At 39.8% G+C, this 144,179-nt stretch overlaps 2 protein-coding genes across 3 annotated transcripts; both read right to left on the bottom strand.

Moving 5' to 3' along the window:
• Window positions 1–39,836: 39,836 nt before the first annotated feature.
• Window positions 39,837–106,415, bottom strand: RAB28 (RAB28, member RAS oncogene family). 2 transcript variants are annotated; one of them, XM_013960090.2, is made up of 8 exons: window positions 105,962–106,415; window positions 98,377–98,473; window positions 92,934–93,022; window positions 84,695–84,824; window positions 50,651–50,754; window positions 47,706–47,783; window positions 41,160–41,260; window positions 40,113–40,195 (listed from the first exon to the last, which is right to left on the bottom strand). In XM_013960090.2, the coding sequence occupies exons 1-7, from the start codon at window positions 106,037–106,039 to the stop codon at window positions 41,165–41,167; spliced, it is 672 nt and encodes a 223-aa protein (XP_013815544.1). In that variant the 5' UTR covers window positions 106,040–106,415; the 3' UTR covers window positions 40,113–40,195; window positions 41,160–41,164. The 2 variants fall into 2 exon arrangements, with proteins under 2 accessions (XP_013815545.1, XP_013815544.1); XM_013960091.2 differs by lacking the exon at window positions 41,160–41,260 and having other exon boundaries at window positions 39,837–40,195; window positions 105,962–106,411.
• Window positions 106,416–132,894: 26,479 nt separating this feature from the next.
• Window positions 132,895–135,443, bottom strand: NKX3-2 (NK3 homeobox 2). Its single transcript, XM_067297175.1, has 2 exons — window positions 135,005–135,443; window positions 132,895–134,427 (listed from the first exon to the last, which is right to left on the bottom strand). The coding sequence occupies exons 1-2, from the start codon at window positions 135,441–135,443 to the stop codon at window positions 133,952–133,954; spliced, it is 915 nt and encodes a 304-aa protein (XP_067153276.1). The 3' UTR covers window positions 132,895–133,951.
• Window positions 135,444–144,179: the final 8,736 nt, after the last annotated feature.

Genomic DNA, 144,179 nt, shown 5'->3' with positions numbered 1-144,179 from the left:
TTTGCATTCTTGGCTGCACAGTAGTTCAGCTCTGGACAAGACATGGGAGGATCAGTTTCCCTCCTCCAGGCCTTGCCTCTAAACAACTAAGAAGGGTAGTGGTGTGAATCCCATAAAAAGGAGGGCACTGAGCCCAGATCTTCCTCGGCCTGGGTTAACATTCTGACCTGCGGGATAAAAAAATGGGTAAAAATAACATCTCCTGCACTGGGTGTATTTTAAAAGAAAAGAATGAACAAGCAGTTGCCAATGTGTCCAGGTCTCCAAGAGGAGGTTTGGGCAGGAAGCACAGGTACTTTGCTCAGCATAGAGATCGATGTGCAAATCTAGAAAAGAGTTGGAGGTAGGGTACTGGAAGGCAAATGGAACAGCCCATCTCTCTCTCATCTTCTACAAACCCCTTCTTTGGCACCTGATCTTCCTTATTCAATGTACGGGAAGATTTGAGGCACCTACCTTGAACTCGTAAATTTGTCTCCCAAAACCCAGCCCCAAATGTCAGGCATAGATAATGCACAGGAACACTGCAATTCCTCTCTCCCTTTGGTGATCATTAAATAAATGACCTTGGAGTCCAGCTCCCTGTTTTTCAGGCACAAATTAGGCATCAAGGACCTCATATTTCACTGGCATGCAGTAAGGTTAAGACTAAATGCCACTGAGACTTTGAAAAACATGCCTTCAGTTCCTAAGCCTCTGAGTTGAGTTTTGTAAGTTGCTTTCCTCAAAACGTTTTGGAGACAAGCACATGTTAGAGAAGCACACTGAATGAATTAATATGAGTTGGGTCTCTCTCTCTCTCTCTCTCTCTCTCTCTCTCTCTCTGCAGAGGTAGGATAAAGCATACCCTCATTCTGCTAGTGTCCCACAGATTTCAGAACTACTACCCTGCACAGTCTATTGTCACTGTTAGTTACAGTACAGCATTGTCAGAGATCCCAGTATGGACCAAGACCCTATCTTTATCATTAGGATCCCAAGTAGAAGCTTCCCACTGGTTGTCCAACATTTACAACACAGTACTTTGACCCAACACAGCCTCACATAATTCATTGTCTAGCAAATGTTCAGATTTTATTACTGAGCCCCCAAACTTTCATCGAAATATTGATGTGCTTCAGCTAACAAGAGTCCATGCTAAGATCATCAGTGATGTACTTTCCAGAAAGAAAATTTCTTGGGAGTCATTTTGCAGTCTAGGGCCAGAATGAAACAACTTGCAGTAGTAAAAAAGAAGAGCTTAAATGTAGCTCCGCTGGAGCTGGCCAGTGACTAAAAACTAAACAATTCATAGACAAAATCCTGGCCCCATTAAAGGCAATGAGCAAAAGTCTTACTGATTTCAGTGAGATCTGGATTTCTCCCAGATGTGCTCAGAAAGATGGTCAAAAAAAAAAAAAAAAAAAATCACCCTACAGGCAGAGCCAAGCATTCACATTCCTACTTCTGTAAAGAATCAAAATTCTCTCAACCCCAACTGCACAAAAAACGCCCCCATATCTAATGTAATTGCTTTTATCTTCAAAAACACAGCAACTGGCCCAGAAAATGGATCAAGAGGCTTGTTAAATGTTAAACAAGTTATACTCTTCTGTCTCTCTCCTTTGTTTCCTCCTGTTTATTTTAAAATGGAGCTTTTTAATCCAAGAACCTAATTCCCATCCTGCAATGTTTCAAGTGAGTGAGTTATGGGCATTACTAGGCCGATAAAATACTTACAGGATTTCTGAATTAGCTTTACCTTTTCTAAAATCATCAATTCTTAAAATAAAGTAAGAGGAATATCCGGTGGATATGTGTTTTATCAAAAGGAGAAAGAGTGCACCTATATTTAGTCCTACTCAATACAGTCAGTTTCAAAGCAAGACTGTAAGTAAAACTCTTAGACAACACTATATAAACACATTATTTAAACTACATTCTGGATCTGATTAATTATAACAGGAGATCAAATGTTAACAACTTAAGAATCTTCTCTCCCATCTACACATATGGAGTACTTTAAAATGTACTATAATTTCAGAGTAATAAATAAGAGCTCTCACCTAAATTATACAAGCATTATCTTTCGGTTGCTTTAAAGGTGAACACAAAATAGAGTTTTTATTGCAGGTCTGTTTGATAGAAGTTGCCCATATATGGCCTATGAGAGAACCAAAGAGGAAAATTATGTCCTTTGTAAGAACATTTAATTCACATTCCTGTTCTGTTTTCTGTACGGCAGTTATGCTTATGACAAGTATGCATTCCTGCACTACTTACTATGTGTTTTTATATGAAAAAGACATTCATATTTGCTCTTAGCTGAGAACATGTCATGCATTGAAGTGAGTGTTACAGTAATCTCAGTTTCTTAAAAGAATAAAGCAGGCCAACTTTCTTAGTAGTCAAACCCCAAATTCAATTTGTACCCGCACCATCTTGCTTCCAGTTATTATTCTCAAATACTGGAAAACTTCCATTAAGCTCTAAATCTTATAAAAATATGTTGAATGTTTATTTCCTGATAACAATTACAGCAATTTTCAGTATAATCAGAATTGCCACATCCTGTAGTCACCAATTTAACAGAAAAAGAAAAACTATCTCCCACCCAAACCGCAACACAGATAGTCCAAGCTCATTCCAGACGGAGAGCATGTGATCCCAAGCTACCAATATAGGTTATTTGCCACATATCACTTTATAAAATTCAATAATGGAAGTAAATCTTCTCTCTGAGGTTTCATTTATTTTCCTTTTCCCTCCCCTTTTCCAGAAGTAGAAATAGTGGGCCAGAGCTTCATTTTGAATTAATACTTAAAATGATCAACCTTAAGATGGTAGACTTATAAGGAAAGTCCAGTATTTTAGTAAAATTACAACTATAGAATTAACCCTGAATTCTGCTTCCATGAGTTTTCATGATGCAGGATCAGACTTCTAGGAGTAACATCTTTTGCTTAACACTTATGAGTCCAACATGAACGACTAATCTAGCCCTTTTGCAAGTGCTCAGCAGTATCCAGACCCTGAATTTGGGTGACTTCAGATTATGAAACACTGGGGCAGTGAGGGAGCATGGAAGTGGTGGTGTTTGCTATTACTCTTGCTTCAGTGACATGTTTGAATTAGAAGTAGACAGGATTTGTATCCCGTCATGGTGACATCCATGACATTCTGTTAATTCAAAAGATACATTAACTTTTTTCTGCTGCTGTGTCTGCCCTCCATTTACAAATGAACACCAGAGACCAAACTATGGTCTTACTCTAATGGCTGGAACAAAAGACAAAGGGTATTCTGGAATTCAAAAATGTCCATTCACCAATAATATTACCCGTTGCATCTCTTCCCTGCTCACAAAAGACAAATAAAAGAAAAAGTTGAAACTTTTCCCACCTCTTTTGCTTTAGAAATCAGCAAATATATACAAAGTTAGGAGCTTTAAGCACAAATAGGGCAGAATCATTCTACATAGTCATTGATCTTCTGTGTTCCACATACACAACAAAATGGGTAACCAGTCCAAATTAGGAAGAAAAGTCAAAGCACTGAAAACATCACAAAACAAATACTAGTGTACTGAACAATCAATTGGTTCAATGCTGAAACATTTGCTGCTTGACCTTTTAAATATATGTTTTTTCTCACAGCTCAATTCAAATTTCTAAACAATCTTACTTTGCATTATAAATAAAGGCTTTCATTTGGAAAACAGTTACACAGGAAAAAAGATTGCAATACTCAAAATAACCTTATTCTTTGGTTAATCTCTTTTGCTTTCTATTCCATTCCATTGTCTTCCAATGATAAATGTGTAATCAGAATATTTCTAAACAGTTGTAATTGCCATTTCCAGAACTGTTAAGATAATAAACCTAGGTAAGTGATAGGTGTCAGATCTCAACAGAAACCTGGTTTATCGAACTGCTAACTGTCCTCAAATGAGCCTCAAGGCATCACTCCTGCACTATGCTCTCTTCCTCTTCCCTACCCTCCCAAGAACCATCCCACTCCACAGTGACATCGCGAGGCAAAGAACTCACCTGGAAAGCAACCTTTCATTTCAGCACCTCCATTACCTTCTTCCCCTGCAGAAATTTACATTACTCACCAGTTGCCCTTGTGTCCACAGGCATGCTGCATGTTTTCTTTAGACATTAACGTGATGCTTGCACTTGAACACGCAGTACAGGGAATCCTACAGAAAGAATGGCAGAAGACACATGCTAAAACTCAGGAGCTTGGAGGCTCTTGCATGCTTCATCTTTCTAGGCAAAACAATTTGCTGTAGGTCTGATATGACACTATATTATTCTTCAGCCTTGGCCAACTACGGGCATATAAATATTCCTATATGGTATCATTTCCTTCTAGGATATGCCTGATATTTAAAATGTAGATCTCATGTCAAAGTATGATCTATGTAGAAAACAAGTATGAAATGCTACAACAGCAGCAGTAGTAATTACTTGCAAAACTATCAGTAAATATTTTTTAACTTTAATTTTAATATTTTTCTGCATCATAAGGGCATGAGACTGAATGACCATCTCAAAATAGCAACCGGATACTCGTGTGGATAATTGTATTTCTCTAAAATTATTCAAATTGCATGATTTCCATAAGAAAAAAAAAGAGGCAAGAGACCCTCCAAAACATTAGGTAATATTTTAAAAACATTTTTGTGTCTAAGGAGCTTAAACATGTAACCTTTGAGCCTGCATTTAAGCAATTATGAAAAATGCTAATGCACAGAAGAAAAGAGCTGGAGTCTAACACAAGCAAAGGGAAAAAAAATACAAAGGGAAGCCAACATTTCTTTTCTTCCTCATTGGTTAAGTGAACTAACAAAGGTACCAGCTGCTAAAGGACTTAAAGTAGCTGGTATTAACCTTGTGCAGTATGTTTGCTCTTCTAATCTTAGCTCAGGATTAACGACAACAGTAAGAGCGAGAATTAAATCCGGAGACTGGCTTATTGGGAGATAAATGGATAGTACTATAGAAACAGCTCTGGACATTTTACTTAAATAAGGGGTCAACCATACAAAAACTGACTCTAGGTTAAAGGTACATATTTGGCAAGACACACCGAATGAAACAGGTACCTTCCTCCCTTTCACTTAGTAGCACAGCATCTCTACCACTGCAGTTTTCTATCTGCCACTGCTTTTCACTGCTGTGATGTTAAAGTGACTTTTAGGAGGATGGAGCCCTAAGTCTTTTACCTGATACAGAATCCTTGGTGTGGGAACCAGCCCTCCAGGTGACTGCGTATGTGATTCATGGCTAACAACAGTCCCCTTAATTTATTCTCCCTTCTCAGTACTGCTAACAAATTCCCTCAGAACATATCCCCTTTGCAGCTAATCTCAGAAAGAATCATAATCTCTTCAGCCTCCTTGAAACTGGGATGAGACAAGGTAGATGGATTCCTTTGGCTTTGAAAGTTCATAAATCCTGACAAAAAGAAGATGGATCAGCTCAGAAGGCCTAAGAACTGGCACTCCCTCATCTGTGCAGCGAGTCCAGGCCTTGTGTGCACAACACAGACATCTGAGCATGCAGCCAGCTCATGTCCCAAACAGCTTCGGAGCACTGGACTCACAAGGCAGAAGCTCTCATTCTGCCCACTACTGCACACAAAGATAGGGACTATTTCCATCAGTGTCCTCTTTGAACATGCACCTTCAGCAGTTCTGGCTGGGTTGGCCCTAAATATAAGTAAAACATCCAGAAAAAGGATCTTATTCTGCAGAATACAGAAGCGTGGGAACTAATCTTCCCAAGTCTCACCCCAGAAAGCCATAGTAAAAGCAGACCTGCATTAGGAACCTATTCGTTGTCAGAATACATGGGCTCAGCCTCATTGATTTAAACTACAGTACATGACAAGCAAATCGCATACATTATGTGCAGGGAAGAAAGCATCTTTGAAAACAGAATCTGCTGCAATCAGAATGAAGTTCTCTGTCTATAATCAGAAATAACGTCACATGTGTGGATATCACTCAGTGACACTGAGTGATAGGAAATGGTTAGATTAGATGAAATGGCCAGTCACTTCATCATGGGGGACTTGCTGCTGTTTGGGGGCCTCTTGCAGGCCATGCAAACATAACAGATGAGAGGACCAAGCTCCTAGGCGTAAGCAGACTCAGAAGAAAGAGTGAAGTCACTCACTACATGCAAATACAGGTAGTCCATAGCTACCAGCATCTAGTAATATACAGGTACACTAGGAGTCATTCAGATGTAGGGCACCAAATGTAACCTTAATAACCTTTTTTTCCCCTCTTTCTGAGGCACAGACAATGGGCTACATGAATCCCTAAGGGCCTATCACTGACCATCACTTGGCCCACTCTAGTCCAGGATATCAAAATGGTTTCATCTTTAAACAGTTTAACCCAAGGAGTTGGGGCTGGGTGGTTTCCTACTTACAGGAGAAATCTCATCCATTGCCCTCATCCAGTAAATGAATTTCACATCCAATAAATGATCTTTTTTAAGGGTCATTCACTGTAAATCATCCTCCATGAGAGACATGATTGACACAAACTCTGCTAGGTCTGTAATTGATAGAGGCTGCTTTTGAGGGGAACAAACTGCTGAGGAGCAGTAGAATCTGCTGGAACAGTTGTGTCTCATCATAAATATTTTGCTGTTATACATGGACTGTCATTAACTTCTATATGAATGGAAGTTTTACAAATTAATGGAGGCTCCCCCTCCCTCAGAAAATAAAAATAAACAACCATGGGTAAGCCAGCGTAAAAATTCACATCAAAAGCAACAGAGTTCAATGTGTTAAAAACCATTAATCATGTTGAGGTCAACCAGCGCATTACATATTTCCTCCCCAAACTCTGTCTTGTGGGTGATCTGTATCCTAACAGGTTTTGTATTGCTGAGTTGTAAAGCGTTTCTGATGAATTGTTTTTGGCACTCAGTCCAAAGCCTTGAAAGCCTTAGTCCTTGAAAATAAAAAGCAGAGCCTTCCTTTAACATTAGTCTTGGACACAACACTGGAACACAGTCTGCATTGTATGCATAACAAGAGAATAGCCTATAGCCTATTCATACTTTTTGCTGTGACATCAGGGAGAGTCAGAAGGCTATCAGCAGTGTCATAAAGTAAAGCCATTAGAGAAATGATAGCACATTTGAAGTGAAGGCTATTAATATTAGATTTATTCCTCCTTCACTCTGTCACAGGAACTGTGTGACTTGTTACTATACCTCTAACTCCCACCAGCAGACCATGACCCAATCCATCCTTTCTGCTGTCCTTCTGCTCTCCCTGCCTTTCCTTAACCTTAGTTTCCTCAGGCTTTTCACAGAAGTGTGCCCTCAGCCATCCAAAAACAAATACTGAATGGCCTTCTCCTCTGTGTAGGGAACCATAAGTTTCAAAACAGACTTATTTATGATCTCCTTCAAATTTCCACCTCCTCCAATTGTTCTTAGGAGTAACTTTCACTTTGGCCAAGTTATACATCTAACTTGTGTCTAGGGTACTCCTCCTGCTTTCTTCTTATATCATCAAAATATTATTTGGTTTTTGATTCTTGCTGTATCACCAAGACTTTTCTTCAAGCCTCCATCACTTCATGTCTTTTCTGTTTAAACCTTTAGGCAAACCTAAGGGTGTCAGGAATTCCCCTAGTATTCTGCCATTTGTCAAAGAGCCTTTGGTCAACATTTACCTCAAACAACTCCTCCCTCAGAGCTGGTGCAGTCTTCAGCATGAAAATTTGAGCAGCTCAGTAACATATAAATTCTGCTTTCTGTCAAACTAAACTTTAAGAATTATGTACATCCAACATACATACCAAAAGGAAAAGAAAGGAGGTAAATACTCTGCCTCCCAGCTAGAACCAAATGTGTTTTAGAGAGGCTGGACAGAAAACGATCAATCCATCATTAAATTACATCTTCAGGAATTAGAAAAATGCAACTGGAGTTAAATTTTCAGTCTAGCAAAAGCTCTTGAGTAGAATGACTTTATCAGTGGTGTATGAAAGAAAAACTCATTAAGTGCCCTTTTTCAGAGGAATTTTGATTCCACAATTTCTACTATCCCATGCTTGAAAATACATACAGTATCATCTTTCTATTTATGAAGATACAGAAAATCAACTACATCCATATTCAAAATCAACAGTATTAATTCCACAGATAATCAACAACTCTAAATTAGCAATACTCTGAGACTGCAGAGAAGGGCACAGAACCAATATATCTTTTTTCTTTTTGTTTTGGTTCTGTTAGCATATAAAGTTATTTACTGAGAACTGTTATACTATTTTTAGGCAATAAATAAAAAGCACTGAATAATTCACTGTCATATGGCACTGTTGTATGGTATACCTCATCTACACACATTTTTTCTACTGCTGTCATAATTTATTCTATCTTTCATAAAACCACCCTGGTCTTCCTAAATTAGTCAAAATAATGTAAAAGAACAACCCTTCCATCCTCAGACAAATAAAACTGTTTCTCTACTGATAACCTCTTTTAGGTCTAAAAATCATAGTACTGTAGTACTCTCATGGCTGAAGGTTTATGGGGGTTGAACTCTGAAGACTAATTTTCAATATAGCTTGCAGGATAAATTGACCGATCATTTCTCCATTTGTTTTCACTAAGGTCAATAAGAATCTATTCATGGATTTCAGCAGAAGCTGGATCAGACACCAACCTTCCATGATACTCAGATTCATTCATCATTGTTATCTACTATTTATTCTTCACCACTTGACTAGGGTTGTGATTAAAACACAAGTAAATTAAACAACTCAAAGAAAGTTAAAAGACATTAAAAAACACTGCTTTTTTAATGAAATAATACATGGCACATAACCATTTATAACATAAGACAAATATTGTCTGCATAAGAATTAAAATTTAATAAAATAAATTTAACAAAATTCTGCAGTGTCATCATTCCAACAGCATTTTATTTAAATACAATGTATAGTAGCTTTAAATCAACTACGAATTGTTCATAGTAATTACAATTTTATCCATGATTGTGAAAAAGAATATTAACTTAGGGCTGTAAGGATCAGCTGTACTAATATTCATTTATATGGTCACTTTCACTTAGTTAGTTTGCTTTTTGTTTGTTTATTTGTTCATGTCATGTCATGTCCTTTTTTGCAATTAACTGCTCAGAAAGAATTTTCTATTCAATGTTTATAAATAATCTGATACAACATGACTCCAATCCTGGTTAACAGATTCAGGTATTTCCAGAAATAATTTAACATCTAATTATAGTGATTTGATCTTTATTTATGCCCAATTAATTCTGTGTTAACTAAAACTGTAAACATCATTGCTGACTGCTCCTTGTTTTTATGATAGAAACTGAATTAAACAAAAGCTTTCAGTATCATAATTTTGACTCTCATGTACGAGAAAATGTTTTATATAGCCTCTCATGTCAATAAACTGAATGTATCATTTAATTCCTTATGGAAACCAGTGATCGATGTTCCACCTCAAAATTGCTAAGCAGCACTATGTTAGCCTCTAACCTTAGCTGCCCCAGTATCTGCTGGGGGTAAGTGGATGTAGCAAAAAATTCTTGGTTCTTAGAGCTTGCCAGTGGTCTGATTTAGAGCAGCCCACGTCACATCTGGCTAGCTATGACCCCAGAGGGCTGACTGCCAGCTGGGATTTGCCAGAACATAGTGTGCTTTGGACATTCCCCTGTTCCCACAGTAACGTTCTTGTCAGGGACTGCAGGGAATATACTAAGCAATGAGAATACCCAGCTGAGAAGACAGGGCAATTTTCCAAACATCTACAGCATAGAATAAAGGGGCTCAGACTGACACCCTTTGAATGTGTTTGAATGAACAAATCCTCTTATTCCAGTATTGAAAGATCACACCACACTACACCAGTCCCAGTTCTGGAGGAGAGAAGGGGAAATGTTGCCTATTTAGGCATTTCTATTTTAATTAATCAGGTAAGATAAGCAGTGTTAAGCTATGACTGTATTTGGATAGAGAGCACTAAGGTAAATCCAGATAACAAGCCTTTGTGCATACAGGGCACGATTCCTTCTTGAAGCAGCACTGTCAATCTTTTGCAGGATTTTACAAGTGCATTTATCAGTGTCCATCCTTATAAAATCTATATACATACATGAAATAAATATTTTGAAATAACAAAATATTTTTGCACTTCATCTCTCTTTGCAGTTTCAAATACCTACTTGGGACAGCCCTGAACCAACACCCAGCAGGGTGTTAAAGTATGCTGCTCTTCAAAATACCATCCTCTGAAAGAGTGACAGTGAGGCTCTAACTACCCACCCCATTTTAAACAAGGACCTGATCAACTACCTTGGATCATTATGTTTTGCTCTTTCACTTCCTGTCCCAAACCACTGTCCAGGATTGCTCAAGAGCATTGGGCAGTTATTTAATTCCTCCCCCATCGGTCACTGTGCTCCAGTGCAGTGCTTCCGAAGCTGCAAATAGTTTTGCAAATCCCTGATGAAATGCATAAAGCACTTGGGGGAATGTTGATAAATGAAAGCTCAGTAGAACTTTTTTTGTTTAACACAAGAACTTAATGGAGCATGATCGTGGTGGGTGGTGTGCACCTTTGATGGGGGGAAGGGGGAAAATCAGAGAACAATCTCACCAAGTAAAAGGAGGAGACAGAGACAGTAAACATGAAGCCATGGACTGTTTGAGAGATGATTTCTTAAACAAGCATGTTCTAATATGCAACACACATTTTCTATTGCTTTGAAATTGCATCTGCTTCTTATAAGAGTAGGGTGATTATTATATAAGAAAAGCCTATTCACTTGAATATGTGGTCACAAATTTTCTACTGACTTCATAAATTGTTCAAATTTCAGTATTTGCTGGCTTCATTATAGGCCAGTGTTATTACTGGCAGTTAATATAAAGTATTAAAAAGACACCTTTTTGTTGTTACTGTAACATGACATTAAGGATCAGAAACTCATCTGAAAAGAGTGAAAGCTAAAAGGGGAAGAGTCAATCCTACATCAAAGCATTGTTTTTCAGTTTAAAACCTCACAAAAGTTAATTAATTATGTTTTACTTACTAATCCAGCATACCAATAGTTCCACAAGATGTGTGACTTCTTCTAAGATCTCACTGATTAGAGTTCTCTAGTTCAAATCAAATCCCAGCCTGATCACTAGGCCCAGTTAAGGAGGCTAGCTTTGATTTGTCCTTGTACTTTTATACATCTCCTGTTAGACTCTCTTTCTGGACATTTTTAGGCTTGATTAACCCCCCCTCCCCCATATTTTACTATTTTCTACTAGTTTTGATCTCATGCTGACAGAGAAGACATTTTCCGCCAGAATCACCTGCAAACATAAAGTGGTAAGGAGGAAGCCACACAGTGACAACCCATGAACACAAACCAAAGAATTAGTATAGGCTAAAACAACATCAAGCAACCCTGCTTTTGACATACCCACCATTCTGTGCAACATGCTCCAGTCTTGCATTCCTGCTACTGTGACACACTGTGTTACAGATAGAAACAACCAGAATTCAAGCAACTGCTCATCTAAGCTAACGTGGTACCTAGCATTAGACTACTCTGTGGCATGAACATAGGCACTTTTGTAGCACCAGAGAAATAGCCCAAAGCTTTACATATTGTTTACAATAGAAACATAGGCTTAGAAAGACCCTTCAGGTCAACAGATCCAGCCCTGGTTATCACAAGCACCACTTCATGCAATTGTTTTCGTATAATTCACCCCAAATAACCCAGGGTTTGTTTTGTTTGCATAGGTTTTGTTTTCACTGTCCATTTTGTTAGAAGACTGTTTCAGAAATTCACTGCTCGGAAAGGTTGGAACCTTCTATTTTCCAGACTAACTGCATTTATGTCCATGTTGCATCCATCTGTTCTTGTCACAGTTGTTCTCTCAGTGCTGCCCCAAAGGAAAGCAGAATAATTTTCCCCAGTGAAGCCTTTGCTAAGTCACTAGTTCTCTCATCAACTGTTCTGTCATAACCATCATAAACAGACCTGGGGGGTCTGATTTTCAGAAGAGCAATCTTCCCACCAAACCTATGTCTGGAATCCTCACTGAAGCTAAAAGGCTGCCTGTTTTGCCACATGTGGGTGGACCAAACCTGAAATAAACTGAAACCAATGATAACAGTCATAGGTTCTTGGCGCTTCACAAAAATCAGGTCATCCATATACAGAGTCACCTACAACATTTCAAGGAAACTAGAAAATCAGATAAAAATCCATTCCCAAAGACAACAGGTAAAAATCTCTGTTCCTTGCTTTTTTTTTTTTTTTTTTTTTTTTTTTAAACTCTGTTTCACCAGTAACTGAAGGGCAAAAAGTGGTTTATAAAATCTACAGTTATGGACCCAGGTAAACATTTTTCTTCCCAATACCCAAGTAAAATTGTACAAACATATTTAGTTTTAGGACAGCAAATCTGTGCCTACCTTCATATTGGTAAATTGAGACCGCAGAATGTACTCATATGCATTAATAAATAGGAACATTTCAGGCTGAAAGAAATAAACACATGTGTGAATGTTATATGAGCTGCTGATTTTGAAGACTGTATAAAACCACTTTTTCAATATTTTTTTTAAAGTAAATTGCTTGAAGAAAATGAAAATTGTTCATAATCCAAATGTACTAAGCACAGGGGCTGCCTAACTTTTCAGTGAAACATAGAATGGAACAGCTAAACTATTTCACTTCTTAGTGACTTCTTAGTCTTACCGAGTGCCAAAGGCAGCAGAAACCACCTTGCACCTCTGAGGGCAAAACCCTTCTCTTTGGGTCTGCTCACAGGTACAAAAAAGCTCAGGAAAATTAGGTTAGGTCAAATGTGGTGGGACAAAGAAATAAAAAAGAGCCACCAAGATCAACAAAATAAAGCATTTGAACTTACGGGAGCAAAACTTAGACTATTAGAAAGCATATGTACAGTTTGCTAAATACTGCTAGGGGAGAGGGAAGGGCAGCTGGGGAAGCACATAGTTTTCCACAGCATTACTAGCCTGGAAAGTCTCTACTGGTTCCACCAGATTTGAGACAGTACCTATCATATTTTTCTTGACACCAGTGCCAAATCCTTGGTAAGTTACCGCAACTTCAGCTCTGTTCTTGGGCAAAGGATACAAGACATTCGCTGACCCTAGCTCTTCATAAAATGTAGACAAGACAAAAGATTATCAGTTTTCCACAAGGAACACACTGCAGTGTTCAAATGGCAGGTTATTTTGACACCTACTGGCCAACTCGGAGTATAGCATTGTTAAATTTCCACGTCGAGATAGTGCCAACAGTAAGCAGATGTTTAAGCCAGCCTCAATAAAGTAAAAATCCTTTCTCTCTCTCTTTTTTTTTTCCCCTTTTTTACTGGAAGTCAATGTACAGTTGGAAACTGGAAAGTCAGTACAGATTGCCAAAGATCCCAGGCTAGTCTGACTCTTGGGGGTTACTTTAAAATTAGAGGGAATAGGGACAGGGAAAGGGAGGGGAAGGAAGAGGAATATGGGCCCTGAGGAGCAGGATGCTTCTTAGAGTGTAGCATTTACATTTGTAAGCACTGGCGTGGCTAATGGCTGTAAAATAGCTCTCAGGCATTGATGCATGAAATCCATTGCCAGGTCCAGGTGTTGAAAAAGGACTTGACTGATAAGAAAAGGCTGGTCAGAACTGCAAGCGCTACCAATGATATAAACAACTGCCATTTGGGGGAGGGAAAAAAAAAAGGATTAATCACTGGAAGCTACTCAGAACACCATTGCCCCAAATACCATTTCTGGGTTATAGTATCAAGGTCAATACAGAGATAGGTGTGCTGCTATATTACACCTCAGTTATAACACATGATGAAAGTAAGATCTAGGGGCAGGTGACGAAAAGATTAATGGACCTCATCAGCTTTTGACACTGGAAGTCAAAAAGTATGGTTATCCATACGCCCTCCCTCGCCATATCCACTCCCTCGCCATGCTTAAGTAGGTACAGAAACACTAGATGTGGGCACAAAATGACAATCCTGCCTGACTAGTTTGTCTACAAAAAGAGAAATCATTAAGGTCCTAAATAGAAAGTATTTGGAGGGAAGAACCAGGTGCATCTGTGTATTAATTTATGTATCAATCCTGTAATTTTCCATTCTTCTTTCCAAGAGCTTCCACATTCCAACATTTCACTGGCTGTGCATCTGAACAGAACAGGGATCCCACAATGCAAGACAAAGCATTCAGTGTTCAGATAAAAGCCGAGTTGAAAGAAGAACAAGTTTCCAGCCTTCAGCTGTTCCCAGTCAATCCTTTGGATTTAGCTGAACTGTAAATAAAATGAGCAACAAGTCATGATATACTTGTCACAAATAAGGTATATAAGCAACTTGTTGCAAACAAGCAGGTAAAACATACTTCCCGGTTTATTTATTTATTTTTACTAAGGAAATTTAGCAAATAGCACAACAATTGCCATATATCACATTATGTGTTAAGACAGGGCAAGAGATGCGGAAAAGATAGACGGTAATGTAAGTGATAAAAATTAGTTCTATTCCATCTTAGCAAGCCAAACTTGGACAGCCAGCAACTACTAACTTGTAACATTGAGAAAATACAGAAAAACAAATGAAAATGTGCAGATTTCAGTCATGTTTGGAGCAGAAATAGCAGTAGAGCTAATACAGAGTTTCTGCCCTGATTAAAGGATTTGAGGAAGAGATGGACAACTTTTCCCAAGGCAAAAAGTTTGTGAAAATCTTCCTGGTGAATAGTGGTAGTAAGAATGATTAAAGTTTTCAAAAAAAAAATCTTCTTCTTTTTGTAAACCTTTTCTTTATTATGTTGGGGACAATTTATTTTTTAATTGTCTAGTAAAATGGAAACCTGTTCTTCATGGACAGGGAAACCTTTCCAAACCCAGCACAGTGACTGTTCTGTATAATACAGAAAGCACTGACATTTTCAAATGAATTTCTCTTCTTCCTAGTCCTGTTTCTTTATCCCTCACAACCTCTGCATTTGTTTTTCCAGAGGGAGAAATGCTCCACTGCCTTTTTTGCTTTATATTTTAACTGGATTTTTTTCTCTGCCCCTTTACCACAGTCTTGAAATGAAACACAAATCCAGCAATGTTCAAGCTTGAGCTGAACCTTGAAAGCCACAATATCTGAATGGGTTTGAAAACAGACAAAACAAGTTCTCCCTTCCCTCATTTAAATACTTGGGAGAAGGTGTCAACCTGTTTACAGAGATATGGGAACTGAGTTTATTTTCAAACAGCACAGAAGAATGTTTTTACAAGAAACTTGTGCAGCATTTGGGATACTGAGCCACTGCAGAAGGATTTTGTATCCGACTATGGAGAAAGTGCCCAGTGTTGAGAGAGCTCACACAGCTGATTGAATTAAAACTTCATCTGGGACTCTTAATGAATATAGCCATTTTTGAAGCAATCAGTCTACCAGCTAATATAACCTCTGCATGGTGGCTATAAAATAGCAAAGCAAAGCCACAGACAAAATACCACAAGCACCATTTTTGCAGTTTGGCCTGATCTGGCAAAGTGTACTTCTTTAGACTGTGCATCCCTCTGAGGCAGGGAACAACTTTTTGCTCTGCTCTGGAAAGAATATAGCCCCAAGTCTCTGGTGAGGTGAAGCACTGTGGTGAGAGTGATATGAGCATAAATACACATACAAGAGGAATTACACTGTGAGGATTTGGCCTATACATGTAAGCAACACCAATTACAGGCAGCTGCAGAGTGAGAGCTGCCGACCATAGTTCCTGAAGTATGCTTAAAACCATCTTTGTTTGTATTTATATTAGCTGTGGGGAACACAAGTGCTGGACTTGGACATCAGCATGTTAGGTGTAACCTGACTGTGGGCAGAACAGCCCCTACCACAAAAACCCTACAGTTCAAGCAGACAAGAAGGTACAGACCAATGCAGAGGGACAGACAAGAAAGTAAAAAGAAACCTGAACTGGTCATCCTGAAGTGCAGCAGTCTCAGCATGTCATATGCTTAATTGTTACTCTTTTTGTAGGTTTTGTGAAAAAAGAGAATTTTAAGAAGCAATACTTAAAATTCATCCTCACGAAAAGGATCAGTCTCTGTTATCTGATAAAATGAGGAGAAACACCTTTGAATTCATACCCTCCAGAAAATTCAGCCAAAGAACTAGAGGCTACATCCATCGCATCTGAAATGTTAGCAGTGCAGAATCAGTGTTCTTGAAACTTTATACCACCAAATGATGAAGTCCCTAGGAGCTATTAAGCCTTAGGTCAGATATTCCACAGCTGCACTCCAAACACAAAAACAACTTTTATCTTAAGCCCCCCACAATACTTCAGATGCCTTAAGCAAAATTCTTCTCTTACACATGCACACTGGGTTTCATCTCTGATACTCTTTGCTCTCCTTATGTGGGCAGAGCCCTTTGGAATTCCTGCATGAGCAGGGCAAGCAGAATAGCAGAGCTGAGGTCTTCTCTGTGATTCCTGAATGGAAGAAGCTGAATTTTAACAAGGCTGACCAGAATGCATATTGTCATGGAAACATTTACTTTACATCTCCCCAGCACAAAAAATGCAAGTCCCTCTCTTCCAATTCTACAGATGGGAGAGCAGGAAAAACTTGGGAACAAATTCCAAATAAATGGCTTGACTGTGCTATCTCAAAGATTTTATCTGCTCATCTTATCATTAGAAAAAAAATTTTTTTTTTTTTGCTGGATAAAGAAAGATACCGTTCTGTATCTTTTGGTATAATATTTCAGGTATGTCTTAAGTAAAACAGCCGCAAAAGCACTTAAAAATAGATAAGGCTTTAGCAATAACCTTTTCTTCCTGGGATCAAGGGTACATGCAGGTACTGAAGAGAGGAAGCATAGGTGTGCTAAGGTTAGCCTTGGAGTTGCATGCTACCAGCTCTACAGCTGTAGTTTGCATGACTAGAAAGGCCATGGGGGAGAGAACAGGGAGGCAGCTGTTGGCCAAACAAGCGTAATTTTGCAGTTGTATGGGTTACAGATATATATGGATGAAACAAAGGAAACCCCAGAACCAATTCGCTACCCGCCTCCACTGACTATCTGGCCTCTGATCTCCAGTCATCTGCTTCCTCTACATCTGTACCTCCTCTAGCTTATCTGAGGATTTAATTTCAAATTATACATGTGGAAAAACAGACTAAAAGCCCATTTTACCACCAGTTTGATCACTGTCTGAACTATAATTTTAAAATGCAGGCACTGTAATGTAGCCATGTTTCTTGTCTGCTATTTGTAGTATAAGATACAGAAGCCAGGAATCCCCTGTATCAGGCACTGTGCAAACATATCCCTGCACGGTTCTTTCTCCATGAGTTTACAATTTAAGTATACAAGGGTTGAACTATGTCAACAGTATTGCTACTACTTCTTTTATTTTTCTAGGCTCTAAAAGACCTAAACATCAAGTTCACTGAATAGTTTATAAATATTTCTAAATATTTTTTCCCAAAGAGGCAGAATAACAGCTTTGAAAGCATAAGTACAATGCAGGAACACTTAAAATACAACCTACTTTCCCATGTCTCTCCCTTCTGGTGCATTTAACACAAACATGCACTACTGTTTTCTCCTAACACCCTTATCTTAAGCACTTCCAACAAAAACTTCTCATTACCTTCAAGGCACTAGACATCATCATCCCCGCTTAACAGCCAAATCATTCCTTCACCCAGACAGCAGTATCTTTTAGCTGTCCCATCTCATATTTATTTCTGACTGTGGCTTTTTCCCACACTACCATAAACAGTTAATGTAGCTTCCAAATAGAAAGGGCAGAATCCCCTTAAAAATACTCCTGTGCCAAACTAATTTCTCCTCACTACATATAATTGCTAGCAGGCTTCTATATTGTACTAAGCTGCCTCTTTTGTCCTAGATTGTACCCAAAGATGGCAAGTCCTCCAGGGACTATAGCTCTGGAATGGTTGGTCCAATACACACCATGAAGCATTTCATAAAAGTGAAACAGAACTAGAGTTTATGATAAATATGATGCCACTCTCACTCCTGAATCAATTCCATTTTCTGTGTAAAAATATAACTTGAAAGTTAATCCTTCCAGTGGGTTTCTCAATACATATACTCTTTCCATCTTTAAGCATTAAATTCAATGAGGAATGGACTGTTTCCATTTTGCACAGAATTGAGCAGTTCTGTAATTTGTGATGAATGAGTGAAAACTAACAACAGAATACACCACCTGAAGTTTTCATTACAGACTATTAGGTAAATTCGCACTGTGACATTAAACGTGAATACCTGCAGAACAGACTGGAATAGTTTCTCTTTAGTGACCCACTAGCAGACCTTTTGTGACTTAATCTTTTTCTTTCAGGAACCATAGTTGGACTGAAGGCTTAATTCATTGCTTAAAGTTGAATAAGTTTATGATCTCTGTGGAGATTCTTATTTAAGAACTTTTCGGTACCCCTGTCAGAATCTATGAGAAGCTGTTACAGTCATAAATTATTTAGACATTATTAGTAATATAGAAGAATACCCCAGAACCATCTGTCATATGTGCAATACTTAGGAAAAGCTTCCATATTTTAACAAACAGCCGGTTGTCTCTTACTGCTGCAAGTGTATTCATCTTAATACTTTGAATTTTAGAGAAGCCATTCCAGTGATTAAGGAGATCCAGAAATTTCTTTAACAGACATTTAATTGCTGAAGAGGCTACAATTTTAAAGCTTTTCATCATGTTTTAAGTAGTTTATTACACATAACTAGCCCATTTAAAACTCAAGGAGCTTTGATTTCACTAATATTAATATTTGTCCTAAGTTACTACTAATGATGGATACCAGTGTGAAATGATCCCTTTTCTTTTATATACGTGACCTGCAACCACCCAAGCTGTGAGCCCACTGCAGATACATCAGAGAATCCATCTTATAGTTGCAGTCATGTCTAGGTTTTCCTCTTTGCTTTATAACTTATCAAAACAGCTGTAGGAGTTTGGAGGGAAATGAACAGTTTTAAATTATTGTGTATTCTAAATAGTTGACTACTCAGCCAAAATAAACTTTGGCCTTCTAGTAGCTTTAAGGCAGTATTGGCACACGTAAAACAAAACATATAACAATACATACCACAATGAGTGCCAGATGTTCATGGGAGAAAACACACAGCTGTTGGGCTTAGATCACCTGAACTCTTCTAAAAGCCAAAGAAACCGGTCACCTTTGTTGAGCTGTCAGATTTAGAAGGGACTGTAAAGACTAGAAGCAAGGAAGAGTCGTCTCAGTTACACTGAAGAATGCCAATTTACGCCTCATCAGCCAGCTGTCATGTAAAATTCCTTATGATAGACAGGACTAAAAATAACTAATTTATCTTAAATATACTGTTACGCACATTGAAATAATCTAGTCGTAGTTACTCTTTTATTAGAAGCTGAGTTTTTCCTCAAGTTTACTGTAAAAACCCAATTGACTCCAATTTTTCTGTTCTTCTATCCAGAAATAGCGTTGAGCAATTCATGACTGAGAGGTAATTCAGCAAGATTAAATTTCAGCGTGCCATGAATTACAAGCAAGTGGACTGCAAACTCCTGAATTCTATATAAAAATAAAATAATAGTCTAGGAATTATGGATATTCCACATACACAAACATAAGATACAGATTGGGTCAGACATATCCTTGACATGGCATTTCAGTAAGCATATATTTTACTCAAAAGATGAAGACAGATTACAACAAATTATTAGACTATCAAAGGTGGAGTTACTCCAGTGTCAAAGTAAACTATGGAAAAATTGGCCCTGAAAAGAACGTGTCACTTAAAGATAGCTACAGGATTTTGAGTGATTTTCTTGAAATTTTTGTTGAAAACTAGTTAGAAGACTAAACAGAACATACCATTCCCAGTGCTGAACTACAGTAAAAACAATAAAGTTTTCTGAGCATCCAAAGAGAAGGATCTTGTATTCTTCTATAAGAAGAATTTGGGGGTTGTGGTCTTTGGATCAGTTATCTAAAATTGTCTTAATGTACACAGTCAGAAACATAAGCATACCATTTTTTAAAGTACAATAAACAGCTAAATAAAAATCTATTTTATAATGCTATTTTTACTTAGCTCATGTTATGCATGTATTAAAATTTAAGATACCTAGAAATCTGACATGTTTGCACTATCCGTTTTAGTCATTTCTCTGGAATTCATTTAGGGTCTGTTCCACAAGGATGTTTATCTATGTCCAAATTTCTATACTAATTCCCACTGAAATTTGTAGATAAAATACATTTAGTGCCTGATCCTTAGAAACCGCTAGAATCTTTTGAACTTCTCCTCATATGTCTGCCCAAGAGAATAGTTTTGTCCTCACTTTCTAGAGAAGTTCAACAGACATATAGAGAGATTTGAACTAGCTGAACTGTGTTCATGGTGAACCTAGAATTTTACAGACAAATATTTTGAAGACCTTTTTTCAATACAGTGTTATTTCGGAAAAAAAAAAACAACTGAAGAATGAAAACGAACGACAGAGCTTTACATTTCCTGTGTCTCGTACAGCTGTAGAGACATGGCAACAGAAAAAAAAATCAACACAGCCACAATTTGTAAGCAAATACTTTGCTGCCGTAAGTAGTTTCACTGCAATTACTGGAACTATTCACATTAATGTATGAAGATATGAAGAACTCAGGCCTGTGCTGTTAGTGGGTAATTATTATTGTACATTTTATTCTCTCACCTTCTCACTATTCAACAGAATGACCTTTTTACTTTATTTTAAATATTAATTTAATCAGAATGATCCTTTAGGAGAGATGTTCTTGCCATAGTAAGTAAAAGGGAAAGATCTGTTTCTGATTAGCACAAAGAAACAATGTTCAAACGAAACCAGACCGATATCAGCCCCTACCCTTTGCTCAATTACTGATCCCTGGTTGTAGTTGACACTAGTTACGATGCCATAGTGGGTCTAGGACGTTTTCTCTCACTGAAGCTGAAAGCAAAAGTCAAACAGTTCTAACCAATGACAGATTTGACTCTGTCCTTGTTCTTGGTCTCTGCATGCCTACCACACTCCTATGCTTTAGCACATTCATGCTGTATTTCCCCAGTACTACTCTGTAAATGGCAAAATTATACACTCAATTTTTAAGTCCCAGACCTACTCTCTCCTCACTTAGAACCAATATGTTTTAATATTTGTTTGATAAATAAATTAGTTCATGGTAGCAAATTTCAGTATGCATTAAACATTTGCTGAGAAGTTTAGATCAGTCTTTAGGGAGTTAGACTTTATGGAAAGGGTCTATTAGCTCCATCTGCTTTCCATAAAATATGAGACCCTATGAGATTCCTATTGTTTCGTATTCTGCTGTTAGTTAAGGACTCTATTGCTCCCTAAATAAATATAACAATTCAGTCCATAAACTCACTACTGTGTAACATTTACTGCTACAGGTTTGACATTACACACCTGAACATATCATTACAGAAAACAGGTGAACAACTTTTTGTTCAAAGCACTGTATTTCTATAAGAGCTGAGAGAAACTTAGAAAAAACATGAAACTAAGATATTTGTTGCATTTCATTAAGATAAATACTTTGATTTCTGAAAAATCTCATGGGCAGTTTCATGGAAACATTCCCTTTTTGTTAAGCGTAAAAAATTCAGTGCTTCCTTAAGTTGTTGCCTCAACTGAAGATTTTAATTGCTATAGCAGCAGAAAACATTTATTCTTACATCTAGTTAGGATTCTTTTTCTTTCACAAATTTAATCAGCGTAATTATCTGACAGATGCATAGTTATACAAGGAGAAACCTCAACAAGATGTAATTTACATGCTCCAATTAATCTTTCTAAAAATTTGTACAATCTAGCAGATGGATCAAACTCTATGCGAGTATTTGACCAAAGGCTATAAATCAACAGTGACATGTTTTCTTTTAGGCAGTAGCTTGAGAAATTAATATTGTTTCATAAAGTCAGACAAAGGAATTGTAAATCTTATGATTGGAAAAGCTTTTTTCCTCATAAAACTATCTACTATATAGAGAATATTAATGATGCAGCTTTCATACCTATGACAAAGAAAGGATAGGTTTAAAAATATCAACCTTATTCAATCATTTTATTTTATTCATGTAAAAAATCTCGTAGCTCTCTACTACTACAACTTAATTCAAACAAACACTGACAAGCAAATAGCCAAGTTCCCCAACGGGCAGACACTACTGTTATAATCACAGCATACTTTCAAAGCAGAGAGACTTCCCTGATTTCATATTTTCCATCAGCACAAAAAATAAAAAAAAAGCATGAAAATTTTTTATATAAAAACAAAATCTTACATGAGGAGATGTTATTATTCTGGGGAAGGCTCCAATAGACACTTTGTGCTGTACAGAAGAGAGGACTGTGTCACTGCTGACCCCACTCAGCATCTCTGTTAAAGATGTCACAGCACTACCAACTGTCCATGGAGGCAGCCCTGACTAGGGATTCTGAATTGCTCCATGGTCTCTTGAGCTTTGACACCATGATAACCATGGTAGATGAGTTTGGCACCTACAGTAGGCTATGTGAGAATGGCTCTGGGTATATAGACTAAATGTCTCTCAGTTTAGATCAGCCTGGACCTCCCAAGCAGTTTTCAGAAAGAAAAGTAAACTCACTGCTCCACTCCTGCAGTAATCAAAACACACAGTAGCTGAAGTGAGACAGTCTGCAGAAGGTCACCATGTTACCATTTTTCTATTCTCAACAGCATTATATGCCCACTTGGCCATGCAAAGAGAAGCCTTCAAGGCAGCAACACTCACAGGGAACTCCCTGGGATTCTCCCACAGAGGCATGAAGCAGCTGATAAACTGTTGATCTCACCAAGGAAAGGGCTCCTGTTCTAGCTAAGTTCTTGCAAGTCTTGTAGAGATAGTCAGAGTTGCTGCCTTGTACAGAGAGAAGATACTGCTGATCAGCTGACTAATGCCATCTTTCTATAGATCAGCTTGAATCCCCTCAGCAAGAAGAAAGAATAAAACCTGTCTCCCGCACCCTAGGAGAGTAAGCAACACCAGTATGCTTAAGCGGAATGCCTAATCCATTCAGTATTTAGGCAACCTTTCAAATAGAGCATTCTTTACTAGCAGAACATGCCACCATGCTGCTGTCACAATATACTTTTAAGATGAGATGCATTTGAATGACAAATAGTATTTCTTACTCTTATGCCAGCACAAGTGAGAGAAGCCATCGGACAAATGTCTGGCTGACATAAAAATGTAATCATACAATTTGTAATCTTCCTGATTCTGCACTCTGAGAAGTAAATAGGAGCATTGACAGTGACTAAGGAGCACACTACATGCAGTGCAATCCACACTATGTAGTGTAGAAAGAATTGGGTGGGAGCAAGAATTTCATTCAAATCTTTCACTTGTTAAATGTATCTTTCCATCTGTCTCTGAGTTAGCAGCATCCCCCTCAAGGCTGACACAAAGCTCAAGAGGAGAGAAAACTCTATTTTAAAAATGGGGGGGGGGGTTCCTTTCTGAACCATGAATATACTTCAAAGGCAAGCTCTTTTCACTTCAGTGTGAAAGGCATAGCTAGCACTCTAAAGCTATAAAGTCCTGATGCCCTTGATGTCTTAAAGATTATTTAAAATAAAATCAAAATCAATACCTGATGAGGAGGAACAAGGAGGCCAGAGAGAGAAAACAGAATATTACTTTTTTTCTTTTTAATCTGCAGTTACTTTTGGCATTTAGCATTGGTACTTTAATCTTTTACCCTTCAGTCTGCTATGACTAACTAATTCCGAGCTTAAATGGTACTGACTATTGGCAGTTTTGCTCACTTGTCAGATAATCAGACCAATTATTTTTCCAGATCTTTTATTTAATAGTGTTAGGCAAATACATCAAAATTTATTTGCAAATACTATTCCCTTGTTAATTATTTCTTCTGTTGATTCATTCCACTGGTATTTGCCACCCTGTTTGTTTACTTAGGCCTTGATCCTGTTAGCACTTATGTTCATGCCTTACTGCTCACAGGGAGCCAGCAGTAGGACTATGCATGGATCAAAAGCAAGACACAGATTTTAAGTGCTCATGTCAGCAAAACATTCTTTGTGAGACTTTTGGATAACAATGTGAATGTACATGAATGAAGATGCTCACAGCAGAAGATGCAAACACCACGTGTGTACTTATGGTGCGTACAGGGGGAGAGCAGAAAGGGGCATAAGAGTAGTCTATTCACATAACAAGGAGTATTAGCAGAGCACTCCTATCTCATGTAAACCATGGATACATGCAGTCAAGCTCTACATTCTCAGGAAAAAAGCTCTTATTTTACAGTATAGAAGTAACAGTTAGAAATCTTCAGGCAACTTGGAAACAGAGAACAAGATAGAACATTTTTCAGTCTTAAGCTTTCCATAAGGAAACAAAAAGAATAATGTGCAAAACCAATGAATGATCATATGGCATGAATAACTTGCAGCAACCATATGAAAAAAACCACAGACTAAAATGAATTTACACAGATTACTGGTTGAACATTAAGAATACGAATAAATTCAGAACTCAATCCGTTTGTGGTAACTTGCAATAATCTTGAGAGAAATATTTTAAGAAGCTAAAAAGGTACATTTTTATAATGTTAGTAGTTCAATCTAACTGAAAACTCAATTTAGATGCAAGATAATTTGATTTAAAGTCTGCTAGCTGTCACACTGCAGCCTTGGCTCCAGCCCAGGATATTTATTTACATATGTATAACATATTCAAAAAAAGCCATAATAAAGAACACAAAGTTCAAAAAAATCGAAAACTGAAAGTTAGCAAAATGCCAGAGTTAAGGTCGCCTGTTCCATCATAATGCTGCCTGCTTGTGCATATGTATTATGACACCAGATCTAATTACATGACCACTTATTCTTTTTCCTACAGAGACCCTCCCTCAGATATTGGATATTTTCTCTCTCTCACTCAGAAAGGTGTGGCACATTCTTTTATTTACTGCACCCGACTGAAAATCTTGCTGTGAGGGCAGAATTCATTTCCTCAGTAGGCTATTTTGTGTTGCACATCACCATAGAAACCGAGTGCTTTAACCACACATTTATTTTCACAACACCCCTGCCTTCATCCTCTGTCATTCCTCTTGGTCCCAATATCTTTGGCAGGCTGTTGCCTTTCAGTTTCTCACGCCCCAGTCACCCAGTTCCTCATGTACTCTTGGTCTGAGCCACACCTAGACACTGGCTAACAATGAGGTTTCCATCCATGTCATAACTCTGGCAAAAAAAGGTGGGTTTCTCTCCTGACTTCCTTGAACCCCTTCTGATGAAACTCCTCTCTGATTCCTGGAGACACACTTGAGAGGAGAAATGTCAGCTCAAACAGCTGAAGTTTAGCAAAGTTTTTAGGAACTGAATACAGGAAATAATTGGAATGGGGAATGTTGGGTAGATCTTTGTATAAGAAGTTGTGGCAGCTCTGCCTATAGTTTTTACACAGGAAAATACCAACTCCTAAGGAAAAGGAATTTGAACTGAGAAAAAAAACCACATGGAGCTAAAATCACCACCTGGAAGAAAGAGAAGCACTCACCTGCAAATGTCCCTTTCAAAAGTAGGGATGCTTCATTTTGCAACCTTTAAAGGGTCAGTCCCCAGCAAAACCTTCTGAGGAAAGAAGGGTAATCTCATGTAAAGTAGGCAGTTCTAGCAGTTGTAATGAAAAGTGTTATTTCGGTGAATTTTCTACTGCCTCCCCCCAAAAAAAAACCAATACATATTACACACTCTGGCCCTGTTAAAAAGATGCTGACTTTTCAAATATAAGTTTTTGTAACAGTAATGTTAAGTTATACCTCAAGACTGTTTTTTTTTTTTTTAAAACAAGTTTAAACGCAAAGTTAAACTTGTCTCTACACTAATTGTAAACAACAAAAAAAACTTACTTGGGAATTTTCTCACATTAATGTACATTTTGGCAGTCAAATCAACACACTCCTGCAATGCAAGAAGCAAAGTCTGTTGATGAGCAAGTCAGCTACAAGCACAAAAATAAATTCCCTTTTTAAAGCCTGTGTTCCTCTGCATCCCATTCTGCAGGCTCTCTTCAACCAGAAAAAATAGACCTGCATTATAAGAAATGGTTTGGATAATACAGACCAGTCAGTTATGGATGCATGTCTCTGATGAAATATGTTTTGTCCACATTATCTCTGTGCATAAATTATGCTAGCTCCTAAAAGGAAACCATAGTGTCGTACAGGGAACACTACACTAATTGAAGTCTTTCTTATCATAAGATCTAGCTGAATGCTCTTTGCTGGCTTCTAAATAGATGCCTCTCAAACACTTGAGTCCCCAGCAGTTATTTTAAACCTTGGAGTATGAACAGAATCTTAGCACTATCTTTACACCTTAGAGTTCACGCTCAGAGTGTAGATGCTCAGTCCTGAGATTGAATGCTTCAAACCAAATGTTTGAGATTGGAGGCCTGTCTTGGCTCCTCAGGCTACCATTGTACCTTTGAAGCTCACCTTCTCAGGTGAGCAGTACAGTACAGTTGAATACACATGTAACACATATGTAAGAACTGCAAGATCAACAACAAAGCAGTTTTTATGCAGACCAAACAATACCATGACAGTGTAGAAGTACTGATCTTCTCTGATCATCTCTAGTAACAAACCCCTGTTAGACATGTGAGGCTTTTTTTTTTCCACCAAATAAATCATAGAAGAATTGCCTCTGTAATGTGAGCTTCTGAAGATCTCAGAGTGACCAGGAGTACCCAGTCCTCAGAGGAAGTGCCAAGCACTTTCTAAGATCAGAAACCAAAGCAGATAAATTTTTTCTATCTGCAACTTCAAGAAAAGTAAAATATCTGAAGTTAAAGTTTTTTTAGCAGCACATTGACAAAAAACAGTGGGCTTGGGTTTATTTCAGCTTCATCAAATCCCAGCAACTTTTTAGAACATTTATTCAGCTGGTCTGGATAAACAGTAAGATCTAAAATATTTTAAAATATCATCAGATGTAAATTCCCTTATTAATTATAATTTGAAAGGTCAATGACTGAGTGTTAAGAGTAATCAATTAGTAATCTAGGGCAGGAATCCAACTATTATGAAATCAATTTCCTAACTCTGTTAAGTAGCAGATTAAGTACTGTGTAGCTACATGGATAAACCCTTAGTCCTTTACCCATCTATTATTTATTAAGAATTAGCAAATGTTCTGAAGGCCATATAAGCTTAGTGTTGAAACAACCTGGAATCAAGGAGCCCCTGTTTTTTTGCCATAGTTCGCTGTACTGCTCACAGTTTTAACACTTTCAAAAAGGCCACCTCTTCAGGTGAAGGACAGAATCCCACCCTATTATGCTTCCAGCAATCTTGGTTTGTGAAGTATTAATCTGGGCTTGAAGGAAAAGAAGTCTTGTAATCTCAACACACAACAGATAATGGACTTACTCAAGATATTACTGCAGGCCCATAACAGAATGAGAAACAGAACCCCAAATCTCCTGACTCCAATTCAAGAGCTCCATCAGTGAAAGCTGACTCCATTTTTAAGTGTCTAGCTGACAGCATGTAACAGCAATTGACCCGGGGTATCCTCTTAGACCCCACTGTTCAGCACAGATGTGGAAATTTTTCAGTCAGTAACACAGAGGTTCCTGTACAGTTAATGTGTTGCCTGAACTTGGCAGGGATGGTTCAGGTAATGCTATCAAACATGCAAGTTATGAGTCCCCACCTCTTGACTCCTACCTGAAAGAAGTTGCAGTACCAGCATTCAGTTTCTGTTCCTTTCTGTGCAAGGCACAAGCACCTTCATATTGAATATATGATGTGAATATATTACCATTTACATTATATGTGAATGGACAATACTGAATACTAGGACCTTGAGGACAGACTTCTTTTGGTCTCTCTGGGAATCCAGGAGGCCTCCTTTGCCCTCCACCTGAGGGACATATTAAACAAAAAGCCTACTTAATCTTTACCAGAGTCCAAAGAGTTTTAATGAGCAAAATCAGCACCACCAAATATCACAGCTCTTGCAAAACAGTGAGCTGTTGCCTTTGGCAAAATCCAACCTACAAAGTTGGCCATTTGCACCTCTAAAGGTGCACCTCACCTCGTCTCAGCCTTATCTTTCCGCATCCACATTTGGCTTCTAACTCCTAATGCTCTTTCAGGCAGAGGCCATCACTTGTTTCTGTGTTTGAACAGCATCATGCCTCAGGAATTAGGGTTCTAGCACTTTTTGCTAAAGATGAGAAATAAATATTCTTCTTCTGTGCTTTTCCTAGCAAAAAAACAAACAAACAAAAAGGGGAGGGGAAAGCTTAGATATGAATGATTTGACTAAATGTATATCATTGCATAGCATAAGCAGGCAAATTTACACTGTCAGGTATAAACTAACAGGCTATGCCTAGGGATTCTGATTTCCAGACTGGGGGGGGGGCAACTCCAGCTCTGGTGCATGCAGGCACAATTACATTAGCTTCAGTTGCAGCCATATACCAAGCACACACTTTTCTCATAGATAAAACCATTTTGATTCAGGGGCAGAACTACACAAGAAAACTTCTAAACAGTATAGAGCCATCTTTACCATTAAGTTACACTCCCTTCCTCATAAGTCACTTATTCACCATTAGATGGAAGAAGAGAAAATCCAGGTATGTTAAAAACAGCAACTGCTCCTTTCACAAAAAAGTGCCAGAAAACCCAGGGAGGAATGTCAACTATTTCTTTGCAACAGACTTCAAATAAGCTGAAAGGGCATCACAGCGTATTTCTCTCCCTTTCCTCTGCTGTTTCAACAAACCACTATACAAGTACAGAAGACAAGGGGCTGGTCATTTTAAACTTGAACTAATAATCTTTCTTTATTGAAATTAAAAATATATTTTATGGAGCAAAGAAGTGAGAGGGGAAAAGTGGAAATTCTTGAAAATTGTTAGTATCTAGGGTGTTTCAGCCATTAATAGCAACATAAAGGAAAATAACGTGAACTGAATATCAGGGAGGCCAGGAAAGGAAGTGTTTGCAGAATGACTTTCTGCAGGTGATATAGATGTCATGGGGAGGTGAGGTAGTAGTGAGAAGAATGAGAAAAGGGTCACTTTTCCTTGTGAGTTTCATACAGCCTGAAGAATGCAGGTCTCAAAAATCTTCATATTTTACCAAGGTACAGAAATACTGACTGATGGTACTTCTGTGCCACAGCTCACTGTCCGCACAGTTATGCTGAAAGAATATGTGAGGGGATCCTGCTTTCTAATAAAAAGTGATTCTCTCACACTTATGTTCCACATTTTTTAAGTTGGATCATTTCCCCAGTCCAGGTTATAATATGGCCAAACAAATAATTGTGCTGCCACAGTGACAGTGGATTGGAGGGACACTTTGAAATACTATAGGTTGATACTGCTGGTACATCCTAATGTTTTGGAGAAATGACAAAAGCTGGTTTCCATAACTATTCTCCAGCCATCTTTCCATTTCGCTACTTCTCACTTTAGCTCTTAGTTGCATCAAGTAATCAAAAGTAGAAACTGAGCTCTGATCAGCCATGTCATTTCTACACCATAACACTGTAAGCGACCATGTTCCAGTGCTCAGCAACATTCCGCAGAGCTGTTCAATTTACTATATCAATATAGCTAACATAGCCTATAGACAGCAATATTTTATAATAATACTATAATAATAGTAAATATTTCCAAGTTTTAGCCACATGATCTAGCGGTACTGAAACATTTGGGTGAAAACAGTAGTTGCAGACAGGTAAGGAAAGAATCCAACATCTATCTAAACGTTTGCTAACATCAACTACTATGACATATACGTTTGTGTGTGCACGTTTATATGTATTTATATACACATACGTGTGAGCAATACAATGTTCCACTATAACACATAGCAAGAAAAAAATCAGTCATGCACAAAGGGAACTCTGGTGTGTGCACATGTACTTACAAGAATAAGTTAAGTCTGGCCTGAGACAGAACTAAATTCCAACCCTAACTGTCTTGGAAAGCGTATATTGGAGTTTTCATGCTCAAGTGAGAGATAAGGATGAGGAAATACTCATACATTACCTGCTTGATGGAGGAGCAGAACTCCAAAGAGGCTCCAGAGAAAATGAATCCTATTCGTGCTGATCAGAAAAAATGGTAGTTGAAACAACCACTTAAAACAAAGCTAAGGACCTCAGAGCTCCCAAATGTGCAAAAACAAAAACACATTCAAACAGTATGAGCTACAAATATTAACAATTCTTTTGTAGTTAAAGAAGCTTTTTAGTGTGAAAAAGTTTCTGTTGACTTCTTTATTTGCTTTTTACTACAATAATTAGGGAAAGGGCCAGAATAGTAAAAAGACTAATCTTTCTTTTGTTAAATCAAAAGAACCCCAAGAAAAATGATAATGATCTGAATTACCACCATCTATTTGTATCATCCTCTTGTTACAGATACTGCAGCATCATACTGTTATTCAGAAAACCAAAGATCTGGGTTCAGACTTCCTCAAAGTTGAATCAGATTCAGTGAACATGATCAGAATACCTCTTTTATATCGGAGAATAATTCACTTTTACACTGGATGAAATTTTTAGTTTGACAATCTGCCATGGTAATAGGTCTCTGGCTCTGTAAATTTCTAGAAGAGAAATGTAGGGAAGCACAAAATGCTGTTTCGGCATGTAAATTAAAATCTGACAAGCCCCCTTTATCCTTTAATATTTCTTTCCAGTTACAGTCCCCATTGATGATTCAAACCTGATAGGGCACATGGCTGTGGTTAGCTTCATATCTGGAAACACATAATGATGCTTCTAAGAACTCAGCTTGAATGTGGCCCTCTGCAACCCCACAGGAAAGTTTCTTTTTATGTGCTGAATGACAGGGAGGATTTTATCTGTACCAGATGATTGCTAAGGATTTGGGAATATCCATGGACCCTACAGTTGCTACAATCTAACATATTTCTATTGGCAACATTTTGCCTGAACAGGCAGATCTACCCTTGCAAATGCTTGTGCCATGATTCAGCAGATTTTTGCCTCTTATACAGGTTCCCAGTTCCAGTTGTCAGTAAAAGTACAAAGTTGTTGGATTTGCTTGTCCAGACAAATACCTCAAAGTACACTTTGAGTGCAGTGCCAGTAGTTTCTCCTCAGATGAACAACAAACATTGGAATTAACATTCCTGTATTCTTTTTGGGTGAGGTTTGGCCTCATCCTTGCTAATCCAACCTAGGAAATTGGAAATTACTAAGAATCTGGTTCAGAAAACCTGAACTTTGGTTTACAAAAGCCATAAAATCTGCCCATAGAGAGAGACATTTACTGAACAATGAAGGTTCATGTGTGCAGAGGGTAGCAATCATTTATGAGTAGTCACTTTGAAATGTCTGGGCACAAAAGGAGTTACAGGACTTTATCCTAAAATGCAAAACCTATAGCCCAGTTCTTGGGCTGATCCTGTGCAGAATTTCTCTGTCTTACCACATGGCCACTCCACAGATCTATGTGGAACTTCGGCAATACAAAAGGCCCTGTACAGACCCTAAATATAGCCTTCTTTCATATGCGTCATTTGTACCAGCATGGAGATATATATATAAGCACAAAAACACTTTTATTTTGAAGTTGTAGCATTTTCGTTGAGTCTGTTTTGTCTCTGGAGGGCATATTTTTTTTCCACTCCCTGGTATTAATCACTCTGAGTTTTCCCCCATTTTTATTTTAATAGAACTCTGTTAACGTGGCTAAATTATACATGTTCAAGCACATCATTTTGCAGTATATACAAAGATAGTAACAAGAGCAGACAATATAGGTACAATATAACAGCGTAGCTGTATGCTTTAGTTGCTCAGCTGGTGACAGTGCTCTTGTCATATACACTTGCATTAGGACTAAAACAAGACTTTTGCACCTGTGTTCACCAAAAGGAAAGCCAAAATATATACCAAATTTACTTGGAGTAAGAAGAATACATAAAATGGGAGAAATTCAACTCTTGGTTACCTGTGTACAAATCAAAGTAGTTGCATCTCAATCAATTAACTTATGCTTCTGCGACTGTACAACCTGGCTGAACTTGTTCCAAGCATGCTCTGCAGCACTTCACCGTCACCACTGGCTGTCATCTCAGTCCCTGGTATTAGGATTGACTGAAGAGATCAGAAAGCTACCTAATCAACTCACCAGTTGACTGTATGGAATCAGATTTAAACTCCAACTTTCAAATTGAAACCAAAGAGATTTTTAAGAGGAGCAGTATTACTAGAACTATAGTGAAAAAACAGGCAGGGAACACTCTCATAAGACTCTTAATTATACTTCTTCAAGCTTATAATTGCCACAAATGCAAATTGTACTTTTATCTGAGAATGGGCAACCTGTCAAGTACAGGCTCATTTGCATCCCTGACTTTCTGGGTGATAAAACTAGGAAAGAGGTTAAACCAAAACACTTCCATTTCCTTTCTTACATCAGTGTGTGATTCCTGGGGGATATGATTAGTTTTCTTGTAGTTTATGCTGGGTTGTGAGCTCACTCACTTTTATAAATGGGTTGTCGGGTTGTCTGTATAATTGTTACCAATTACATGCAAATTGCTGCTAAATGGCACAGACAGCCAATTTGTGCCAAATGTTGGTTTACACTTTGCTCTCTTTCCAAGACAGTAGGGAGATAAAAAAGCAATTGGATTGATGAGTGGGAGTCAAAATTTCTCTCCAGTTTCCATTATGCAGTTAAACATTGCCTCAACATTCTTTGACAAATACTGGAATATATCCAGAAATCACACTTCATTTTTTCCAAGATGGTGATCAAATACCTCCCCAAACCCAAGCAAGAAGGACCAGCTCTTGTTTATCCTCCATGTCAGATCTGCAATTCAGACACTACAAAGGGAATCTTGATATATTTTGCTGTACTATCAATCCAGTATTCAGTTTTCAACGAGACTTACCTACACCAAGTTTCTCCAGACTCTTTTATCCGTTTCTGGTTCATTATGGGCCTGAAGAACATTTGTTCCAAAAATAGCAACTCACCAAATGACAAGTAAATGCTCTGACCACACAACTGGACCACATTTCAAATTCTGTATTGCAATTTCTGTATTATTCATGCTAGGAGAAAGTGTCAAGAAGCCAAATAAATATATGAAAAATATTTTTTCATTTTTTTCTTTTTAGCTTGGGAGTAGCTTTAGATTATACCCTTCACAATAGATAGTAAATTTAACAAACAGTACTGAAATTCCTGAATGAGCTTTACTTTAAAGGCATTTATTTCAATGGACCCAGAATTTCTGCATCAGTAAAGTATGCCATAATGTATTTAACTTCAAGTGTGTACTTAAATCTTATAGACTTCAAGGGAACTTAAATATGTGCTTAATTTTGAACATATGCTTAAGTGCTTTTGGTGAATAGTATTGAACCACAGCATTCACCTCTTTCTAAAGCACATAATGCTTTCCAAAGTGACATTTACTTCTCAGGGCATGCTGTGTCTCTTTTCAATCCTCCTTTGAAGTTTCTAGGTCTACTTTGTTTTTAAAAGATCACCAGAAATCGGAAAGGATTAGTAGGTCATGATCTTGCAAGCTACCTGGTATGGATCAGGCCAGGAAAGGACAGAAACGGAGTTTTGCTGGCAAAGAAAAAATGTTTGCCTGAAGCAGTTTGAAGGATCCATTTTTCTGAGGCACAAATTAGTTAAAATCAGTTTGGTATTTTATTTGGTATTTATAATCATTATCATTCTCAGAAATACTAGAAACAAGAGAAAATTAAGAACTGCAATATACAATATTAGTGGATCATGACTAGTAAAGATAACCATTAATAAGTATAAACATCATCTCCTACACTAGTGATGCAACATAAGCAGTTTTGTCCATTCATCCTTAAAACTTTCCTAAAAGAATGTCTAGCTACCATGTTTTATTTTTTAAACATGGACTTAAATTAATGTTTTAATTAAATTATTGATTGCAAATATTATATTGGAGAGTGGAGGTAGAGAAAAGTCTTCAAAGTGAAATTAAAAAAAAGGTCTGGATTTCTAACAATTTCCTCTAGAACTCAGTGCTCCAAATGTGGTATCTGAGCAAACATAAGCTCTTGACCTCAAATCTATATTCTTCTCAAAGGTTTGTCCATCAGGATAAGGAACTCTGTGTAGCGGTTAAATACAAAACAAACCTGAAATTGGTACCTTCTTAGGTTAGGTTCTGACCAACATTTGAAACAAGATTGCTTTCAGTCAATTGGTTATTTCAGCCCTTGACATCATCCCCACATAAAACAAGGCAAAAAGGCCAATTAGCTAACTGGATATCTTCCAGTTCAAAAGCCCCATCAGTGCCAAAATGAATGAAGATGAAGTGGGGTAGGAAAAAAAAAGTTTAAATTGGCTGAACAGTCAGCCCTCTATGGGAAGCTGAAAACAGAAATCAGTTTGTGGAACTCAGGAGCTTCACTATCTTCTATTTGGGGAAGATCAAACTTCGGCATTTGCAAGTTAAACAGGGATCCCCAAGGCTTCTAGAGAGTACATTATAAAAAGAGGTTTTATATAGGACCTGTGTATTTTGCAAACAAAACTGTAGCGCATTAAATTCTAATCACATTCTATTCATAGTACCTGAAATCAGAGTATAAACTTGCTTCCTATGGGTAATTAGCTTGACTGGTATTTTAATCTCATATGTATGCCATTACTCCCTTGCAAGTCCGGATAAATTTGGGCTTTTTCTTTTCAGCAGCATTCAGGCATTTTGACATTTTAACTGGTTATGAGTTGCTTTTAAATAAAGATAGCCTAAATAAATCGGATTATATGCTACGTACAAGTTCTTTAACTGAGAAGAATGCAACTACAACATGGTAGAATAACTTCTTTGCTTGGGAAATAATATTAAAATTCTGGAAGAAAAAAAAGTAGCTTTTTTAATATACTTTCTATAAAAGTCACTGCTGCTTTAAGTACATCTAGCAGGGCCATCATACAAACTCTTAAATTACTATGAGAAAATGAATGCAAGTATTTAAATAGAAATTTTTTCTCTGAAAATTTTTGATTGTTATAGAATGGCTAATTATGCTAAAGGACAGCATTGTAGTCTTCTGTCAATGACAAAAGATGAACAGTACAGTACAGTTTTAGTTAGACAGATGAAGATTTATTCTGAAAAGGTGGAAGACAAACTTGGGAGGGATTTTTTTTTGTTTCCAATCAACTAAAGCTGTTGCATCAGCTCAGAGCAGTGTTTCAATCATAGCAAAGGCATGTATTGACAGGGCCTCAGTGCCACTTGCTCTTCCCAGCAACACCTAAATCTTTGGTCCCAGATCATTTAAGAATTTAATGCAAATGGCTTCTTCCAATGTGATTTTCTGCATTTGTCGACTGTGAATTTTGTAGCTTACCTGATCACCTGCAATGTTGGTTCCCTCTAAAGTTCCTCTTTCCACTTTAATCTTACAAGGCCTAGGGAGTCACTAGAAGCAGAAGATGTTTCAAAGTTTAGCCCAGCCTAATTTAAGCAGTTTTACAGCACATAGAATGAGGATACCTTCTAAACAATATTCTGTACTACAACTTGTATGAAAAGGTCACAAGTAACATGAAACAAAGGTTATAAACTTTCTTTTATGAAAAAACAACCCTTTTCCTAACATGAGCTAGATATACAAAGGAAAAATATAATTTCAATTAATTAATTATCACCAGAAAAGCAAAAGAATAGTCAATTTTAAAATATCACTACGCCCTTTTTCATTACAAAATTAATATAAAATATTGGCTACCAGGTTCCTTATCAGGTGGACTTGCCAGTGTTTATTATGACAATAAAATTAGCTTTGCATTTGGAAAAAGGCATCTGGTCCAATAGCCCTTTACTTGCAGTGAAATTCAAGCAGTGTTTTATGGATCAGATTTTTTAGGTATTTAGATGCTTAATGCTGCAGATTGATGGCACGTACGATTTTCAAATTCCTCAAAAAATAACACTTTATATTTTTCTAATGACCTTGTATGTGTCCTTTAAAACTATATATATGAAGATATTCTGGTTAAAAAGAAGCATCATGTGTTTTCATAACTTTTATGAACTGTCAAAGAACAACATATTCGGAGAGGAGATCATGAACTCACCATTGTTTCTGGCACTCAAAACAGTTGGTCATAAAGGAAAATATCTTAATATTGCTGTTTGTGAAAAAGACTAAATTCAGCCCCATCAAAATTTTAAACTACCCCAAAAAAAGTTGCATCTATAAAATAACCCTTCAAATACATGTTTTGAAAGCACTTGTAATCTAACATATAATCAGACAGAATGTAAGTGTATTGGTATCCATGACATCATGTAAGACTGACTGTAGTAGTAAGCTGAGCTTAAAAACAATTTTTAGATACAGAGCTGTTACCAAAATGATTAGTTATAACAGCTCTGAGCGGGCAGATCACTTCACCAGTGTAGATCTGTTTAAGATCAGGGCCTGAACAAGTTTCTTTCCTTTATTTGACCTCAACTTCAGGAAAGAAAATGCTTACACCCTTTTGATGTCACAGAAATCAAGCATATGCATCAATGCTTCTGCAAACTGTGGCCTCACTTCTGGCAAGCATTGCATTATTTAACTTCATTACTGTTTGCCGAACTGCTTTCAACCAATTCTCATCTTGCAAGAGACTTTTAGATAGCTTAACATGGCACATGCTTAAACTCAACTGTATGTGAACCATGTGGACCAGTAATAAATGAAACAGGCTTACAGAAGGATATCGGATACATGGTGATGACTTGCCTGCCTCCTCACTCCACATCTGATTAAATTTGTTTCTATTGCTTCAGTCTCCAGATAGCCCTTGCCTTCTGTGTAGGGCAGAGTCTACCCCCTTTCCAGGTTGCTTAATCCTTCAGAATTATCTTTGACCTCTCTGCTCAGCCTTGTGGAACTTAGGCCTTACAGACAGCAAAGGCACCTCTGAATCTGTAACAACAGCTGCTGCAATACTTCAAAGGCAGCTACCACAGCTAAGGATTTAGACTGCAGCTGGAATCTGAAGACTCAGGGTGGGGTCCCCAGGGCTGAGTGAAAAGAGCAAAGCTCATTTGTAAGGATTAAAATGTGGACAGGTAATGGATCTAAATGGAGTAGCTAGGCTAGAGAAAGGCAGGGAGAGTGGAAGTCAGTATACAATACAGAAAATGTGAGGAGGTTAAGAGGGGCAGCAAAAGAAGGGGCTGGGGGCATAGAAGATGAGATTCATAGTGTAAATAATATACATACATGTTTGGGAGGAGGAATGAGAATGGCTTGGAAATGTAAACACAAATATGTTCAAAGAAGGTGGGCTCAAACAAAAAACAGTGAGAAGAGCAATGAGAGGAAAGCACAAAAGGAAACAAGAGTCAAAGACAGCTAGAAAAGCAGACATTGAGAATAAAAGATCATGGTATGCTAGAGATGTAAAATACAGCTGTAAAATAGATTGGACCAGCTTTCATAGTGCAGATTTTTCCTAAGTGTAAAAGCAAAATTTTTTGAACATTTAATTAATAATGGGCATTCCTTAAAAAGCATTCTCTTCTGAAAAGTAAGATTACAGAAGTTTTTACAAGAAAAACACTGTCAATTTTTGCTCACCTTAATCTACTAAGGCCAGGTCATATTGACATTCTACACCTCCAAGTTGGATGCCTCAGTTTACACTGCAAGGAAAAAACTTCAGGAGACCTGTACTCTTTAAGGATTCCTTGTTACAGGCTAGCCGAGTTACTGTTAATGTCATTTGTTGTCTCAGTGATGTGCTATCACATCCACACAGGTAGCTTTTTACAAAAGCCATGAGTTTAAAACTATGAATCTCCAACAATCTGAGCCTGCATGCCAGAAGCACACAGGGAACAAAAACTACCACAGCATTTGGTTGTCTTGGTCCTGCAGACAGAACTTCCCCAACATCAACAACAGCAATGAAAAGAATGGAGCATGACAAGATCATTGCCAATTAAGTACCTGAAGATCTTTGATATGCCTTCAATACAGACTGACAGGCATCTTATTTCTATGGAAAAAACTTTTTAAAGTGTTAAAAATGTTCATGTTTTAGGACCATGCTACATATATCACTTGGGAGCAGGACTGTGAAGTTGACTCGCATGCACTCAAGAAAGATGGCTCTTCAACTGTCTGAAGAGGTTGTGCTCAGGTCCTCACAGAGGGGGCAGTTGTCATGAATATTTGAATATGCAGACAGAGTTCAGGACACAAACAAAAAAAAATCTGAGGGTACAGATGAAAAGCTTACCATATGCTATGGAGAGCATAAATTTGCAAACTCATCGGCTACTTCAGGATATCTGCTTAAGCTGGTTTTCTCATCTGGTAGTAAGTGAATGATATTTCACCTTTCAGCTGCATTTAACTACAAGGTAAAGCTATACAATGTTTACCATGGGACAGAACACAAACAGCAATGCTAGCATAAATAACTTACTGCAAATTCACACCTAGCTCAGTCTAGAACAATTTCTCAGTATCTCAACTTGTTTTTGAGAATTTCCCACATTTGAATGCTAAAATATCACAACATTTAATCTTTATCATGTAGTTATAAAACTATTAGTCAAACTGCATACTGAATGGTTTAAAAATGAACTTTGCCTTTCAAAGAACTTGGAATATACCAAAATAGTATCAAATAGCACATTCTTGCCATTTGAAATCTTTTTTTAAACACATTTGTTGTAACCATTAAGCACTTGCTTGAAGAGTTTAATAGTAACACTCACTTGAAGACCTTGTCATTTCTCACTTGTGATATACAAGCTTCCTTTGCTCAGCCTCATTAACTTTCTTAATCTCCAAATGTTTTGTTGTGCTTTTTAGAAAACACATACTAGACTTACAACAGGAAAAGCTTTCTACGTTTCTCTGCTGAAATCAAGTTGGCTGAAATCTCTTTTCTTTCCTTAGCTCCCTATTCAGATGTGCCAGGAGAGAACCGCATATCTAAAAGACTTCTAGAAAAAGAGCAGAGGAGAAATGTGTTGACCACAGAGCAGACAGGACTGAGTAGTCAGCTTTTTGTGTCTTGCACTCTGAACTAGAAAGAAAAGAGTACCAGGCCAAAAGTCATTCATTCAGTTAGTTATTGAAAATGACTGATCCTAATTGATCTATCAACAGTTCCTAATGCATGATGAACATATCACTCAACATTAACAGCCCAAACTGCCAACTGAGGTTCATCCATATTCATGAAGACATATGAACATATCTACTGCAGGAAGTAATGCCGATGTGCTAGTAAAAATACACAAAAACACTAGCATTCTTCAGAGCATCCATGGAGACAACTTGAGACTCCAGAAAAGTAACTATTTTCATATTACAGCTTTATTTCAAGCACTGTTTCTTACTGGATACAATTTATACATTTTGCACTATATATAAATATATATAATAATGGAATACTTTCCAAATTATCCCTAGATAAAATATATTAGTTGCTCAACATTATTCCAACAATAGCTTTTCCAAGTTACATTTTGCTCAGTGTCAGTTTAGATCACAGGAGGCAGGGCGAAAAAAAAGACAAAATGCTTTGGCAAAATACCTTTCAGCAGTGATGTCTTTAAAATTACTTAAAATGCAGGACTTCTTATCCAACTTAATTCCAGTATCAGTCAAATAGAGAGGAGGAAATGTATAAACACAGTTATACTGCTTTATTGAAATATAATTTAAAAGAATATAGAACTTAATTTTCCAAAGCGTGTGGTCTAATGTTTGAAAACTGGCCAGGCAAAAGACTGCCTGCTGCTTTTCAACATACAGTGGTGCAACATGTTTTTGGAACCCCTACTTGCATTGCAATGATGGTCACTGTTAAAACAAAGTTTCTGGCAATCCCGGAGCCTGTGTCAAGGTAGGAGGACTGCCAAAGGTATCAATATAGAGAAAAATAATATGGTCATTGAACTGCACACATTGAGCTTCTAGGAGGATTAATGGTTCTTGTCACAGGTTCCTGAATGTAGTTGACAATATCTGCCTTCACCACTCTCTGTTATAAAAGAAAACACAGCAATAATCAGACACAAAACAAAAGCATTTAACAAGTATTTTATAATCATACATAAAAGAAAAGAAAAAAAAAATCAGGAAGAACAGACAATTCAGTTTTCTTCAGCACCTTACAAAAAGTCTTAGCAGGTGCTAATTCTTACTCTAAATATCAGTTTATTCATACTAAGCAGCAAGAAGTGACTTAGTAAGTTTTCATGCCAATTTTACAGGGCTAATACAGTAACAGGCTCCTTTGCAAAAGCAATGAATGCATTTTCTCTTTCATGAAAATTGTTTTGTGTGGAAATAATAATATGGAAATAATAAAACAGTATTTGTTTTGTAATGACTACTGCATGCATTCTTATGAATAAATGCCTACACTGTAATTGGAAATTGTAAGTTTGTTTTTCCCTCTTTGCCCAAACCTCTTCACAGGAAAATAAGAACAGAATTCAAAGCAAATTTCAAAAAAAACATATTTCAAAAAAGCTTTGACAGGCAGAAAGACTAAAGAACAATATAAACCAAACCTCTGCATACTATAAACATTTATTTTCTATTACAGCTCTAACAAGTGTTACACATTCTATTTACAAAGCATTTGACAGGATGCTTGATCTCTCTTATATGGGGAGAGAGACATAAGATTTTAATTTTGTGTTCGTTTCCATTTGAGGCAGCTACGTAACATTTTGACTATTCAGCACTGAAAGCCCTTCCTAATGTATTAATGTGTAATATTACAAAGTTTCTGTGAACTGGCTATTAGAAATATGTATCATGTAGTGGTGCACTAAGTTCCAAATTAATATGCTATTACTGCTTATAGATATAAAATACATTTTCCAATAGAACTTACTGTCACAGTTACTACTTCATGTAAAAGCAACACACCTTGGGAAAAAAACAAACAAACAAAAAAAAAAACAGAAAAAACAGAAAAACTTTTACATCAATACCTGAATTACTGCATTGAGCAGATTTTGCTCTGGCAGTTGGAAGTGTTGTGACGCTGGTTATCTTCTTCAGGATATCTCACTAGTTCTGCCCTGACAACATGCTGTTACTCATGTATCAACAAAATGGATAGAGAGCAAGGAGGTGAATTTTAAAAATAAAAGAGAAGGAGAAAACGGAAAGTCTGATCACTAGTTGAAGAGAAGGAATGAATGACATAATATGAATAATATGAATGAATGACAATGCAGAAGCAAAACCAAAGTACATTTCTTTTCAGGTCCTATTCTGAACAAGAAAAACATGCCCAGTTGGAAGCTTCACTATTAGCATCAGAGTTGCTTCTCCAGCTTCTTCAATGGCATGCCTTTTAAAAGCACCAAAGTGAAATATGTGCAACCAATAAAAATATGTTAAAGTTCAGACAGGAGAAGGTACAGGATAAAAGGAAGACAATTCAGTGAAAGAAAAAATGATAATGGACTCTTCCTTTAAATCTAAGGTAAGTAAACATTGTATTAATCAGCTTTCCATCAGCTAATACAATAACTGCATTAAAATGATGCATGCATTTTTCCCATTACACAATTATTGCATTATAACTACACATTATTCCAAAAACAGTTAAATAAATGAGCAAGTTCACATCTACATGCTATACGTAACATTTTATTGTAAGCTTTGATTTTCTTCACCAAAACTTTACCTCATGTAAAAACAAAAAAACCTCCTTTTCCTCCTTAAAGACATACAATACCATTAAAAATATGAATATTAATACAGTGTTTATGTACGGGGAGAAAAATTCATATAACAATTTGAACAAAGTAACAAAGGAGGTCTGCTATGAAATATGCTATCAATCTACTCATTTTTCTTAAATACTTCACCTTTTACAGAACATATTTTCAAGATAAAAATGAATGGAGAAATTAAGTTATGTTATTATTTTAAAGGAAACACTAGTAAGGTTGATTATATGAGTATATAAACAGTATATGTTAATGATTACTTCTGTAAATAAAATCTCTACGCCAAACAAGCAATAATGATCAAATTGGCTGGTAAAGGATCTGGATTTATTAGCTGCTGATGTACTCTTCTTGAGTTTAATTGATCATGATCAATATTATCTTATCTGGTGGAAAACACTCATGATTTACTAGACTCCTGGCCTGATGTTATCAAGTGAAAGGTTGCCAAATCCCATCTAAGGAGGTAGATGGAGGTTTAGCATTAAACAGTGTTATCTGACCTCACAGGACCTAATTTCTTCATACCAATCTTTTGAATAGAGCTGCGAAAAAAAAAAAAATGCTTGCAATCAGTGGGCAATTAATTGTTCCTCGAAACATTGGTCTAAATCTCACCATGTAAACACAGGGTTAGGTCAGTGACCCATGTTTAGTCACTCTGCAGCAGCAAACTGACTAACATAAATGACTTGGATTTTCTCAAGGAATTTCAGCTGAATAGGAGAAAAAAACACCACTGCAATATTTCTTTTATTAACATCATACTAAATAAAAACTCTGGCATCTTTGTATCAGTTTGGAGGTCAGGCATATCAATGCCAAGGTTCAAACCACTGTCAGCAATCAGAAGAAAGCCACTTAATAGGTGCAGGTGCTCTGAATTCCAAATCTAACATATTTGCCAAACATTTTATTGTACAAAGCTGGCACACACCCATCCTGGTTTACTAAATTGACATCTAATTAAAGAGAAAACTATATATTCCTTACAAAAATGCTAACTCTTGCCAATGCCAAGAAACAAAGCTGCACCCCATGCAGTCTTTATACTATGGTTGAAAGTAAAAAATATAGAAAGAAAAACATTTGATTAGTAAAGGATCTATTTCCTTAAATTTCAACAGACCCTTGTGATTTAAGAGAGAGAGAGCAATTTGAGGACTGAAAATAAGAAAATTGCAGATTCTGACTTATTTTGGAACTGTTCCATTTCAAAAACATTCTCTACTTTCCAGGCACGCATAAACAGTAATCTATTCCTTTGTTTCACCACAGTTTTGACTAAATAAAGGTTTGATTAACAGCCATCTCAGCACGTTAACAGACAAGATTTAGCAGCTCTAGCTCAGATAGTTTAAAAACTGACCACTGCCAAACGTCTGTTCTAGTTCTCTGCTGGAGATCACTGCTGCCAAAGGAGAGCTGGTGGAATGTAACGTGTCCTCGCACCTCATCCGCTTCAGCACAAAGTCTGGCAACTTCACTTAAAAACAGCTTTCATCAGCCATTAAGCTAAGCTGCTGAACTTCACCCTGATGTGGCCAGGGCACGTGATCACCTCCCATTTTCTGATTCTGCTGTGGGAGCGATAAATTCCAGCAAGAGGGCAGTAACAAATACCTTGGCTTGCATTAACATCTTGAACTGCTACAAAACAATGTGTGTAAAGATTTCATTTCCAAGGCTTGTTCTTATACTTAATTAACAATTAACTTAATTAAGCTGCTGATTAGAAGGGGACCAAGAACCCCATCCGTCTTGTCACAAGGTTTTCTGCAGTTCTGCCAGTTCAGCAATGTTTCATGAGTCAAGCCCCACAAATTCATGCGAGTTAAAATAATGCTTGGGTTCCTACCACTTACTTCTAACTACGTGTGAATCATTTCCAGAATCTTCCTAGTGACCATGACAAATAGATTTTTTTTTTTTTTTTTAAACATGAGAAACATTATCTTCGGGCATAAAATCACAGGTGTTGGAAATATTTTTAAAGAGTATTCACAGTATTAGACAATCAGTAATAACGAAGAAAGACATAATAAAACATAACTCACAGCATATCCCTGTCCCTGATTTACACAAATTCAGTATTTCATTTTATCCTTACCACCTAGACTAAATGTGTTACATTTGAAGATATTTGATGTTCTCTGACAAATGTCTTCAAGCAAAAACCTTCACATTTTTCAAAATCAAGAAACCTAATTTTATTCTCATATTACACAAAATATTCAAAATTCAAAGACATAATCCAGGATGTAAATAGTGCACATTTGTAAAACTAAAATATATTTTATTCTTTGTTAAAACATGCAATCCAAACCAATGCTTGTATATTTATTGATTTAAGGATGACTCATGCTTACTTCTTTTGTTTTTTTCTCTTTTTTGTTTCTTTATAATATCTATCTAGATATTTTTATACTCCAATAGCTAGAGTATTAAATACCTAGAAATTTTAATAAACACATTCACATAACTGTTCTACAATGTATGGTAGTCTAATACCCACTTTGCAGATTGGGGGAAAAAAAAAAATAGAAGACACACTAAGTGATCTGTCCCAGATATACAAAAAGTCTGTGGTAAACCAGGAGCGAATTCTACATCTCTATGTTCTAGTGTAGCACTTCAGTTCCCTAACAGTAAGATCATCTAACACCTCCTCCTCCCAGCCAAGAGACCAGTTTTGGGATATAGCATCCACATACAACTTCAGTTAGACTTTTCCACTGCAGACTAATAAATACAGATTCACTCAAGAAACATCCTTCTATTAATCTCTCTGAGGATACGATTAAAGCTTTCCTTCTCCTGTCTTACACAGAGACTTTCCCTTTACTATATCAAGCAAGGGCTAGGGAATTCACTTCCATACAACAATGGACATTCAGATACTGCTAACTGACTGAAATTCCAAAACAATTCCCATTGGCTTCTCACCAATTTAATTTTGGGAAATTCCTACTGCCCACTCAAGATAGCACTCTTAAAGGGAGCAAATGTTATCCCGTTAACAAAGAATTCTTGCTTGTTCAGAACAGATTGAAACTATGCTCTATTAGCAGAACCTTGCAAAGACTGGTAGTTGCTTTACAGATCTCGCTCTTCAGCTACATGCCCAACATCTCACCACGCAGAGACTTCTGCTGTACCTGAATGGCAAGACGATGAAGTTCCTGTTCTATCCAACTCCACTTACAGGCCTAGGGTTCTGTTTTCTTTTGAAACCACTACAGCTTGAATTCACATTAACAGTAGTGTGCACGGGCCACAGTAACTATTTAATTTATGCAAATGATCTAGCTATAGGCTATTGCTAACACAATTTGCATAGTATCAACTTTGTCTAATCCACATATTGCATGTTCCAATGAGCTGGTCAACAAAATTATGAATTGAAATCATAATACTAAGGTAGAAAGAAGTCTACTTAAAGCTGATATAGATTTGACACAAAGTTATGAGCTCTTGATTCAGCGTTATATACAGGTACTTATTTAAAGAAGCAGCTTTCTTTAGAAAGCTACAAATGTTCCACACGAGTGCTGTCCCATTTCTCACATCCTCTTTTTAACTTAACATATTTGCATACCTATCCAAAACCTTCACCCGAATTCTCAGAAAAGGAAAGATTTCTTTTTCCTCTCACACAACACAGACTGACCTAACATAAGACTGATGTTCCAGTGCAAGTTAAACAACCAAAGAAAAACTAAAGAACTCTTTATGTGACAAATTATTTATATACAAGTCATTATGCAGCTCAGAACAATAGATGGATGGTGCCTCAGTAGTGAAAGGGTGTTGAAAAGACACCCGCAGTATTTCTCTACCTACAATTTGAAGTTTTTTCAAAGCTCTTTCACTTTGCTTGTTAGGTATGCACTCTAAGTATACTTCACCATTTTACTGTTTGCAATACAGTTTTCTATTTGACCACTTCAACACAGACTGTAAACATCGCCATGGTGAAACACTTTCAGAAATTACATATTTATTGCGTGTTTCAAGAAGCAGGAGACCAAGCTGAATATAAGAAGTTTTGCTTTTTGTAATAAACCTGTTGACTTATTTTGGGGGACTTGTTTAATATTAGTAGCAACTAGCAATTCCAGGATACTAAGCCACTAGCGTAGCCACCTTTTGGTTTAACAAGTAAATTTAAAATAACTGTATTGTAGTCTCAAATGTCACGATACAGTAAGGGTTGCCTCAGTAGTGTAATCTTTGTTTTCTGAGGTTTCTGAAACTGGGTTTGTAAAATGCTTTAGGTTTAAACCTAAGCACACAGCCTTCTTGGCAGGAAAATTATTTTTAAAAGCAGGAACAGGGAAGGAGGTGGTATGGGAAAAGGGGTTTTAATTAGAAAACCTCTTGCTTGGTTGCTTATTTGAACAATTAACACCTTTTTGTTCTCCTAACATTCACTAATATAAACTAAGTGCTTTCCAATTCTGGTAGATACAGGTAAGCAAGCACTCACATTTTAATTAATTTAATTTTAATTTTAATTTAAGTTACAGTTTAAATTTAAAAAAATACTGAAAATATCTTTTCACCACTAATTCAATATGGTATAAAACATTGCTCTCATTAAAGCTATTTTGCATGTGACAATTATTGAACAGCATGAAATCTTAAAAAAATAAAAATAAAAAAAAATAACAGAACAAAACTCTGCTACAGTTCGAAGCAGGACACGCAACTGGGTTTTGCCATGTGTTCACAGCAAAATCGCTATATTCACATCTCTAACTCACCACAAATCAATATAAGAGAATAGAGAAGGTCCTCCTAGATGACCTTCCCACCTACTGCTGGGAAATATTCTCCTCTCTCAGCCCTTATTTACAGCAGAGGAAATACCAGAAAATCTCCAAGATAACACTCATAACGCAAAGAATAAAATAAGAAATGCAAGGGCAGAAACTCTGAAACTGCTTTAGGGGGAAATTATTTGGGACTGGAACAGTGAGGAAAAATAATTACAGAAGCCAGGGAGTTGTCATATAGCCAGCCAAACGTACGATTCTTCAGGTCTGCTGCTGTTGAGAATGGGTATATTGAACCAAAATAGGATTCACTTCTCATTTGCACCTCACAATAAGACAGGAAATAGCAATCTTAAAAAGTCACTATTCCCTCCCTGGGGCAGACAGTCACTACTTAGGAAAGACTTGTGTTCTCTTCTTACCTCTCAATAAAACCTAAAATTTGAGATTGCCCAATCATAGGATTTCACAGTTAATTCCTGACTGTGTGATTGACAATAATATTTTTTCCCCTAAATGCCTACAATGAACATCAATTTACAGCATTTCCACACACAGAAGCTCATGCCCTCTATTACTTAAACTTGTAGTGCTCTAAAATAGAATTTGTTTTTAAATGTGTAAAGAATTTAAAAAGAACAAAATTATCATAAAAAAATTTCCAATATCAGTGTACAGTAATGTATATTTAAGAGTGTCTTCCATGCTACCTGTATATGCAGATATAGAGAGAGGTTTTAGTACGTAAAAAAATTCTTATAAATTATTTTTAAACAAACAGTGCTCATAAACTACCCTTTTTTCTAATTTGTTGAACATACATATGCTTGTTTCAGCAAGTTTACCACGCTGGTCATATAAAGATTATACAAAAATGCCATTATGAAAGTTAATAACTGTCTCCAAAACAAGAGATGCAGCTTGCTTTAAAGGAAAGTTATTAATTTGCAATGAGTTTTTTATATATATACACACTAAGTAAAATACTTAAGAAAAGCATGTATTTGTGGAAAATCACCTGCGATTGTTCCATTTCTGCTTTGTTTAATTTGATGCCAAGGATGTCAGCAGCAATTCTCTGAAAACACAGAAAGACCTATGGAAAAAAAATTTTTGAATTTAAATGATTAAAAACAGACATCCTCAAGGTTCTTTCAAATATATCAAACCATTCTTGAACTGTAAACAATGTGATACACAAAATTATGACCTGTGCAAAACAGATCTGAAAATAACCTCATCTGGTACATTCAATTTTGTTTAAAAATGGAGAAAATAACTCAACAATGGTACAAGGAATGAACAGTATGCTAGATTGTTAGGCAGCACTTCTACCTTGCCTCCAGAGACCTAAGTTTAAACAAGCTTTTACACAACCCACCTCTCGAATACTACTCTCAGTGCCATAAAATATGAATAAGGGTATTCACTAATGTTTAGTACAAAAACATTCTTACCAGTGTATTGTGCAATAGAGATGAAGGTTTTTGAAATTCAGAACAACAGAATTGTGCATCAACATCACCAAAACCTCTACTGCAAACACTTAAAAAAAGATTAGCAATACCAAAGCCAAGCAATGATACATCTTTTCTGAAGATTCTTGCAAAACATTTTAAGTGTTAGACTGAACAGCAATAGCTGGGAAACAACAAGATGTTGTATGGCACACAGCAGTCTAGCAGAGTTGGACTTTGGCCACAGTTTGACAGATAGCATTGGGTGGCAATGCTATCTTAAATAATTCCTTCACTTCATCTCAACCCAGTCCACCAATCGGACTGTTTAGGCAGCTGCATTTTAAACCAGATTAAAGAACACAATATATTTTAAGGAAGAGTTGCTTAAGCTGGTACTGCTGCTGAACACTGTATTGTAAAGCTACATCTTCTATCTACATGATTGTGCAACTGAGCTCACAATCCAAACCATTAGCACACATTGCTTTGCATCATGACAGTTACCATTCACAAGGAAAAGCTGATGTAAGTGCTTTTAGTCATTTTCAATGAAAAAAAAAAAAAAAAGTGTCATTCACACTATCATCTCTTCTTACACATAAACTGGAATTAAGCAAGTAATTAATGGCACAACCTGAAAGCTGCAGTAGCTTCCTAAATAATTTCTCTAACTACTTGGTCTAGTCTCAGTCTATTCTACCAGCATCTACATGGCAAGAAGGACAGTCCCAAGAAGGTGTACTTCTTCCAGATATCTACTTAACCCACACCAGGCTCTGAGGTATCCTGAGCTATATTATCTGCCACGAGGATGTTTTGTACACAAAATCTCAGGTACGAGCTCAGTGCTGTAGTTATGCAGTGGGGTGGACAATAAGGTCACTAAGCTACAGTAAGTCTTTCATGAAACTTAACTCTCCTCTGAGGAGACATTTGGGCTTTAGTTTTCTATGCTACAAAAAATTAGCGCTTGCAAATGAACCTGCTGGAAAAATAGGATTTAAACAAAACAAATAATCTCATCTACCTTAAGTGAGTGTTTAAGACTCTTCTAATCTATATCCACAGTACCAACGGATTGCCCCCTTTTAAATCACTGTCTAGAGTAAATACCCTGTCTTCCCTGAACAACTACCCAAATAAATGAGCTCTGGAAGATTTTGAAATGCCAGCAAGCATTAACAGTGAAAGAGTTAATTCAAGTCTATATTGAAACCAAAAATGAACTATTGTAAACTATACCTCATATCTTCTTTTGTCAGCAGATATTGAAACAGAAACTATATATATACACACACATATATCAAATGAGTGCTGCTGTAATTCATGAACCAATTACAAAAACATGATAGATTCATTAATCATTTGTAATATTAACTAGATAAATCTTTTAAAAGAGCTGCTATTTTGCCTATTACTAATTCTCCCCAAAAGACTATCTCTGTGAAAAAGGAATACATTTTTTCATATGCACACTTCACCGAATGAGATACATTTTTCTTCTGTTTATAGCATAAAACCCCAGAATTTTCAAACTTTTAAAGAAAAATCCATGACGGCAGATTTAACACAAACTACAAGGACAGTCATGATTCATTGCATTTGTAATGGCAGTGTTCTTAAACCTTTACACAGTAACTAATAAACTTAGGCAGTCCATTGCAAAAGTAAATGACCTTTCATTAAAGCTCTTAAAACAACAAGTGATTCCATTTTTGTTACAAAATTATACTTCCATATAATTGAACATGGTCTTATTATTCAATAATAGAAAAAAATTATATTGTCATAAACAACATCAAAAAAAAAAAGTCTCCTTAATCGGGAGTGACAAAGTCATTAAGTATGTGAAAGATATCAAGCAGAACAATACAATGTAATTTAAGTTGCCTGATACAGTCAGCTGAAAAAAAGAACCTTTTCTTCAATGCCCTTCCCACGACAATAAATATCCCAGATAGCTCAGGGGCAAATGATTGTTCAAAAATGTGCTCTGCAAAGCATTACAAAGAGCAGCATATTCAAATTTCAATAAATGTACAGAGGGAGTATCTCTCTTTGCTCAGGTCCCATATTAAAAATTTTGATTGCAACAGGGTCTCATCACTTTTTCAACTACTGAAAGTTTATATATTGACAGTCCATAGATGGAACTTCACCTGGAACAAAGGAATACATTTAACTACAGGCTGACAGCAAACAGATCCAACTGGCCTCATTTCTCAAGCTGATATATAAGCCAGGCCATTTTCATATTAAAATCTATACCTCAAACTTCAAATCTGATGAGAAGCCACCGTCATTAATAAAGAACATACATGACATACATACATACATACATGCAAAGATCCATTTATCATGCAAGCAGGCAAGCAAAAAGTACCTTTAGCAGCCAAAGTTCTCAATGGTTTGATATGTGGAATACAACAAAACTGCTGCATCATATTTCAGAATAATAGATTTCTAAAAAAAGAAATCTACAAGGACTATTTTTGTTACTTACAGAATCTCCTGTCTTGGCTGACACAAAATGGCTACTGAAATTGTTTTCCTGACAAAATCGCTGGTGTTTGTCAACTTTCACTGTGCGCATATGCTCCAAATCAACTAAAAAATAAGTATAAAAAAGGGAAAATTATTACAATGGAGCCCATTTATTTATACCTATCTTAGAAAATATTCATTGGAAACACATCAGATATAATCTTTTTCTTTATATATGTATACAGATACAAGTTTCTTTCTCTTTATCATCATTTGCCAAAAGAAAAATAACCCATTACATCAGATTTTATTTGCAAAACTAAAATGAAATCACAATTTAAATTGTATGGTCAAATGCAATAAGTTCATATCCGAAGTAAAAGACAAATGCCTTTTTGGATACACACAAGCAGTTTGCAATGACTTTACTACTAACTACATACAAAATCGGAGACAGAACTACATTCCAAGCGTTCTGTTTGCAAGCATGATATATAATGAATATTTCAGTGTAATCTAAAGACTCTTACAATATAAAAGTAGAGTTCGCCAAGCATGTCTGGATCTACATATTTTTCTCTAAGTAAAAAATGCAAATGAGTTATAAAGAATTTTATTGCAGAATATGGTAGAGCAAAAATATTCATTAAATTAAAAAAAAAAAAAAGAACTGAGTAGAAACATTGATGTTCAGTTATTTGTACATGGAGTTTTCAATTCCACAAAGACATGGTTCAGAAAATCATAAAAACAGTAAAATGCTCTATTTCAAGAGTCACATGCATTGTCTTCATTTTTACCATCATATACCTATTGGAAGTAGAGCAAAACTTTCAAACAATATTTTACATTGAAAAGCACTGGTTGCTTACAACCAGCTTGGAACTGAAGTCTTGCACAGGTTTTATTGTTTACGTTCCAATTTCTCCAAATCTGATCCTAAGGTAACTGGAAACTATATTGAACAGTTTCTCTTTTTATTGCATTACAGTTTCTATAAGGGTGTTGACTCAATGCCGTCAAATTATAAGGCAAATATATTCAGAAGGATTTAAGGACAACTAGGCTCTTTGAGTAAATACAGGAAAAAAAACCTTAAACTGATTTCCTGAGGAAGGGACCCAACTGACTTGTAAAAACTTGTAAATTTGCAAATCTAGTAAGCCTGCATAATAGTGTCATTTGATTATCAGCTGAAAAAATGCTCTCATACTACATAAAAGGCTTTATTTTAAAATGATATTGGAGGTCTTTAATTTGTAGGCTCTAGAGATTTTCTCTTGGAGATTTTTAGTCTAACAGGGGATTCCTACACCCCATTTATACTGCTTACCTTGGTTAATGCGAAGTTTTTGCCACATATTACTGTTCCTTGCACATCAGTAAGGCCTTGTTTATAAGAACAGGCTTAAAATCATCCAGTTACCACAGGCATTAATTTGTGAAGGACTAAAATACTAAGCTATTAACACTAATGTTTATAGTACAGTTTTTCCATAATATTGAAGGTAGAATATTTCATTTCACAGAAAACAGGAAGAACAAAGACATTTATTAAGATAAATCCCAAAGTCGATAACCATTAAAAAATAACTGTTACAGTTAATACAGCAGCTGCTTCACTTTTTTCTTTTAAAAATAACTACCAGAAGAGAGAACCTCTGTCAAAATGCAGACTAAAATACAGCATACTGTCTAAGCCATATCATTTTTAACTATTATTTCTAGTCTTCGCATATTAGCTTTAAGTGAAGCCTGGAAAATACAATAGTGAGATTACCATTTAGGGAAAAATAAAACATTTTCTTTATTTTTATTTGTCAAGCTTTTAAAGGAACCTTAACCCCACCTCCAAATTTCACATCATTATTTCTTCAGTTCTATCCTAACTTTAAATACCTAACTTTAAATACATTTAAATACATACAGACATAATAATAAAAGAAAGTGATGCCATTTACACTGTATCCCTGTTAATACCATCACATGCTTATGTAAGTCCATAAACACAAGCAAAAAATTCTCTCAACCTCTCTTCCCCAAGAAAAATAGAGCAGAGACCAGAAGAACACTAGAGCATGCTTAAAGGTCGATGAGTTTTCAGGAAGAAAATGCCTCTGCCCCATTGGGAATCATATTCCCAAAGGCTTCCTATTTTCAATTTGTGGAAATATCAAGAATAATACATTGTCAATGGAGCCTATATTTACTATAGGAGAGAAATTAAAAGCACGTAAGAACCTAAAATCTAATACATTGGAAGCGAAAAATCAAAATGAAATTGTATTCCTGAATTTTGACTATTTTTCAGTCCTCCTCCCCACTTAGGAGTCTATTTCACCTTGTGCCTTCTGAATTATGGGCAGTCGGCTGTGAACTGTACAGTTACTGTTATGCCAGATAACTGCCAGGTAACTGTCCATGTGCACACTGTCAGCCCACAGTAAATGCAAGGCAATTCATGTTACATTAGCCCTCAATGAAAGAGGGCACAGTTTTAGTACAAGAAAGGGGTTTCAAGCGTTAATAAATATTTAACTATAAAAAGTTGCAGTTTGCACTCAGTGAAAGACGACTATGCTAACTCAAACTACCTTGCATTTGCCACAGGCTAAGAGCACAATCATAGACAGTTACTGAAGATCAGCTGAAATACAGTAAATAATTACCCTCCAGTACTTTTTTTTTTTTTTTTTTTTTTTTAATATTTGATGTTGGTCAGCTGGATAGACAAAATTCTTAGTACACCAAGAGATTAACTCTTGTCCAGCTTTTATGTAGACATCACTGCAAAAAGACTTTAAGAAGGGATCTGGAGGAGAAAAATGCTTTTCTAAATAGATGTTTGAGGAATGCTGGGACTTCATAGAAAAAAAAAAAAACAGCTAGCCAAGTTGGCTGGTATGATGAGTCAATTAACAGCAAGAATAGGTATTTTGGGACAAAGGATGATACTAGGGTGCATATGAGCCACAAAAAGTTTAAAGGCAAAGCAAGTTTGACGGGGGGGGGAGGGGAAGAGAATGATATATACAATTTGCTTTTACAAAGCAGGAAAATGATCTTGCAGAATATTTTAAATGACTAGATAAGATCGCATTTGCCAAGAAAATGGAATTTCAGTAATTAAGATGCAAAATCTTAATTTTGCAAAGCTTTAACTGTGATAATGGGCATGATAGGATGTATCAAAAGTCACAAAGAAAGAATGTGCAAGACTTGGACACAGACTGAATATGAAAATTTAGAGAAAGGCCCAGACAGAAGTTGACATACCAGATGGTACAACCGCCCTACTCATCTGAAGTGAATGTGAAAGAAGACAATGGCAGAAGAAAATTCAGAGGTCCATTTTATCAAGTAGAATTTAAACTGATGGCTAGACAGCCACAAGGAAATGTCAAAAGGAGGAACAAAGATTTTAGTTTGAAAAAAGAAAGATAACCATTCAAAAAGAATGGAACCCTAAAATAGACAAATGTTACACAGGGGCATTTTGGATAAAGTGCTTAGGTACAAACTCTGCCACCTATATTAATAAAATCATGTATTGCGTTCATGAAAAGCTAAAGCAACCACAAAATGTGTGAATTTTACAGAATGTCTCTTTGATCTATGATTCCTAAAATTCTAAAAGTCTTTAAAATGGGAGCAACAGGAAAACCAGTTAAAGTAGAAGGAATACAACAGTTAAAATGTAATAGGAATACAACATCATTCCTAATTCCTAGACTATACAGGGACCACTTGTCACAGTTGCATTAAATGGAGTACTTAAATAAACGACATTAAAATTGAAATCAGGAGAAGCAGAGGGACATCATGAAGATAAGGAAAGAGAAATAAGTTATAGGACTGTTTCTATGATCAGCCTGATGAGGGCAGAAAGAGATGCTCAATCCCCAAAGCCATTCTGAAGTCCCTGTCTAATAAGAAGGATCCACAACATGTGCTGTTGCAGTTTTTTCATTTTTATAGACAAAATATGCACCAAAAAGTTTGTGAGACAATACAAAAAAAAACAGAATTGTAGGATATTCTCTCAAACTATCATTCATTGTCTTATTTTCCCTCTTCTGTAGCTTTGTTTCTAACTTAGTAATCAAGAGCCTAACTTTTCCTTTCTTTGGAATCAAACGAAACATTCACCTTTCAGGTTGTCTGGTGTGAAGAGTGGTTTCAGTTAAACTAGCAAGATAAATTGCTTCTCTATAAGTAACAGATCTATATGTGTATATGTATAGGTATCCCATAGAGATACTAGCAAAATAAGAATAGTTTAGGAACTTCTGGAATTCAGACATGACTTCTACCAAGTCAGACAGGTCCCAGTGCAAATCTCTCCTGCTAGATGAAACGAGCATAGACCAGCGTCCCCTGTGGCAAAAGAAGTAGGTAAGGCTTGCAAAAAGACTGGCTTCTCATGTCTTTGGAAGCCCCTGCCTACAGGGTTCAATATTAATTTGCAGGGGAGATTAAACAGAGATCGAGTGAGGAAAAAAAGAAAACAATTAAGGAGAGAACCTGTGGCACTCCCGAGAAATCCCACAGATACTCTTTCTAGTAACAGACTAGCTCCTGAAGGTGTGAGAAGAAAAACAGGCAAGAATAACACTGTAGAATCCATGGAAGGAAAAAGATTTAAATACCATTATAGCCAGTTCTGCGGAGAAAAAGCGCAACTTCAAGAAAGACAGAGACAAAATAATGGTTTTAAGATAGGCCTAGAGAGATCTGATTAGATCACATCTTCAGTTAATTTATACAGACAACATTCCATCATCTTTTGAAATGCTGCTATACGTCACTCTTATTTGCAGTGAAAAGTCCATAGACAATGCTATGTTAAAATGGAAAAGGCAGCATTGTGTGCTAGACTATATATACCCATACAACAGCGAGAAAAATTCTGAGCAAATACTTACGACTCAGCATAAGTAGTCTATTCTAAGTCAAATGCCTATATAACTTTACAAGAGAAATTAAGAGCAAGTCACTGAAATTTTATTTTATTGACTGGCAGCACAGGACTAGAAAGATACAAGGAAGTGCTAGATAAAACACAAATGGGTACTTCAGCACACACTGCTGTTGAAGAGCTAGTCAGTCTTGATTGAATAATTCTGTTATTGTTGACATGAGACAAACTACTAATGGTAAACAAATTAATGACAAATTCGTTTCTCTTAGGCTATTTAGATGTACGTACCATTTTTCTAAGATAAGAAAGGCTTGGAACAAGTCACTTAGCACCACTGTGCAGGGACAAATGACCATTTCCATTCTAATACACCATAAATATGTGGAAAACCAGTAGTCAAGCAGTTTAAATACTAGTCTAGCTCACCCACTTCAATGAAATGAACTAGAACAAATATTATTAGATCACTAGAGTTTGCTTCAAGGAATAAAGTGTGGTATCAAATTCCACAGCTGTATCATCTTAAAATAAAGGCAATAATAAAACATGTATAACAACTTACTGGAGTAATGCAACTGGTACAAACAAGCCCATAAGCATTTTAAAATATGTATCACCAGTCAGTCAAATGATGAATGCTCTGTTTTTATAATCATTCAAAATGCCCAAAAATGTGATAACAGTTTATTTTGATTAAAAAATATATATATACTGTTACCAGAGCAATAACTGCACATATGCTAGAAAACCAACAGAACAAGAACATCTTTTAAGCAGAATGTAAAGGTTGCTACTCGTGCTATTTACCTCCCCTCACCACAGGACTGCCAGTCTCTTCTTTCATAATAACACTGGAGAAGAACTCCATGTAAAACTACAGTTTTCAAAAGTAGGAAAACATCCTTTTTTGCACGAATCTTTCTTTCAGTAGTTCTGGGAGAAACATGAATATATAGCTCATACAGGTACTTCCAGGCAGCTGAAAAAATAATGACAGTACTTGTTCTAAGTGGCATAAACAGCAGCGTAGCATGCATAATGTATGTTAAGCCAGTGCAAATGTTTAATAGTTTGTTGGCACTTCTCCTGGATCATTGAGATTACACTTGTAAACTATAAGGCACTATACATTCATTTCAGATGATTACACCAGTGATAACTAACCTAACCCTTTTCTAAACCACATGCATGAAAAGAAACACTAAAGACATAGTCTACAGAGTTTTATTAAAGGGACGCCTCTCCACCCAAATCTGATAGCCTTTCACTCTCAAAGTTTGCTACCATAATAACCGAGAGGTAATCTGTCATGAATGGCCAGCTCTCCTGTTTAAGCTAAATTTTTCCTTTTATTGATAATTACAGTGTTTGCCACTAAAATTGGTATTAACACATATATGAATTTACAACAATCCAGTTTTGTAATTATCATGGATATTATAACAATTTCATATTTTAATATAATTAAGGTTAGTTTTAAACTTATGAGTAAATATCTATATTAATCTATGGTAGTGCACAAAAATATATTCTTTTATAGTATGCTGTGAAAAACGAAATATAAATCTTTCTGCAAAGTATTTGCAGCTGTTCACACAAGGTATACAATTACATAATGTTTAAATAATGAGCTATCACGATTAGCCCACACAGACATGACAAGTAAAATGCTTTAATAATTTATTAATTTGATTTACATGTGCTTAAAATTATGTATATATTTTCTCTTCTGAAAATACTCCAGGGTCATAAAAAAGGAGGCTGTACATGATAATTTCTTCTTCATCCTATTTTTTACTACAATTTCAGATAGAGTTCTTAAGAACGGATCTAGCTCTAGCACCTGAATATCTAGTAGGGTGCTTAAGCCAATATTGTTACCCAGTATTATCTTCAGACAGCATAGTGTTCAACATGAAGTTTAATGTCAGAGTGTGAAGGTTCTGCTTCTGCCATGCATAAGCAAAAGTGCATGAAGAAGGGAATAAAAAAGAGATTTTTCCTAAGATGTGCCCAAATATCCACTATTCCTTAGAGTAAAGCAGAAATCATGATGCATACTGAGGGCAGCACACAGGGCAGCAGGATTTACTGTCCAGTTTATCACGTTTAGCCTGTTAAAAGAGCTCTGTCTCATAACACCTCAACAGAGCATAGTTTGGCAGGTCTCACAGCTCTGGCCAAAAAGAACCTCTCTCAGGCCTCCAGTGCCATAAGCAATACTACCCAGTTCTCTTTACTTCTGCCATCACTCCAAAGAAAATAGAAAAAAAAGAAAACAACAAAAACTCTAGTTTTTTATTGCCCAGCTTATCAGTAACCTACTGTTTTCCTACTAAGTTATGGAGCTATTTAATTAAGCCTTAATTTTTAAAGAATATTTGAATGGGTTAGAATTTCAAGCAAGTTGCATTTTCTATTTGGACACGAAAGTTCTTTTTGTGTAAGTAATAATTTTACCTGACATAGTTAAAGAGAAACTAGAAATATGCAGAATTAATAATCAATAATTTAACAACAAATTGCACTGGGTAGTCATTAAATCACTTCTCTGTAGTACTATCAGACTTTGTGTTTTACCTAGCTTTTTGAGTTGATTTGCTAATTTTAAATTAATACAGCACACACTTCCTTTGAAGCTGAATACACAAACCTAAATGTCAGAGCGCAAACTGCAATTTTTATAGTTAATTTTTTATTAATACTTTCAATCTTTTTCTCACACTAAAACTGTGTAAGTGCCAAGAAAAGAACACTCTTTCATGGGAAGTCCTGAAAACTATGCCACTACTCTGATTTAAGGAAGCTCAAAACGAAATATAAATATAGTTCCAGTACAAATTTTCTCAGTAATTTTTTTAGGTTATCAAGAAAACATCTAGAGTGTTGATCTGGTTATACTCATGTCAGACAAACTACATGTCACATTAACTACCTCCAGGAAGTTATTCCAAACACAAAATAAACTGTTTATGCCCCTTCTCAGATAGATAGCATGACAGATTGTTATTAGTTGAAGACAGATGAAATACATTAATTTGATTGCAAGCATGTGTTTACTTTCTCACTGTCATGTACACTCTACTGCTGATGCTTCCCTACGAGGATATAGTAACAAATCAAACATTGTATTAGAAGACTTGCTAAGAAGGACTAATAATAGCTGGTACAGCTCTTTAAACAACTATACTTAACATTTCCAGCTACAACAGGAAATTATTGATTTCAGAAACCAAAAAAAAAATTTTTTTGATAGCTTAAAAACAACTGTAATTTACACAAAGCATTGTAACACTTCCTCCTCTTTAAGAAATTAGAAGTATCAAAAATGTCAATTATTAGAGAAAAATAAAACTTTCTGAATGCCAAATTTACAACCTGAGCACTTTCAAAAGCAAGAGACAAATTCTGGCAGGGTAACAGAAAAAGACAAGAAAATCTATGCCTAACATCGGAAATGAAAGGTGAGCAATTTCCAAGTCTCTTCAGCTGAAAACAGATTTGACTGTGAAGTGAGGCTTGCCTGTTTGCATGCATACCACTCTTAAGAGCCCCAATTTATTTGTACAAAGCCTATGTGGAATTCTCTTTCCTCTAAAAGAATAATATACAAAGAGACAAAAGCTATGATGAGCTTCTTGAATAAGTCACACAATAAAATCAGGTTAATGATTTTAGGCAAATAGTTTGTTCTAACACAAGAAATAGTAAGAAAATATATATAGCGTGACAACTCTTTCATTTGATTTGTATTTATAGAAGTAGCTGTAGTCTTTAGATTATATTGTCTACATAAAAACATTCCATATCAAATGAGATTTTCAAATACTGTTAAATAGATTATAAAAGATAACAGCATTTTTTCCTAAAGTTAGGAGAAAATAGTGGTTCTTGTGCATCTTTAGAAGACATGATGTTAGGCATTTCCAAGATTTAAAATAGGTTTCAGTCAAAAAAAAAAAATAGCAGACATAGTGAGAAACAAATACCCGATCTCAGCACACCAGCTGCAGCTAACTGTGGCGGACACAGTGTGGCAGGGTTCCTGCCTAATAGCAAGCATGCAGAATGCCTGGTAGATGACAGTTCTTTTCAAGAAGATATGCTAACCTTCACAAATACAAGCAGCATGCATCTTTACATATCTAAGTACATTTCTTTTGAAGAAAAAGGAAAATATACCTAAGCTTCTCTTAAAAATTAGGATGACACAGATGACTGATTTACACAGCTTGAAGAGATAGTTAAAGAATATAAGAATATTTTTTTCTCAGCTACACATTTCCCATTTTCATTTTTCAATAAATTCTTGGCAGAAATTCTTGCAATCATTTATCATTTGACTAAACAGACTAAGCTTACACTGATAGTTAGAATGTGATCCCTTCTTTTAGACATCTATACTTCTTATCCCTACCCCTAATCCAGATGTTTGTGGAAACAAAGAGAATGTTCAGAGAAGATGGTATCAAAACAAATATACAAACTGAGTTACCTTGTAATTTTATCTTGGGTTTAACACTTAACTGGAACAACTCTCCCTCTTTTTGTTTTTTAAAAGAATATCATCAAGACACAGAAAGCAAGAGAGGATGAAAGCCATGTGTCACCCCTGTCACTCTCTCCCCACCCTGCAATTCACGTGACTAAGCACATTAAAGATGCATCTATACTGCAGACAGCACCATAGCAAAGAGATGACCAAGTTAACTTTAAATGCACTAATCTGGGTACCAGCAGTTTAGGTGCAGCAGCACAGACTGCCACACAGATAAATTTACCTTGTATCTCTGTTTACTGTCTGCAGTGTACATACCTGAATAAACATTCCCTTATGGTAAGCTTAACTAGTCAAGTGAAGGTGTGAATGAAAGAGTATGTAATGCTTTTGTGCATACTGGTATGGAGAATAAACAGCCTAGCTTAAGGTAAAGCAAATTAATGCTACTTTATCTCTCAAAAGCATCATCTACACAGAGCTTTAATGTACTTCAATTTCACACCTTTGGTTAATTAGTTTTTACTTTCCCTATTAGAAATGTGTCCTAAGATTACAAGCTACACCTGGGAAGAAGACAGTTTGTTCACTGTTGCTGTTCATCTAGACAGCCAGATTCTTACATGGCCCTTATCACCACAGTTTATAAGCACTTTGCAGTTATTAACAGATCATTTTCTGACTGATTCTTTTCCCAGTAGATTAGGCAAATACTATCCTTATTTTTACAGATGGAAAAATGAATTATGTATCAAAAGATAAATTAAAAGCCTTGCCTAAGATCACATGAAATTCTGCTGAACCATGAATTTATCTCTTTATGCACCAAATCACCTTTCTTCTTCTTTAACACTTGTGTTCAGGCTTTCTAATCTTGGTGCCAATAAGAATTTTGACAGCAATTAGTTTCACTTCCTCATTAAATTAAAGCTGTCAGTTTGGACTCAAACATCTTTTTAAATAGCTATTTCCTGGAGACAAGGAGAAACAAGAAAATGGTCGGGACTGAAGAAAATCCCCAGTTGGATTTTTCTTGCTATATTAGTTCAGTTATAAGGATCACTAAGCAGTCACAGTGACCAGCATAGCACAAGAGCAGTTAGGAAAGACTTACTTTCTAGAACCACATTGAAAAAGCAAAACATATCTTTACTCAACACAAACCATAATCCAGGATGCCCAGCAATAATATATCCTACAGAGATTGCCATTCTAGTTCTCTCAGGCACACTCTAACACACCAGCATTTAGAAAATGAAATGTCTAATGAAATTAGGCATACTACAGTAGTAGCATTAGGGTGACCATATCAGAGAAACAGCAATCCTATTAATCAAGTAACATAACCCAAAAACAATACAGCATAAAAATGTGTAATAATTATTTTGCAACTCTGAAATTCTAGTTGCCGCATTTCTTCTCACATTCTTAAAAAGTTTCTATGAATAATGAATACAATATTCCACTTTTTGGATCCACAATTTTTCTCAAGAATAGTAAACACACACACACACACACACACACACACACACACAGAGAACAAAAAAATCTAAAAAGATACTTCATTTTAAAATTACCAATGTTTCAACAACACTTTCAATAAAAAAGTTACACTATTTAGAATCTGCATTTTCTCTCACAAACATAACACTACTCTTCATAGAGCAGTACATGAAAAGTATAAACTACTTAATTCATAATCTTATGAGAATGTTTTTAATACTATGATGACTGCAATATATATTTTCAAACATTTGTATGAATTCATCTGGATGAATGAATTTCTATGAACCTAACTTCAAAAAATATATTTCTCTTTAGAATTACAAATTAACACTTTTGGTAATAGTTTCTAAACTTTACTATACTGAACTTTAAAGACTGCTCAAACACTCTGAAATAAAGCTTGCTGACAGAAAAATTTTAAGAGACCCTTCTTTAATTCGGCATGAAATTATATTATCAGAATTAAAGAAATCACATAAAAATACCTTAAATTAATGTAGTTAAAGTACTAGCAGCAAGTTTCTGGACTTCAATAAATAACTTTTTTTCACATAATAATTTGCCTCCTTATGATCTAGCCTATAGGACATAGAATAAAAAAAGTGTAACAAAAAAATCTTAATTTCTTATTAATGCAGCTATAAGTATTCTTTATTTTGGTTTAATTTAACTACTTCATAAACTCACCACAGTGTAAACAAATATGATACAGCACTATGATTACTGGCATTCAAAACTGAATTTTTTAATGTCCTTTCCTTAGTGATGACATAAAGCTGTAATGTACTAAACATTCAGAAGATGGCGCTAGTCCAATATATCTGCAAGCCAACGATGGATCAGCCTCTCTTCAGCTCTCTCTCTCTCTAATATTTTCTCCAATTTTGATGCATCTACTACATCATCACTGAATTTATCCATCCCAGGAAAAGGTATAGTTACCTTTAGTTAAATACTAAGCAGGAAGCACACTACTAAATTACTTTATCATTCTGAAGTTCAAAGATCTAGTGAATGGACAGCCATCAAGTTCATTATAATTTCATAATCTTAGGGTCTTGGAATCCTACTGTAAGTTCATACAGCATTTCTTAGATCCTAGGTTCAGTCACACAAATCTATCTCCTTTTGCAGTCAATAGTAAGAGTTTGAGGCCATGGTCTTAAGAAATACTGATTCCAGCACCAAAACTCAAGAAAATCTCACCTCCCTGTCCTATTCCTGGTTGTTCAGTCCCGTCCTCATGCCACAGTGCACTATTCTCCCTTCAACTGCTTATGAAGCCATGCAGCTGATATGAGCTTAGGGAGCTCAATGAGCTGATCCATGTTAAAAATAACCATTTATGTTTGCAACGTTCTTTTTAACCCAGATCAACTCACCAATCCAATTTCCAGTGTGGCAGTGGTGCCAACTTCAAGCTGTAAACTACCTTCACCACAAAACCAACCTAACATGAAACTACAGCCTCAATGTGCTCAGAAAAGGCTGAATTCTTTGTCAACATTCAAAAGGGCTGACAAATGAACAAGGTCAGTCTCGCCATTAAATTAATACAAAAAACTAAGTCTTTCATGTTATTAAAGGTAGCTATTTCCTTATTAAGAGATTAGATGCACTCTGTAATTATAGATGTAGCACAAAACCAAAAAACCCCACCCACCCTCCCCCACAAAAAAAGAAAAAAAAAATTTTTGACACATTTGCTATTGTGCCTACACCATAATTAAAACATTCTACGATGTCTTGTAAGCAAGGCATAGTTGTACAAGACATTTCTTCAAAAAAAAAAAAAAAAAAAATCCAGACATAGTATAATATCAAACAGAAAGCTTTGTCTTTACATAGCAGATCCTAAAACAGTTTTCTCAAAATAATGCATAGGAATACATTTCAGAGTAATATATTTTATGAAGCCATGGAAATGAACTATTAACATGAACTTCTTCCTATAAAGAGCATTTATAAATCACGCTTCCTCATAGGACCTGCTCCAGTATTCTTAAAGGCTGCTGCTGCATCTGTCTATACAGACTGCTTCCACAGGTATACTTCTGCTGACTTCAGGCCAAACAACCATGTTAAAAATTTGGCTGTCCTCTCAAGTGCGATGCTTTCATCCAAAACTCCGAATCACTTTCTCCTAACAGAGCCAACCCAGGTCAGCTCTAGGGCCCTTCCATGCCTCATTCCAATGTTGCTTCCAGCAGACGTAATAAAGAGTTGGAGACACTTAGTGCTTCTCCTATACACCCCTCTGGGAACTCTCCCACAACAAAAATTATAAATGAACATGAAATCATTCACTGGGATATAAAAACAAGCCATAAATGTACAAAGATCAGGCCAAGTCAGTATTATTGTTATTATAATAAACCTCCAGCATTAAGCAATTTCAAACATCACTTCAGTTCTTCTTCCAAACTTTTTCAATGTAGAGGCAAGATTGGCACATATCTGAGTGAAATTACTCAGTTACTAGGCAATTTATTACTGTTTAACTGTTCCATGTGTATCAAATCCTGTTTGACAACAGCCCAGTTTTTCTTCCATTTGGAAGCTTTTGTAAATAATTATTACCAAGCCAAACAGTTTTCAACTGGCAGTTAAAAAAATTAATAGTACAACTCAATTTTATATTACATTAAATTAGAATTTATAAGGAAAAAATAAGATGGCTCAGTAAAGAAATACAACAGATTTTGATTAACTATAAAAGGGGAAATACAAATCAAACATATTCAGATCACTGATAGTAAATGCATGAGCTATTTCTTAGATTGATCCACGGCAAAGATACAACATCACAATGACTAAAAAGAACTGAATTCAGACTTTTCATATTTCAACCATATGAAATTTTCAAACAAGACAGTAAAAGTCGGTCTGTACAAACTTTTCACGTTTGCTGACTCACATATTTCATTAATGCTACCTAGTCACCCAGACAAAAAAACTAAATTCCAATACATCAATAAGAGATTCATCATCATATGTGAAGAACTGTTCTAATCTCCAAGTAGAACGAGCATGTAGCTCGCTTTTTCTTGACGTGAATTACTATCATCATGTGAACACTTTGGTCCAAAACACCATTAACTTAGAAGACCATAATTGGTTGAAATACTTAGGAAAAACTATGCAAAAGCTCTTTACAATATTTATATTTACTATTTTCCAAACAAATTAAAAACACTGAATAGTGAATAAACTAGGACAGAATATACTAATATTGCAATTTTGCAGTATTAACCAGTCTCAGATGAGCAAGCGGAACCAATTCATCAGGCTAGCTACAAGGGACTGAACAAAAATCTTAAAAGCTTTCTCCAAGACTTGAAAGATATGCGATATGTAAAGGATCCAATTGTGTAAGAAAAACACTTTGTACAAATTTTGATTGTTATAGCTCCAACATAGTCCATTCTCAGAGCTAACCTGGCCACCTGGCTGTGCAGAGCAATCCAATTTCCTCTTCCAATCTCCCACAAAAAGCTTTCATGTGAAGAGTAGATGGTTCAGTGGAAGTGGCTGGCCTGAGATCAGAGTTAGAAAAGAGTTAGTTTCTCTAGCAGTTCATGCAAATATAACTGCAAGTGGCTACTCAAATGGAGGGTCATGGCTTTCCCTGTGCTGCTGGCCAAGCATTTCCAAAGCTTCTCATGTGACCACTACAATATTAGAGAAATCCACAAATTCATTCAAATAAAAACTTAATCTCTTTGCTTTGCTCTGTTCAGTTTAGGCTGGATCAGTGAACTGAACTGACTCTTTGCAGTGCTACCATGATTACAGCTGACAAAAAGGAAGTTTGATTAATTCAACTGTAAAACCACATCTTCAGATTTTCAGTGTTGTGGGGAATGCAACACTGAGACGAGCTGAATTTGGACACATGCATGCACTCTTACATTTTTTTGTCAAGATTCACTTTAATCTGAAAACATTAAGCAACCTGTTCAGTTGGGACTTATTTGTAAACTTTTTTCTAACACTTTCCAAAACTAAAGAGGATTTTAAGGGTTTCCACTTCATTCATTTTAAGTTAGAGAAAAGAAATCAGTTATGTCTTATTTATAGGGGAATTCAGATGTTGAAGGTATATTTCCGAGACCATTTGGTCAGTCATGACCTCAAACAGTTAAACAAACCTACTCTACTTTTTATAGTTAGGAGTCCTCAAGGATAAGCAGCACTTCCTTTGCTAGGTTTGAAAAGGAAAGGGAGAATATGAGTCAAGAAGTTAACAAGTCCCTTGTAAATATCCCCAGGATATTATCTATTAAAATTTTAGCACAGGCCTGATGATGTCCTGGTTGCTTTGTGACTTAATACACTCCCTTTCTTCTAATATACATTAAGAGGGCACGGAGTTTCAGCAGGCATAACTTCCATGGCTTAAATTTTCAGAATGAGGATAGTAAAGAACACTTTGACTCACACTTTAGTTAGACATCTATTTAGGCCATCACTGAGCACTCTTTAAAGAATTGTGTCACCTATCATACTTCTGTTTAAAACACACTCATAAAAGTGTATTAAAAAATGTTAGATTTCTAGAACATTTCAGCAAACAAACATCTTTAACTCAATCCAGGTGAGTGGGGTTTTCAGAAGAGTCTGAGTGACTAACACATCTGAATTTAAGAGAAGACACTGTAAAGGTTTTAAGGGCCTAAAATTAACCACTAATAGAGCACCCAGATACGTAGTTCCTGTCTCTATCCCACACACTTCTTAATTATTTTATCCAAAGACTGTTTTACTGAAAAATAAAGAGAGACTGTGGAGCAACAACCGGAATCCAGGACACACAGTCTTATCTGCACTGTTCCAACCAAGCAGTCACAAGTAATGCGCATAATATAGCCGCACGGTGTGAGGCACTGAAGGGCAAGCGGTTTTGTTTTGTTGGGTGCTTTTCCCTTTCTTTTTTCTTTGGGGGCAGGGGGAAGCAGGGGTTATAACAGCTTGAGTTTAGGGGGCTGGTTTTTAAAAATCCAGTATCTAAAGGTTTGTTATGAGCCATGCCACTAGGCTGCCACAAGCAGCTGTCAGTAGCAGATACTTAGAAACAGCTCAAATACAATTCTACCACTCCTTGATATAAACCCCACTTTCGGGCAGTCTACCTTTCCCTGCCCGACCCTGCATCTTCAGGTTGCTAAGAATTCAGCTGAAATGTTTAACAGCCACTGGTGGACCTGCCCCTTCACGAATCTGTGCAATTACTTTCTGAACCCACGTACACTTATGGTTTTTACAACCATCAATGACTACGATTGCCACAAAAGTAAAAAAGTAATTCCAGCTGCTTATTTTAAACTTGCTGCTTAATAAAATGTCAAGAGATTCCCTCAGTTATGCATTGGAAAAATGCTACATAACAGTGCTCTATACATATCTCCACAGCATCCATGGCTTTTATATATCTGTTTGTCTTTCTTCTAAAGCTAAAGAACACAATCTATTTTATCTCTCCTCATATAAAAGCTGTTCCATTCCTCCAGTCATTATTGCACTCCAATATGCACTGCATAGACTTGGACCATCTTGATTTTTCCCAAGTTTTGAGGGTAATTCTGTGATTTATTCCCCAAATTCCAATCTCAGTATAGACAGAGTCCTAAGAGAGATTTACAGTAGGGCACCAGGGATACTCACAGCGACAGAAGGAAGTGACTGACCTGGCATTCTGTTTGTTGCATTTGTCTCTCCTTCTCCTTTCAGAAAAGAAGTGGAGAATTTTAGGGAAACCTGCCTAACAATGCAAGAGTAAGACCTCCAAGATGCTGGAAGTGGTTAACAAGTTATTTGGTTCTTGTTTGCTAATGAAGTGAAGTCTTAATACACTTAAGCATTTAAGCAGAAGAGAAAACAATGACAAAATAAATTTAAAACAATTTTACATTGCTACCCAATTCAGCTTCACTAGCTGGCCATGATATGGCAAAGACAGCCATGTCAAATGAAAACCACATTGAAACTTCAAACACTAAACATTAGGCTGCACACTGCAGGCTACACTTTGGGGGACAAAGAAGATACCAAGGGCACAGCAGAAGTGTGGAAACCCCAACATAGCAGCTAACAATGTAACAAAGCAACAAATAGCAAACCAGACTATTTTAGTGAAAGCACCAGCAACACAGGCTGTAATCTGCCAATAATCTGAAAAGATTAAGAGATACCTCAAAAACCTGCCGGGGGGGGGGGGGGTGCAGCTTTGCAGAAATTTCAAGAGCATTTATCATTATTATAATTCTGCTGCCCCAGGAATAAGTCAAGAGGCTTAATTATAAAGTATGCCTCAGTGGACCTCTCACTTAAGTGGATCAGCGCAAGTTATGACACAAGGCTTGTCCTGTCCCACTCGCACATTACAGGGTTGTATATATATTCTACATGTGGGCCAGTCCTGTACTACAGCCAAAAATCTGTCAGGCTTCCAAGCTATACAAAGGCAATCCCACATCCAGATAGACGCTCTGAATGACTGCTAGTGCATACTAACAGAGGAAGCTTGAGCTAAGCGGACTTAGTGCTCCCCTACCACAATGGGGGAATGGTGGGACTGGGCACGCCTGTTCATACAGACTGCCATCATACGTCTCAGAAGGCTTTGCAGTGATGACATCTGGCTTATGGACTGGACTAACTAGGACAGGAACAAAGGAAAATGGCCAAACTAATTACAGAGATACGTACATATGGTTATTAGGTCACAGACCATTTTATGCTGTAGCCCCTCATCACAGAAAAGATATAATGTCCTTGAAGGAACCCTCACGAAAGCTACTTACAGTACAGAATCTGGATTGGAAAAGGATCGTTAAAGCTTCCATCTTTCTTTTAAATTTTCAACATCTGATAAATTACCTTCATTCTTCTGTCCAACAGATTAGCCAAATTTCATAACTCAGATTCAAAAAAGTCATTCTATAATTATTTCAAAATGCTTAAGTGATGGACAAGACTATAATATCTGCAAAACATGGTGCAAATGAAGTATTACACTTTAATGTTTAGTCTTAGGACTCTGGAATTTCAATGAACAAGATCACTCATCAGAATCAGACGGGGACAGATGTACCGACATGGTGGGTGGGCACTGGTGGACATCGATCCCTTCCAACCTCTTGTACCTCTCTAATGAGCAATTTCCCCAGATTCAAAGAGAAATTTCATAAAAAGTTAAAGAGAAATGGCAAGTTGCCTCCTATTACCGCTGGCCTAACTGCTTGCACTGCTGCTTCTATAAAACATAGGGTTTTTTTTCAAAGAAAATTATTGTTAAAACCATTTGGCTGAAAGTGAAGAGCAATTGAAAGGTACAGTCAAACTGGCAGCTTGCTCTTAAAATTCCCCCCACCACTTTTATAAGTATCGTTTTGCTTGTGGCTTTTAACAGCTGTTCACACACGCCTGGGCTAGATGTGAACTTTTATTTTCCCAAACTAAACTGGAAGCTTTAAACAGCATCTGATTTAATTTTTTTTTAATTAAAAGTGGAGGTTAAAAGGACCATGGAAACGGATGATGCAGCTGTGCTCGTGCTAGGGAAAAGAATTCCAGAACAAGAAGTGAGGTAGAGTAAACACTCGAAATAAGTTTCACAAAACTGAGCACCACACTTATGCGATTTTATTAGCTAATGCAAAGTTAACCCTCTGTTTCTTCAGAAATGTTTTCAAAAATGAAATTGAGTTGCATTCTGAAAGTATGCTAGAATTTGCCTAGGTACTATGCTCTTCCCTCAGAACAATCCTAAAATTAATTCCAGAATAAAGTGGTTTCACAGGTTCTAATATTATTCCTGAATATATCTTAGTATAGAATATGCACATAACTCAGAACTAGCTCATTAATACTACCATATTTTCACTTACTGTTTTGGTTCTCAAAGGAATTTAATTTCCCTGCATTTAATTCCGTTTCTTGGAGTAATTAAATGTTTAGAATCAGATTTGCAAAGATACTGGGGTAAAGCACAGACAAGCAGTCACTCCTAGTGTGATTTTTAAAAGCACCAAAGCAACGACTTGGTAACTGAGCATTTGTTAAACCACATTTGAAAATCCCACCAGATAGCAATCTACATTTTTAAGTCCTGGCACACTCATGAAAATTCTGCCCTTGTGGCCTAATTATTTAATACATAGCACTAATTACTAAAATTAAAAAAAGAAAAAAGGAAGGAGAATAAAAGTGTTCAGTTTCATTTCTATACGGACAAATTAAGTACAAAAGCACAACAATGACAATAAGATAATTCTATACATCTTCAGAGTATTTAAAAGGTCTTTTCTACTAAAGCACTTAAGAAAATCATAAATTTATTAGGCAGAAAATTCACAGGATTATGAAGGAAATACCACGTTGATTCATATGGATTATATACCCTGTAGACTGTAACAGCTCCAAAGGAAATTTTTCCAGTGCACTAGTACAGATACTATTTAAACCAAAAGTCCGTAATAGTTCATCCATCAAGTTTATTCAGCCAGAAGAGCTGCTAGAATCTTTAGGAGATGTCTAATATACTAAAAACACATGTATGCAAAGCAACCATACATCTCAAAACATAATCAGCATACTGTTAAAAAAAAAAAAAAAAAAAAAAGCCTGGTGTCCACAGTGGGCTGATAAAGCAGTGCTCTCAGAAGATCTATGAGGGTAAAAGAAAACCAACATTAAGAGCACTCCCTTTACACTAAGCACAAGGCACTAGGTGGAAAGAGAAGGGGGAGAATAAAAGAACGTCAAGAGAAAAGAGATGCAGCCTACACAGCAGTGCCTAGTAGAGGGAGGCAGGTGGAAAACTTTTAGTGATGTAGTAATCTCTGTCTCTCTCCCTCATTGACCCACATACAAGAGGCGCAAGGATGAGCCTTTTTTCTCAATAAAGGGTTAATAATGAATATGGAAACGTGGCCTAATTAGAACCAGGAATCCCGAATATTCTAGTGAGGCCCAATAAAAACACTACAACCAGGATCCTGGGCTAGGGTTCCTCTGGGACATAATTTGATACTGTCTTTGATGATATGAAGCCTTAATTTCTATTGGGTAAGTTTCTCATTCAGTTCAAGGCACAGTTTGCAAATGAAATCCAGGTTACAAGTAAAATGCCTTAGGCAGGTGCATATAAATTACATTTGTACATTTTAACACATCAAACCTAACAAACAGAAGTTCACCACAGAAAACATCACACTGATAAAGCAAACATAACATTAAAGTTCCCGAACCTTCTGTGAATAAAACCATGTTCTGAGGACTGAGATTAATATACTATACACAGTCCACCACTGACAGATAAAAATGATTCATAGTACACCAACACCATCGACAGACAGAAACAATTCACAGTATACCAATTATCAAAACATGTTTCATATTAACTTCCATAACTATGAAGTGGTTATACAATGAGTAACTTTTTTGTTTTAGTTGTCTGTGTTGCCTTCACACTACAAATACACACAAAACAACTATAAAAGTATAATTCAAAGAGGAGGCAAAAGGAACCATCACTGACCAATACACATTTGGTACAGTTCCCTAGTATTCCACAATTTAGCTTAAAAAATTGGCCAAATAATCTCAAAAATAGTTGAATATGTCCTACAAATAGGACCACATAGATGCACCCACACTATGCAATGCTTCAAAGTGGATGGCATGGGAACAGAAGATGCCTCATTCCCATAAAATGTTTCTCTGTCAAGAGGATACCACAAATCCTCTCTCTATGCTGTAAGTCAGTACAACCCTAAAGGTATGGGAAGCTAGCTGCCAAGAGAAGAGGGCGTTCTGGTTTCGAACACAGAGATTTTCCTCTCTTGAGGATTCTTAGTTGGAAGTGTTCTCTTCAGGTTAAACAACTACATAATAGCATATGGCTCTTTGGCCTAATAAAGACATAACAAGGTGAAGCTAACAAAATTTAAATGGAAAGAAAGTGTAACCACTTTCATTGATAAAGCAATATAAACTGCTCAGGACACGGACAGCATGTTTGCTCAGCGTTTCCTTCGCACCTTGGCTCTCTCCTAAGCTCTGACTGTGGGTCCCTGCAGCTAACAATAGCTGTCATAATGGCAGCAGCATTTAGTATTGTACGGGATTCTGCGTTGTTGGAAAACAAGATTGATGCTTTTCACAACGATCTACTCTAGTTTAATCTGAATTACCAGACTTGGAGCAAGAGTTAGCAAAATATTATAACCTGTGCTTTGAAGGTCAGGTTAGATGATAAAATAAGGCTTGGGAGCTAAAATCTCTGAAAGGAACCCTTGTCACCCTGATGTCAAAGGCAAAATAGTATTGATGTCAATGGAACTAGAAATTCAGTTTTGAATTTATTATTTCTCAGTTCTCTCTTCAAGGAGAATCAAGAATATCCTAAAGCATACCCACAGATATCTGTTAATATGACTAAAAACTATAAGGCACAATTCAGTGTAAGCAACACAAAATATTAAAATAATAATTTTATCATTATCTCAGAATTAAGAACTATGGGGAGCTAACAGTTATTTTTGGTGACTTATGAAGTGCCCAAAGATATGAAATATATTGGAGCAAAACCAGCTGATTCACAAGTATGTTTCAATTTTAGAGAATTTTATGGTTATGAACAAGACATTTTTCTGTCCATTTTGCTCTCCAGTGACTTGCTCCCATTATTACTTCATTGTCATGCTTTAAGTTAAAATACATGAAGTAAACTTCAGTGTTCATTCACTGCTTTTGAAGCCAATAAGACTGCTTGGAACAACTCAGGATAACCATATAGCAAGAGACTGTGACGCTGCTATAGTACTCACTCTTTCATGAATAGTAAATTACTCTAGCAAGTGTGTAAAGCAGACAGGCCCAGTTGCATAAGGCTCAGTGCAAGTTTTATGAACTGCAGAAAAGCATGATTAGTATGGGGGAAAAACATGTTTCACACTTTTATTATAAAGAACATGAGAATCTCACAGAAACTGCCAGAACAGATGTTCATAAATTGGGCCCTTAATCTACAGCACTTTCCAGGTTTTAAGCTATATACACTGGTCTGTAGAACATACTCCTCTCTTTTTAATATAATTCTTCTGTTTAGCTTTTTTAATAAATAAGTTTATGACTAGTAGTGTTGCCAGCTGTTCAATTGTGATTTACAGTCAGAGTCTGCTTTAATATATAGTGGCTTTTGTGGCTTACCCATATAGATTACATTTTAAGCTTCAAGATATCGCTATAAAGCAGCTGGAAAAAGTACTGGCTGTGCTCAGAAACCAGCATTATTGCCCTAGTGATCAACCATTTAAATAAGCAACTACATCAATAACTATTCATTTTTCTAAAAACTTTTTGGATATACCATTCCCAAAATAAAACTGCAACATTTATGGTGTAAGAGGAGGACTTCTTAATGTATGTACTTTAAAAGGTCAGCATAAAAAAATAATAATTAGACAATGTTTTATCTGGCAATACAGAGGTGTCTTTACAAAAACTATTCTTTATTCTTTCATTGCATGGTTTCCTTCCACTGTTTTCTTTGAGAAAACTTCAGAAATAAAAAAGCCTTCATTTCTAAAAAAACCTTTAAGTTCAAACCTCGAGTCCAGACATCTTCAGCAGTTGTTCCTGATAGATATTGGTAGCGTTATAGTAAGTTACACTTACTGCAGCAAAATAAGAACTAACAGAGTAAAGAATGTAATGAATAACTTCTAGAAAAATCCAGAACCTTTCTACATTATGGGCTTGTACTGCATATTTTACAACTCACTATACAGTGCCTTCTAGAAAATCATTACAGCACCATGAGTATTTACTGAATACTGCTCTGAAAGAACTATCAATACAGAAACATTTTTAACCTCACAGACTTGCAGCGTAACTGGAATAGGCTGCTTTTCCTCCCTTACTATTATCTGCAAGTACAGGGTAATGTTATTAAAACAAACTACCGCGACAATAGTCTTCAAATTGAACAATGGATCAAATCAAAAACTCTGCAGACTCCCTAACAGCTTAGTCCAATGACTGTAACACAGAACACAGTTGGACTAGTCCAGAATCATTAGTCAGAACCACTGGAGTTTTTCCTTCAACCGAAAAAAGCCCTTTCTGCTCAGAAAGCTTCTTTTTTCCATAGAAAACTAAATACCTAAAAAATTTCCAATCAATAAAACAGAGCAGTTTGTTTCAGAAATATCACTACAGTACCTAGTGGGAAGGTTTTTTTGTTTGTCTTATACGCTATTTTCTCATAAGCTTGGATTTGCAATTGGACTATATCCATGATGCATTACTGTCACAAAGCCCTATCAAACCTAAGAAAACGTGATGCACAGATGAGGTGTGGGGAAGGAGTGCAACCTTTAGAACGGGAAGAGAAGCACCGAAACTCCAGTTCCCATGAGGCACAGCAGTGGCATCTCCAGATCAAAATACTTCTCCATGTGGGCAGGAGAACATACAAATATTTTAGAAACAGTTCTGCTAAGCAGCCTGACGAACAACACCTACACGCTTGCTTTCTTCCTTCTGCAAGGCTAAAGCAGTGAGAATTTTCAAACAAATTTCCCCTGTAATTTGTAAAATGAATGTTTAGGAACGGAGGGTCTCTGCTCTTTTCTTTTGAAAATATCCAAGGAGCACTGTCTGCACAAATCTTAAACTACTTTTTCCAGTCTTCTTAATTGTAAATTATCTACCACAAAAATGTTTAACTTTAGAATGCACCATTTTGCAAAGTTGCCTTCAAAATACATGATTATATCCCAGTATTTTCCAAAAGCAAGTCTTTCTCAAAACATTTTACTATTCTGTGTGTTCAAAGCAACTATTTAGATTGTAGCTTTTTTTGAATTTGTGTTTGTATAGCACCTGAAACAAAAAACAATGATCCTGGTGGGAGTTTTCAAATGCTACACACTATATAAATACAGGAATGCTTGGGAATGAATTCTCTAGTCTGAAAGTCAGAAAAAGGTATTGTTATTCCTCTTCATGTATATATATTTCAAAATAATAATGAGTATCACACATAATCAAACATATGAGATAATACTTTGTGAAAAAGAAAGACCACAAGGTAATCCAAAAGAACATTCTAATCTAGGCACTAGTCATGAAAACATCAGAGTAAACTTGGAGCAGCTCATATGAAGTCACTAGACTCACTCTAAATTTAATCTACATAACCAAGAGAAATTTTGATTAAAGTCAGTGATTCACAGCACTCTCTGCACTTAACAATTAGAAGAGTGCAGCAAGAGTGCAGTGAAAGGGCTCATTTTACAGTAAGTGTTAAAAATACTAATCAGCGGATGAGATGGGATGGTTTCTCCTTCTGTTCAGAGCAGAGTGTAAAGGGAAGAATGGATGGAATGAAATTAAACCCTCGCAAAGGGTTCAGCAAAAGTTAATTACTTGCTACTTATTTACAATTCCCTTGTCATATTAACTAAATACTCTAAGTCACATAATTAAACAAAGGAGACAAAACTTTTAAAGTACTATTACTGAATAAAATTTGAGTTAAAAATGCTAAAACATATCATGCAAATTTCATAAGGAACTCAAAGTCTTTCTGAAATAGAAACTGTATACCATGTACAGTAAGCTCTCTTCTGTTTAAAGTCCTTGTTTGAAATAAACAGATTAATTTCTAATTTACTATTCCTCATTACTGTATTCCACTTCTGTAAACAACACATTTCAGCAAACCTGAATTGATTTTTAACACTCTTTTTGGCGCTAGAGAAACTTAGCTCCCTCCTTTAAGAACAACATATTTTGAGGTTATCCTCCATATCACGAAGGCTGAAAGAACAAAGAGAGTGTTAATACCAACAATTCTGTCTGCCTTATTTAAACTAACTCACTTATCTCAGTGAGCTATTAAGGTTAGAGAAATATGATAATGGCATAGCACCATTACCAGCATCACCTACTATGGTAACACTTTCACAGTCTCATCACATGGAAGAATAATTGCACAGTAAATATCTGTTTTCAAATACTTTTTTTCCCTCCTAAAAAACTGACCTATAGAATAAATCAAAGCAGACAGCAGAAAGAAAGAGCAACTCATGTAGAAACTCATTTAAAAATACTATCTCATATTTTGGAACAATGTAGAACTCATAACCAGAGGTACCAACATCATGAATGCAAGAATATGCTTAAAGATCTGTCGAAAAAAAAATACATTTAGCAGAGTTTACATGTTCATACACTGAAAGGGGCATCATCAACTCTGAATGTCTCTTCTTATCGTATCAAGCATACAGAGCTATAATTATGCACAAAGCCTGAAACAGTACCATTAACTTCCCCTTCTCTTGCAAATCCCTGAGAGACTAAACAAGATGATGTCCTGACAATCGTACAATTTTAAAATATACCTAATACAATACATTCCCCATAATTCTTCATTTTTGAATCTGCGTGTGCTATACAACTAAAAGGCTGATTTGAACACTTTACTTACTTAATGGTCTTGTATTGTCTTTTGTTTCTAAAGGATCTAACGGCAAATTATTTTGCTAAATAGTAACAGCTGGATAATCCTACAATATTATCTTCTTGTCAAGAACTTCAAATTTTCTAAAATATTTTCAGGACAATATATCAGCATTTTTTTTTCCACACTACAAACTGCTTTTAATCATATTAACAGTGGTTCTCCCTTATACTTATGCTCCATATTAACATAGGTCATCCTTCATCCTCTAAGATGAGATTAAATAATTACCAGTTATTTCATAATGTTCTTACATTTTTTGGCTTATTGAAATGGAGGTGCACATCTCCATTCTCTAAACGGAGAAAGCTTAAGTTTTCCCTGCTTATCAGGAAATGAACTTTAATGCTTTCTGCCTGTAGTAAGCATAGTAATAAACATAATTCAGTTGGTGTGTACATTTTAGATGAAATTACTTTGCACACATAAATACTGTATAAATGTTACTACATGTTATTAGTCTGACTCAAAAGTGTAACAAAAAGATTAGTTTACTGACTTATCCAGTTCTTAAATAGAAAATAATGCTACAATAGCACTTGTCTCTTTTTCCACTTTGTCCAAAAGACTAATACTAATGCCCTATTCACACTTGAACATTGGTTATCCTCTATCATCAACTTCCTTCAATAATAATATATGAGAATATATTTTCACAGTAGCTAATGGAGACATTCCTACAAATCAATGTGCTGCAGTGATACAGAAATAAAAGCTTATTTCACTGTAATGATGCTTCCAGACTTCCCTCAAGTCAGGTGGTTACTTGCAGTTAATGATCTGTGACATACCACACAAGTAGTCCTAAAAAGACTTATTATCCACTGCATGTGCAACAATATTTGCTTTATGGATGGCTAAATGAATGAAGACATTCAATGTAACTGTAAAAGTGAAATCAAAAGAAAACTTACAAGTAACGTGTTTTCTTTGAGTAAAAGAGCTGTGAACATTTTCCATTAATACTTAACCTTTTGCTGGAGCAGTGCAACCACATATAATGCTTGAATCCATAAAGCCCAAGAGCTGCTCAGGGTTAACACTGATTAACTGCCCCCAATCAAATGTTATAACTTTTAAAAATTTCAGAGCGCTTCACTCCACTAGTGAAATCAAACTGTATTTATATCATATGGCAAAGATAGGGGTGGGACACCTTGCAAAGAAAAAAATGTCATGTCTTAAAAACAGGTATTTTTTTCTATCCAATAAAATAGATACAAAAATTGTTCTTTTTTAAAAAATTATCTATTTTATGCTGCACTAACTATTCCATTAGTATACTAACAAAAAGAACAGCAGATTAACTTAAAATAAGCTACACTCCAACAGAACAATATCTCCCATGACTCTCAGACTGTGCAGACACTCACACATTTTCTGTTTATAATTTTTTTCATTTACTAGACTCAGCTTTTGTCCACCATATGTCCACCATAGATTAACTATTCCCTTAGGTACAATTAAGGGCTTTCCATTTGTTGTAAGAAGACCTAAGTATGAAGGACGCAGCCAGAAAAAACATTTCTACCTAAACCAAAAACAGAAGCACATTCAGCCTGAACTATGGTTTATGCAGCATCTTTTTTTATTAGACATATGTCTACATTGCTAAATAAACTACAGACAAAATCCATGGAAACAGTAAGAGATCTCTCAGCATTTCATTTGTGTATTATTATAAAAATAGGATACATATACTGTTCTAACCTTTGTATTTAAACGGTTTACTTCTATTTCCATTTTTCACTGACATCTTTACAGATTTCTCTGAATTTAAGCATAACTGTTACTGACTGTGGATATATTATTTACTGGCACTTCTGCCACACTGGCATTTGAGTTCCAGCTACAGTAACAATATTCTACTAGTTCTTTGAACTTGGTCTCTTTTGCAGGCAAGACTTACATGCACAAATAAAAAAGGGAAGAGCAACCTCAAGATTTTAAGTGCTAGAAGGAGAAGAAACCAAGTTATTCATGCTAACTAAAATAAGAAAGCATAACATAATAATAGTTTATCAGTTGGATTAGTCCTCTCTTTTTAGACTACCCTCACTTCCTTGTTAAAGCAACATATGACTATAATTAGAATATATTACATTCAGCAAACAGTTTACACAATATTACTCCTAACCTGCCCAGGTTCAAATGAGTGGAAATTCATTCACTTCAATGGAATTACATCTGTTTACATCAGGGTTCTGTTCAGCTGTACAAATCTCAAACTCAGACAACTGGTATAACAGCAAATTTGTATCTCTTGTATATAAATTTATAAACTATTCAGCCTAAACACTGCGACTAAATTCTGTACTGCAGCAGAATGCAACTCAAATAGCAGACTCACTACTAGCTAATTCAATCCGTGCTGAACATCAGAAATGGATCTAAATGCCAACAGGGCCCCAAAAGATGATAATGATCATTATGTGTTTTGACACAGACAAAAAAAGATTTTTGACAAAAAAAGATTTCTCCATTCTACTCTGTTCTTCGTTAGCACTCTGACACAGATGACTTGGCTTTTCAGAGACACCAAAATCCATCAGGTATACATGCTCCAGTAACGGCGGCATCACTAGAAGAAAATCAAGATAATCTAAAATCTGCTTCTAACCTGCTGATTTAGCAGTTGCTGTCTCCACTCTGACTCCCCACCTCAGAGATCATTTTATGAAGGGTTCTGAAAGAAGACCATGAGTAAAACTTGGGCTGATTTGCAAGCAGTGAAACAGATACATTTACCACAGCAGGTAACAGAGAGATGTGGGGCAGAATGCAGCATATATGTCCAGATGCTTGTGATATATCTTATCAGGTGCTCTCCCTTCTCAGCCCATGGAATATTCCTAAGTAAATAATACAGCACTGCAAAGACCCTTCCACATACCCCATTTCTTTTGTCCTGCACAAGCTTCCATAAGCTCAGCTACCTTCTGAAGAACCACACTTGTGGCTCAGGCTCCATTTACCTTACCTCTGTGTGGCACATATCACACTTCAGTAGATTTGCCCAAATGGCAATTCAACTGAGATAATTAAATAGATCACTTTGGCAGTGCTGGTAGTCAGCAATGCCTTTGCTTCCACTATTAATATTATGCTTAGCATGACTTAGGATCAAAGTTTCACAAGACAGACATTTTCTCAGACAAGCAAGATAATTTTATGACTCAAAAATACGCATGTTTTTAAAAAGCTCCCATCCCTAAAGTAATACAGAACACATTCAGACATTGGGTTGGAAATATATTACTATTGTGAATAAAAGATCATTTCCACTGTCATTTTTTATTTCATTAATTTAAACATCTTCTTATAAATAGTAAATAAAAGTTAACTGATGGAACTTCTGATTTGATGGAAGAAAGAAAATAATACATAGGACTATATTTTCTATTAATCTTGCAAATTTGTTGAAACAAACATTCTATACATATTTTAAAACAGGGTAACATTCTACATTTATTCAAATGAGTAGGTAAATTGACCGTAGCACAGGACAAGGTTCTCTTTTTAAGGGAGTCTCTACATGTAAGTAGTTTACCCTCCAGTCCCAGGAGCATGTGGAGGCTCAGGTGACTGGTCCTGCTGTCAGGCATATAGGATCTATAGTTTAATCAGGCAAAAGACTCAAAGGAACAGAGTTTTTGCATGAGCTGCTCTACACTTGTTTTAATTACAGGTGAAGGTCCTAACAAGTGTAAGAGCATAGGAAACAAGAACAGAACACAGCTAGGGGAGGGCAAGAGGGACAAGGGAGTGAATGTGTAGTCCTGAACTTTAATAAACCAGAGTCTTGAACAGAGTATTATTGAGGAAGCATTCCTAGTACAAATGGGGAGGCTAAGTAGCTAGGATGGTAATGCAGTCCAAAAGTAGACTGGATAGGTCCTATTAAAGGCCAGATCCACATTAGTACACAGTACATTAAATGTTCATTCATATGTGCGCTGGAAAATGTTTCTTTCTGTGGTCAGATAAGATAGCTAAAAAGATTTAACATTGTATGTAAATGTAAGTTAAAGGGTACACTAAAATGTAACCTTTAAACTTCACAATATAACAGCATATCACTTCCTGTTCAGAGATAGCACTCCAAGATCAATTAATCACAGCTAAGACGAACAAATGGTCAACATTCTTAATTAGTGTTGATGCACTCTCCTCTGTGCCCTCATCTGTCATGAAGACTGTTTAAAAATCTGAGTTATTAGTCTTTATTGAGGAGTGGATCTGGTTAATATCTCTAAGAATAGAAATCATTCATCCATCCACTATACACTGGTACCTGATAATTCCTACCCCCTATATAAGTTACAGATAACCACCGCCCTGAGACCATCTAGGTAGCTATAAATCAAAAAGAGTGTAGCTCCCATGCAACCTGGGTTAATTTTTGTTTACAATATATCCACTGAAAACGCTGGTAGGACACTTGAGTCTGGTTACAGATTAGTGCAGAGGAAAATACACAAAGAACTAGTCCAGGCAGAAAGGAACGAAACACTTCCGTCATATAAAACACAGTAAAACCTCTCTAATTCACACAAATGACCAGACAACCCATTGCAAATTACAGAAATTCAAATCAATACCAAAAGTTTAAGCAAAGATCCTAAGTGCACAAAATATACTTCATTCATTTGATAACTAGAGCTTACTTTATACTACGCAATATTACATATCAAAGTATTCGACAGTACAATATCTATAAAGTTTTAGTTTACTACACTGAAACTCCAAAGCATTTTTCATTGTTGACAACAAAGCTTAGACCATTATTTCTGGTGCAACTGAAGTGGTATATAGCAACATATAAATAAGCATATTTCAAATATACTTTGTATCAAATAAGATTAAAATACTGGAAAGTAAGTTACAGAATAATTATAAGGAAAGTTAAATTTAAGACTCAGCACTAAATTTTAGGATTTAATCTCATGATTTATTAATTTAAAAAAGAAACATTCTAAATTAGGTCTTATGATTCTATATATTGTTTACTGAATGTGCACACATGCACACACACACACAAAAGTATGGAAAAATTGTGATTTAACTGAGAATAGGACAAGTGCAGGAAGCAGGTCTGGGCAAGATCTTGGCTCAAGTCAGTCTCCTACTCTGACAGAATCAGTTGGTCAAGCTGTAGAAAAAGATGTAAGGAAGCAAAGAAGTAAGAAAGAATGAAAAATAAAACTAAGCACACAGGAGGACAAATAGCCATCTTAAAAAAAATATTCCTTTCACAAAGGAGGATGCAACTCTAAAGCTCTCATGCTTTCCCAATTGTTTTACCAATTTAGTCCCTCCTTTTATCTACTCCAGAAGCAAATAAAGTAGCTTTGTATGTATAAATTTCCTTAATTACATATCATTTGATCAGTAAATTTTAGTCTGTTACAATCACAACAGGACATTTTAATAAGCTGCCATCACTCTAAAGTTAATTATCACCCTTTTAGCAGACATACAGGGGCTTGCTGAGTTCATACTTCTAATCCATTGCAATGCAAATTAAAAGTAAAAGTTAGTGCTGATTCATTTAAATCACAACTGAACAGCACAATTTCTTCAAGTTTGGTAGAATACTGAAGAACTTCCTCCAAACTTGACAAATTTAACAGTTGTGATGATTATAAATTGATGTAACAAAACACTAATAAATCATGCATTTTTATAGCCAATTTAACACCTAGTACATATCGTTTACTGTTATACTTGAAGCAATTTATGTTTTCAATCACAAAATTACCTGAGGAAATTATTTACATTTGCTGTAATTCATGTGTACAGTCTTCCATATTTGATAATGAAGAAATACATATTTCTTATTGTTTTCTTCCAAGCTTTTTTTTAACCATAGTTTTGTTCCTACTTCTAGAGCACTGTAACGAGATCCCATCTGTGTTCACCCTGAAACTGGGAAAAAACCTCTTTTGTTTCAGGTAATATTAGTAAGTGAAAAATCTGACAAATGGGAGCATAACCCCAAGCTAAGTAGACTTAAAAGAGCAGCACTAATTTTAGGCCAAGAGTTTCAAAATGGATGGTTTCTGGTAGGCTCATAAATTCTTATCCAGATATCTAAATATAGGCCCAATTTTCAAAAGTAATGAAGTGTCATGAATGAAAATAACAGCATTTTTGCTTTTTTTTTTTTGCTTTTTTTTTTTTAAACTTTTATCAGAAAGAAAGTTAGAGTAACCTGACTGTGGATACAAAAGTTTCTAGTCTTTCAGTGAACATATTTGGATATTTTTCTAAAAGACATGCTATAGCTCAAAAACCAAGTACAGATCTCAGACGGAAACTACTGACTGAAAGTATCTGCCCTATATCATGCACGAGGTCAAACAAGTTTATGAAATGGCTTTTCGTGGCTTGAAACCTCTTGCTTTTACATTCTGCACAAGCATCTTACCACTTACTGACTAAAGATGTTGACCTATTCTGAACACAGTGATCCCATCTGAAAAAGTTGTTAGCAGTGGTAGCTTTATCCTTCATAATATGCAAGAATCAACATAGTGCTTCTCTGTAAGCACTTACCTTGTTTTCTATTTATGTTACAGTAGGAGCCTGACTATAGTAACCTCTCACAGGCCATTAAAGCATTGAGATGGAAGCCCCGCCCCGGATGTTCTTCTCCTATTATAAAGTCCAGAAAAGCAATGAATTTCTAAAAGCTTAATTTTTATCATGCTGAAATAAAAATAAAGCAAAAGAATGACCACTGTAAGCAACATCCCCTATGCGCCTTCTTTTGAGAAACACCAAGCAGCTCATGATGTGTGCAACAGCAACAAATGTCTGTAGGATCACATGAAAGCAATAGTTTGCTTTTCTTCTTCACATACAGCTTCTGAAGGAAAACCAGGCAGCAAGTAAACTGTTCCTTCAGATACCTTTTTCATGCAACAAAAGCCTTTTCCATATATCAGTCTTCTATCTGGAAACTCACCCATACTCTATATGCAGATGCTCCTGAAGAAATACTTGGATTTTAAAGAATTGCATGCAAGCATATGAGGAAAAAAAACCCGTGTACTTAATGTATATAACAGAGATAAAACATTCTCTTTTAACTGCAAATGGAAACCAGTGCCTGGTTTTCTGCCTATATGGTGTCATTCCAGCAGAAGAAATTACTTATGTGTATCCTACTGTAAATACTTCATAAGATTTGCAGAATTCCAGTTAGCAAGTCCAATTTGGGGGTAAAATATAAATCAGTGAAAAATATTTTTCATTTGAATTTCAACAGAATCTGTATTATTGGCTCTGGTGTGCTACAGTACAACACAGTCTATGTTATACTTTCAGAAGTGCTATTTATATATTGTAACTCTAAGAGCTTCTCTGTTTTCTTCCCAGAAAAAAGTAGTCTTTCATAATTAATATCATAAAAAATTGTAACACTGCAGTAGCAACACTACAGTTAACCATTCTGAATTAAAGTGTTGTCTCTATAATATTTTTAAATGCTTTTAAACAATACTACCTTTCTAGATAAGGTCTTTTCTCAGATTTGTCCATGATGTGGACATTGTGACTGAGGCCCTAAATATGTGAGAAAGTAAAAAAAAAAAAAAAAAAAAAAAAAAAAGTGATTTCTTGTTCAAATAAATTCAAATGCTAATTGTTAAAAAATGCTTCCATCACTTAACTCCATTTCTAAAGTTGCTTTATGTTACTCCTATGACCTTCAATAGAAAAAGGTTAAGAGACTTGGAATCAAGACCTCAGATATCCTCAGATGAGGATTCTTCTGGAAGATTTATTAATTGGAAATGAGGGAATTTGGTATTCAGCTAATTAGAGAACTAACAGGGGATGGCTGTTTAAGGTGGTATATTAGGGTGATCAGGAGTAAACAAAAGCATTACATCATACTCACATGGATAAAAACAGGACAGGTGAAAAAAATCCCACAAGAACAACATGGAATAAGGATACTCATGCATAAAATTACTGTCATGCAAAAAAAAAAAAAAAAAAAAACTAATAGAAAGCTCAAAATATTATACCTAATGCCAAATAAGAGATATCAATTATTTAATTGGTTTTAATTATTTGCAAAAATACTGGCATGCAAAAAAAATTAGAAAACTCATATTATCTCTAATGTTAAATAATAGATACCATTAGTTAATTTACCAGTCTCTATCCAGCAGAGATACATAGTTGTTCTCCTTGATATACAGAACCACACAATATACCGCTCACTGGACAGAGGAAGGATTCCCACTTCTCCATTCTAGATGCATGCCACAGATATATTCAGAAACAATAACAAATTTAAACTCGGGTGAGAGAGATCCTCTCCATTCCTGTGTGCTGCTCTCCAAGTAAGAAAACAGAGACAGACAGGCTGCGTCCCAAACAGAGCATGCTCCAGCAAGTCCCTCAACCTGGCTGCCCAGAAACTAGAACCCTTAGGTGCACCCAAATATGTCATCTAAACATGGCCATCATAGGCTTAATACACAAAACACAGATACACAAATCAGTTTCCTTTTGCTAAAGATATATGTCCTGTGATATTTCTTTAAATACCCACAGTATTCCAATTAATATTTAAAAATGAATAGCTTACTTTTATTTCCAACCAAGGCCACAAGTGGCTGTGTTTCCGATTCTTCATTCACTTTTTTTACCACATTATACCAGTCTTCTAAATTTTCAAAGCTCTGGCAGTTCGTGATATCATAAACCAAGAGAATACCCTAAAGGAAAGATATATTTAAAATGTGACAGGTTATAAAATATTGTTAAACAGTAAAATGATTAGATTATTATTATAAACAGGGTTTTACAAACAATGGCATTTTACCTTTCGAGGAATAATTAAACAGGAGTCAGCATAAGCTTCTGTAGTAAACATACTTTACATAGAACAGAGAGAAATATTGTAGTATTTCAAATTCAGATGCTAACTGAATTACAAAGGGAGAAAAAAAACAGCAATTCACAAAAGAGCACATTTAGTTATACTACAAATATTCCAAACTGCATATGCTTTGTGAAAAATCAAAAAAAGCACTTCATACTAATAGGAAGATAAAAATCACACTGGAGAAGGACTTCTATTTTAGCTAGCTTTGTTTGCAGTCTGTAGCTTACAGTCCCCTCTTTGGAAAAAAAAGAGAAAAGTAAGAAATGTATGACTGAATTGTTTTTCATATTGCCTGATTGTTGCTTCTCTGCTCTCCTTTGGGAGGTGAAAGGCCAGCTCCCTCCTTTTTATGTTGTACTGCATTCAACTATACCATAAGAACTAAATATCTTGTAATTGAGGAATACAGTCAGAACTGGCTTCTGTTGTTCTTGTTCTCATGGAGTTCACATCTAAAAATACATATATATATATCCCTGGAACTACACACTGTCCCAAACATTAGGTTTTCATGAATAATCTAAAGAAACAGTATGATGGATACAAAATCAGCTGATTCAATAGCTCAGTGTCAAGTGAAAAGATTTTTTCAAAGGTTTGTCTGGTATACTTGATAGTTTCATGATTGCCTCAGATCATGAAACAGTGCATGCTTATTAGATTAATTTCACAGATGACGACAAACTGGTAAAGACTGCAAGAGTATTTGAGGAGAGTTTAGATTATAAGATGATCTTGCCAAATGGGAGAAACAATCTAAAAATAATAGGATGCAATTCAATAAGTACCAGGACAAGTTCAAAGGAAGCAATAATCAACTGCACAAGGATAGGAAACATCTGGCTTTGTAGCAGGTTCTATAGCAAAGGATCAAGGAGTTAGAGTAGACCACAGCTGAACACAAGTCAAACTTACTTTGTAGCAAAAAAAGGCAAATATCAGACTGGAATGAAACATCCCAGGTGATATATTGCATCCAGCTTTGGGCACTGGTTGTCTAGAAAAAGGTAGACTAGAAGAGAACAGTAACAATATCAGAGGTTTAGAAGGCATAACTGACATGTGAAAATTGAAAAAACTGGACCATTTCAACAAACACAAGACTGATGGCAGGCACGATGCTGCTGTTAAAAATGTCAAGCGAAGGTAACAGAAGTTCTAATTTTATATGCTTTTATACTCAGTTTGCAGATGACACTGAATTAGGAGGAGCAGTCAATATGCTCGATGGCAGGGCTTGCCATTCAGAGGTACCTAGACACACCGAAAGAATGGGCCGACAGGAACTTTATGACATTCAGCAAGGACAAATGCAAAGTCCTGCAGCTGGGAAGGAAAACACAGCACATACTGCAGGGGACTGACTGGCTGGGGAGAAGCTGAAAGTGACCTGAGGGTCTTGGCAGGCAGCAAGCCAAATGCAAGCCAGCAGTGTTCCCTGGCAGCAATGAAAGCCAACAGTATCCTGAGCTATACTAGCAGGAGCACAGCCACATATTGAGAGAAGTGATTATCCCCCTCTACTAAGCACTACCTAGAGCATACCTAGAATAAGGCATCCCATCTTAGCTCCCCCCCGCAATACACAAAAGACATTGATAAACTGGAACAAGTTCAGCGGAGGACCACCAAGATGGTCAGAGCACTTGTCCTGTGAGGCGAAGCTGAAGGAACTCTGCTTGTTCAGCATGGAGAAGAGATGGTTTTGGGGGACCAAATAGCAGCCCTCCCATACCCACAAGGAAGCTATTGAGGAGATGGAGCTCTTTACAGCATTGCATGGCAGAAGGATGAAATGCAATGAGCATAAGTCAGAACAAGAGACATTCAGACTGGAAATAAGGAAAAACTTCTTCACCATGAGGAGAATCAAGCAGTGTAACAGGCTGCCCAGAGAGGTTGTAGAGTCTCTGTTCTTATAGATGTTCAAGAACAGACTGGATAAAGCCCTGAGCAACCTGGTGTGATCTCACAGTTGACCCTGCTTTGAGCAAGAGATTGGACTAGAAGCCTCAGGAGGTCCCTTCCAACCTGAATCTTCCTATTATTCTGTGATCAAGGAGACAAGCAGCAATAGGATTAATTCACAGAGAGAAGATTATAGAAAGAAGAGTACATATTAGAGAAAACATGTAAACAGTAAGAATAGTGAAGCTCTGAAATATACCTTTGGTGGTGGCAGAATTCCCAAAACTGAAGGATTTTTCAAAGTTGATAAACATGAAATAGAAATTATGCAGGTATAGCTTCAGAAGAGGGGAACAGATCCTACTGAGATCTCTTCAGTTTCTATTTCCCTATGACTGCAACACAAATCCATCTCTCACTTCAATGTCATCAACTTCTTGGCAAAATGAGCTTCTTGTTCCTTAAAACAATTATGTCTACTACTTTCCGAGGAACAGTCTTCATTAGTTCCTCCAAGGAAATTAAGACTTATGACACCCACTTCCTCTTCCCTTGCTCTCTTCCTCCTTTACTTCAGTTATCGAATCTAATATTAAACACTCACTACCCTCTTCCAATTTTTCTACCCTTATTCCTTAATATCTTGTGTCTCACTTAACTTCTCCTGACCATTTTTATAACCATCCAAATGCCTGTCCGTGTATTTTTTTGTCTAATATAAGCCTTGTTCCAGGAAGGACATATGGATAATGCTATGAGATATTCAGTGAGGAAGACAACGCTGGAGCTGAAGGTTAGGTATTGTAAAGACTAAAAGAACAGACATAAGGCTGAAAGTTGTAAATGAGAAAGGGCACATGGCATGCTTCTTTCAGCAGTGGTCCAGCCCATTCACCAGCTTGCAGAAAAGCACAGCAAACCAGCTTGCAGAAGGCAGAGAAAACTTCAGTGCTGAAGATGCTTTAAAGTTTAATCAGAGTCAGATGAAAGATAAAGTTAATAGAATTCAAGACACTTAATGCTGGCCAACTCTCTCTACTATCTCTTCAAAGTGCTACCCTGCTACAGATCCTCTAGCCAAGTGCAGCCCACCTACACCTTCAGAAGAAAGAGCTTTCCTGGTGGCGCTGTCATGAAATAAATTATTGAACAAAGCCTGGAACTAGGGCTCACCCAACTTCCTTTTTGTGCCCTGCTGCTTGATCTAAAACACCGCCTTTAAAGTATATTCTTTTCTTGATCATTCTCTTTTACAGTCTTCTAAATTACTTCTTCTATTTACAAAACTGAAATACTTGAACCCTAGCTTATGTCATTTTGCATCTCAGACCTGTTTTCTTCTGATCTCTGTATTATACTATTGTTCTAAGTTACCTTTCCTGATTTTTCTCTCCCCGTACCATTTTCTGCTCATGAACTCAGAGACTGTTCCCAAACTGTTAGATCCCCCAACTACTTCTTTAATAAGGGATCAGTCAGGTGCCAATACCTACACCATGAAATTTTTGTAAAGTTGAACAAAACCAGATGTAAATACTGTCATCTCTTGAACATTACTTCAATTCATGCTCAAGATAACTGCAACAATAGCCATGATTTCATGCGAGATTGCATAATTGCAATAAGAGTATACTATGTCTGCTTCACCAATGGGTTACTCAAGTTTTATGTCAGACCAATCCATCCAAGTAGGGCAAAGCTGGCAGGTATAACATCTTAGAGATACAAAAAAGGGCAGCCTGGCATCTGGGTCAGAGAAAAACTATTGCTTAGATTTTGACACAACAGCACTCTAAGAAGCTTACTGTGATGCGGATAATTAATGAAGAACTATCCATAACTCCATAGTTAAAATTTATTTCTCCTTTTTTTATTTAAAGTAGAAACTCCATCTTTGCTTTCACCAAAAATATATCATATTTTCAACAAACTTACAGTCTATTGAGTACAGAATGAGTGGAAAGCATAAAACCTGTTATTTCTCCATTATGCATGAGGAATTAAGGCAGAAAATTAACACTGGCCTTGTAACACAGAAGTAGCACATTTCCCTGCCATGAAAAATGTTTGAAACATATGGAGGACAACATGCTGAGAACAGTATGTTAATTCTCTAGTCTCCAGCAATGTGGCAAATATTCCCTGCTTGCATAATTGCACTCTAGTAATAGAGATATTTTGCCTACATTACTGCATATGTGAGTGCTTTTTGTTTCTGAATTATAAAATATTTTCAAATATAGGCCACTGGAAACTGAGAATACTGCAGAAATGATTTGCTGGTCTCTAGAGAAGGTACGGTCTGCAGAACTCTTATTCTATTAACAAGCCAATTTATGAGGTAGCATATGCCAGCTCTTAAGTATACTTTAAACTAGATATGTGGATAGGGGCAGCAATTACAACTAAGAGATGGGCGTGGTTCTGAAATATATTTCCCATACAAACAGCAGCACTGCTACTATACAGCAGTACTGCAATTATGGAAGTGTCATAACAATATTCAACCAAGTAATATATTCACACTAGACAGTCAATATTTAAAAGGTGTCAAGTTTATACTAAGGTTTGTCACAATAAAAAAAAGCTACAAAAAACACTAATTAAGTGCACATGTAGTTTTAGCCTCCAGGTTTATCCTTAGCTGGCCCCATCCAGTAACTGACTTTAGTATGAAGGAACTAAACTGATTTTACAGTTTCTTAATATTCATAAAATATTTTAGACCTAAATTCTAAAGATTAAGGTTTTCTAGACAGAAAATATTCATTTTAGCAAAGAGTAACTTCCTTATGATACCTCGCTCATCTGCAGATAGGCTATCTTTACAGGAAAAGAAACAGTTCACAGTCTACATATACTTAACCACTGTTGTCTTTGGTGAGGCTGAAGATATAGTCACTTAATTGTATGCAATTCAGTTGCCATGACTTAATGAGTTATGGTCTATTAGCTCAGCTGTGGTCACTGACTGTACAATTACTCTTAGCCTCCCACAATTCTGAAATAAATGTGTCAAGTGAATTGCAATTTCTCCAACTGCAACCACACAAGCAAATTAAGTGGGTACTCATCCTCAAGTCCCACACTTGTTTCTTAAAACATAACATAGGAAGCCTCAGTCAAAAAAATGTCACCTTAGCAGTAACTTAACCAAAAGTTATATCCTCAAGATATCCTCATTCAGGTCTGATTCAAAGAGTAGGGAACCTCCGGTGGCAAGTTTTGCAACATATAGACAGATTCACTCCTTAATTCCACCTGGTATCCTGATCACATTTCAACAGAGATCAAATAGACTGTAGACTTGCTATCAAGATAACATTTTCAGTTGTAGATTCTCAAAACTTCCAAGTCCAGCTGGTCTATTGTTTTATAAGTAGGTCTACCATACATGTAGATTTCTGAGCACAAAACCAAGAATTTGGCCATTAGTGATTTCTGAATCTCCAGATGATCAGCGAGATGAAGAACAGCAACTCCAGTCTGGCTATGGACACCTGCAAATACTGGATAAAAGCATCATGCATACTGTAGGCATATTGCATGATATTCTACAGATGTACTTTAAGATTTAGATTTAGACAATACACGCAGATCAACTCAAAACTTCTGCAGTAGATCCAGATCATCTGCTCTACATGTATATAGCCTGTGTACATTACAAATAAGATTCTTAAAATACCAGTTGTACCCCAGGTACCACACACCATAGGTACACATACTACTTTCCTAGAAACTGTACAAAAACATGACAACTCCACTTAAGGACCGCAGTGATATGAGTAGACTTCTTTATCTAATCTCTTACTTTTATTATCATAATTCAAGCTGGAAGGGACTCCCCCATCCAGATCATCCATCTCTATCACAAGGTTATTCTGTCCCAGCTTCAGGACTTTGCATTTGCCTTCACTGAACTTCCTGAGGCTTCTGTCAGCCCATTCCCTTAGTCTGTCACAGTCTCTTTCAGTGGCAGCACTACACTCCAGCATACTTACCATTCCCACCCAGTTAGGTGTAATCTGCAAACTTGCAATATGTTTTGTTCCATTGTTCAAATCAAAGACATGAAATAGGACTGACCACTAAGGAATACCACTCATAACCAGGCACTCATTACCAGGTAAGTAAGCCATTGAGCTATGGACCACTTCCCCTTAAGTCCAACTGTCAATCTAGTTTTTCAACCACTCATCCAGTATACATCTCCCCAGTTTGTCTGCAAGAATACTATGGGAGATGATGACAAAAGACTTGTTAAAGTCAAGGTAAACACAGAGCCAGTCACCTCCTCACATAACACAATCTGGTTGGTTAGGCACAATTTACTCTTGATAAAAGCCAGCCTTGCCGGCTCTTCTCAACCATGCTTTTGCCATTTTGCTGCCCATTCACAGATTTTTTTTTCCTATGTATTTAAAAAGATTTTTCCTTCTAAATACTCCTACTTGCACTATTTTACCTTTCCTCCTTTTCTTCCACAAAGCTACAGATGCTCAACATGAAATAAGCTTCAGCCTGGAAACAAACCGAATACAGTGCCTTTCAGAATTATTCACAGTGTTTTTCATAAATAGATGAAGATAAGGATAGTTTTATCTGTCTTTAAGAGATGCTGTTACAAAACTAACACAAAAGTGTATTCAAAGTTGAGGATAAAAAGCCTATTACAGACATTGGTATTATATGACAACAAGGGGAGGGAGAAGAGCCACTAGTTCATTAAAAAAAAAAGGGGGGGGGGGTAATAATAGAGGGTGGGAGGAGGTTAAAGAGGAGACTGGATGTAGGTTCTTTTGTCGATTTGCTCAAAATGACTAAAAAATCAGATTACTGTAACTTTAGGCTTACTGATATGAACCTACCTTGGAGCACTGGTATGAACTTTTTGACCTACTATTGTTGATAAGAAACTCCTAAATTTATCACCAAATGCAATGCAGAAAAACTTAATAGCTTTTTACTTCTTTCATAGAGTTTACTTTGTGCATATGGCAACAATTTGTGATTAATCAAATTTCCTCTGTCATGGAAGCCAGTTTCTCCTGTTGTTTGGTAGATCTTTCACAGGGCAGCAAAATACTTTTTAATAAAAACGGTTGAAAACATTTAGGTATATTTTGAAAGTGCCAAATGTGAAATTGACAAGTTTGTCTTTATGCTGTCAATTAATAAATCCTAATCCCTAACTAGCCATTCCTGCTCTATACTTATAAGTTTCTATCCAATACAAGTTTTAGGATCCCGTATTTCTCCTGCTTAAAGTAATGGAAAACATACCCACACACAGATATACACTTGTTTTCTTTTCAGATATATCTATGAAGTGTATTATGCCTACTGTTCTCATTATAAACTCCAAATTAAAGAACAGAGTACATCTTATGATCATTCATGTTAAAAAGTTTGGCATACAGTACATCATCCCAAACCATCTCATAGCTCAATATACTGTTATAATATTTATCTCATACTTAATCCTACCATTCACTTTAAGTCACTTAGTTAACCTCTAGATAAAATTGTCATTGGATAGGAGTTCTGCAAAAATATTTAGCTACCTGGTTGCCTCCTTTTGTTTGCCCTCTTATAACACCAACTGCACATATGAGTTTAATGGTGTAGGATTGCTCTTAATTTCCTCCTTCTACTTCTTCCCCCCGGGAGGCATCTGCTCTCAAAGCAGCCACTATATCTACCACACGGATATCCAAATAGCTTTTACTATTTACTATGATTGCTTTTCTCAACTCAAGACACAAAGCACGGAAACATACATCTGTTTCAAGAGTTGTTAGGATCTACAAACGAGCACCTTTACTTTGCTTTTTAAAATCAGCTCAAAAAAATTAACTACACCCCATATTAAGAGTTGTATATTACTATCAATTAAGTTTAGGTTAAGCAGATATTCAACACTGAGATCTACAAAAAAAAATAGCCTTCAAGATAAGTATAATTTTGAGAGCAAAGTTCCAATGAATTCTATCTCGTTACTTAGATAAAATTATCATCATTTATACTGTACCTGAGCTCCATAGATATATTTATCCAGCATCTTGCCTCCTATTGTTTGACCTCCTATGTCCCACACTTGAAGAGTAACATTCAAATTTCCTGGAGGGAGGGAGGGGAGGGGGGAAAAAAGATACGGATGTTTTCTTTGACATTATTAACCTGGAAATTTAGATACAAATAAAATTAAAGATATATTATCACAGCTGGTAATACAGCTTTAGCATATCAACAGAAATAGCTTTTTACAAGTATACAACAAATAGTAACTATATCTAAACACAAAGACTACTAAAGCATTTGGAAAAAAAGTCACCTGCATCCAGCTATGATCACTAAGATGCAATAAAACTGTAGATAAAGAACCCAGTATAGTTATTTCAGAGAAGATGATTAGAATTGCATAAAGCATAACATTGCTAACTAGAAATTATACAGCATATTTTACAGAAGGAAAGTTGTATAGCACAATGTTAACTATTGTCTTTAGTTTCTATTAATATCAACCTAATATTTCACATTAATATCAACCACATATTTCATTCTCTGTGTCTTTTTTTTTATTCTCCTTACAAATGTAGAAGCAGGAAAAAAGCACAGAGTAAAATTTTGGCAGTGATGCTCTTAGCATTACTATAAAGTTACAGAATTATAAAGTTGACAGATTAGAATGAAATGCTCACACCAGTTTACTTTCTGTAGCAGCTATGGCTTTCAGGCAAACTATGACTCTTATTTCTTCCTCCCACCAACCTGTGCAAAGCAGGCAACCAAGTTTGACTTGATTTACATAATTTCATCCTCCAAAAATTTATTTCTAAATCAAGAATAGATCTTCTTTTCAATGTAAATCTCTAAACAGTCTTCAAAACAGATATTAAAGCTATATTTAAACTATTATTAACAGATAGTATTTCAAAAACATAATAAAAAAAAAAAATCAGTGTAACTCCTGTAGGATATTTAATAACCTACAAGTCATACATATTCTGCAAGCTAGCAACACAGAGACCCACAGACCAAACACATGCACACAGCCACCTATGTCACCACATCCCTACAAACATATCAGAAAGTATCATTTGACTCATTTTGCATGGGCAAAACTGTTTTCAAAACTATACTGATTACCTGGAAGCACCAGAGTCTAACACAGTAGAGCCTGATGAAAATTTTCCTAACCCGTATACAACTCACAGGTTAATAACAGTTCTCTGTACTTACCAAAAAAAAAAAAAAAAAGTATTTTATTCCTAGATAAATACACTATATATACACATCAGTCAAAAAACTCCATATCACAACATTCAAGAGACGAGTGAAACAGAACAAAATATTAACTATGGGTTGCTAAGAAAGATTTGCTCTTAAATCAATCTATTTTATGTTATGAACAACCTTACTTTACACAATGTGATCTGTTCAGCCATCAATTTATAACCAACTGCCTTGTGCATTGCAGTTATGCAAGTGAGTGTGCTCCATGGAAATATATGCTGGCAGTCAATGAATATAAATAATAAATCACAACTATACAGCTGAATATGTGCTACTTGTGGTATTAAATATAACCACATTGCATTTTTATGATGCATCTTGTTTTATTCACGTTAGAAGTGCTTATTCCTAAATTGGTATTTTGGTCTCAAATACATGGGGATGAAACGAGATAATCTATTCAGAATACTTTTTAAGCTAAATTAAGTTTTATCAAATATTAAAGAATTCTAAACAGAGTTTAGTAAACACATCATAAACACTCCAGTAAATTTAACCTCTCACAGAACAAGAAGTTTATTTGTTTTGACAATGAATCCACTATTTATTAATTGATTCTTTTAAAGCTTAGAACATAAGTGACTGCAAACAACGCAGGTAAGTCTTCCACTAAGAAGACTATAAACCATCTAGTATGAATAAGCTCATGAATGCACTCTGCATTCTGAAATGCCCATGCTTCTTCAGTGGGTAAACAAACTAAATATACTCAAAAGCCCACCATGCTGCAGTATCCTACATCTAACTTGTTTGTATGCATTCTACAGGAAGTTTTCATACCAGCTAGGCAGAAACAAGCTTTATAAACATTATAGCTTTCAAATCCAACATTTTTCAGATGCCTAATTTTGTGTTAAAATTTTTTAATAAGTCTCTCACTTCTTCCCCACTCCCTCCCCCAGGGTAGTGATCATGCACAACATACTGGGCTTAGTATCTGGATAAACATATAAAATTACCTGAGAAACTTTATTACAGGAGGTTAAACAATCTAACAGTGGCTCCTCATGTTAAAATTTGTGATTATTAATTACTTACTTTCTTCTACTAACGCGAGAAGAAAAAGGCAGAAAAAAAGCTGGTAGGTTCATTTAAGCTTAAATGACTTAATTAAGATGTCAGTAGCTAGTGAAAATCATGCTGATCATTCGGGGGGGGGGGACTTTTTTGCCATTTTCTTTGGGGGGGGGCGGAGGGGGGAATGATGCTAGGATTACTCTGACAGAAGGAAAAAACCCAGACAATTTGTCTAATAAATATTTAATTAACAACTATGATAGTAAACCATGAAGCTGTATTTTCTGCAAAAAGTCTCAAATCCTCTATTTGGTGACAGATTTAGAAGAAAAATGAACTGGAGAACATTATTAAAACAAGAAGTACCTATGCTTGAAATAACACAGTTCTTAGAAACAAAGTTAGCATACCAATAAACAATAATTGAAGAATCCCAGAAAAACAGTGTTCAATACACTGATAAGGAATGAGAAAATGTAAGCACTTCTTTACTCTGTAGGCAACACATACAAGCGAGAAGTTAAAATAAGCGCGGAAACACTGTGCAGGTATCTGGATTGTTTCTGGCCTGAGCTGAAGCCACTGGGCCAATTCAACAGTGACCCTGTAAAAGTATGCTTGGTACATTGGTTAACCTTACTCAAACTGACTGCTGCACAGTCAGTCAAGATAGAACTAAAAACACATGACTGCCTGCTTCTTGTACTGCAGACTTAAAAAAAAAAAATCCTTTTCACAGAAGAACCCTGTTTACTCAACTGCACCCACAACCTTCCTAAAAGTATTTTGACTATGGCTCTTAAGAACCACTGTCAGCCCAACCTCTGAATAACAGATACACTATTTTAAACAGTGAAGACTGCACAGTGGTTGCATCCAGACTATACAACATACAGTATCACAAAATATACTGAAACTGATTTGTTCAAAGTATTTTTTTCAAATACAAACTGCATGAAGATAATTTGTAAGCAGCTGAACACTAAAAGTCATATTGTTCACAATTAAATTAGTCAAAGGACTTACTGTTTGTATTAAACCGTATTGTTTCACCATGTAAAATATTGGTTTTTTTCCCACGGTAAAACTGTATCAGTTACTAAAATATCTGAAGACAAATAGAGCTTTAATGAAAAAAATAAAATAAAACCAGTACTTTATTTTACAAGTTCAAACATACTTCTAATGTATGTCCTAATGTAAACTTCGATGCAATTCTAAAAATTTTAACTTCTGAAATGTTTGCTTACATTTAAAAGAAAAAAACAATTTGAAATACTGTAATAAAGTTATCTGCCAATTCTCCTACTAAACAATAGAAATCAAGGCTATTTTTTCTACTGATACACACATCATGATTTCTGTTCATGGATTAACCTTTCCAGTAAACATAGCAACTTTGCAAACCCAGTACTAATCAAGAAATCAGAAAAATCCATTTACTTAAGTAGTGCTTTCCATTCCAGTACTTCGGAGCTTTACCTCTCACCACCCTTCTTGTTCTCTTCCTTCCCTCTCACTACCCACCACCACCAGTCCAACTTTCCCAAAAAACACAAGTCTATTCACCCAAATGTATATACAGGCATACGCAAAGACATAATGAGAATCCATAGGAAAAAAAAAAAAAGCTTCTTCCTGGATATGAACACACTGCATGAATGTTATTATTTTGTTAATGATAAATGAGGAAAATAGATGCACAGACTTTTTTGTTGTTTTAGGGCTATTTTCATCTATATTCTGATTTTGCCACAAAACAAACTAGAACAGAATAAAATATGAATGGGTCAGAAGTTGATCAAAGTTTTCCAAATTTTCTACGCAACAAGAATATTTAGAATCCCAATAATGTATTAACAGCTTCTGTATGTTTAACAGCTGGAAAAAAACCTTGCAAAAATACAAGTGCTCAGCATGCACACTGCATGATTTGTGTACACATTTCACTTTCAAATACTGCTGTAAGTGTTCTACATACTGATATTTTTAAGAGGAAGAAGCAGAACAATAAAAAATTATTATGGTTTTATGGAGAAATAAGCACTGAAATTTGGTATTTTCTCTCTCACCAGATACAAAAGATACAGTGGAATGTCCAAGTCAAAAAACAGAATAATCTTTTCAGAGTCTTCCTGCATTTGGTTTCACTTAATAAAAAATGTAAACATAATCAAGAAATTAATAATATCAACTTAATAAAGTAAGTTCAAAAACTTAGCATATTTTCTTAAGACTTCAGGTTATAGCTAAAACATTTAATTTCTGGTTTTGCATCCCCCCCTCCCCCAAAAGATAGAACTTGCATCTACTTTTATCAAATCTCACTACAACTTTAATAATTAAACATGTTTTCCAGCTCTGGTTTCTGAAACCAGAATAAACTGCTTTAATGAAATACTTTCATGCTTACAAATTGAGCAACCATGAAATACTTTCATGCTTACAAATTGAGCAACCACGGATCAGTGAAAAAAATCTCACTTTAAACTCCCAATTGCTCAGAAACAAACTTCTAGCAGCAGCTATTCTTTTTTAATTATTTCTTTGCATTTTCCATGCAGTGTGCCGCAACTGGCATCTAAATAGTTTCTTTGCCGTCGTGAAATGAAACATCTTGAATGCTCAAACTGTATTTTTATGAGTGCCGAGGGACCCTAAATTTTAGTGGTCTATTAAATGCCAGCAATTTCATGCTGCCTTGCATAAAACAGCATTCACATATTAGTGCACTGCGATTCCATAGCTACATTATCCTTCTCCACACAACCTAAATGCCAGTTGTGTATTTTATTTAAAAATTTTGTTTCTTTCAAAAAGCACCTATTTTTTCAATGAATATATTTAAAGTTCTATTTCTTTGTTATATGTTACATTACCCATGCGGACACACAGTATGCTTAAAAATTACGAATATAGCTAACACCGCTCTTACTTGAATTCAGTGTTTTACTAAAGTACTTAAAGATAAAAGTTGCAAATGTATAACCCTTTGTCACCTGGTAAGAACATACTAAGAAAATTTTCTCTTAATAACCTAATTTACTTTGTCATAAAAAGCACTGTAGTAAGCTTATTTAGTGTACTTTACTTTGAAGACTAAGTTTTTGCAAGTCTTATTGTTGCCCAACATTTCAGTGATAGATTCTTTATTCTCTTACCTGGCAATGTTATCCTTTTCAAGAAGAAGTCCAGTCCTACAGTTTGTTTGTACTGTTTTCCAAAAGTTTCTTGGGCAAAACGTGTGGCTAAGGATGTCTAGAACAGAATAGTATCAAATTAAGTTGACATTTTAAAAGGCTAAAAACTTGATATGAAACCAAAAGTATGTAATATAGTTAGGCACTTTTTAAATCAATGCATGCTGATAGTGTTTGTGGATTTGTATTGACAAGCATTCCAGCCAGCTTCAACATAATAAAAGGAGGTGGCAAAAGCTACTAATGTATGCACATTACATTTCCATTTCAAAGACATGTTTCCATTACATTTCAAAGACAGTGTGATATTCAAATTACAGAATATTACACAGATTTGAATGAAATACCATCAGTATGCTCCACCTGACACAAATCTAAATGACACTATCCATACCTGAAGAGCTTACTATTTTTAAAAAGTGCTCATTTCCAAAATAAGGTCCCATCCCTGGTACAGAACACCACGATCCCAAAGCAACATTCTGTGAGGGAACAGACATCTGCACAGTGCAGAGTCCCACAGGGGCTCCAAAGTGTTGCAGTATTCCTGCCACTGTACATGAAAGTTTCAGGATCAGGGACTACATGAAGTCTAAGATGGGAACAAAGCCTGCAAACATTTGTACACAGAAAAGAGACTGAACTGATGCTAAGAACGTACATTTGCAAAACCATTCCTCTAAAAACAATTTTGGAAATTTATTTCTTAAATTTGTATTTTGTGGCTTTATGAAAGTAGACCAATACACCATTGGCCTAATAAAGAATATCAGCTTTTACCGCAGAACACTACTTTTACTACTACCACTAAGAGGATGCACAACTAATTTACATAAAGTAATGAAGCATGGTATTTCAGTTCTTTCACTAGCAATTTAATCTCTCCATGAAAGGCAAAAAAAAAAAAAAAAGCAAAAAAAAAAAAAGCTCCACAATTTAAGGTTAAAAGAGACAAAGAGAAGTGCAATTACAAACTCTCTGTACTGTTTATATTGTCTAAAAAATAAAATACATTAAGTGTGAATGCCATGTAGCTAAACATGTATCCTACACTAAATTAGAGGCATACACTTACAAATCTCTTATTAACATCACATCTGAAAATATGAAAACAAAGTAATAGTAAAAATAAAACCTAACTAAGTTTATTTATTCAGGAAAAAAAAAATAACAACTTCACAAAACCTCCATGCTGCCCAAGAAAATTCAAAATTAGCAAAAAGGAGTTTTTCATCAACTTTCAGTTCATCAAGACCTGAAGAGGTAAGTCACGTCAACGGTTATTAGAAAATGCTGTTAGAGCACATTTAGTTAAAAATGCTATAGTAAAATAATGCCAGTAGTTCTGAAAAGTGAGAATAGGCAAGTTCTATTAATAGAACTGCTATAACAGAGATCTAAATGATGCTAGTAATATGTCAAGTGTCATTGTAATATGTCTGTGTACTTACACAGAATAAAAATGCAACTTACTCTTTTTCTGCATGAAAACATGACCACCAGAGCTCCAGCATTAAAGCTCTAGTATGAATAGGCAAACATTTATTCAAACATAAAATTACCTGTGAAGTAAATAACACAAGATTTACTGTTTTCTTGCTTGTATCACATTTGTGTTCCTATCACTGTCACATAATAACAGGTATTTTCAGACGAGAACATACGTTTAGGAAGTAAACCAAAAATCAGTTAAAGACTATGGCAACATTTTCATTTCCTTCATTGAACTCAAGCCCTGAGGGGATTAAAAATAAATAAATAAATAAATAAATGAAAAAGCATGTAAACTAGAAATAGCACGAGTATGCTTATATATTTATATCACTGTGGAAAGGCTGAGAACCACACAGCATGAATCATAAGAAGATTTTTCTAGCTGTAGCTATGTGACTGTAATACTAATGACATATAAATAAAATTCAATACAAACTTGGCCTGTAACACTAAAAAGTCAGTATCACTGACTTTTTCCATCTCAATAGTTAGAACTTCAGGATTATAAAGACATTATTTTAAAACCGTCATGACCCTAAATGATGTAGATAAGAATAACAACATTGCAGAAATACACTTTATAGTCTTTTCTTTGCAATTTTCCTTTTCATTAAAGTAACTAGCATCCAGAGTACAAATTAAAATATCATCTGACTATATCATAGTATTCTATATTCTCCAACACATTAATTTAGATCCCCATTAAATAAGCAACCACTCCCTTCTTGTTTTAAGGGCTCAGTAAATATTAGCTTTATCACTCTGTGACACTTAATATTCCCTGAAGGCTTCTAGGGGTGTTAGTAAAAATAAACAACATACATTCAATTAACAGCCAACCAATAAGAGCAACAAGTGATCAACAGCACGGCAAAGTTCTCTTAAATAGTTTTCTCTACTGCTCTCCTGAACGCAAATTTATAGCAGAAAATCATTGACCAACTCCTTTTTAATTTTTTTTCTAGTGAATGTTAGTGCTCATGAAAGGTGTTGGATTACCAGACTGGAGTCCTCTATTTATTCACAGAACAAGCATTTATCCACAAAATACTAAGAGCAACAGTTCAAACTCCTCCACAACAGGAAATGGAGAAGTTATCCCAATGCATATTCAGGCACTTTTACAATGCAAATTCTCCCTTCAATCCTGAAATTGTTCTCTACCATGCTTCCCATAGAAGATTCTGCACAACAGTTTTGCTTGTAAAGCTATGATGGGTAGGATCAATGTTAAAAAGTAATAAAAGTTAAGTAATGGCTTAATGCAACTCTAGCTTTAAAAATAAATAAATGATCACCAACTGTTTTGAAGATCATTCTCAATTCATAAAGTTTCAGTCAGTAATCTAGCGATCAGCGGATAACATAATTTCAACAAGGCCTTGTTCCTTGACATGTCTACTAAGACAACCAGAGTACCAACTGTCAGAGTAGACTTTCCATTAGACCTAATTTGATATTCAAGCATTTGTTTTAAAAGCTTTAAAGCGCTTATATGCTCTTCCAAATAGCAATACATTTTTGAATCTTGGTCTTGCAAACCCCCTCTTTTAAGACAAAAAAAGTTCATTGGGTACTAACAAACAGCAATCAAGACAGCAGTGAAACATGTACAAAACACTGTGTTCTAACTATAAAGGGATACTTGGGGGGGTGTTTTGGAGATAAACAAAGATGCAATTAAACTCAAGGATGAGGCAAGAAAGAATTTCTTGCTTATATTTTTCAGTGTTATCAACCCACTGTATAAACTTTGCTGACAAGCTATTCCTAAATGACTATATAAGTAAATAGAAAAAGAAAGCAAAAATATTTATGAAATAATAGCAGACAAGTCACAAAGCACAAGTAACGACAGCCAGCTCTGACACTTTTTACTCACCAGGATAATGTGGGAACTCATAGAGAAAACCCTGCCAAAGACAGTTCTTTGAGTAAAATACCACAGAAGAAAGCTTTCAGAAAGGGATGCCAAAGCATAATACCATAGTTATAAAAATGAGAAAATACAGCTAAAGTCAATGCACATAGCACAAAAGGACATAGTCCTGAAGCCACAAGTTTCCATCCATGTACCAACTTCACCAATCTATTGAGAATTCATTACCACTTTCCAAAAAAGCAACATGCATCTGTCCCTTCTCTCACTCCCTTCTAAAATGCCAAGGCCATTCTCTAAGCACAGCAACATTGACCCTTCAATCATGAGCTATCCCTACTAGCAAAAAACTTAAGACAGACAAAATGAAAAGAAATGCTACCTAAACGAAGGAAATGCAATAACTATTATAAAAAGCATAACTGCTCAACGCAGAGAACTTCTCACTGAGAACAGACTAGCTTTATGGTGCAGGGGGGAGGAAAGCTATACAGCTATCTGATAAAAAAAAAAAAAAAGATCATATTTTGAAAACAAAGGAAATAGTTTTATCATATGAAGCTAATATATTTCCATTCCACTTCTACTTACCGAAAAAGAGGAAGTTATCAAGACTGAAATTAGACATTAATCTATGAAGAAATATTCACATAGGCCAATCTGCACAGAACACCTAAGACAGTTTCCCATTTACAAGACTAAACAATGGCAACAATTAGTAAACATTTCTAAAGATTTTGAGACCAAGTGTAACAAGAAGATCCAGGATTAGCATACTGTTTAAAAAAAAATGGTATCCTCAAAAATCCTAAAGGAAGTGGCCCCACTCAGCTATTACAGCTTGTGTATCAATTTCCACAAACTCCCACACCAGGTTGGGCACTATATATATCATTTTCAACATCTGATGGCAGGAGGAGAAGGCAAAGGCAAGGTGTTCCAGCTACCCTACTTTACTTTCCAGTTGCAATGGGCAGCAGAAAGACAGAACTGCAACTGCTTTTCTCCTTCCGCATGTCTATTTTTCAGGACCTCCTTGCCTGTGAATAGCTCCAAGATTTACTTTCAGAGATCCAAAGTCGTTTTTTTTCAACACTAGCAAATCATAATGGTTCCAGTTCAAATCAACATCGCCATATACTTTAATAAGACAACCTCTGTATAGCAAGAGCAGAAATACATGGATTATAACATAATTTTTTCAATCCATACTAGTACTGCTGATTTATTGTAATAAAAAACATCTTGGCTCAGGAAGAGTGGGGCAAGAAAGCTGATTTAAGACCTACATACACACAGTAGCCTTATGCATGTATGTTCCTTCTAGTAATCAATATTCAGGAAAAAAAAATACTATTAATAATAGCTGCTTATTTTTGTCTCACACTGTCCCCATGTTCAATTTCAGATTTCTTTGCAGATTGCTTTCCTATTTTTTGTCTACTTTAATAAGAAAACAATACTAGAAAAGGATTTAAATAACATAGCTCATCTTCCTTAATTTTTCTTTTTCAACAGCTTATTTCATGACTCTATCTCACTGTAATACTCTTTCAGACTCTGTCCCACACTCCTCTCATGCTTTCTTCCCTGTCAACTCTCCTCCCCTTAGACCTTACTCTAGCAGTGCTTATTCCTTCCCTTAAAACTCTAAGTATCCAATTATTCATTCAGCCACCAAAGAACAAATGAATAGAAGTACAACATCTGTCCCTTGCCTCATGAACAGAGCAATTCCTAGCCAGTGGAAACATAAACATTGTCCTCAGCTTGAAATTAGGCTGATTTGTTTTTAAACTGCTACCAACAGTTCCACAGGACCTGAATCATATTGCTTCTAAATAACGTGTGATATTGGACAAGGAAAATAAATGCAAGTTATCATCTTCGGTCAGCTGACACAAGGACATTACTTTTCTGAAGAACAGAAGACCAGACAGCTCTTGATAGCCAAGAGGGAGGGTATTAAAAGGAAAAAGCTATGGAACTAAGTCAAATGTGGAAATTTCACACTGAACACGAGATGCAGTATTTCAGAGGTATCTCCCACTATACCCTACATTCCTCCTGTCCAGCAATTCTGGTGACAGAGGAAGAGAAAAAACAAAGCTTCCACAGTAAATGAGAGGCTAAGTATGCATGTGTGTAAAGACTAGGTGTGAAACAGATGTGAGGGAGGCTAGAGTTGAAAACGTATAGACATACACGTTTCAACAAGCAAGCAGAATGAGACCAACAGGGGAGAGAAACCTCAGTGATTTAGTCCTTAGAGGTGCTCTTATCCCTCCCACACCAAAACCCAATCACTTCTTTATTTCTACCAGATTTTACTACAGATCTGGTATTACAACTGTTTGCTGCTAGGCCAGAAGGATGGCTGGAAGAAGCCTCTATTACAGCATCATCTAGGGGGGATAAGAGGAAAAGCAGCCCACCATAACAAAACTGCTGCTTATGCAAAATAAGCTATACTTGAATCACAGGATTCCTAGACCCAGCAGGAGATTCAGTGAATGGCAGCTCCCATGTGAGAGGTAGAAACCAGAAGGAATATACATCAAAACTCAAGAATGCTTGAAAATCCATATTTGGTGAGAGGTCTTGCCACAAGGTGCTGAACAGCAGTAGCGAAAAGGATTCCTCATTTTGAATGAAAAACTCCTCGGGAAAGTTACCCATGAAAGCAGCACTCCAACTGTCAATCCTGTGCATTCATTATGCTCTCATCACATAGTCACTCAGAATTGTCCATCTACTCTCTCACATGAAAGCAGTATCACTTTAGGCTGCATTTAGAATCATTAGAGTCAGAAACAACTTTTTGTTTTAACATAAAATTCTTTAAAAGTAAGTGAACAAAGTCACACACATACTTTCACTAAGAGTTTACTTTTATTAATGTCAGGCAATTTTTTAAGCCACCTCTAAGAATATTTCTAGTTTTCACCTGAAAGTAAGTAAAGCAGACCTCCTGTCTCTCCGCATTTTCAAAAGTTAGTGACAAATGAAAAGCTGCATTCTTAAAGTATATGATAAAATTAATATTTTCAGATGCACCTCACAAAAGGATTCAAACTACATATAGCAACAGGTAAATTGTTAACACGTGTCTAGTAAAGATCAATGATTATTTCCATAGATAGCAAAGTGGTCTCCGTTTTGCCTTATTTTGTCTATATTTGCCCAAATTTCCCAGTATCTTTGAAAAAGGTAAGTATGAACTGCACTCACGGACTAGTAAACTGTAGTTTATGAACAGTACTTAACTACATTGATTTCATATAGAAAAAAAGATACTCCTAAAAAAAAATCGCAAACCAAGACTAGATTAACCCGAAAGTGTCTTTCCAAACCCTGAAACAGTAACTCGCATAAATGTAAACTGTTTTATCCATCTCAGTACATTATTAACTCTGAAACCTAAATGAAAAGACAACGTGAAGATCAACGTAAGCAACCCTTGCACCGCTCGTTGTTTTGGCGGGAACAACTAATTCACGTGCTCGCCCCTGATCCCAACCCCTTCCCGTGCCTTTGCAGGCACTAGGGACTTCGGGCTGTTTTGGCAACCCCAGTGCTGCAATTATGCATTGCCAGTACCAAGTCCGCAGCGCACTAAGGCACGGGTATCAGCAGGAAACTCACTGCCAAGCAGTACCATATTAACTACGCTGTCAGCCGCTCATTTTATCAAGAAACTCATGAAAAATGGATTAAACTAGTATATGTCTATTTGCTGGCTTAGGGGTCACCTCATCGAGGGCTACGAGGCTACGGAAACGCTGTTAGAGGGTTTCGCTGCCGAGCGCCGGGGCAGCCCCGGCCGAGGCTCCTTCGGGGCAGACACAAGTGGCCCCGCGGCTACGCTCCCCGGCGAGGAGCCCGCATCTGCATGCGGACCCGGAGCGGCAGGGACCCGTCCCGGGCCTCCGCTGCGCCCGCGCCCCACGCGCGCGGGGGAAGGCCACGGAGAAGGCGCAGCGCGGGGCGGCGGGAGCGGAAGCGTCCGCCGGGGTCCATCACGGCGCCTGGTATCGCGACAGCGCCACAGACTCGAAGCGCTGCGGGCTGCTCCCTCCTCAGCGGGCAGGGAGGGCGGCCGGAGAGTGAGGGGGGGGGGAGGGCACCGCGGCGGCGGAGGGGAGCGGGGCGCTGCCGGGGGCCGGCACTGACCTTGCCAGAGGTGCCGTCCCCCAACAACGCTAGCTTGAGCTGGCGGTCCGAACTCTCCTCCTCCTCCGAGTCCGACATGGTCCCTACGCCCTCGGCAGGGAAGGAGAAGAGGCGGAGGGCAGGCGGGATGGACGGGACGCGGGAGCGCGGAGGGGATGGGGAAAAAGAGCGAGTACCGCGGTCACGGAGCTGGCAGCGGCGCACAGGCCGGAGCCGCCATCTTCCTCCAGCGCGCCTGCCGTCGCTAAGGCCCGCTCGAGACGAAACCAACGAGAGACCGGAGGGGAGGGGAGAGGGTAGCTCGAGGGCGGGAGCTAGAGCAAGAAGCCCAACACTCGCTCCGCGAGCACGCAGGGGGCACCCGCTACGCCCCCATTTCCCTCCTCCAGCGGGCGGGCGAATGGTTTAGCCCGGCTCGCCAATACGAGCGGCGGTGGTCGAGCCCCCGATTGACGCCCCGCGCGGTAACTAAGCAACGTAGAGGTCAGGGGTCGCAGAGGCGGTGGTGGAATGAGCGCCACCTCTGGCGAGGGGAGGCGGTGGCGGGTGGGGGCGTGGACATTGCCTGGGGGCGTGGACATTGCCTTGGTCACGCCTCCCAGGGCCTGAATCCCGCCTGAAGCGCCCCCCGGCGGGGCGGGGCCGGGGCGGCCGGTGGGCGGGGCGCCTCCTCCCCCCCGGGGTAGGTGAGGGAGAGAGGCGCCGGCGGTGGCCTCGCCCGCGCAGCGGAAGGCCGCGCCTGCCCCCCTCCCCCCCCCCGCCCGCCCGCGGCGGAGCGCCATGGCGGCGGCGCCGCGCCGCGCCTGGCCGTCCCGGGGCGGCTCCCGGGCTCGCGTGGTCCGTGAGCGGCACGGAGAAGGGGCTGGACGATGCGGTGCTCGCGTCTGCTGCGGGTCCCCCCGAGCCCCGCTCGCCGGAGAGCGCGCTCAGAAATAAATCCAGCTCCAGCGTGCCCACGCCTTGCAGGGTGCAAAAGCACTTGTCTCTCAAAATCGTTCCCTTGCCTTCCGCTAAACACTTAGCTTGATTTATATCTTCAAAAGTTTTGGAGACTGTTGTGTTTAATTCTGATTAGTGGCCTGGTACAGGCAGTCCTGGAAACCTGAAGGCTGTTCTGTGTTGTTTACTTATTGCATGTCATAAGGAATAATGAAAAGTCTTTTCCCAAGAGATTACTGCTCATGAATAAATGAAATACTGCCTTCCAAGCTAGTGTCCATGTATTTATTGTCTTGAGCAATCTGTATCGTCTAGTAGCCTACATAGTTTTGGTTGAATAGTTCATACAGTATCACAAAATCCTGCATTAATCTAATTACACTTCTCTTTCACAGCCTTGCTGTGCAAAATTCCCAGACGATTTAGCAGCCACAGCCTTGAAAACTTTTTCTTGGCTTTCTTTTTATTTGTAAGGAGCTACAGGTGCCCAAGGAGGTTAGTTGAAAAGCACTGAATTGAGACTAAATCGGGGTCACTACCTACCAGTGCAGTTCCACCCATAATGCCATACAGAGATAAGCTAGGTTAGTTCAAATCAGTGATCACATTATTTCATACTGTCCTGCTTATCCTCCAGTGTCCTCAGTCATGTTGTTAACCTACAGGCCTTCAGACAAAGGGGATCTGCTGACAGGTGCAGACTGTGTGAAGTGTCACACCTAGTCCAGTCTCTTTTCCCTTTTTACCATAATGAGTCGCATCTCAGTCTTGACAGCTGTTTGTCTAACCTTCTCCTAAAGACCACCAGATAGACTTCACAATTTTCCTAGGCAATCTATTAAGAATTTTTCTATCCTTACAGATAAACAGTAAGAAACCCTTTCTAAATACCCCAACTGAATTTTAAACTATTATTTTATTATGCACAGTGACATAGAGAACAGTTTATAACCTCCTCTTTACAGCAGTCTTTCACATATTTGAAAACTGTTAGCATGTCTTCACTCAGTCTTCTCCTCTGTAGACTAAACAACTCTTCTTCTTTCAGTCTTTCCCCGAGTTGTCTTTTCTAGGCTTCTGATTATTCTTGTTGCTCTCCTTTGGCCCTTCTCCACTTTCTTGAAGTGTTGTGCCAAAAGCTGGATACAGTACTTTGGTTGAGGCCTTATGAGTACCGAGCAGAGTGGAAGTATTACTTCATGTGTCTTGCATACAGAACTCCTGTTTATATATCCCAGTATGATGTTTGCTTTCTTCACGGTATGACATTGCTGACTCATACTGTTTCTGATTAAAAAAAAAAAACACTCTGAATCCTCTTTTGCAGAGCTGTTATCAGCACTTCATATACTTAAGGTTTTATTCCTATTTAAATCTAGTGCTTTGTACATGCCCCCATTGATTTTCATCCTATTTTTCTGGCTATTTATTCAATTTGCCAATATAATTTTATGTATTATTTAAAAATATTTTTATTTACCGTCCTTCAAAGTGCATACAATCCCTCCCAATGTGGTTATATCTGCAACTTGAATAATCATATTTTTTAGTCCAAAGTCATGAATAAAAATATCCAATAGTACCAGATCTCTGCAAGGCCTCATTAGACACATCCTTCCGATATGACAAGAAATAACAATTCTTTGGGCATGATTTACATGACAATTTGAACAAAAGAGGCAACTAAAACTGTTTTAAGTATATATGTGCTTTAATGGTTGCAATATCAAACTAAGAATATTTAAAACAACTTTGTATAACATCTGAAGAGAAATCATTCCTCTCTCAGTCGGGTCTTCCTCCTTGGAAAACACGTCAGAAGTTTCCAATCTTACAAATACACAATTTTACTCAGTCCTCAATGGGCTCAAGAATATTCCTTATTCCAAAAAGCTGCTTATGTATTCAAGTGTTTGCAGAATGGAGGCCAAATGCTTTCCCAATAACATTCTCCAAAAAAGGGCAGACGAGACCTTAATTTCTAATGTGAAACCAGAGACACGTTTGATAAGTTCTTTATACTTCACAATCAATTAAAACATTTACTCATCAACTGTTTTCCATTTCAAAACATCTTTTAGCCTAATTATACTATAATTTCTACTAACTAGGAACTTTGGCAAGATCCACATCTGAATAGGATTCAAGCAGCTCCCCTTAGAAGGAAGAGCCACTGGAACAAACATGGAATTTCCTTTAAGATTTCTGAAGTACTGTTGTACAATTAGCATTAAGCATTTAAAACTTCCACATCTCTCACCTGGGCAGAGACATATCCGATAAATCATTTAAAATGTTAAAGGAACTAGTAAATTTTTATCTATGCTGATTCCACCTCAATCACCTTAGAAGAGGAAGAACAAAAAAGATGAATTCAAGTTTCCCAGTTAAGTTACCGACAGCTCACGAAGAAAGAGGGCTCCACTCCCCCCCCCCATCACTTAGAATACCTGCTAAAAAACAGTACTCTCATAGCATAGGTTAGCAAGTAAAAATATACACACGCTTCTAATCCTTCATTACTTACACATTTTTGCACCAGGAGAGCAGCTTAAAACTTCTGCTTTTCGAGGACCGCAGTTGGTTCGGGGAAACCTTCCCACCACCGCCCGGCCAAGCCCAGCCCGTGCGAGGCCGCCGCCGCCTCGCCGCTGGCCTGGCCTCGCCCCAACCGTCGGGGAGCTCGCTCGCGGCAAAGAAAAGCTTTCCGCCCACAGGAGAGGCCGCGGGCTGTGAACAAGGGAGGGCGGCTGGCCGCGAATTCAAACCCCGCGGAGTCGGTGAGGGCAGGTGGCAGGCAGGCCGGCCGCGGCGCCGCGCCGCTCCCGGCGCGGCGGCCCCTTTAAGGCGGAGAAGGCGCGCAGTCCGCGCGCGGCGCGACCGTTGCGCGGGGAGGGCGGTGTCCCCGCTCCCCTCAGGGGCGGCGGGAAAGGGGCAGCATTAACACAAATTCCAGAGAAATAAAAACTCCCCAAAGCCCACGGGGACAAGCGTGGAGTGTGGCGAGAGGAAAGTGTGAGAGGGGGACGGAGAGAGTGTGCAAAAGCAGGAGGGTCAGACGGGAGGGCGTCGGGCATCTTCAGGCTAGGTGTGTTCTCATACTGAAGTACGAAATAGAAACGTCTGTATTATCACACATATTCCCAAACTTAAATTTCTTATTAGAACATTTTTTTCCTGCAGAAATCTGCTGTGCTTATTAAACAATTAGCCCATTCATCTAAGCAACGGACCAGTATAGAAAGAACTATTTTGTCTCAAAAGTAGCGCTTGCAGGCTTATATTGATTCTATGTTTCTCATCTATTTTCATAAGTACTTATATATTAAGACATAATTTTGGCAATATAAAAAATGCTTGATATGATTAAACAAGCATATTTACTATTGACCAGAAAGATCAATCAAAACGCATCCAAGAGACAGCATAGTCACACAACTCAACCCTCAAAAGCCTCCTTACGGTTACTAAGTACATGGAAGACAGTGATGTACTATAATCTTTTTTGCCCATATTAAAAATCACTGTAGAAGATTAAAGCTGCCCGGGAATATTAAAGCAATAACAAGCTTTAATTAAAAAAAAAAATCAGAGTGTTCATTACCGTTATATTCACTTTATCCTAGCTTAATGGAGTGGGCAATCAGGCTACAAATCTTTATGTATCTTTTTTGAGTGTTCAGCAAGCTCATTAGCACTGTATTGTGCTGATTTTATATGGAGCAGCTATGGATTGTTGTTATCGGCACGTCCCCTCTAGGGAGGTTTCCAAATTAAAATGTTTTTGTCAGCTTAGCATTTTAAAGGTAAAAAGGAAAATATGAAGCATGGTGAAAAGCACTGGAATTAACAAACTGAGCACACCGCAGTCAAAAGTTGGGGGGGGGGGTTCATTGCTGGCTCTGTGCCCATAATTTGAAACTCTTCTGTGTTTTTAGAATACTAAGAACAAATTCTACAAATTCTGTGCCCTTGAATAGAGTTTTCACTTAAAAATGCCCAGGTCACACAGTGCCACAGATAATAAATGTATATTGTTTAGTAGATATTTAGTCTTTTTATAATTGCTCTTTTGTTGTTCATTTTACTTTCTATATACTTTATATCAATTTCTTCATGAAGAAATTTCACTGACAATCCTGAAAATGTTTTCAATGAGGTGTGAAGCAGCAGTAATTTAAAAATTCCCAGTAACATGCTTCGACTTTCATTTAGGCTCTAAATAAGAAAGTAATTGTATCCCCATTCTCTGTCAAGTTTTGGCCTATAACTTGGTTTGTTAGTGGCAATCATTTCCTGTTATGAGCATTTGCTACTGAATTAAATCAACTTCTTTAGTACGGAAAACTAAAGAGCCAACTATGTCTATATCTAACTGAAGTACAGGGAGGGCAGATCTATATGACTTCTTCCCAATTCCATAACCCCATAATTCTTAGTGGATCAGTGGAGCCTTGCATATTTGAAATACTTTGCAGGAGCCTGTGGAAGGTTGCTGAGAAAAGCAAACCAAATGTCAGAAGGCTTAAACTTAGTCTACGTAAGTTTTCATTATCAGCTGAGGTCCTTTAAGAGTCTATAAGCTAGGACTGATTACTGCTATTCTAGGCCAGTACTAACTTCCACATAAGTGGAAGTGAGTGACTCCCCCACCAGTTCCCATCTTCTCTCCTAAAAGTTGATTTCCTATTTACAAGTATATACAAACAAAACAAAAATCATTACCTACACTTACTTACTATCTTACTAGCTGTAAGAATTCTTACTAGCTGTAAGAATCAATCATTTGTGTCATCCTTCCCTTTATTTGTTTTGTATATTTCTCCCAAGATCTGACAGCAGTATGTGTTAATCAAGTTGAATGAGATCAAACTCTGGACTAATAGATTCTGCAACCTTTTTGCCATCCTCATGTTGTCAGGAATGCAGAGTCTTCTGCTGGTGAGTCATCTGTGCTGTGAGCTTCAGTGCTTGATGGAAACAACACATTTCTCAGTTTGATTGACTGGGAACTGTGTCCTCTGTTATCAATACAAGCCATTCTTTTAACTTTTGTTCTGTCTTTTCTTCTTGTGCTTACAGAAACACATATTTCCTTTTGTACTTCATTCATATGAATCTTAATGTTTCTGTTTTAAGTCCCTACAGTTGGGAACCATAGACCCTTCTCTTCTTCAAAGTGGAAATTCCCATTATATCAGTTTGAACAAGGAGAGTGTTTCTTGAGAAGAAAAGCAAAGTTGTAGCAAAAAATGTGAAATGTGCATCAATAAAAACCTGTAACAGATCCACTTGTGGTTTTATGTTGGTCTTGCCACTCAGCTCTAAATCAGTGGAGAAAACAGCTGTTACTTTTCATTGCATTCAAGATTTGCAAATAAAAATGAACTGTTTCTTTTTCATCAGTATCATTTCTGATGTCTTTACCAGATCATCTTTTTTTCTGTGCTGTTTGATCACTGTGCCTTGAGTCAGACTTAGTCATTAATGCAGCTGAATGGAAATGGTAAATAATCATTTGTTTTTAATACATGTGAAAAACAGTTCCTACTTAAGTTGGAAATCCTTGCTTTTGGAAGAAAAGCATTCTTCTGTTTTGCTTCCTGCTAGCCTAAGGTCATTTAAGGAATAACCGCATTAAATGCTTGGTGATTACAGTGATGTAAATGTGTCTGGCCCAGATGCTGCAGTGAACAAGACTTTCCACACAAGAATATGGTTAAACTGAAGGCCACAGCTTTTATGAACTACACCTCATAATAAAACAGGGAAGAACCGCTAGCCAGCTTTTCCCCACAGTTTTTCTCTACCCAATAAATTAGGACCAGTGAGGTTCACCAAGCACAAGACTGTGGAAGCCAAGCTAAATGTTTAAGAGAAGGCTAACCTCATCCTCCCTCCCTCAAAAATGACCAAGGCATTTGGTCCCAAACAGCCCGTCTCTTCCTACTCTGTCTGTGCTGGAGAGAGAGGAGGAAAGTAGCTTTTTTCCTTTGTGTAAGATACTAAATTTTCTCTGCATTGTCAAAAGGGAAATAGCCAAATAACACCTGGCTAATATTTAAGACATCAACAGTAATTCTGGCCACAGATAACACGAAGAACTCACACTGGGAACTTGCTCTCCAGTTGTGTGAATGCATAAACAAGTCCTCGGGTCTTTCCATTAGCCAAATTTGCTAGTAAAACCACACCACATTTTCAGTGTGGTAAACATTTTTTCTCACTGTTGAAAGAAAGCACATTAGCCCACTCAGAGTAGAAAATCCAACAAGAGCCAGGCTAAATAACAACAACAGCTGTAACATTGAAAAAGAAAGAGGACGAGTCAAAAGGACTTTCAGAACTGGAAGTGATCTATAGCAGAGGCAACTTACATTCACACATGGTAGGCCTAACTTCTACTGAAAGAGTCTCATGGCTTTGAAATTATCCATCTGAACAACAGAGAATCATTGGGAGCTCCTGTTTCTTCTCTCCAATCCACAATTCTTGGGTCTCAAATCTATTTTTGTTAGAATAATGGAGGAAATTCTTTCTCACACTGCTGATCTGTTGCCGGTCTGGTCAAAAGCCAGGCCATGAAATTTTTCTTTCTTTTATAAAAAATAAGGAAAATAATTCTAGGATTATCTTCTAGGAATACAGGATTGCAAGGAATCACCTGAATCACTGCTGTCCTGCTGTAGTATTCCTGAAAGAAACAGCCAAGTTCCATCACAAAAGCAGAAAGGTCATTTTGCCTCTGCTACTCTTGCTGGAAGCTTGTTCCAGAGCCTAATGGTTTGACTCCAGAACCTGAGCTAGTGGCTACAAATTAAATACTAGGCTAAATTTCTTCATGAAATCTTTATATCCATTTACTCAGTGCTTAAATTGTCTTAGCTTAAACAGCTCTTCCTGTCTTTGGTGCTTATTTCCATGCTGTAGCTTTAGCAGTCTTGTCCTCTTCAAGCTTTAATTTTGCTAGTCTAAACAAACCACAGTCCTCTAGTCTTCTTTCGTATTCCCAATCTAGTCTCCTTGCAGTATCTCATCTCCTCATCATTTTAGTAGCTCCCTGCAGTTGTTCCAGTCCAACTCTCCAGTCCCACTGAATATGCACGATACAGGATCAGATAATGTCTTACTGGTGTTTTGTCCAACACCCCCTGTCAGAAGTGTCTCTGCTGATATACCCCTGGTTTTTTGTCAGATAAATCACAGTGGTGACTGGTAGTTTCAATAGATTCACCAACCACCTCATTCTCCTCTTTAGTTGTTAGTGGTGATCTCTTATCTTCTACTAAAGATTTGATTACTAGTTTCCAAATGCATGGAACTTTTGCAATTATATGGCTGAATCTTATCCCACATCTAGTGTTCCAGTCTGCAAAGTTATCCAGTCCTTTTGGCTCAGGCTTCCTCTATAGCTTCCCAGCATCCTCTTGCCAGTAAATTGGCCTGACCCTGCTTTTTATGATCAGCTCATTAAGAAATGCATTACACAAGACTGCAGCTGAAGCTAATCCTTGAGCTTCATTCTTGAGCCCATCCCCTCCAACTTGATACTTCTCCTTTCAGTAACACTCATCATAATTTTCCCTTCAGACAATATACCCTTCTTACAGTTTATCTTACAGTTTATCTTACAAATTTCCACTTTTCTAGCTTAATTAGTAGCTTGTCTCTTTATCAAAGTCCATATAGAGAATATCTACCATATCTCCCTATTCAAAGAAATCTTTCAGCAAACAAAACTGTCACATTAATCTGACACTGTCTACCTCTAGTAAACCTCAGCTGCAATGTATCCTATTTTTCACTTGCCTGGAGGTCCTTATTAATTATTCTTTTTCACACTGAAACTTATGCCAAGAGTAATCCCATGGAAGTACATCAGTAAATGCCTTTATATAATCTATCCATCTGTGAAGATATGATCTACTTGTGAACAATTCACAAGACAAGCCAAATTTTCTGAATGAATTATTAATTGCATGGTTTTAATTAATGTTTTTTTCCAGTTCTCTTAATAGTGAATTTATCCCTTCCACCATTTTTTATGGTCAGCATCTCCAACAATAATCATTCTTCATGGATCTAAATCTAAGGAACTGCACATACCTGAGTTGAATGAATCTTGACATGGGAAACTCACTACAATCCCCTTTCTGCCAAATCTAACTGACCTGCTCAAAGCCATACATGATGCCAGCCTCAAAGGCAAGATTAGAACTCAGCATTTCCTGCCTTAACATCCCCAAATACACTGCAGTCACATTCATCTTCATCACTAAACTGCAGATGGTATAGTTATGACTGCTGTACCTAAATATATGCAGGTCTTTGTTTGCTCCAATGAATGCCAACCATGCTTTCAGTGTGCTCAAACCTAATTAGTTCCCCAGACTTGTAGGCTTTATTTAACTAGTCTCTACATAGCACAAAAGAGTATTCCGGGTTGTGATCCACTTGGCAAAACTTGAAACTCTGTTCCAGCAGCTTTTTTATAGAAAGAGATCTCTATAGTTTTGGAATGAATTTGAAGATGAACCTGCATAGCTTTTTAAGAAGTCCCCATATTGTATGGGAAAACTCTATTATCAGAGTGGGATAATAGATAATAGTCCTATTACCCAAGGACTCAGAAGTGGAGAGATGAGACCCTGCTCCTCTACTTCTTCACTGCTCCACCTGCTTATCTATAGATATCTGATGATCTGATACAATTTTCTATCATATTGAATAAAATTGTCCCATGTTTACTTGTTTTCCCCACAACTGTGGCACATTCCTGTTTCTTTCTTTATACCTAGATAGCAAGTTGCAATTTTATGGGTCAAAGATGATCTATTGGTACTGGTTCTGTATATTGTCAAGTGAACTAGGATCCTTGTGCCTGATTAGGGATAAACAATATAATCAGTCAGTTATACACCTCAGTCTGGAATTACTCAGCTGGGTGTAGACTTTCCCATGAAGCCTTCATGCGAGCAGTAGGTTTGCACTGACTGCAGACGTCTGAGCTTTATTTTCTTGAGTAGACAACTATTCCAGTCCAAAATGAATTTGAAATATCTGTAAAGTGTCATTTAGCAGCCTCTTACTCACGTTATGTGCTGCTGTTAATGACCAGAGAGGATCAGGCCTAGTGTTTGCTCCATGAACCATCCAGTCATTTATCAGCTGTGCCTTTTCAGAGCAACATGTCAGCAAACGAAGGCAAAAATGACTGAAGCGTTAAATATCTCAGTGTACTTTTGCCAGAAAATGATCCCAATTTGAATAACTAAATGCAACATGTCTTAATCAGCTTTGAAATGTCTACTGTGCCCAACAGGCATTCTTGTCACTAACTAATGTGACAGAGGGCTCTGACTCACGTTCAGAGAGCAGACAGCTGCAGCAGTTCAAGATGTTATCACCCCCCCGCCCTCCGCCATTGCTTGCTGCCACACCTCTGCCTACAGTTAATACCACAGCAACAGATTTGGCAGAAATGAACATGCGCCCACATTTCACCCAAGCCTCAGCTTCATGCCTTAGCATAAACTCATCTTCATCAGTGATTTAAGCCATGACATCTCATGAGCGATGAGGCTGGGCACATATCTGCATTTTGGCTACTGTGACATCCAGCAAACTGGGCAACTGACATCCCAACCAGGCAGTAGGGAATCACAGTCAGATTCAGCAGCTGGCCTGTCGTAGCTCTAATAAACATACTCTTTGGGGTATTACTGAGATTATTTAACATAGTTACAGGTCACAGCTCAAAAGTAACGTATTTTGGTTAGAATGTCCAAGGGTAGAACTTCAGATACTCTTCCTGTCCGCCTTTCTTACTCCACAGAACAAACTAAAATCAGACCTAACTTCCAGTAATGCATGTGAGTCTGACTGGCAAAATTACATAGATGGGATAAAAGATTTCTTTTTCAAAACTCCACTTTGTACTGATTTTCTTCTGGTGTGTTATCAAAAGTCATAACTCATCCAAAATGCGTTCATCCAGTGTTAGTCTACATGCTCCCAAATTAATTTCCTCCCAGGAAATTTTACATCCTTGAGGGCAGTTAATTTACTTAGCAGACCTAGATTAGCTTTATGGCATGATTATCTGATATCTATATTTATCCATACTATAAGGGTGTATCAGCAGCCAGATGAATATAGAAAATGGTCAGTAAATGGTCATCCTTGAGAGAGGAGAATTACACCAGAAAAAATTAAAAACAATATCTGTGACATAATTTTCATATATAATTCTATACTCATGTAAACCAAGATGAAACCTTACAATCAAGGTTTTGAAGATACACAAGTGTTACTAATGAGAGACTAGATATTATTCATAATATCCTGAGGTTTCCATCACACATCCTTTCAGCATCTAGTAGTGGATCAGATCACATTGTTTTTACTAAGTTATCCCTCAGGCAAAATTCTTGCTAATTAATGGCAGAATAAAGAAATTCAGGGTCGGTTTGGCAATGTGTTAAAGAAATGAACAGCTTGCAAAACTTACTGTGCTGACCTGATGGACTACTGTGAAAAAATACATGTCTAGGATACTAAGAGAACCAAGATTTAGGCATAGAACTAAATGTACTTTTTAAAATCTTTCTAACCATGCAACACAATTTAAAATGTTTGGGCTGATTTGCTAGGGTTACTTGCAACTAGAGTAATCATTTTTAAAAGAAAATTTGATATTCAAGTCAATAGTGTTCCTTTAAATGGACAAAAGCACACCATCACCCTCAGCCACACGCACAAACATATGTGTATGTGACTGTTGGAGAACATCATGTGAAGGGGCCACATTTTAGATTGCCTCAGTCCTCAGCAGTTCCCTCTGGCAAACACAGAGCTGTTGGATGCAGTGCAATTCTGTCACTTCACTTTGGTGCTTCAGTGGCAGCTGTAATTTGAAAAAATTGCTCTCATAAATGTCTGAGCTGTTTGGCCAAGTTCCTGATATCCTTTGCCTACGCAAAACTGCCTTCTCCTCAAGCTCTGTTAATCCATTAAAATGTTACCAGCAATCTCAATTGATCTCACCTTGTCATGCAAGAAGTTTCCAAAATATTTCCTGCTAGATTTTGGCTTTAACTGACACGTGTCACTATCGTTTCATTTGCCCTGAAGCATTCAATGTCTGTCTCAAGTGCAAACCAAGGATCCTTGAGCCAAACTCTTGCCAAGCACATGCAAAGAATTTTTTTGAGCTCAAAGGAGCAACTCTGGCAGGAAGGCTGGTCTGAAGGGTGATATCAGTGCTAACCCTGTTTTATTTTCTGCTTAGTGAGAATAAAGAGAAGAAAGCTTTATATAATATACAATATAAATGCAACAGAGGGCATGAGCCTGTCAGCCTATCATTGACATGAGACATGCATACCTGGATCCTGACAAGTATGTTTTGTGAGCAAATGCAATAATGAGGCTTTTAAAAGCACACATTTAAGAATGGTGAATGATTTAGAGCTGTGCTTGTACAAATTGTGGTTTAAAAGGCTGGAGGCCTCAATTTGAGCCACTGAAATTCAAAGTGACAGAAACTTACAAAATTTTATTGCTCTGCATTTAATAAAATTTACATTTACAAGCTGTCAGTTTGAAATGCTGAATAACTCATAGTTTAGAATACTAAACACCAGTTTGGACTGTGCTTGAAGTTCGCTACTACCTGCTTACAATGCTTCTCAGATATTCAGAATAATCCTTCAATCCAAGCACTTCTGTTATCTCTGTTAATTCAGCTCTGGATCCCCAGACACTGACTTTACAAGAAGGTCAGGGAAAGACATGTATCTTGTTGCATAAAACAACGCATAATTAAAAGCTCCCTTTTTGCTTGTTTAATGTGCTAATATGAGAACATTAAGGCTGATGTACCATCTACTGCTTGGTTGCTCCAGCTGTCTGGGTTTTTTGTTAATTTACGGACTCAGTTATGTAGACTCTTAAATCCACAGCATTGGTGTGTGGTAAGGTAGATGGTTAATGAAGAAACATAAGCTAGGAAACTCCTTTAATGCCTGTTTTATATGTATCTTGGGTAACATTTTTCGGAGAACAAGGATCAAAGATTGTAACTTTAAGAAACTCTCAAGACAGGAATAAATGTACATGGTTTTAAGGCACCCCTAAAAATTATGAGATGGCTAATATCCCCATGATTCTGTGGTCTGTTCTAAAATGAAAATATTAAACCAAATGGTTGGCTCTGTATAATAAAAACAGATTATCTAATGGTTTCCAGTGAGAAATATGAGAAAGACCATCCATAAAGGCTCTCTAATAGTTATGAATTATAAAGACTTCCTCATTTTCCGTATGAACTGAGGCCCCAATAGAAACCATTAGATATTTATTCACATGCCCTCAAAGGGACTGCACATGGACATTTTTAATTAACATTATTTGCAACACCTTCCTCAAGTTGTTTATTATTAAATTGATGTGTTTTGAAGTCCTTACCAGAGAGTTTTCATCACTTACTCTAATTACACCATTCTTATATGACTTTAATACTTCTAAAAGGATACAGTGATTTGCAATCTATACTTATTTTAATTAAAAAAGAAAACTGTGCTTAAGTAATCTAGGTCGTAACCTACCAAAGAAAAGTCAGGAAACATAAAATAAATGTTGGGCCGTTCTCTTTTACATGCCACTATGTCTTTGCTTTGAGAGGGGGAAAAAAAAAAAAAAGAAAAAGAAAAGAAAGAAAATGAGCTAATTTAAAAATAAAGCCACAGTTTGACAGACATACATTTCCAGACATGTCTCGGTTGTCCCAAGTTTACCATTCCCTTTTCAACTCCCCCAAATCTTTCTGTGTTTCATAGTGGGTATAAAATGGTAGGTATCACCCTCAGTTCACCTTATGTGGTATAGAAGGGGGTTGTCTCACACTGTCCAAATGTTCATGCCAATATGTGGTGAACTCCCCTGTCCATGTGCACCTCAGCAGGACAGTTCTCTTCAGGATCAGTTTAGAGTGAAGAGTAAGCCAGGGTAAGAGCTTCTTTGTCTTGCTTTATTTGAATTATCTTCCTTAACATTTCTCTGTCATGCAGTTTTACCTATTGAAGCCATACACCAAAACTGCATAGTTAGCATGGTCAGTCTGCAGGTATCTGTTTGAGGTTACACTGGTGGCAGCGAAGATAGAAAACATGCAGAAAACTATGGACATGACCTCATGTTCTTGTCTACAAAGGACAAATAAACTTTGCCAGTTTCTTCCTAGAGAGTAGTAAAGATGAAGAAGAGTGCTACTGTAGAAACATGGGAGATCAGCAAAGCCTGAGTGGAACCATGATGGACAGTCAAACCAGCTCATACTTCAACAAAGATCCAAAAGGCTCAAACTATGCTTAAACTCTGTTCTTTACCTAGAGGCTAATGTGTTTAAATTCACTGTCTCAACTAAAATGAAACAGGCACCTGACACCTCCCTTTCAGAGCATGTGTTAAACTGTCTGCAAACTCAGCTACGCTTTTTCTTTGCAAATTACACCTTGTCATTGGACTTAGAGACTCTGTTTTTGTAAATAATAGCTTAAACTCTAGAACACAAGATGGCAGTGTCAGACGCAATGTGCCAGCCCAGCAGGGGAGTACGGGTTGGTTCAGCTTGACCTCCTGAGAGTGGGGCCAGAAGCAAGCAGTGCTAAGGATTTGTTGCTTTCCTTGATACCCGTGTAGAAATCTAGCTATGAAGTTCAAAAGAAAGTGCCCTGCAGAAGGAATGTAATATAGTAAAGAAACAATATTTTCTGTAGAACAGGTCTTGCTTCCTTGCAGGTCTCTGAAGTCTCCAGGTTTGAAATGGTGTGTTAAGACATTAAAGTAGTGTGTATCTTCCAAAGTTGTCCAGGAAACCGACCTTCTGTTGCTGGAATCTTGCTTTTCTTTTTCTGGGGTTTTCTTACCAGAGAACAGAGATCTAGGTTGTTAAAAAAATTTTTTTTCTTCAAATTCATATATCACCTATCTCTGTAGCTGTCCTAATTTTTGTCGAAAGCATACAGGAAAGACTATTTTACTAGCTCTGAAATGTCCTGTTTTTTCTTTTTCCTTTCTTTGGGAAGCTCAGTACGATAAACATATGTGCATGAGCATGAACACATGAGCATATGAAGGTGAGGGTGGAGGAGGAGAGAATACCACCTAGAAAATGTGCCAGAAGCCCCAAGTCAAACCTGGCAGAAATTGAAGTATCTGGAGTCCAGACCCCTGCTGCAGCCTCAACGAGAACACAGCTTCTACAGACCCTTTAACGATACCAGTATGTCCAAATCTGATTAAGATAATTAACAATTGCTGTTCTGCTGAGTTTGGGGCCTTATTAAGGGGCATTGATTGACTTCCCTAACGCTACAGAGCACCTGAGCCCCAGTCCTGCTCCCTCTGAAGGCAATGGGAATATTTCATTGCATGACACAGTAGTGGACCCTCAACACCCCCCAGTTCCAACCAAGTAAAACTTTCCCTGTTTTTTTTTTTTTTTTTGGCCTATAAAGGGACTGCTTAGAAGATTTAATCTTTTCTTTATGCTGATTTGATGGCACAAAGCCTGTTCCTGCAGAACCTTACATGTATAAGGAAGACCTTTGACAAGAAATAGAAGGTCAACCAACACAAACTTGCAAAAATATGTTGTAAAGATATGAACACTTTTGTAGTCACTAATGGTAATTAGAATTTAATCTCACCCTATTCTTCCCTATATTAAATACAAGGGATTTTGCCTCTTCAGAAATCTGCCTGTGCCTGGAGACCTTGTTCTGAGCCAAACATATAAGTATCTTGTGAGTGTTCAATAGTCAATGCCTAAACTTGGATGCAGAGCCAGGATCCTGTCTTGCTAGATTTGAATAAGGGGAAGGGAGTCGGCGTTCAGTCATGGATGGGCAGACGGGTGAGTCAATCGCTGCTGTACTTCACCCCAGGGAGCACAGCCATGGCTCCCATGAGATCGCTTTCCCGAAGGATCCCAGACGTAATCTATGTTATCGGTGATTGCTGCTTGAGAGCAGATTTTGCTGGGATCATTCCCATCTTGAGCCCATGCACCCCCCAGCAGAGAAATCGTTTCCCGCCCGTCCCATCCCAACTCACAGCTCTGGAACAGTTCAGAGCGGGTGGGTGGGAACCAGGGAGATTCGTGACTTGCCCAGAGAAAGCTTGACCCTGGACGCCCGCCACCTCAACCCAGCTTCCAGCCGAGCTCCACGGTCTGGCCAGACCCCCCACCCTAGGGGAGGACCCTCGAACAAGGGCTGATTCCTGCATGGATGTGGCTCATCCGAAGAATCACATGCTGCCCCCGGCTGTGGACTCGACTCCAGCTAATGCACTTCTCCCATTGACCTAAACCCGGCAGATCTTGGTGGGGGGGAGCCGGGTCGTGCAAACGCAGATGGGAGAGCTCAGAGCGGTGCTCGGGGCCCTGCAGAAGTAGGGGCCGATGGGTTAAAGCACCCAGTGGGGGAGGCGAAGTCTCGGGGACAGCGAGGAGGCAGCCGGCTCTCCAGCTGCCCGGTCCGGCCCGCCGGCTTCCCCTGCGGTGTGTTTCGGTCTGCTTGAGGGTCGGGGCGATGCGGACCAAGCTGTCTCTCCGAGGCGAGAAGCCCTCCCTCCTGGTGGTCAGTCGGCACTAGCTGACTTGCAGTGCTCTATTTTTTAACACGTAATGGGCTGATTTTTTCCATCGCCTTTCTATCGAACTCTAAGGCTAAGAACGTAATTTGTTTAGTTCTTGGGAAAACTGCAATAACACCTCAGACATGCCGTGAAAGGTTACCTGGAAATAAACTTCCTAATCAAAACACCTCTCTGGAACCAAGAAACCTCAGGCGGGCAATCCCCGCTAGTCTTAATTTTAGGACTATAAATGGAGAAAGCCTTCCTCTTTCTTCGTTAAAAAGACTAATACCACGGTTAAAGAACCACATTTCCTCATCTTCAGGTGTCCAAAATAGGGCTGTTTGCGGAGCCGTTTCTCAGTAATCCCCTCGGGGGCTCACGGCTTTGCCCCGCTCGCAGGGTGAGCAGGGGAGCTGGGCCGACGGTGCGCAGCCGGGGAGATGCGGCAATCGGTCAAGAGCCACCCCACCGATGCCAATACCTTCCCACCACCCTGAGCTATCATCCGACCATAAATACTTGCCAGGCAGCCCTCCCCTCCTCCAGCACCCGTCCGGGAGTTTCGTCTTTGAAGGGCACAGCGGGTCCTCTCGCCTTTCCGCCACCCGAGGCTCCGGGCAGCAACGCTGCTTTTTCACGGGTGCCTTTGGAACAAACAGCAAAACAAAACAAAACCAACCAACCAACCAAACATTAAGCAGGAGCTGTCGGGGTTGGGTCGGTTCTAAGCTTGTGCAGGAACGGGAGATGAAGGGAAGAGGTGACCAAGCCAGCAGGGAAAGGCTGGGTGTGGGGAGCGGCGAGTTCCCGAGTGGGCTGGTAAAGAGGCGCTCCGGGAAGGCAAAAACGGGGCAAGACGTCGGGGAACCCCCCGGGCAATGCCGAGGCATGCTCGGAGTGTGTGAGCCACAGACCTCACCGGGAACCGCCAGCCCTCAGTCAGATCTGCCTGTCTCGCTGGAAACACGCGTGTCTCGCGTGACCCGGGGCTGAGCCTCGCTGTCGCTGTATATAGGCCTTGTGCTGCCTAGGGGAGCATTTTACCCGAGGGGGAGAAAAATACCACTTCAGCACCTCCCCTTATTTCCTCCTTCTTTACCCCTCTGTGCAGCTGTGACTGGGAGATCCAGTCAATTATTCCTGCCAGAGAAAATTCTTCATATAGCTCTTTCAGTACTAATGCAGCAGAAATATTTGGGGGGTCAAAAAGAAAGCGATGCCATCCCTGCAGATCTTTAGAAAAGGGGAGTTTCTGTCTTTGCAATACTTGGCACGGACGTTGAGCCTAACTATTGCGGTGCGCTCCCGTAATGTGGCGGTTAAAAACAGACACTGCGGACTCATTCAAAAAAAAAAAGATCACCCAGAGTAAATTCTCACCCTGTTGCGTCTGGCCGCGGCGTGGAGGGGACAAAGGCACCCGGACGCGTGTGACCGCCGCCTCGAGGGCTGCCCCGACGGCCCAGAGCACCGCGGCGCTCCGTGGAGGCAGCGCCGACAAACGGAGCTGCTGTTTGTGCTTCTGTCGATTGCCCCGGAGCCAGCAGGAATACCTTGCTCCGTGTGCATCAGATTTCCAGGGAAATCGTCGAGGTAAATTCCCAGGCAATTCTGATACACATGATGCAAAATAACTCCGTGCCCTTTCGTTTTGCTACCGGTCCTCCCCACCATCCTTTCCTTCCTCTCCCACTATAGGACAGGTCAGGGCCCTGCAGCCCCACGTCGAGGACATTCAGGGCTTGTCGCCTGCGCTGGTAGTCCGTCTCCTTTCGCGTTGCTTGAATACACGGGCTTTCCCGGCTCACGTAGGCGATAACACGCGCATCAAGGCAGAACAGCCCGCGAAGAGGTCTCTGACTTTCGCATCTACCCGTTTTCCTAGCCGGGGCTTTCTCCGAGATTTAAACTGGCGGCCCCGTCTGTCAGGCCGGGATTGAAGCACAGCCGGAGCCGCGGGGTTGGGGTCTGGCGTTCAGGCGAGGCGCGCCGGGGTGAAGCCCGCGGGCTTTGCCGTGGGGCTGCCCCCGAGGCGAGCCTGGCCTTGCCCCGGCCCCTCGCAGGCGGCGCCCGCCCGGCCCGACGGCACCGCGCGGAGCCGGCACCCGGGACCGAGCCCAGCCCCGTTCCCGGGCGGGCTCCCGCCTCGCAGGAGCGCAGTGGGGCCGGTGGCTGCGGGGCCGGCTTGCTCCGAGGGTTTCTGCTCACGGGGCGCATTACGCCGAGCCGGCTCAGGGAGCCGCCGTCCGGGGGGCTGTGGGGGCAGAGGGCCGTGCTGCAGCGGCCCGGGGAAGGGCCGGGCCGGGGGCTCGGGGGTGGTGACAACCCAGGTGCCGGCCCTCCTTCGGAGGAGAGGGGCTTGCTGCAAATGTCATCAGGGCCTCGCCGCCGAGCCCGGCGCGTTTCAGCCACATATGGTGGGTGGATTTAGGTGTCAAAAGCCGGCGAATTAGAAATGGTAATTGTCCGTCATTATGGGTGAAACGCGATCTATCACAACAACTGGAACATGTCTGGGCGCTAGCAAAAATAATTTGAATGATTAGCGATCATTATGGATGTCAAGCAGCGTCCATTAAGTTGTATGAAGAAATTATCCTTGACGTGCGAAATCAAACTACAAATACACAGGCCTGGCATTGAGGAGACCCTCCCTGCCGGGCCGCGGGGCGGCCGGGAGCAGCCCGGCGGGGCGCTGGCAGGGCCCGCGGTGCCGGCCCCGGCCCGGGTCCCGCCGCGGAGAGGCGCCGGGGCGGCCGCGCTCCCGGGGTCCCCCCGTGGCCAGGGCTCTGCCCAGCGCCGGCGCGGCCACACTCACCGGAGAGGGTCGGGACGAAGGCAGGGGAGGGACGCTTTGCCGTTCAGAGGAGGGTTTGCTCGGGAAGGGAGGCGAGGGGCAGGGAAGCGCGCTGGGTGCGGCGTGTCCCGTGCAGCTCCCAGGCACCTTCCAGAGGAAAGAGAGAAGGAAAGAAATGATGGGTCCCGGACCGGCTAGGAGGGATTCTGGAAGGTGAATCCCCCATCTTCCAGGGACACATCTCCATCTCCTGTTGGTGCTGCAGTCCGTGGCAGGAGCGGGCGCCCGGAGCCCCGCTTGCCCTGCTCCCTCCGCAGCCCCCGCCGCCGCGCCGCTCGCCGCTCGCAGCCCGAGCCCCGACTCGCCCCACCGCGCCCTCCTCACAAAACGGCTTTGGCAAAGCTCTGAAAACGAGATTCTTTCCGAGACGAGATCAGTTTACAAATCATTTCCACTTTTGCGAAGGTTGAATTTAATTTTTCTCAGATAAAATGTCGGGCTTTTTTTTCTTTTTAAGTCCTCCCCTTAAGGCTAGGGTCTGCGATAGGATTTTTTTCTGCACTCTCCCTTCGATTCTAATGCTTCTTCAGCAAAATCATTTGCTCACACTGCAATCAAACCGGATATTTCGGTAACTTTGGGAATTATTTTTGGTAAAAGTATGCTCTTCTGATCTCCCGGGCCATAGTCTGACACGGACATTTAAGCAGAAATCCCCAGGGTCCTCAAAACCACAGTGCAGACTTCAGTTTTTAAAGTGACGCGCAAAAGCTTTTTCCTAAGAGCGAGGAAAAACGCCCGTTTCTTCCAGACATTTTTTTAAAACCCAGAAATCAGGCAAACCTGAGACAAATTAAAGGTACCTTCAGAGACACCTGACAAAATGGCAGGCTGCACCCCAGTATAGTAGTGTTAAAAACAGAAAATGAAGGCATATATTATTTTCTTGACCCTACTGCTGGTAAAATGTAAAATGTCCGTAGAAATTTCCTGTTTGTGATTATTGTTTATTCTTAACTGGAAAAGGAGAACCACGAATCATCCTTATTTTTTATTGTTAGCCATGGCTAAAATATTTCTTTGCCTTGTTCAGTTTAGAGTTCTGTGCAACCGAACAGAGCAGAGATGCAACGCCGTCACTTCGGTAAATCCGTTCAAGACATTCGCCAAGGAGGAAAACGGATCCGCGGCTTCTTCCCTGTGCATTTCGAGAAGTGCACCCCGCCGTCTACCCTGCCTCTGGGTGCATTTCCTAAAAGCATCCTGCGGCCACGCTCATTTTTCGCATGCATTTGCCAAAAGACAAATCCCCGACGCAACCTGCCCCTCGTTTTGCTCTTAGCTGTCACAAGCAGCGGAGCCCGGCACAAACCTCGCCGTGAAAGCCAAGCGCTCCCGGCAGTGAGCCGAATTCCCTTCCCTTCCCCCCTTTTAAGCGTAACACAGCGCAGGTTCGAGGGCAAAGTGTTTTACCCCTACCCGGGAGAAAAGCAGGGGCGTCTCGCCATCGGAAGGCTTTAACGGGGAGCTGAACATAGATGCCGAGCAGTGTTGTCAAAGCGAAATCTCCCCGTCGGAGCTAAAAGGCAGGGTTAGCTCTGAAACAGCAGAGAGCTGAAATAGTGCCTTTCTGAGCCACTTGCAAGATTTGCTTTCCCCACAGAGCAGTTTAGGAAACGAAACAGTAAACCGTGCTCCCGAGAAGCAGGCTCCGGGCGAGGCTGCTTCCCCCGGGGCTCGCCCGCCGCCCGCCGTGCCCCCGCGGCGCCCGGCCCCGGCTGGCGGCGAGTCCGCGCCGCGCCCACCCCGCCGCCCCTCTGCCCGTCCGCCTGAGTCTCCCTGCTCCCCACACGGATGCCGGTTGGCCCAAGGAGCTGAAAATCAGCCCCCTGCTTGCTTTTCCAGCCTCTCTATCGTTTTCCAGCTCGGATTTTGTGTGCGATGAGAACCCGTTTTATGGCCATTTTTGCCACGTCTGAACCACTGTTTTGGTTTGCAGTCAGCCGTATATGAAAAGGCTGCGTGTAGCGTTTTCAGCTCGATGCCTCAAAAAAAAAAAAAAAAAAAAAAAAAAAAGCAAAAAAAGCAAAAAAAGCAAAAAAAGCCTTAAAGCCTTGTTTGTAATACAGAAGACCCCTATTACACAGATCTATATTTTATTAAGACTTTGTCCTTAGTCTGGGGGAAGGACATCAGTCACCAGTCCTGGTGGTCACTTATACCCTTTTTGTAAAGAGCAGGTAGTGACGGCAGGCAGCCTTCCGTCTACGTCCTAGCAGCAGGGCAACCCCTCCACAGCCCCTTGCCTGCCGGCTCCCAGAGCCGAGCTAATGCCGCGGGAGAGGAGACATTTCCCCGGGCTCTACTCAGATGCATTTCTATTTAGCAGAGGATCCGTTGCTGTTTGCCAGCACAGTCTTTCGGGAGCCCAAGCGCCAGCCTCTTTGCTACCGAGTAAGATTTTAGGCAAAAAGCCCTGAGCGCACCTGAGATCCGAACATCAGGGTAACCCGCAGCTCTGCAGCCACCACTCCCCGGTATTATTTTCAAGCATGGCAGGAGTGCCCCGACAATTGCAATAATCGCCAGGATCGCTTGTGACCAGCTTCGTGGCTAACGCTTCTCCCTTCCCCAGTACAGAGCTGGGGCACGGCTCACCCGCCGGGGAAGGGGGCAGGGGTGGCTCTTCAGCCGGCCCCGAGGGCTCTGGGCAGCTGACCGCTCCCAGCCCTCTTTTGCTCTCAGCAGCGGTTTTCCCTCGGTCCCCCGGGAGCCGGCTGAGATCTGGGCAGAGCGGCGTTTGCAGCAGCACACGGGCGGGGGAGCGCAGCCCTTGGTCCTGGTCCGCACCGGGCCGCGGCCAGCCCACGCCAGGCACGGCCACGGAGGGCCCGGACATGAACTCGCCCTTTGACTCAGCTCTGAGGGCCTCCCTCCTGAGAGAGCGATTAACATAATTCTCTCCCTCCTTCTAAAAAATGAATAATAATACATATAATGTTCAAAAGGACAAGTCTCACCGGCAGGTGAAATCCCCCCTGCCCCGCTCCCGTGTGCCCTTCGCAAGGCAGCGGGCTGCAGCTCAGCCCAGGCTGCCACGGCACGGAGCTGCCCGGGGCCACGGGGAAAACGAGGCCCCCCATGAAGGTAGATGGGGCCTTTCGGTGCGCAGGGCCCTGCGGACGGCGGTGCCGGGCTCGCCGTCGGGTCCCTGGGGGCGCGGGCCGCCTTGCAGGGCACAAGCCCGGGCACAGCCTCCGCGCCCACCCGCGCCCGCGGAGGAGGGGTCTCTGCCGCAGCTTGGAAGACCTGCCACTGGCCGCGGTGCGGTGCGGGACTGCGGCGCTGCCCTGCCGTGGGACTCAGCGTGGAAATAGTTAATGGCCTCGCTGGTTAGTGATGTTGCTCACCACAGCAGCAAACAATGCGAAAGCGGAACCCACTTTGGGGGGGCTTTCGGGCAGGCAAGGGTTCGCCAGGACTGGCAGCGGTAGCAAGCCCGAGGATGTGGCAGGGGCCGAAGGAGGTGCCCCCAATTGTTTCCATCATCGTGGAAAAACTCAAGTTCCGGGCTGCCTCGTTGGAGCCACCACTGCCATGGCTTAGGGCTCTCCCGGCCTGGGGGTCCCGGCCTTCCCGGCTCTCCCGCCTTCCTGCGGCAGCCCCCACTGAAAGGGGGCAGCTCGCCTTTGCCGCAGTCGGGGCTCCCCCGCCCCGGGCGCGGCCGGCCCGCGGCGACGTGCCTGGGTGCCCGCGCCCCGCAGTCCTCGCTCGGGCACCGCTCCCAGCCCTTCCCGGCCCGCTGTGGGGGGCGCAGCCCCTGCCTTCGGCTCGCGGGCCCTCCAAACGGAGCTGTTTACTCCAAACGGCTTTGGTGCTGGAGGCGGCTGCGCACGGACGGGAAACACCCGGTGACTCCTCACGCCTGTCGGCAGAGGGGCCGGAGGCCCCCTCGAAACCCCGCGTGGGGAGGTCGGGCCGGGCGGGGGGGCCGCGGGGCCTTTCGAGGCCCCCGGGCGGGCAACGCGGGGCCGTCCTCGGGGCGCGTCGCCCCCCTACTGACAGGAGAAGAGGAGCGGAAAAGCGCCGGCCCAAGCCCTTCGCCTGCCGGGGGACAGGCCATCGACCTCCGCGCCACCTTTGCTCCCTGCTCCGCGGAGCCCCTGGGAGGCCGCGCAGGTGCCGCGCCGCCGGGCGGGCGCGGGGCTGGGCGCGGGGGGCGGTGGCCGAGCCGCCTCCGCTCCGCGCAGCGCGCCTTGTGGCCCCAGAGCTCCTCTTTTCCTCTTGGGGAAGCATCGCCGATTCCTACCTGAGAAGTCTCGTGTGTGTGCGTGGTGGTAGTGGAGAAAATCTACGTGGTTTCCTGTTTTATTACCCTGTGAGCGAGCAGGAGGTATCTAAATATAGGCAGGCTGCTGGTTGCAGAGTTAGCCTCTGCGAGTGTTTAATACACAAACACGAGCGCCTATGGAGACATATGCAAAGATATACACAATTTACATTATATTTCAACAATCGAATATTCTCGTAGCTGCGGTAGTTCTCTCTTTCTCTCTCTCTCTCTTTTTTTTTTTTATTATTATTGCTACTGTTTTCTCTTCTTTAAAAATGTAACTTGTCAATGGCCGGATGGAAATTCATTTCCATGGATTCTGTACGTATTCGAGGTTTGGAAAGGAGACCGACGTTGGGACATATCGTTAGGAAGATTATTTTCATTTTGCAGCTGTGGACGTGCTGATGAGCTGAACGTGTGTTCAGAGGGGGTGAGGGGAATGGAGAAAGGATGCTGGAGTCCAAATTTTTCTGTCAACTTAAACGGTGAAAATACAAAATAATTCCTTTGACCTTGATACAATTACACAGGGCTTACTGGGTATTTTGTCGGTTAAGAAAAAAAAAAACCAAAAAATTCAGAGCGTTTGCTTTATATTTCAAAATGTAAACTTAACAATAAAAACAGGAAAATAAATGCCCCCAAATTTTAATGCAAATTTGCATTAAAATTCTCAATTTATTTTTTCCGATGTAAAATAGCGACGTTTCCCAAATATCAGAGTTTGTCAATGTCAAACGAAAACACTCATGATGTTTAAATATTCGATAGTAAAATAGTTCTACCTTCCCAGTAACTTCACTAGGGTCACCTTTTTCAACAATTGCTGTCTTGAGTAAAATACATCTTAGTTTCACAGGATTCAAAGAAAAATAGTTTGACACTTTATCCTGCGTATGTGTTATAAGCCGAAGAATAAAGCCCCGGGGAAGGTCTAATGATGGACGCTTTCTTTTCATATCAGGCCATTTCCTACAGCGCTACATCCATCAGCAAGCACGAACAAAAATAATAAAACGCGGTGACCAACAGGAAAAAGAAGACTTCGAAATAATCCTCTCCCTAGATCACGGAGCCCAACAGTAACAACAGCCAGCTTCGCCGAAAGCAACCCCCTTCATCTGGCCTCCCCATCCCTGCCGGGGCCAAACCCTCCGCTGGTCTAAATCGTCCCAGTTCATCGAAGTCATTGAAGTCAGCGGCTATATGTCCTTCGGGTTGCAAATCTAAACTATTTTGGGATAGACACGGGGTTGCAGGCAGAGAAACAGCGCCGGGAGCAAGAAGAGGAGCAAACAGACCTTTCTGCGGGGCAGCACCTTCACAAGTGCATACGGGGCTTGCTCCTTTGATCTAAAACTTGTATTTTCCCAGGAGGGAAGCGATGGGAAAGGCGGAAGAAAATATCTAGTGAAAAAAAAAAAAGAAAAAAAAAAAGCTTTCAGGATCTGGCCTAAGAAATGTCATTCTTCCCTGCATCCGCCAAGATCTTCGCTAAAAACCACCCTTCCCCCGGCTTCAACCCCACCAAGACCTCTAGATCTTGAGCGCGCTCCTTTCGCGAGTGAGATTGCCAACACGCTCGGAGTGATAAAAACATAAACAAAAACAAAACAAGCCCCGAGGTGCCCCGAAGACTGACGGCTTTGGAAGAAAACAGTTCGCCCCGAGCCCCGCAGTGGGGCCGGGGAGGCCCCCGGGGGAGCCGCCTTCCCCGGCGCGGAGCCCTTGCCTGGAGCAGGGGATGAGACCGCGGGCAGATCCCCCCTGCAGGGCAAACGGCCGCAACCCGAGCACGGCTTTCCCGAGCCTCGGGAGAGCGGCAGGACAACCAAGGAGGGCCGGGGGCGAGGGCGCGGACGAGGAAGCAGCTCGGCGGCCTCCTGCAGAAGGGTACAAGTACCGCGGCGCAAGCCCGAGCCCTGCCCGCGGCCGGCGGTGGATGAGGCTTTAAATACGCCGCTCGCAGCCCCGCATTCCTTTGCTCGGTTTCCTTCGGCGGAAAGTCCGCGCGACCCAGCGGGGAGCGAGAGGAGCAACGCGGGGCAGGGGGCGGCAGAGGAGAACCGGCAGCGCCCGCGCAACGCGGCTGCCTGCAAGCGGGGAGCGCGGAGGGCTTAATCGGCGTGGGGAAACGCGGAGCAGGGCCGTGGCCGGGCGTCGGAGCCTGGCCGCTATAAGCACGGCTGTGCCCGATTCGTCTGAGCTCGATCGCCATCACACTCGCCCCGGCCCCGGCCCCGGCCCCGGCCCCGGCCCCGGCCCCGGCCCCGGCCCCGGCCCCGGCGGTGGAGCTGCCCACCCCGCCGCCCCGGCGGGCTACTGCGCTCGCACACCGGCCTCCCCCGCCTCCCAGCACCGGGCCCCGGCAGGAGCTCCCGGAGGATGGGCAGAAACCAGCGGCGGGGCCGTGCGGCCGCCACCGTGCAGGCGGCCCAGGTTTGCCGCAGAAACGTGAAGGGGTTTCCGTTCAAGGCAGGAGGCTGCCCCAAGCGGCTGTTGCAGCTGTTTGGATGCAAATGGCTTTGGCCGTTTCGCTAAGGACCGGGAAGCCCCAGCGGGTGCGACCCGCAGTCCCGCGGCAGCGCCGGGGCCTCCGCCGCGGGCCCCCGCCGCCCGCGGGCCCCGCGCCCGGGCCCGGTCTCCGCTGTCAAACTCCACCAGAGAGGAAACAAACTGCCGAGCCACGCACATTCCCCGGGAGCTGACAAGGTTTTAAACCGATGCGGTCTGTGAAAGCGAACTTAGACCAGGTGGCAACTGCTGGACCGCCCGTCCCGGCTCGCCTACAGCGAATCCACCCGTGAAGACCCATTTTCTATTCCCCTGCCGCATAGAGGTTCTTGCGACCGCACCACTTCCTCAGCGTAACTGAAGTAGCTGTAAAATAAACCCACGACTCCTTCTCCCCAGCAGAAGGAGGAACCTTCTACATCCTGAATACACATTGTCGAATAATTCCTAACACGACCGGCCTGAACATTCAACCCCAATCTCTTCGCCCCCTCTCTTTCCCACGGAGCCAAACAGCTGGTGCTAGACGGTGTAAATGGCGTGGGTAGCAGAGGGCGAGACCCCCGCCAGGCACAGCGGCCGCCGCCGCCGCCAGAGCAGGGACATTTTCTGAGCTACAGCCTGAATTCAACTGCGGGAAAAGACGCTGGGCAAATCCGTGTCAGCTCTTAGAAACGACACAAGCGACAGAGCTAGGTGTTAAACTAAAGTTTATAAATTAAAAAAAGTACAGCGAGTAGCTTACAAACATTCACAATTCATTTGAAGTAAATAATCTAATTGAGTGCACAGTGCCATTAAAAGAGAAAGGGAGAGAAAAAAAGCGATGAGTTAACTTGAAGAAGAGACTGTAATTACATGGCTGAGCAGATCAGAAATCCCGCCCCGAAGGAGAGGTCTGCAGAAAAACTGTAGAAGGCACTGATGGCATTAAAATTCCCTATTACATCGATTTCTTAAAAAGCCTGACTAGAAATATTCACATTGAATATAAAAATAATAAACAACAACTTTAATACAACTGGAAAGTGCGAAAAATCTGTAACTCCTCCCTCCCCTAACACGGAAAGATCTCAGGAAAGAGAAAAAGAAGTCTTGAGTTTTGATACAAGTCTCACCCTTTTGTGACATATTTATCCTTTGCCAGGGATCATGGAGTACAGGAATAACATGGGCAACAAGAGCAGGAGGGATCTGAAAGAGGCTTCCTTACATTCAGCACCATACAAGGCACACTCAGTTTGCAACGAGTTGGAAGAGCAAGGACTCAGACGTCAAAAATAATCTTCCTTACAATCCACCGAGGGAGTCCTTGATCTCCTCTTTTGAGCTGCTTTTGTTTTTTTGTTTTTTCTCTCCTTTTTTTTCTCTCTCTCTCCCACATAAGATCGAGTCTCTACCAATCCGAAGCGAAACGAAACAGACAAACAAAAAGTCTACACCAAATACACCGACAACATGGATACCATGAACTAGTTGTGCCGAATTGCAAGAGTCCTCGGCTGGCAGGGTGGGGATGGGGTGGGAGCCGCGGGAGGGGCTGGCCAAGAAGTCCTACACTGGAAGAGGAGAGGGTGAAGAATGATCCAAATAATATTAATAATAAAAATAACAATAAAATAATAATAAATACTGTCCAAGGCACCGAGAGCTGCAGCGGGGGCTCCGGATCTGAGGAGCTGGAGGGGGCACAGAGGGGAGATTGGTCTCCTGGCTGCCAGTGTGTGTGGGGGGGGACGTGTGTGTAGGGGGGTGCCCATCACTGGGTGCCAGCGGCTGCGGCACAGGTGGACAGAGCCCACCCGGGCAGGCAGTAGTAGGGGTAGTAGTAGGAGGGCTGGAGGGAGAGCAGCGAGGGCGGCCGCAGCACCTCGCCGGGGTGATACTGTCTCTGGTCGTCGCGCACCAGCACCTTGACGGCCACCTTCTTGGCGGCGGGCGCGGCGGCCAGCAGGTCGGCGGCCATCTGCCGCCGCTTGGTCTTGTAGCGCCGGTTCTGGAACCAGATCTTCACCTGCGTCTCGGTGAGCTTCAGGGAGGCGGCCAGGTCGGCCCGCTCGGGCCCCGACAGGTAGCGCTGGTGGTTGAAGCGCCGCTCCAGCTCGAAAACCTGCGCGTGGGAAAAGGCCGCGCGGGAGCGCTTCTTCCGCGGCTTCGGGGCCGCCGCCTCCTCCTCCCCCGACAGCAGCTTCCCGCACTTGCCCGCTCCGTCCTCCTCCTCCGGCGGGCTGCGATCTGCGGGCAGGGCGAGAGCACGGCGGTCACGGCGGGCAGTCACCGGGACCCCCCCGCCCGCGGCCCCGCGGCCCGCCCGGGCGCCGCTCCGCGGAGGGCCTGTGCCTCTTGCCGCCGAGCCCAGCAGCGCCGGGGCGGGCGCGACCCCGCGGAGCCGCTGCCCAGTTTGCGGCCGGGCCCGCGCGGAGCGGGAGATCCGCGGGCTCCTCGCTGCCCCCTGAACGCGAGGCGCCTCCTGCGCGAAGGGCCAAGCCTGGCGAAGGGCTCTCCCCGCGCTCACCCTCCCCGGAGTGATTTTGTGCGGTTTTTACTCCCTTTAGCAAAGTCCCGGTAGCTGCAAACCGCCTGCAAGAGCCCCGTCCCGCCCGGGCACACGAGGGCTCGGGAGGAGCCGGCAGCGCGGGCAAACGCGGAGGCCGGCGGAGAGCCGCGGCCGCGCGTGGGGTGTTGGTGTCCCCTCGCTCGGCGCGGCGCTCCCCCTTCGCGAGCCCCTCAGACCCTCCTCCCTCCGGCGCGGAGGCTCCGCGGGCGCGTCCGCGTGTGGCGGAGGGGCCGCCGCCGCCGGGACCGCCCCTACCTGAGACGGCGGCCGACATCTCGCTGTCGCTGAGGCCGGCGGCGTCGCGCTCCGCCGGCTCCTTGGGCGGCGGCTGCGGCGGGGCCGGCCGGCCGCCGGCCGGGGCCGGGGCCAGGGCCTCGGCGGGGCGGGCGCTGCCGCCGGCGCCCTCCTCCTCGGAGCGCCGCTCGCCCTCGGGGTCCTCGCTGAGCGCCGAGTCCGAGTCCCAGCCCGCCGGCGGGCGGGCGGCGCGGGGCGGCGCGGGAGCGGGAGCGGGAGCGGGAGCGGGCGAGGGCAGCCGCGGGCCGTCGGCGGCCGCCGCCGCGCCGCAGAGTCGCCAGCCGCTGGCTCCCCCTGGGGGCGGCGGCCGCCCCGCGGAGTGGCGGGCGCGCTCCTCCTTCTTGTTGAGGATGGCCTGGATGGAGAAAGGCGTCAGGGCGTTGCCGCCGCGGACGGCCATGGGCCCGGCGGCGGCGGGCGGCGGGCGGCCCCTCTCCTCCGCACGAGCAGCGAGCGCGCCGCGCCTTCAGCTGGGCGATCGCATCGCCGCCTCCTGCCGCAGCAGCCGCGGCCGTGCCGGTGCGGGGCCCTCCTCTGCCGCCGGGGGGGCGGGCGCCAGCGGGGGCAGCCTCTCTGCGCCGCTGCCGGCCCGCCCGCCCATAGGGCCGGGGGCCGCCGCGCTGCCCGCTCCGCCGGGCGCAGCCGCGGGTCGCTGGCGGCGCCGGGCGCTGCCTCCGCCCCGCTCTGTCCCGCCCCGCCGCCCTCCCTCTCCTTTTGCTGCCGGCCGCGGCGGCGCTCCTCACCTCGGAGCGGCGGCCCCGGCCCCGCGCCTTCCCATTGGGCAGGCCGCGCGCAGGGCGCCCGCTGATTGGCTCCCCGCCGCGGGGCGACGCGGCTCGGCGGGGCGCGCGGCGGGGAGCGGGGGCGCCTTAACCCCTCGCGCCCCGCGCCGCCGCCGCCGCCGCCGCCGCCGCCGCCGCCGCCGCCGCCGCCGCAGCCGCCGCCGCGCTCCGGGCGCGTCCCGCCGCGGGCCGCTCCGAGGCGACCGCCCTTCTGGGGGTGCGGGGGGCCGATCTTTGCCAGAAGCGACGCTTTTCACCTGGAGAATTAGCGATAATAGTTTCAGGGTGTTTCCCCGCTTCCTGCGCCGCGGCCGGGTCGAGGAGCGAGCGCTACAGCCCAGCCTTTAGAAAGGGTCCAGTTAAGCCGGGAAACCTCGCAGGGGAACGTAAACAATGCTCCGAGTTAGCCAGCATTTGATGCGTGCTGCTCGAGGAAGAGCCCCGTGAAATTATTTCTTTCATAGTCTTTCAGGGGCCGTAAAACCGCGCCGGAATTAGGGCTGTGCCTGCTCTTCGGTTTTACGTTGCGGGGAAAAGCTTTCAAACTTTTGGCTGCTCGCTTTATAGGTGTAATTCAAAATATCGTCAACTATTTTCTAAAATGGGTTTTTTACTATTTCATTTGTTTAAAAATTATGGTCTTTTAGTTACGGTCTTCGGCCAGTGGGACTTTTATTAAAGTCCGTTTTATGGTGGCAGCTTCTCCCAGATAAAAGACTGTTGTTTTTTCGAAACGATTCTTTCCCTGAAAGAAAATGGCTCTAAACAACAACCTTTTGGAAACTATTACGTGCACGCGAATTGTATAAATGCAACTTATTGCGAAAACAACATTGTGCCCCAAGCATCGTGCTTTTCTTTATTTCAAACATTTCTGACATTCTGGTGAAATAACAGAAGAATATCAGCGAGGGAGGGTATTAAGCAGGTACATAAAAAATGAAATGCCAGCACTTTACGACCTTGATTTTTTGGTGCTGGGGAGACGAGGCACCGTAACGAGATAGAGCATATCAAAATGCTACCTTCTTCGCCCCCAGGCTCGGTTTTGCTTCGTGACACAAATACACATGGTATTAACCTGCTGCCTTAGAGGCATGGATCCACCTTCAACATTTCCTTACTTGATCGAGCAGAGATCAGCGTCTGTTTGCAGTCGACCACGAAGCCACGGTAATTGATTATCAACGACTCTGGCACGAAAGAAAGGTTTTCAAACATCATTCTTACTAGAAAAATAAATAAATAAAATAAATAAGCCTGCTCTGATACGCAGCATGAAGACGAAGAGCATCTTTGCTTGATTCAACGAGAACAGCACTTATTCTTTTGAGCAAGTTCAGCCCGTTTTAATAACCTTCCTTGGGCTCATTTATTATCCCCTTTTTCCCACCCAGGGGTTTCCCCGGGTAGCCATCGGTTCTGCCACGTGAGACCTCGGTGCAACGATACACTCAGGAAATATCCAAAGGGGATTCTTTTAAAAGATATTGGGGGGGGGGGGAGTAAAAGGCACCTGGGGAACCTGCGCGTGGGACGCGTAGGAAGGGTGCCCTGTGCGGGCATTTTAAGGGGTGCTGAACAACCGCGATCTGAGGTTTGGGGTGTCACTGAAGATGCGTGGATGGAGACGGGGCAGAGAGGAAGGGGTCTGCGCTGCGGCGGCGGGAGGCTGAGCGCCCTGGGGCGGGGGCCAGCGGCGGCGGGGCCGCCGCGCTCCGCGCAGCCCCGGCCCCGGCCGCGGCAGCCACCCGCCGTGCGCGCAGGTTCTCGGGCTCTTCTCAGGTGCAGCCGAAACGCCGAGCTGGAGCCAGACCAGGCGACTCCTTTGGGCTGCGGGGAGAGGCGAGGAGGAGGAAGAGCAGCTCCTTCTGGTGCAGATTCCCTCCAAGCTCAGGCACAGGCAGTTTCCAGCCCACGAAGTCCTTGATTTACAAGGCTTCGCGTCCAAGCTCTTGGAAATACCTGCGGTTAGTTTACAATGGCTCTGATTCTTCTTTGCTAATTTAGCGAGCCTGCCTCGCAGCCACCCCGGTTTGTATTTTCCTTTCTTTTTTGGTGTTAATCTCCTCTCCACACACACGCACTCGCCCCCGTGTCCTGGGGCGATCTCTGCGCCTTCTTCCCGACCAGAAAACAAGCGTTTGGAGGAGGAAACGCGTGGGGAGGAGGCCGGGAGGAGAGCGAGCAGCGGCGGGGTAAGGCGCAGGCAGCGGCGGAGGGAGCCGGGCGGCCAGGGCCGGCGAGCCGGGGCTGCGGCGGCGGCGGCGGCGGCGGCGGCGGCCCGGCTGGGTGGTCCCGGCGCCCGGGAGCCGCCCTCCGGCCCCGCCGCAGCCCGGCGGAGGGGCGGGCCGCGGGGCGGGGGGCGAGCGGCGGCCCCGGCAGTGCCCCGTACGGACCGCCCGGGGCGGAGGGCTCCAGCCGGCGCCAGCTGCCCTCCGCCTGGGAGCTGCGGGGCAAAAGCGGAGGGCCAGGGCTCCTCGTCCCGCCGCCCGCCCTCCCGGCAAAGCCTTCGCGAGAGCCCAGCGCGGCAGCAGCAGCGGCTCTGCCGGCGCGGCCCCGCCGCCCGCAGCGCCTCCCGGTGCGGCCCGGCCCGGCCCGGTGCGGCCCCGCCGTGCGGCTGGGGCGCGGGCCCCGCCGCCCTGCCTGCACCGCCGCCCCCGTGGGCGGGCGGGCGCCGAGCTGCCCTCTGAGTGCGAGAGGAAACTGGACATAAATCCTTGCCGCAGGAGAAGGCTCGAGCGCGGCAGCAGGAGGCAGCGGCTGCCGCGCCGGCCCGGCAGCGTGAGAAACGGGCTCGGCCGCGGGGCGACGGCTTCCCCCTCGCCCCCACTGGTGATGCGGGCTCGCCGCTTCCCTCCCCTCTGCCCCAGCCTCTGCCAACAACAAACATACATGCGGCCGCAGCCGCCGTCTTACAGTTGTGATCGTTAACAAGAGCTATATTACACTGCAATGGGGAAAAAACAAGCCCTGCCGTGCCCCGTAACTGCATCTCCCGTGGGGGCTCCACTGCGGACCCCCCGGAACCCCCCTCCAGCACTTTATACAACACCCTGCCGAGGAGCCCGGCTCGCCTGCCCCCTCACTCCTTGTCTTTTCAGACCGCTCCGAGAAGTGCGGGGAAAAAAAGCGTTTGGTTTCGCAGGGGAATGGGAAGCGCCGGCGAGAAGCCCGGGCCGGCCCTGCTGGCAGACGGGCTGCCCCACCTAGAGGCGTTTCTGCCGCACCGCCCGGCGGCCGGCTGCCGTCGGGCACGGGCGTTTCTGCCGCACTGCCCAGTGACATATGTGAAGAAGAAGAAAGTTGCAGAACTGTTTAAAGGAGACTTTGTAAAGAGCACATGCAATATGATATTGCATAAAGAAAGCTGGATGGTCCCATGTGTGGGAACAGCCCAAACTGGGAAAAGGAAATGTTACAGCCTTTCCTTCAGAGTAGGATTTGCAAATTAATTAGGGATGTGGCCCGCCGTGCCCCAGCTGTTGGGCGCTCCCAGAGCCAGGCCAGCCCAAGGAAGGAGTTCCACTTCTGTCCCAGCTATCTGGCCCCCGCAGCCCTTTTGCAGCTCCGAGGGAGGCCAAACTGTTTCACTGCCAAGGGCTACCCCACACTGAGGCCCTCTGGACAGCAGTTCCCAAGCTGTGCATGGGAGCAGTACCTATGCCATGCCTAATAAAAGGTGAAATTTTCTTTCCTACACAGAAGCTGTCTCCCTAGACTTGTCCCTAGTTTGTCTCCCGATATACATACAGATGCAAATCCCTGCAGAGTCTCATGCAAGGTCCCATAGGGGCTTAGGCAGAAGATGGCAATGGTACAAACAGCGCTTCCTTCTACAAAGATTTTTCATCCTCTGTGACTCTGTCAGTGATGGGGAAGATCTGGTTCATGTTTTTTACCTCAGCTGTGCTCCTCACAGACTGTGCATCAAAGTAATGTAAAAGTGTTTTGGACAACTCACCAGTTTCACAAGAAAATCTCAGGTCATCTTCTTTTCAGCAGGATTTAACAGGATAGCAGGATTTTAGTGCCTCAGAGACTGCTAGCTACAGACATATCGAGAGCCTTGTTTTCCACTATATTCAGGCAAGACCATCATTTGAAATAAATCTTCTCTTTGATTCTTTCCCTACTTATTACTGTGTTTCTTACTATTCAAGTAAATGGCTGTATCTTCCTTACTTTCTGATGTATTTTTCTGTCACATAGAAATGCAACTTTGAGAAGATTAACCTGACATACTAATAAAAAGCAATACAACATATTCAAAGGGTCAGATGCATTTTGTAGTCATCAATTAAAGCTTTTCCATTTTTCTGTGAAATAACTATTGTGATATTTAGCTCCTGTACTTAGCTTTTCATCTGTTTCAAGCCATTTTAAAAGGAAAGGGAGTAGACTATGTATCTGCACTCTCTAATAGAAAAATTGAAGTAGAAACAGATTAAGTGACTCGTGCCAAAGTCATATATGCATGAGAATCACCCATACAGACTGACTCGCGGTATCTGGTCTATCTGCTAGCTCTGAACTCCCTCCTAAAATTAGCTAGAACATTTTAATGAACAGTCACTATGTTATAGTAGATGCATTTGCCGTGTGCAAGCACCTAGGCTCCTGAAAGTGCTCAAAATAGGGATTAATCCTTTGGTGTTTATTGGGTACAGTGTCCATGTTTCCTTTACCATTGCTCCTCAATGTATAATTAAGTAATAACCTTTCCTTTTTTTCTGGAAATAGTTGAGTTCACTTTTCACCTATGACAGGCTAATTGGGTAATTAAATCAATGACTATGTTGGGGCAATTGCTTATATGTTTTTATTGCTTCTGATGTGTAAGTAAACCAAGTAAACCTGCCTTCCTCTCAGGACACTGGAATTGTTTGCTTTTATAAGGTGCTTTCAGATCTTTGCGTGAAAGATGTATCTTTATTGATAGTAAGTCAGTAGTCATTTTATGTGATTTTTTTTCTGTTATTCACATCAGGAATAGACCCCCATCAACGGTAATATGTGAGAGTGTTTGGGGTTTATCCGTTATAAATTCATGTATAAATTTTATCCAAAAACTTCAGAATTTGGTGTCAATGGCTCATTCATATCATATTCTTTTAGCACTGCATAGGAAGTCTAAACTATGGAGAAGGGCAGGAATTAGGGAACAGCATTTTCTGAGCATTTTTTAGGCAGTTTTTTGCGTACAGTGCTGATTTTTGTGGCTCCTGCTCTGAGAAGCAGATCAGGCTCAGGAATCTGGACTCCAGTACTGGAAGCAGGTGCTTTGAATTGAGAAGACAGGCAGGTGGGCTGTGCTGGACCTAGGGTCCCTCTGGAGTCCCAAACTATCACCATGCATCTGCAGCACCCACTCCTAGGAGAAGCACCTACAAGTGAGTGGGTGATTTGTGTTCAGGAAGCTCATCCACCCGTCTGCTCACCACAGACAGGGTAGACTGAGCATTGCACTCTTTGGTGGCTCAGTTCCCAGAAAGGATCCTGGCCTCTCTGAGTGCTTTCTGATGCCACTGGTAGAAAACCAGACACCCAGCTCTGTACATGCTCAGTGTTATGGACAGTGGGGTCAGTGCCAGCTTGCCTTCTCCAGTTGTTACGTGGCCATAGAAGAAGTGACAAGCAGAGGAGGAAGGATACTTCTGCAGGACAGAGAACAAGAGCCGTCGGGCATCACCAGTCTGGGCCATGATAGTGAGGAATAACTGGGGCCATGCTCTCTGCTGTGGCTTTGTCACAGCATTGGCCTTGCCGCAATCCCCAGGCGTACCCCAATAACCTGAGGTGGAGCAATGAAGCCAAGCTGTTTGAGCACGGAGACCTTGGATCTGGTGTTTGGGTTATGAAATTGGGGCAATTAGCAGGTTCGCTGTGTGAGTTGTTTCCACTGGCAATGATTTTGTATGAACAGTGACTGTACATTTTATTCAAACACAGCTTTTACATTAAATCACTAATCTTTTGGCTGGTGCAGTGCAAAGACAAATACTTACATAAACTTTACAAATTAGTGACTCTGCTTTGTCCAGTCCATATGCACAGTTAATTGACTGCTTGAAGATTAACAAACGTGCCATGAATTGTCTGCAGGCAATACAGATATTGTTCATATTTTCTGTGTGTATCCTAAAGAATAAAGAGACACTTAAAACATATCAATTATGGATGACTGCAAATATGCATGCTATCTTATCATTATGACACTAATTCTCTCCTCTCAAAATTCTCTTAATTTATTGCTTTGTGTTGTCATAGCCTAAATTTAAATGTTCTGTGCTATAGGTTGTCTTCTACTGAGCATTTTTATGATGTTGAGAGACCACAGCCTGAGTGGGTTCTCAGGAAAAATGTTGTGGAAATAACTATTTCTATAATTTATTAGCCAGACACATTTTTGGGCTTACCTATCAGAAAAAAAACCCTAGGACATGTGACAAAGAATAAAAAAGTGTAAGACAACAGAAGCAGTTTGCATCCTACGCATTACATGAATGAAAGTAAGTGAGACAGCTGAGAAAGAGTCCTCAATATTAAAAAAGTCCCGTGACTAAGTGGAAAACTCTTGAGATGCAAGAGGACCCAGACATGCAGGTAGACAAAATGTCAGTTGTGAATCCCATGGGAAAACAAGAATGTTCTTCTATTTCTCTGGGAGGTTTTTCACACCAAAAGGCCACAGAAATCTTCCTGAGAGTGAAATGGGGAAGGCAGAGGAGTGCTGGCTAGAAGGACATTTTAGTAATACTTTCAAGATGGAAAGCTGTGATTTCCTTCAGCATGGATTAGGGTATTGTTGGCAGGAGGTAGAACAGAATGAAAGCTTTCTGCTCTTATTGCTTGGGAAAGAGGGTAGCATGTGCTGTGGCATTCTGGTGCTTTATAGTATCGTCTAGTTTTCTTTCTTTTAAAGCTGATTAAAAAACTCCCCACTTTTCTCTATATACGCTCAGTATTCCAGTCTCATACAGCACTATTTTAGATTGCTGCCTGTAGGAAGCATTAAAACTCCGTCTTCTGCCAACAATGCTGCTATCAACTGTCCTTCTGTATCTCTGGAAGATTTCTGATGCGCCTGTATTTCTTTCACATAGTGCATACTTTGTGTAAGACATCTGTGTCAATGGAAATCTTTGGAGAAGGGTTATGCAGTGGAATATGTTCACACAGTCCCTATGCTATTTTGCATTACATGTGCTCCTTTATCAGGAGATACAGCTCTTGACAGAACACAGTGTTATAGCTCCAAAATACGGACTTCAGTGTGGTCTGCAAATATGCAACAAAGTCCTCTGTAGTCTAACCTCCTGGTACTATCACAATGATTGTCTAATTGACTGAACGTCCCAAAGAGGAATGGAGTATATACACATTGATCTGCCCTGCCATGTTGATGGTTGTACCTCTGACTTTTCCCATGGTTATCATGAAGGGAAAAAAAGTCCTTCAAGGGAAAAGGGCCTTCGCATGTAATAATATTTAATTCACAGAGTTAATTCAACTCTTTCAGTGACTCTTCAACAGATAACTGTAATAAGCTTCTCCAGCCATAAAGTATGTTGACTTTGAAGCACTGAAAACTGTTGACAATTCTGGAAGAATGGCAGAGCACCGTCTGTGAATACCAGCGCTGACGGGCCTGGAGAGGAGAGCTGAAGGCAGCACAGACTGTGAGAGGCTGCTGCAGGAGGCCTGGCGTGGAAGCACCTTTCACCTTCCAACTCCAAATGCCTTTTTCCTCTCTCTGCATTTGGCCAGAAGTGCTACTACACCTCATAGAGCTGTTTTCTAATATATGGTGACTACAGAGAAGCAGGTCTGTGGCACTTTGGTGTAAAGTAACAGCTGTTTTTACAGAGAGCATATTAAATGTCAGAATACCTGGATAAGAAGATAATGAGGTAGCAAGAGCCTTTCAGTGAGGAGAAGACAAGACTGCCAGCAGTGGAGCTGAAAAGTAGCTTGTCATCCACGAATCAATGTCACGGCAGGAATCTGTGTATCACTTCATTTCAATAGCAGTAGTCTTTTGGACATGGTTTACAATAGTGATAATTCTCATGAACATCACAATAACATAAGCTTGCCTTTAACAAAGTTCTTTTCAAAAAGTGTTGATTTTGAGCCCAATGACAAGACCATCTTATGAAAATATTGAGTTGTTATTTGCTGTAGCTAGCTTTCCATATGTAGCTAGCTTTGATGTGCATCCCTTGTGCATCCCTTATTATGCTTTCTAGCAGCTAGGCCCTAAGTGACATGTAGAAATCACTTGTGCATTTTCTCCAAGATGCAAGGAGAGTGTCTGATGATTTCCTTCAAGGGCTGGCTGTACTTTTCCC

Source organism: Apteryx mantelli, chromosome 5 (genome assembly GCF_036417845.1).
Source record: "Apteryx mantelli isolate bAptMan1 chromosome 5, bAptMan1.hap1, whole genome shotgun sequence".
Classification (NCBI taxonomy): Eukaryota; Metazoa; Chordata; class Aves; order Apterygiformes; family Apterygidae; genus Apteryx; species Apteryx mantelli.
Note: the sequence above shows the minus strand (reverse complement) of the source record. Positions and strands in the feature narration are given on the sequence as shown.

Coding starts and splice junctions, on each gene's coding strand:
- RAB28 (XM_013960090.2), bottom strand. CDS start 106,039: ATGTCGGACTCGGAGGAGGAGGAGAGTTCGGACCGCCAGCTCAAGCTA. Junction 50,755..84,694: donor GGCCTTGGTTGGAAATAAAA/GTAAGCTATTCA, acceptor CTTATTTTTTAG/TTGATTTGGAGCATATGCGC. Junction 41,261..47,705: donor CAGAAATGGAACAATCGCAG/GTGATTTTCCAC, acceptor CATGAGTAACAG/CATGTTGTCAGGGCAGAACT.
- NKX3-2 (XM_067297175.1), bottom strand. CDS start 135,443: ATGGCCGTCCGCGGCGGCAACGCCCTGACGCCTTTCTCCATCCAGGCC. Junction 134,428..135,004: donor GATGTCGGCCGCCGTCTCAG/GTAGGGGCGGTC, acceptor CCCTGCCCGCAG/ATCGCAGCCCGCCGGAGGAG.